The following is a 112,902-nucleotide window of genomic DNA, read 5'->3' on the forward strand; positions in this document are numbered from 1 at the left end:
GAGAATGAGGCTCGCACCCGTACCCCACCAGTACCCCACAATAAAACACAGCTCAAACCTAGCAATATCAAATAGATATCTGAGACTTACTTTAAACCCTGGGCAATCATATATGGATACCTATATAAATGTAAACGGTGGGAGATGGGAGATGACAATAAGACTATATTAAGCCACCTTTTATGGCGGTCCACCTATCCTTTCTTCTCCATTCTTCCTTTCTCTCGCTGTTTTTTAAATACATTTTTTCTAAGTACAGATAAAAACAGAATGCACGTGTCATGGGTGATTATACATTTTCCTACCTGTTCTATGTTAAATTTTGTAGATATTGTGTATTAATATTGTTTTTGTATTTTATTGTACCCTATTGTATCAATGCAATGTTTTGTGGACCCAGGACATCTCGAGAGAAATCTCAATGTATCTTTCCTGGTAAAATATTTTATAAATAAATAAATAAACAATATAAAAGATTAGCGGACTTTCTCTCTCTCCGGAATAAAGGAGCAAATAGTGTAACAGGGGAAGAGGGATCACAGGAGGGTGAGATAGAGGGAGGTGGGAAGGGACAGGATTTATTTTCAGGGGTATTGAATAATAAAAGTAGAGATACAGGTACATTTAGAAAAAATAGTTTTGCGTAATATGAAGGATTATGAATACGGAGACATCATTCTCATATAAGAGGGAGAAAAATGGGGGAAATAAAGAAATAAATGATGATAATGGTATCTATACCAACCCAGTGAGTGGTATGGTCCCCAGACAAAATTCGAGACGATAAATAAATGTATTGACAAGAAATAGAGGTGACACACACTGTGCCCACTGCATTCCGCAGCTTGCATTACAGCAGTATACCAGAGTTGGTGCATCGTACCCTGTACTTCTGTCCTGGGACATACCTCCCAACAGTCCCAAAGTCAGCATTGCAGTCCTGATTTGAGTCTTATGCTTGGCCACCTACTCTGTTTCCTAGTTTCATGCAACTGGATACTAACAAGTTATTCTGGTAGGTCACACACAACCAGGAAACCCTCTGGAATCTTCTGAGGACAACGGTGAGCAGTGTACGGAGGTAGAGGGCAACAAGGGTCCCAGTCCCACCAGTCAGAGAGTGTTTCCTGGCATTTTGTATCAGTCCCCATTCAGATCTTGGATGATAAATCCCTGACATGCTCTCTTACATGCGCAAGAATACAAAACGGCAACTGTGGAAAATCCAGCGAGTCTGTGGGATCCCACACAGATTTTCTCATTCACGTGTAATGAGCAACACAAGCGTGACAGTACCACTTTAAGGAGACACGCGACATCAGGAATTCTGGTTAAACATCGTTAATGGAAAGATTTAAACAAAAATTATATAGTCGAATGCTGGAACATGCATAACATTAAAATTGGCACAAATGTAACCAGCAGGACCCATTTCGGAATTTCAAGGTGATTCTTTCTAGATAAAGAGGGGAAACTCTCTATCTACACAGACCGTCAGCATCCAGGGCCAATCTCTACAGATCTTACGTTTATCTTAAACTAAACAATGAGATTCTTGAAAAACAAAATCAAAGCTCGCAATCCATAGTAACAGCGCCAAATTCTCCTCTCAACGCTATACAGAGATCACAGAGTGCGTGTGGCGAAACCGACCTCGCCACGTGTCCTTGGAGTGGGCTGCTTGCCCGCTTCTTGCCTTCTGACTATGGCCCGGGAAAATGTGGCCCTTTAATTACAAGATTTGGGCATAATGGATTTTTGTTGTGTTGCTGCTGGCCCTTTAACTCCCAGAGAAAGGGTTTGTACTTTTAAATTGGCACTTCGAATGCCGTCGAAGTGCCGAAGTAGTCGAAGTGGCCGCCATTCGAAAAACGAACACGTGGCGGCGGCCATCTTGGTTCATTCAATGCAGTCAGCGGTATGTGTAGCCAAATTCATGGAACTGAAATCGGCTACACAGTTCCGCGAACACCGCTGAGCCTTACCTTCTCCCACGGTGATTTTGCAGCCGCAGAGACTAAGTCCCGTTCAAAGATTCGAACTCTCGTTCGAATGGGACTTAGTAATTTTTTCAGCCTGAAATAGCCCGACCGCACAGCCCAAATCTATGGAACTGTTTTGGGCATGAAAATGTGCTTGCGGTCGGTCCTAAAGGACTTCCATATAACTTTTTAACCCCTGAACCGATTGCCCTGATTTTTGAGTATGTGTATATTTCAAGCATGCTGATTATGAAAATGTATGCTTTATGTTTGTGGCATGTATATTTTAGAAGTTATAAATATTGTGTAAAAACTGTATTCCTCTGCCTGTGATAATGAGATTACCCATTGTGTTCAGTAATCATATCACAGGCAGAGGGGAGGATTTTGTGTGGGAGTGTCTGTGTGTATTGTACGAATTGATTGGTTGTTCTGTAAAAACCTGTGGGCTGTACTATGTTTATGGATTGGGAATAAAAGAGACTGTATGTGCGAGTACAGTCAGTTCTGCTTGACCTCAAAAAGAAGTGTCGTCTCGTTATTGGGGGAATTGGATTGTATGCTGATTGCCAGGAGTGTAACCCTTTCCTGTTCGGATATTTCCAGGGTTCATGTGTTTTCAGTTCGGGAGATTGGTGCTTACAGTAGCTGTCGGTGTATCTGGAAAGGGGAATATCGCCTAAACGGTTTTTAACCTCTGGTAAGCAAAACGGTCCGTTACAGTGCGTTACTTAAGAATCATAGAAAAAACACCAGAGAATTGCAGGTTCTAACTCAGAAAAGATACAATGGAAATATTCTCATATTCAGCTAATTTTCCAGCTTGGTAATTCTAAATTATAATGTACGATACAGGTTAAGTGAATGAACTCCATCGATATCTACCAGGAGCAATCAGTTATTGCTATCTAAATGACAAACTCAATGATTGAATTAAAATAAAACCTTAGATTAATGTCAAACGTTATTACAGTGGTTCTGTCACTCTCTCCCCCAAAACTATGAGTATTTCATTAGGATAAAATCTTAATGAAATGCTCAGAAAGATCGTGTTGAAATTTCAATGAAATCCCAACGCATTCAAAAATGATCATAAATATAGACTACTTTGCAATATGTTAAGTTAAAGCCTACTGCCGTCTAGTCTTGTCTCTTCTCACAGAAAAGGAAAAAAGGGGTGTAGGTTAGCGCTAATAATATATTGAACAGGCAGCGACCTTATAGAGGGTAACCCTCTAACCCTCTATACATAGAATACAAGGTAGAAAACAGAGAAAGGTTGCGCCAATGATAAAAATATATAACCAGTAAAAGACTGTACAACAATAAAAATAATAAAAAGAAATATAATAAAAAAGTTCCAATGTGTGTCCGAAGATCAAATGGTTTTTAGTCTCTAAATCCGCTGTGGGGGTGGCTTCTCTAGTTGTTATGGTTCACACCGTCTTGTAATATGGAAGACACAAGAAAAGAGGACCAATCGTGCGGAGTGTATTACAGTAAAACGTAGTAGAATTAGATCTTAAGTATTAAACTCACATTTAGATGAGCTATAGCCAGCTCTGGGTTTGTAGGCATACAGCGGAACAATCCCCGCTTATAGGATTTGTTGGTGCTTGTTAATGCTTGTCCTTCAGGGGTTTGGTCCAGCTTGCAGGAGAAGGAGATAAAAACAGCAGATAGTGCTCTCTGATGGTATTTTAAGTGATGAATAAAATAAGATAGAATATACTCACAAAAGGAGTGCAGGTCTCACTGCACTTTTTGGATAGCGTTAGTGGTATAATCCCCACTTCAGGATATGTAGTATAAAAATGCCAGGAAAAATAATAAAATTTATAGTTGTGTATAAAAAATGATAATGGTGCATATATCTAACCAAAAAGTCATTTATTATTTAAAACACAATATAAAATAACCATAACGCGTTTCACCGCTGGGGCTTTATCAAAATGGTTTTACATGTAACCTGGCACAAGAATAGTTTAAATAGGTACACTAGTACTTTAAAAAATGGCGCCAAGATGACATCATAGTTAGGTGGCCAATCAGAATCATACATTGTACATTTAGAAACAGATTTGAAATTGAGATTAGAATTTTGAACCAAAGGGGTGTATCTTTTATAAAACATTTGTTTAGGTCATATCCGATCGTTATTTATTAAAAACGAGGTTTGGAACTTTAGAAAATACAAGTTGTAATAATCGTACGTCACGTGACCCGCACGGCACCATGGGTAATGTAGTGCGTCGGTCACGTGATCGGCTTATACAGAATGGGGAAATGCTGATGTCCATAACAGGAGGGGCGGATGATAAAGCATCATGTGACCCGCGGCCAATAGGAGAGGGGCACGTGGGTCACGTGATCGGCAAATCGGCGAAAGGGCGCTTGGGAAATGTAGTTTAGCGCGCCCTTTCGATATTAGATTAGGAAATACATATTAAATATGTATACAAGTGGGTAAATACTTGCTAGTTCTAAATAAAGGGATAATACTAGCTGATATAACATATAAAGTATAACATATAACATTATGTGCAAATTGGGAGAGTTAAAATGAGTATATAGACATCACTTAGATAAACTTAATAAAACCAAAAAGTAATAGAGATATTTTGAGACACATTATTAGTAATAGATGGATAAAAAATAGAATAATTAAGATGGGATAAAATAAAATAAAATAGAATAAAATAATATAATGAGACACTTATCAAAGAGTAACTAGTAGTGGAAGCTCTACATTGTAGGCTTTCATTAAGGTGCTTATACATATTTGGGCATATATATTCGTGGTAGACATATAAGCAATAATGCAGTCAGGCTGGGGGTATCCCAGACTATAATGCCGTAGGTGACAGCTATGAATTGGATAGTCCCAGACTGACTGCATAAAACCATACATAATAAAATGACATTAATTAGAAAACGACATTAATTAAAAAACAATCATATTATTATAAAAAATTAAATAGATCAAAGTCAGCGTTTAAGCCCTGGGGGGTTAGAGTTTGTAAATTGAACACCCACTCCATTTCTGATCTCCCTAAGATATTTTTTATGTTGCCCCCTCTCCAGGGCAATTTACATTTTTTGATACCTATACATTTTAAAAATTTGGGATCCCGATTATGTTTCATAAAGTGCTTAGACACGGAGTGATTAGGGTATCCATTTTTTATATTCCGGCAATGCTCCGCTAATCTGGTTTTTAGACATCTGGTGGTCATACCTACATATTGGAGGCCACATGGGCACTCCAATAGATAGATGACGTTGGTGGTATTACAACCGATAAAATCTTTAATAGTATAGTTTTTGTTGGTGACATTGGATTTAAAATTAGTAACTTTACAGTGTGTGGAGGGAGCAGTGCTCTTACACACAATGCATCTCTTGCATTTGTAAAATCCTGTAGCTCCATCTAAAAAGGTGTGTGGTGGATTTTTTATTACCTTAGTATAGTTTTCAGTTAAAATGGATTTAAAATTTGGTGCACCTCTAAAAACAATTTTTGGTTGTGTTGGTAAAATTTCTTTCAGGAGATCATCCTGTCTTAAAAGATGCCAATGTTTTTTGATTATTTTTTTGATAAAACCATTTTTGTTATTATAATTAAAAATTATAGGAAGGGTGGGGGCTTCTGTATTGTTTTTATCCTTATAGGTGAGGAGGCTTTCTCTAGGTTTTTCTTTTACTGATAATATAGTGTTGTCCAGTTTTGTTGGTGAGTAATTTTTTTCTATAAATTGTTTTTTTAAAAACAATGATTGTTCGTTAAAATCATTAATGTGGGAGCAGTTTCGGCGTATTCTTAAAAACTGGCTTTTCGGTGCACTCTCCAGCCATGGTTTGTAGTGACAACTGGTGTGGTCAATTGCCGTGTTAGTGCATACTTTTTTAAAAAATGTTTTAGTGTGTATTTTGCCTTCTTGGATAAAAATGCTTAGGTCTAAAAAATTAATTATCTCTTTACTGTGTTCACATGTTAAAACTATCCCTTTATCGTTGGAATTAAGGTGTGATATAAAAGAGTTAAGTGAGTCCTCCGTGCCCTTCCATATAAAAAATAAATCATCAATGTATCTAAAATAGGAGACTAGGTTTTGCTCCCAGGCATGTCGTCCCCAAATGGCGCTGGATTCCCAGTCAGCCATAAAGAGGTTGGCATAACTAGGAGCAAACCTAGTCCCCATAGCCGTTCCCCTTTTCTGAAGATAAAAAGAATCATAAAACCAAAAGTAATTATTAGTTAAAATGATGTCTATACCTTCTATAATAAAATTAATCTGAGAGTCTGGAATTCTTTTTTCGTTAGTTAGTATTGTTTTGACAGCATTGCACCCAAGTTGGTGGGGGATAATAGTATACAAGGAGGTGACATCACAAGTAACGAGTGTAAAATCTGGTTCCCAACAAAAACCATTTAAAAATCTCAGTAGTGACATTGAGTCCTTCAAATAAGATCTCATGAGTTTTACCGCTGGTTGTAATAGGGTATCTATATATTGGGATAAGTTGCATAACGGGGAGTTGATCCCAGACACAATGGGTCTGCCGGGGGGGTGTTGAGCGTCTTTGTGTATTTTTGGTAAAAAATATATTACTGGGATTTTAGGATTTTTCACAAACAGGTAATCAAATTCTTTTTTATTCAGAATATTTTCATCTAATCCTTTTTGTAGAAAGGTAATTATTTTTTGTTGTATGGATGATGTGGGATCCCTAGATAATTTCTCATATGTGGTAGTATCGTTTAGTTGTTTATAAGCTTCGTTAATATACATTGAACTCGATTGAACAACTAAACCCCCACCTTTGTCTGCAGGTTTAATAACAATATCTTTGTCTTGTTGCAATTGTTTGATAGCTCTTTTTTCTAGTGCATTTAGGTTCTGTGCATCATATTTGTTGTATTTGATTTTGTTAAAATCTCTTAATACTGATTTCTCAAACATCACTAGAGGGGCTGATTTAAAATGATAGGGATAAAAAGTAGATTTTGGTTTAAGGTCCGTGTTGATGTAAGCAGATTGCTCGGTGGTGGTAGGGGAAGGGAGGGATGAGGAGGTAGGGGGATTGGTTGTTGAGTTTTGTGCATTAAAAAATCTTTTAAGTGTAGCTTTACGTACGAATTTGTTAACGTCTAAAAATGCTTCAAAAGGTTTAAAAGAATTTGTTGGGGCATATTTTAATCCTTTGCTTAAAACTGAAATCTGTGCTGCATTTAAAACTTTTTGTGACAAATTAAAAATGCCGGCATCTGATTCTTTCGGAGCGGATATTATCTTTCTAATCTCTCTTTTTTGCTGTCTTCTGCCGCTCCGTTTGCCTCTGGGCTTAGGGTTCTTTTCTTTGTCCTTATTGTATTGGCAAAGGTGTTGGGGTGTGTTCGAATCTCTAAAAAATGATCCTCATTTTCAGTTTCGGAGTCGATAGATAATAATTGGTACCTATTGGTATGTGTAATGGGGGTATCATTGTGATTTTTATAGTAGTGGTTAGGCCTTTGGGTTTTCGGTGAGTGTTTGAGAGTGTCGGGACTCCGTGCATTGTAATAAGTGGAGCGGGAATCTTGGTGTATAGACGTGTAGTGAGAGGTTCTTCGTGGTTTGAATGTGGCTGGTCGGTGGTATGTCGATGTGGGTGCATGATTCGGGTTAAGATTCCTATAGTAAGGCTTCAGTTTGTGAGGGGAATGATGAGGGGGTGGGTGAGTGGGGCGATTGAAGTATTTGGTGACATATGGGGATTCGTGACGTGTATTTTGTGCTGGTTGTCTTTGGTATCTGCGTGGCTCTGTTCTCATATTAAGAGATTGGTTTTCTGATGTATATTTTCTATTTAAATGGTATGTCCTAACCTGTCGGTTGGCATAGTCCTGTTTGTCTCTTATATATTTTTTTACTTTAATGTGTTTTGTGTCTGTTTCTATCTTTTCAATTTTACTCTGAATTAAGACTGAGTTTTGTTGGTATACGCTACTTTCTGTATAGGGCATAAGTTTGTCTCTCAGGTCATTAATTTCTCTGTCTAGATTTTGAAGCTTTTGGCTTTTTTTCTTGATTAGGGTTTCCATAAGACCAAATGTGCACGTTTCTAATTTGCCATTTGTAGCGGTACTTACCTTATCCAGGGGCCGGACGCGGTCCTCTCTTCAAGCCGCGCGCGGTCCTGCGGCTGCACGAGCCGCGCGCGGCTCGTCCGACTGTTCAGACAGGAAGGCGGGCAGTGACCGCGAGAAGCGGTCACGTGTCCCGCCTGCAGCTAAGAGCGCGCCGCGAATCTCGGGCGCGCTCTTAAAGAGACAGTGGGAGCCTAAATTGCAAAAAGGCTCCCATTGGCTCCTGTCATGCCAATCACCCCATACACTTACCTGTTGGGGGAGTGGAAGTGACAGGAGCCAATCACATTAGTTTGAAGGCTACTTATACTTACCCTTTTCCCTTAGTTCGTTGCCCTATCGTGGTTTCTGCTACAGTTCCCTTTAGTGCTTGTTGTGTTCAGTTGTGTTTCTCCGTATTTGACCTTGGCTTTGTATTCTGACTTCGTTTTCGCTTTATCCTATTCTGTACTGTTTGCCGGCTTGCTGATTCCTGTGTACCAGTCCCCGGCTAGTTTTCGTTTACGCTGTCTCTTTGTGCCCTTGACCTCGGATCGTTCCTGACTCTGTCTTATCCTATTACGTCGAGTCCGGCCACTCTAAGGTCCGGTAGACGTATCTCTCCTCTGTACTGTCTTCTGTTAGGCTGGATCCTGCGTGTAGGGGTATATACTCGTTACATTACGATAGGGCCATGGACCCCGCAGATTTAGCTCAACAGATGGCGACCCATGAGGCTAGATTTGTAGAGCAGGATCACCGTATGGATCAAATAGCTCAGGCTCTCCAGACGCTCTTAGCTAGAACCATTCCAGCAACCGCACCTAACCCTCCTGCACCCCTGCTTCCTGAAGTATCGACTATGCCTAACGCTACAGCACATTTAACGCCTCCTCCTAGGTATGGAGGGGATTCTAAGACATGCAGAGGGTTCATTAACCAAATAGAGTTTCATTTTGAAATGTATCCACGTTCATTTCCCACAGAGAGGTCTAAAGTTGGGTTCTTTATGCACCAACTTACCGACAAAGCACTTGAATGGGCAAACCCTATTTGGGAGGCTAATGGACCTATGGTGCATAACTTTCACAGTTTCCTAACAGCTTTTCGCAGAACTTTTGATACTATGAAAAGGTCTAAGAATGCCGCTAGAGCATTAATGAGGGTTAAACAGGGTTCTAGGTCTGTGGCTGATTACGCTATACAGTTTCGTACCCTTGCCTCACAGGTCGATTGGACCAATAATGGGTTAACTACGGCCTTCATGGAAGGTTTATCAGACTCTATATTGGATGAGGTAGCAGCTAAGGAGCTTCCTATTGCCTTAGAGGACCTTATTGACTACCTCATCGATATAGATAATAGGATTCGTGACAGGCTCTATACTAAGAACAGGAATAGACGTTTTGTTACACCTATTCAACCCAGAGTTAATATACCGGAGAGTGTTAAAGTATCTGAAGAGGAACCTATGCAATTAGGGGTTGCCAAACTCTCAGATACTGAGAAATTACATAGGAGAAGGGAGGGACTCTGCCTATATTGTGGTAAGAGAGACCATATGGTAAAGGAGTGTCCTCTGCTCCCGGAAAACTCTCGCACCTAAGACCTTATAGGGGACTGGCCTTGGGTGTGATTTCTAAGTCTCCTACATTGCCTCCTAACCGACTGCTTCTCCCTGTTTCTTTACATATGGGAGAGAGTTGTATGGTTGAAAACATAGACGCCCTGGTTGATTCTGGGGCAGCCGAGAACTTTATAGACTCTGGTTTTGTAAAGAGAAACAATATTCCCATCAGAGAGAAGGAGATACCCTTGGCCGTTGAGGCCATAGATGGTAGACCATTGATATCTCCTGTTGTTACTCACGAGACTGCACCGCTACACATGTACACAGGGGTTCTACACTATGAAACCATTCGGTTCCAGGTCATCACCTCTCCCTCTTCACAGTTGGTGTTAGGGTATCCATGGTTACGTGCCCACAATCCCATTTTTGACTGGGAGACAGGGCAGATAAAATCATGGAGTGAAGCCTGCCATGAGTCATGTACTATTGAAGTCACGCCTGTGAATTCTATTAACGTTCCTACTGTTCCTCCTTTATCTACGACAATACCCTCTCAGTATTTAACTTTAAAGACTGTCTTTGATAAAAGAGAGGCTGACAAATTACCGCCTCACAGACCCTACGATTGTGCTATTGATTTGTTGCCTGGTACTATACCTCCTAAGGGCAGGGTGTACCCCCTATCGGTTCAAGAAAACCGTGTCATGGAGGAGTACATTAAAGAGTCATTAGACAAGGGATTTATTAGAAGATCCTCTTCTCCGGCTGGAGCGGGGTTCTTCTTTGTATCAAAGAAAGAAGGTGATTTAAGACCTTGCATTGATTATAGAGGTCTTAACAAGATCACCATCAAAAATGCTTACCCTATACCTCTAATAACAGAATTGTTTGACAGGCTCAAACATGCTACGGTATTCACCAAATTAGATCTTAGAGGAGCATACAATTTGATACGTATTAAAAAGGACCACGAATGGAAGACAGCCTTTAACACTCGGTCAGGTCATTATGAGTATACCGTCATGCCATTTGGGCTTTGCAATGCCCCAGCAGTGTTCCAAGAATTTATTAATGATGTCTTAAGGGACTTTATTCACTCATTTGTTATTGTGTACTTGGATGACATTTTAATATATTCTACTGACATTCACGCTCATCACAGACATGTTACAACAGTTCTGAAGACCCTTCTTGCTAATGGTCTTCATTGCAAATTAGAAAAATGTCTATTCGACCAGTCCGAGGTCCAGTTTTTAGGGTATTTGATTTCCGCCGAGGGTTTTCGGATGGATCCCCAGAAGCTCGCTGCAGTCATAGAATGGCCTCTGCCGCAAGGTCTGAAAGCCATCCAGCGTTTTCTGGGTTTCTCTAATTATTATAGACGTTTTATCAAAGGTTTTTCGTCTATAGTAGCGCCTATAACTCGTATGACTAAAAAGGATGGCAATACACGTGTCTGGTCTACTGAGGCACTTCAGGCTTTTGACTTTCTTAAAACTACGTTCGCCTCTGCCCCTATTTTACAGCATCCTGTCCCCTCATTGCCATATATACTTGAGGTTGATGCTTCCGATATAGGGGTAGGTGCTGTCTTATCCCAAAGAGAGTCTCCTGACAAGCCATTGCATCCTTGTGGCTTCTTTTCTAAACAAATGGCCAAGGCAGAGAGGAATTATGATGTGGGTAATCGCGAACTCCTTGCTATCATTTTAGCACTCAAAGAATGGAGACATTTGCTAGAAGGAACTAAGGATCCTGTTCTCATATTTACAGATCATAAGAACCTATCCTACCTTAGCGAAGCTAAAAGATTGTCTTCAAGGCAGGCTAGGTGGTCACTGTTCTTGTCTCATTTTAATTATATAATCACCTATAGGCCAGGTGACCGGAACACCAAAGCGGACGCTCTGTCCAGACAATTCGAGACTATTGACAAACAGGAGATTGATGTCACTCCTGTCATTCCCCCAGACAGGATAATAGCAACTACTATATTGTCTATTTCCTCGTCCCTCTTGCAGGCCATACAAGCGAAACAAGGCATGGCACCCAGCGAGAGGCCTAATGATAAATTGTTCGTTGACATTCCCGAGAGACGGGATATTCTGTCACTTTATCACGATACTAAGACTGCTGGACATCCTGGTATTTCCAAAACAGTGTCAGCCGTTTCTCGGTATTTCTGGTGGGATACCTTACGTAAGGATGTTACTGACTATATAAGTGCTTGTACTACTTGTGCATGTATGAAAACCTCTCGTAGAGTTCCTTGTGGGCTGTTGCATCCGTTGCCCGTTCCCGAGAGACCTTGGTCTAATCTATCAATGGATTTTATTGTTGAATTACCCCCTTCGAATGGTAACACAGTCATCCTAATGATAGTAGATCGGTTTTCCAAAATGGCTCACTTTGTGTCTCTTCGCAAGTTGCCCACTTCCAAGGAATTGGCTCTTATCTTCGCTAGAGAAGTGTTTCGATTACATGGTATTCCCTTATCTATTGTATCCGATAGGGGTAGCCAATTTATTTCCAGGTTCTGGAAAGCCTTTTGTTCGGAGATGGGTATTTCCCTCTCATTTTCTTCCGCTTACCATCCCCAGTCTAATGGAGCTGCTGAACGTGCCAACCAGTCTCTTGAGCAGTACCTCCGTTGTTTTGTGTCTCACCATCAGGACAATTGGTCTGACCTGCTTCCTTGGGCTGAATTTGCTCGGAATAATGCCACTCATGATTCTTCCGGCAAAAGCCCTTTTTACGTTGTCTATGGCCAGCATCCCGTTGTTCTTCCGGCTGCATTCTCCTCTCAGGGCATGCCAGTTCTGGATGAGCATTTGGCTGGTTTGCGTAATACTTGGGAGCAGGTTCAGCGTTCTTTGGTGGACTCTGCTGCCCGCCAGAAGGCTCAGGCTGACAAGCATCGCAGAGCGGCTCCTTCCTATGTTGTGGGGGACAGGGTTTTGCTTTCCACACGGAATATTCGCCTCCGGGTGCCTTCTATGAAATTGGCTCCCCGCTTCATTGGTCCTTATCGCATTATACATAAGGTTAATCCCGTTTCTTATGCCTTGGGTCTGCCTAAGAATCTGCGTATACCCAATGTATTTCACACCTCTTTGTTGAAGCCTTACGTACGCAACCGCTATACCCGGCATACTCCCCCTCCCCCTCCTGTCTCTGTGGAGGGTCATGAGGAGTTCGAAGTATCTGCTGTTATTGACTCTCGTTTTCTTAGGGGTCGGCTTCAGTACTTGGTACATTGGAAGGGTTATGGGCCTGAGGAGCGCAGTTGGATTTCTGCGGATGCTGTTCATGCTCCCCGCCTTGTACGTTCTTTCCATTCGCGTTTTCCTGCCAGGCCTGGTCCTGCCCGCCCGGAGGGCGTGTCCTCAGGGGGGGGTACTGTAGCGGTACTTACCTTATCCAGGGGCCGGACGCGGTCCTCTCTTCAAGCCGCGCGCGGTCCTGCGGCTGCACGAGCCGCGCGCGGCTCGTCCGACTGTTCAGACAGGAAGGCGGGCAGTGACCGCGAGAAGCGGTCACGTGTCCCGCCTGCAGCTAAGAGCGCGCCGCGAATCTCGGGCGCGCTCTTAAAGAGACAGTGGGAGCCTAAATTGCAAAAAGGCTCCCATTGGCTCCTGTCATGCCAATCACCCCATACACTTACCTGTTGGGGGAGTGGAAGTGACAGGAGCCAATCACATTAGTTTGAAGGCTACTTATACTTACCCTTTTCCCTTAGTTCGTTGCCCTATCGTGGTTTCTGCTACAGTTCCCTTTAGTGCTTGTTGTGTTCAGTTGTGTTTCTCCGTATTTGACCTTGGCTTTGTATTCTGACTTCGTTTTCGCTTTATCCTATTCTGTACTGTTTGCCGGCTTGCTGATTCCTGTGTACCAGTCCCCGGCTAGTTTTCGTTTACGCTGTCTCTTTGTGCCCTTGACCTCGGATCGTTCCTGACTCTGTCTTATCCTATTACGTCGAGTCCGGCCACTCTAAGGTCCGGTAGACGTATCTCTCCTCTGTACTGTCTTCTGTTAGGCTGGATCCTGCGTGTAGGGGTATATACTCGTTACACCATTCCACTCATTCATAAATTCTAGATCATCCTGGTCTGAGGTAGGTAATTTCATAAGTCTCAGGCCACGGGGTGTTATGTGTTCATCGATATATTTTTTGAAAGTGGCAATCTCCCATTTAAGTTTAATTTCAGTCGTTAGGGCTCTCTCTAATTTAATAAATAATTCCTGTTGAGTAAAGGTGGGAGGTCTAATATAGATAGGACTACTTGGTTGGGTGGAAAAGACATTGTCTATATCAATAGAATACTTATTTCTATAATCAAAAATAGACATATTAAAAGCAGCTAAAACCAGAGGGGTATGATAAGATACAGAAAAGGAAAAAAGGGGTGTAGGTTAGCGCTAATAATATATTGAACAGGCAGCGACCTTATAGAGGGTAACCCTCTAACCCTCTATACATAGAATACAAGGTAGAAAACAGAGAAAGGTTGCGCCAATGATAAAAATATATAACCAGTAAAAGACTGTACAACAATAAAAATAATAAAAAGAAATATAATAAAAAAGTTCCAATGTGTGTCCGAAGATCAAATGGTTTTTAGTCTCTAAATCCGCTGTGGGGGTGGCTTCTCTAGTTGTTATGGTTCACACCGTCTTGTAATATGGAAGACACAAGAAAAGAGGACCAATCGTGCGGAGTGTATTACAGTAAAACGTAGTAGAATTAGATCTTAAGTATTAAACTCACATTTAGATGAGCTATAGCCAGCTCTGGGTTTGTAGGCATACAGCGGAACAATCCCCGCTTATAGGATTTGTTGGTGCTTGTTAATGCTTGTCCTTCAGGGGTTTGGTCCAGCTTGCAGGAGAAGGAGATAAAAACAGCAGATAGTGCTCTCTGATGGTACCAATTATTATCTATCGACTCCGAAACTGAAAATGAGGATCATTTTTTAGAGATTCGAACACACCCCAACACCTTTGCCAATACAATAAGGACAAAGAAAAGAACCCTAAGCCCAGAGGCAAACGGAGCGGCAGAAGACAGCAAAAAAGAGAGATTAGAAAGATAATATCCGCTCCGAAAGAATCAGATGCCGGCATTTTTAATTTGTCACAAAAAGTTTTAAATGCAGCACAGATTTCAGTTTTAAGCAAAGGATTAAAATATGCCCCAACAAATTCTTTTAAACCTTTTGAAGCATTTTTAGACGTTAACAAATTCGTACGTAAAGCTACACTTAAAAGATTTTTTAATGCACAAAACTCAACAACCAATCCCCCTACCTCCTCATCCCTCCCTTCCCCTACCACCACCGAGCAATCTGCTTACATCAACACGGACCTTAAACCAAAATCTACTTTTTATCCCTATCATTTTAAATCAGCCCCTCTAGTGATGTTTGAGAAATCAGTATTAAGAGATTTTAACAAAATCAAATACAACAAATATGATGCACAGAACCTAAATGCACTAGAAAAAAGAGCTATCAAACAATTGCAACAAGACAAAGATATTGTTATTAAACCTGCAGACAAAGGTGGGGGTTTAGTTGTTCAATCGAGTTCAATGTATATTAACGAAGCTTATAAACAACTAAACGATACTACCACATATGAGAAATTATCTAGGGATCCCACATCATCCATACAACAAAAAATAATTACCTTTCTACAAAAAGGATTAGATGAAAATATTCTGAATAAAAAAGAATTTGATTACCTGTTTGTGAAAAATCCTAAAATCCCAGTAATATATTTTTTACCAAAAATACACAAAGACGCTCAACACCCCCCCGGCAGACCCATTGTGTCTGGGATCAACTCCCCGTTATGCAACTTATCCCAATATATAGATACCCTATTACAACCAGCGGTAAAACTCATGAGATCTTATTTGAAGGACTCAATGTCACTACTGAGATTTTTAAATGGTTTTTGTTGGGAACCAGATTTTACACTCGTTACTTGTGATGTCACCTCCTTGTATACTATTATCCCCCACCAACTTGGGTGCAATGCTGTCAAAACAATACTAACTAACGAAAAAAGAATTCCAGACTCTCAGATTAATTTTATTATAGAAGGTATAGACATCATTTTAACTAATAATTACTTTTGGTTTTATGATTCTTTTTATCTTCAGAAAAGGGGAACGGCTATGGGGACTAGGTTTGCTCCTAGTTATGCCAACCTCTTTATGGCTGACTGGGAATCCAGCGCCATTTGGGGACGACATGCCTGGGAGCAAAACCTAGTCTCCTATTTTAGATACATTGATGATTTATTTTTTATATGGAAGGGCACGGAGGACTCACTTAACTCTTTTATATCACACCTTAATTCCAACTATAAAGGGATAGTTTTAACATGTGAACACAGTAAAGAGATAATTAATTTTTTAGACCTAAGCATTTTTATCCAAGAAGGCAAAATACACACTAAAACATTTTTTAAAAAAGTATGCACTAACACGGCAATTGACCACACCAGTTGTCACTACAAACCATGGCTGGAGAGTGCACCGAAAAGCCAGTTTTTAAGAATACGCCGAAACTGCTCCCACATTAATGATTTTAACGAACAATCATTGTTTTTAAAAAAACAATTTATAGAAAAAAATTACTCACCAACAAAACTGGACAACACTATATTATCAGTAAAAGAAAAACCTAGAGAAAGCCTCCTCACCTATAAGGATAAAAACAATACAGAAGCCCCCACCCTTCCTATAATTTTTAATTATAATAACAAAAATGGTTTTATCAAAAAAATAATCAAAAAACATTGGCATCTTTTAAGACAGGATGATCTCCTGAAAGAAATTTTACCAACACAACCAAAAATTGTTTTTAGAGGTGCACCAAATTTTAAATCCATTTTAACTGAAAACTATACTAAGGTAATAAAAAATCCACCACACACCTTTTTAGATGGAGCTACAGGATTTTACAAATGCAAGAGATGCATTGTGTGTAAGAGCACTGCTCCCTCCACACACTGTAAAGTTACTAATTTTAAATCCAATGTCACCAACAAAAACTATACTATTAAAGATTTTATCGGTTGTAATACCACCAACGTCATCTATCTATTGGAGTGCCCATGTGGCCTCCAATATGTAGGTATGACCACCAGATGTCTAAAAACCAGATTAGCGGAGCATTGCCGGAATATAAAAAATGGATACCCTAATCACTCCGTGTCTAAGCACTTTATGAAACATAATCGGGATCCCAAATTTTTAAAATGTATAGGTATCAAAAAATGTAAATTGCCCTGGAGAGGGGGCAACATAAAAAATATCTTAGGGAGATCAGAAATGGAGTGGGTGTTCAATTTACAAACTCTAACCCCCCAGGGCTTAAACGCTGACTTTGATCTATTTAATTTTTTATAATAATATGATTGTTTTTTAATTAATGTCGTTTTCTAATTAATGTCATTTTATTATGTATGGTTTTATGCAGTCAGTCTGGGACTATCCAATTCATAGCTGTCACCTACGGCATTATAGTCTGGGATACCCCCAGCCTGACTGCATTATTGCTTATATGTCTACCACGAATATATATGCCCAAATATGTATAAGCACCTTAATGAAAGCCTACAATGTAGAGCTTCCACTACTAGTTACTCTTTGATAAGTGTCTCATTATATTATTTTATTCTATTTTATTTTATTTTATCCCATCTTAATTATTCTATTTTTTATCCATCTATTACTAATAATGTGTCTCAAAATATCTCTATTACTTTTTGGTTTTATTAAGTTTATCTAAGTGATGTCTATATACTCATTTTAACTCTCCCAATTTGCACATAATGTTATATGTTATACTTTATATGTTATATCAGCTAGTATTATCCCTTTATTTAGAACTAGCAAGTATTTACCCACTTGTATACATATTTAATATGTATTTCCTAATCTAATATCGAAAGGGCGCGCTAAACTACATTTCCCAAGCGCCCTTTCGCCGATTTGCCGATCACGTGACCCACGTGCCCCTCTCCTATTGGCCGCGGGTCACATGATGCTTTATCATCCGCCCCTCCTGTTATGGACATCAGCATTTCCCCATTCTGTATAAGCCGATCACGTGACCGACGCACTACATTACCCATGGTGCCGTGCGGGTCACGTGACGTACGATTATTACAACTTGTATTTTCTAAAGTTCCAAACCTCGTTTTTAATAAATAACGATCGGATATGACCTAAACAAATGTTTTATAAAAGATACACCCCTTTGGTTCAAAATTCTAATCTCAATTTCAAATCTGTTTCTAAATGTACAATGTATGATTCTGATTGGCCACCTAACTATGATGTCATCTTGGCGCCATTTTTTAAAGTACTAGTGTACCTATTTAAACTATTCTTGTGCCAGGTTACATGTAAAACCATTTTGATAAAGCCCCAGCGGTGAAACGCGTTATGGTTATTTTATATTGTGTTTTAAATAATAAATGACTTTTTGGTTAGATATATGCACCATTATCATTTTTTATACACAACTATAAATTTTATTATTTTTCCTGGCATTTTTATACTACATATCCTGAAGTGGGGATTATACCACTAACGCTATCCAAAAAGTGCAGTGAGACCTGCACTCCTTTTGTGAGTATATTCTATCTTATTTTATTCATCACTTAAAATACCATCAGAGAGCACTATCTGCTGTTTTTATCTCCTTCTCCTGCAAGCTGGACCAAACCCCTGAAGGACAAGCATTAACAAGCACCAACAAATCCTATAAGCGGGGATTGTTCCGCTGTATGCCTACAAACCCAGAGCTGGCTATAGCTCATCTAAATGTGAGTTTAATACTTAAGATCTAATTCTACTACGTTTTACTGTAATACACTCCGCACGATTGGTCCTCTTTTCTTGTGTCTTCCATATTACAAGACGGTGTGAACCATAACAACTAGAGAAGCCACCCCCACAGCGGATTTAGAGACTAAAAACCATTTGATCTTCGGACACACATTGGAACTTTTTTATTATATTTCTTTTTATTATTTTTATTGTTGTACAGTCTTTTACTGGTTATATATTTTTATCATTGGCGCAACCTTTCTCTGTTTTCTACCTTGTCTCTTCTCACACCTGTCGTTGGTGATGGCTATGGGAATAAAGCATTATGTCGCTCATCGTGAGATAATATCTCTGGACGCATGCGCGAGAGTACAAGCTCTGCTGTGGACTCCTGTCGGATGAAAGATCTGAATACTGAAGACGACAGCAATGCAGGGGACAGAATCAGGTTAGTATAACAGGCCCCCAACACTCCTGATTTCAGTGTGACAGTTTCAATTTTGTGGTTTTGTCCCTGTGAAGAAATTACCCGTTATTCGGGTACTTTCATCTATTTTCTGTTCGGTAGATAAAACTACCGAACAACGACCAGCCCCCTGGCTCATTTACTTCAAAGACAACCACCAATTTAGTGCTCTCCCTCTGTAGCCGCTGTTCGTATAGTCGAATGCCACGTGTAAGAGAAAACGACGGCCATCTTGTTTTCACGGAAGGAGGCAGCGGTACTTGGTCGTCGAGTGCCTGGAACTAAAATCAGACACTCAACGTCCCGAACACTGGTCAAACTTCACGAACAGCTTCCTTTCACCGATAAGCAAGGAGAGCGCTATTCGGCAGATTTGTTCCCACAAACTATGGGAACAAACGCTACCTATGAGCCAGGGGATCCATTTTTGGATTATTTCGGTTTCATTGAACTATTTCTGGGCAAGAACCTCGTGTGCGGTCGGTCAAATTAAGACCTCAATGTAACTTTTGAACCCCTGAACCAATCTGGGTGATTTTTGCATATGTTGGTCCCCCAGATCGGGGCAATCAGGAAATATGTCTTTTGTGGGGTTCCCATTGAGTTTGGGGTACTTTCTAAGTTTTACCAAAATGTGTGTTTTTTGTGTTGGGAGATAATTGAGTTCAGTAAATTACAGGGAATCTCCTCAGTACAGGGAAAGATTATATTACTGTATGTAGGAGTGTCCTGGACCTGAGAGCCAATAGGCTTACAGAATGTATTTTGTCACTGCCCCCTCCCACCTGGAATATATCAACTGAAACCCTGTGCATTGTTCAATCCATATAAACCAGGCGGTTAGACCGAATAAAGCATTCCGGTTACACCCTTCATCTAGTTTGACTCATGTCTGGGTATCTGTCTACTTGGCTAGGAGAATATACTTGGGAGCTGTAATTCGTCTGGAGAAATGTTCGAACCAACACCTGAACGGCGAGCTATAATCACTCAGACTCTAGCGGTTTGGGAAGAGATAGGCGAACAGATACCTGTCATACCAGCGTTTGTTACAGTCCCACCACTCCAATATTGTCCCCTGGTGTCCCGCATTCGCAGCACAGTGCAAGTACATCATTAGATATGCTCACACTGTGGACGGACACAAGGGTGCTGCAGAGAGCAACAATCTCTTACCTCCTAATGTTGGGAAGCAGGGCTGGACTGGGAAAAAATACTGACCTGGGCCTTTTTTAATCGCAGTGGCTCAGTGAGAAGGGGCCAGGGACAGAAAGGGGGGATGTTTTGTCATCAACAATGACAAGCACGCCCTCCTCAAAGCATGCTGCTCAATGCTCTTCCAGGGGAGCCCATGCACAGAGCTCTCGCATGAGTAATAGGCACTGTATTCGTTCTGCGCAGCGCAAGCATATTTAATGACACACAACCCAACACGCAGCCTCCAAACACATGCACAATACGCTTTCCTGGCACGTTTGTCCTCACTTATGGCGACACCGAAGTCACAAACACATCGTAAGCATGTTAATAAATTTGCTTGTGCAGCGCAGAACAAACACAGGGCCAATTTCTCAGCATGGACTGCCCTGGAAGAGCTTTGAACCAACTCGCTCACTTTGTGTGTGGGCGTGCTTGTCACTGGTGATGGCAAAACACCCCCTCTCTGGCCCCACCCCTTCACAGTCGGCCATTGTGAATTAAACATACCCGGCCGGGATGAATATTTTTCCCAGTCCAATCCTCATAATAACTAATTACTGTCGGCTAATTCCATTCCTTTCATTAGCAGTAGATAGCAACTAATTGTAGTACTCAAAGACTACCACTAGAGTGCAGTACCTGACATGTAACGCTGGTAATTTGAGGATATATGGACTCATGTTGTAGTTCAAGTTACATTGTTGTGTTGTTTTGGTAACGATTATACCCCCCACTGCCACTTCCCTTTATTTACATTTATTATTGTTGCTTTCTTGCGCCAGATTTCAATACCAGCGTGTCTCCATTTTGTTATCCTCTGTCCGTGGTGTTTGTAGTGCGCTTTCTGTGGGATTCAATTGGCTGACACATCGGGGGTAAATTACCATGGCAACTGAAATTAAACTTTGCTTTGCCTTCCCCCATCTCCAAAGATCACGATCCCCATAAGAAAAGTGATCCCTACTCTATCTTATGTATAACTAAAAAAAAACTAACGCGAATTATAATAAATAAATAAAGCGTAAAAAGAGGGATAAAAAAAAAAAAGATTTAATTACAATTTTACGAAAAATCTGTGAGGGGACAGAGTTACCATAACCCTTTCCCCATGGAGTCAGTATCACAATGATGCTAATAAAAGCTTTCTATAATGATCAGCACGTCTATTAGAATTGGCCGCCAGCGGTTTGCAGATTCTGTCCAACCAAATTCTGTGTAAATATCACTGTGTGATCCGTTTGTGTATTTCCATCATTTGGTTCAAGATGTCAGCCATACGGTGGTATTCACACCGGCTAATTTTAATTGGAAAAAAGGGAGCTTTTAAAAAATATATATATATATAATAAATAAAACAAAATGGAAAAAAAAAAGACTGTTAAAAAAAACAAAAAACTGTCCCAGATAACCTTCCAATATGACAATGACAGCAAGAAAAGGTGCAATTTTGCACCTCTTTTTTTTTCATATATCGGAAGCAAATTTGTTAATCAAAATGGAAAATGAAAATAAAATGGCGGAATAGGTTCAAGAAGGATTAATATGGTGCAAAATATAGATCGGTTCAAATAGGAAAATCAAAATTAACCCCACACGTTTTATACACAACCCCCACTGGGATTTTGTAATCTTTAGTAAATTAGCGTATAACGTGTGAATTATCAGGAAATTAACGTGAAATTCAGAGATTGATGTCAAAATGGCTCCATGAAAAGTGAGAAACGTCCATTCTGTGTATCGGTAATACTGGTTCTGATTTTTCTGGGGGTAATATGAAATGGCGGGCTGCTAACTGCCTCAGACCCCAGCAAAGCCTGTAATCTCTAACGCACGCGTCTCAAACATGGCTTCTAAATCCCACACTGAGCGTACACGAGACGTATTCTGAATCATCTCCAACTGTCCGTCCTTCATACACCACTTCTTATATATTGCTATTCAATAACTGGAAAATGAAGAATTCAAGATTTGCTAATTTTTGGTAAAATAAAGATTCCACCATCAGGGTGTGACAACCAGGGCTGCCATCAGGAGGTGACAACCATGACGGCTGTCACAAGCCAGGCGGTCCTGGGAGGGCGCCCGAATCCCACATTCCAGATCTGTAGCGGTGGAACTGACGTCGGTGCAGCTGCACCAAGGCCCACTCGCTAATGGGGCCCATGCTTGCAGAGCGGAGGTAGTGAGGAGCCAGATGCCAGACCGACTCCCAACAGCCCCAGCCACCCTCATTCACCCAAAAGATAAGAAACAGGAGGGTGGCTTAAAAATTACCTGCATGTGTGTGTCAATATGTGTGTGTATCTGTGTGTCAATGTGTGTGTATCTGTGTGTCCTTTTGTGTCAGTGTGTATGTCTGTGTATCTGTTAGTGTGTGTGTGTGTATCCGTGTGTCCTTTTGTGTCCATGTGTATGCCTGTGTATCTGTGTTAGTGTGTGTGTGTATCTGTGTGTCCTTTTGTGTCAGTGTGTATGTCTGTGATTCTGTGTGTTAGTGTGTGTGTGTGTATCTGTGTGTCCTTTTGTGTCCGTGTGTATGTTTGTGTATCTGTGTGTTAGTGTATGTGTGTGTATCTGTGTGTCCTTTTGTGTTTGTGTGTATGTTTGTGTATCTGTGTGTTAGTGTATGTGTGTATCTGTGTGTCCTTTTGTGTTTGTGTGTATGTTTGTGTATCTGTGTGTTAGTGTATGTGTGTGTATCTGCGTGTCCTTTTGTGTTCGTGTGTATGTCTGTGTATCTGTGTGTTAGTGTGTGTGTGTATCTGTGTGTCCTTTTGTGTTCGTGTGTATGTCTGTGTATCTGTGTGTTAGTGTGTGTGTGTATCTGTGTGTCCTTTTGTGTCCGTGTGTATGTCTGTGTATCTGTGTGTTAGTGTGTGTGTATCTGTGTGTCCTTTTGTGTTCGTGTGTATGTCTGTGTATCTGTGTGTTAGTGTGTGTTTATCTGTGTGTCCTTTTGTGTCCGTGTGTATGTCTGTGTATCTGTGTGTTAGTGTGTGTGTGTATCTGTGTGTCCTTTTGTGTCCGTGTGTATGTCTGTGTATCTGTGTGTTAGTGTGTGTGTGTATCTGTGTGTCCTTTTGTGTCAGTGTGTATATGTGTGGGTATCTGTGATTGTGTCAGTGTGTAACTGAGTGTCTGTGTTTCTGTGTGTGTGTCTGTGCAGATATATGTGTGTGTGTCACGTGTCAGTGTGTGTATCTGTGTATTTGCATAGGTATCGGTGTGTGTATGTGTATCTGTGCGCGTGGATGTATATACGTTACACACATATGCAGGCCTGCATTGAAACGCCAACTTTCACACACATAGATTTGGAATGTCTCGCGCTGTGTTTGGTATATTGTATCAGTCTGTACCAGCAGCACCGTATGATGAATACATGTTCAGGGAGGGCTGCATTACATAGATGTGTGTTACTACACGCTGCTTCTTATTTCAATGGTAGAAACACATTTTCAAATCACTCTTTGCAACAAACACTACATTGCGACTCTGTGAATTGCAGTCTATCAAACTGCCATGATCAGTATAGCTATGGTAAGGGTTGCTACCGCTGGGGAGTTAGATTCTACATACTAGATATTACTAGGGATGCTCTGCAGAGTAGCTTTGGCTGAGGAGTGATGCTCTGCAGAGTAGCTTTGGCTGAGGAGTGATGCTCTGCAGAGATGTTGCGGCTAGGAGTGATGCTCTGCAGGTTTGTTGTGGCTGGGAGTGATGCTCTGTAGAGATGCTGTGGCTGGGAGTGGTGCTCTGCAGGGTTGATGTGGCTGGGAGTGATGCTCTGCAGAGATGCTGTGGCTGGGAGTGATGCTCTGCATGGTTGCTGTGCCTGGGAGTGATGCTCAGCAGGGTTGCTGTGGCTGGGAGTGATGCTCTGCAGGGATGCTGTGGCTGGGAGTGATGCTCTGCAGGGATGCTGTGGCTGGGAGGGATACTCTGCAGAGTTGCTGTGGCTGGGAGTGATGCTCTGCAGGGATGCTGTGGCTGGGAGGGATGCTCTGCAGAGTTGCTGTGGCTGGGAGTGATGCTCTGCAGGGATGCTGTGGCTGGGAGGGATACTCTGCGGAGTTGCTGTAGCTGGGAGTGATGCTCTGCAGGGATGCTGTGGCTGGGAGTGATGCTCTGCAGGGATGTTGTGACTGGGAGTGATGCTCTGCAGGGATGATGTGGTGGGAGTGATGCTCTGCAGGGATGATGTGGATGGGAGTGATGCTCTGCAGGGATGATGTGGATGGGAGTGATGCTATGCAGGGATGATGTGGCTGGGAGTGATGCTCTGGACCAATACATCATGGGACCAGTTATTGGGCTCACAGCCAAGGCGGCCGCGGTGCACCACGGGACATGTAGTTCTGGATGACGTTTCTTTGCTGATTCCAGCCCCGGAGGGAACTCTGTCTGCCATCATCCCGTGCGCAGGGCTGCGAGCTGACGGCTGTCGCGGGGGCCGCCGGGATTTGTAGTTGTATTCTTATTCCGCTGGATAAGAACGCAGGAAGGAAGGGCGTCCTCCAACTACAAGTCCCAGAGAGCGGCGGAGGCTCGGACCCCCCGGACTGTTTGAACTGGGTTCCCGAGGAGAGGCCCGTTCAGCCGGAGCATCGGCACCGCGAACATGGCGGCCAAGGGGGAGGATGTAGTGAGGATCGCCAAGAAACTGGATAAGATGGTGGCAAAGAAAAGCACGGCGAGTGCAGCCCCCCAAATCCAGACCTAGCCCCCCAACATCAGACCTAGCCCCCCAACATCAGACCTAGCCCCCATAACTAGCCCCAACATCAAACAGAGCCCCCCAAACCCATAACTAGCCCCCCAACATCAGACAGAGCCCCCCAACATCAGACAGAGCCCCCCAACATCAGACAGAGCCCCCCAACATCAGACAGAGCCCCCCCAACATCAGACAGAGCCCCCCAAACCCATAACTAGCCCCCCAACATCAGACAGAGCCCCCCAACATCAGACCTAGCCCCCCAACATCAGACCTAGCCCCCCAACATCATACCTAGCCCCCCAACATCAGAACTAGCCCCCCAACGTCAGAACTAGCCCCCCAACATCAGAACTAGCCCCATAACTAACCCCCCAACATCAGACAGAGCCCCCCAACATCAGACAGAGCCCCCAAACCCATAACTAGCCCCCCCAACATCATAAAGAGCCCCCACACCCATAACTAGCCCCCCAACATCATACAGAGCCCCCAACATCATACAAAGCCCCCCAGCATCAGACAGAGCCCCCCAAACCCATAACTAGCCCCCCAACATCAGAGGCCCCCAAACCCATAACTAGCCCCCCAACATCAGACAGAGCCCCCCAAACCCATAACTAGCCCCCCAACGTCAGACAGAGGCCCCCAAACCCATTACTAATCCCCCAACATCAGACAGAGCCCCCCAAACCAATAACTTGTCCCCAACATCAGACAGAGCCCCCCAAACCCATAACTAGCCCCCCAACATCAGACAGAGCCACCCAAACCCATAACTACCCCCCCAACATCAGGCAGAGCCCCCCAAACCCAATAACTAGCCCCAACATCAGATAGAGCCCCCCAACATCAGACAGAGCCCCCCAAACCCCATAACGAGCCCCCCAACATCAGACAGAGCCCCCAAACCCCATAACTAGCCCCCCAACATCAGACAGAGGCCCCCAAACCCCATAACTAGCCCCCCAACATGAGACAGAGCCCCCCAAACCCCATAACTAGCCCCCCAACACCAGATAGAGCCCCCCCAAACCCCATAACTAGCCCCCCAACATCATAGGCCCCCAAACCCATAACTAGCCCCCCAACATCATAGGCCCCCAAACCCATAACTAGCCCCCCAACATCAGACAGAGCCCCGCAAACCCATAACTAGCCCCCAACGTCAGACAGAGGCCCCCAAACCCATAACTAGTCCCCCAACATCAGCCAGAGCCCCCCAAACCCATAACTTGTCCCCAACATCAGACAGAGCCACCCAAACCCATAACTAGCCCCCCAACATCAGATCTAGCCCCCCAAACCCCATAACTAGCCCCCCAACATCAGATAGAGCCCCCCAAACCCCATAACTAGCCCCCCAACATCATAGGCCCCCAAACCCATAACTAGCCCCCCAACATCATAGGCCCCCAAACCCATAACTAGCCCCCCAACATCAGACAGAGCCCCCCAAACCCATAACTAGCCCCCAACATCAGACAGAGGCCCCCAAACCCATAACTAGTCCCCCAACATCAGCCAGAGCCCCCCAAACCCATAACTTGTCCCCAACATCAGACAGAGCCACCCAAACCCATAACTAGCCCCCCAACATCAGATAGAGCCCCCCAAACCCCATAACTAGCCCCCAACATCACAAAGCCCCCCAACATCAGGCAGAGCCCCCCAAACCCCATAACTAGCCCCCCAACATCAGACAGAGCCCCCCAACATCAGACAGAGCCCCCCAACATCAGACAGAGCCCCCCAACATCAGACAGAGCCCCCAAAACCCCATAACTAGCCCCCCCAACATCAGATAGAGCCCCCCAAACCCCATAACTAGCCCACCAACATCAGATAGAGCCCCCCCAAACCCCATAACGAGTCCCCCAACATGAGACAGAGCCCCCAAACCCCATAACTAGCCCCCCCAACATCAGATAGAGCCCCCAAACCCCATAACTAGCCCCCCCAACATCAGATAGAGCCCCCCAAACCCCATAACTAGTCCCCCAACATCAGATAGAGCCCCCCAAACCCCATAACTAGCCCACCAACATCAGATAGAGCCCCCCCAGACCCCATAACGAGTCCCCCCAACATGAGACAGAGCCCCCAAACCCCATAACTAGCCCCCCAACATCAGATAGAGCCCCCAAACCCCATAACTAGCCCCCCCAACATCAGATAGAGCCCCCCAAACCCCATAACTAGTCCCCCAACATCAGACAGAGCCCCCCAAACCCCATAACTAGCCCACAACATCAGACAGAGCCCCCCAAACCCCATAACTAGCCCACAACATCAGACAGAGCCCCCAAACCCCATAACTAGCCCACAACATCAGACAGAGCCCCCAAGCCCCATAACTAGCCCCCAACATCAGATAGAGCCCCCCAAGCCCCATAACTAGCCCCCCAACATCAGACAGACCCCCAAACCCCATAACTAGCTCCCCAACATCAGATAGAGCCCCCCAAACCCCATAACTAGCCCCACAACATCAGATAGAGCCCCCCAAACCCCATAACTAGCCCCACAACATCAGATAGAGCCCCCCAAACCCCATAACTAGCCCCACAACATCAGATAGAGCCCCCCAAACCCCATAACTAGCCCACCAACATCAGATAGAGCCCCCCAAACCCCATAACTAGCCCACCAACATCAGATAGAGCCCCCCCAAACCCCATAATGAGTCCCCCAACATCAGACAGAGCCCCCCAAACCCCATAACGAGCCCCCCAACATCAGATAGAGCCCCCAAACCCCATAACTAGCCCCCCCAACATCAGATAGAGCCCCCAAACCCCATAACTAGCCCCCCCAACATCAGATAGAGCCCCCCAAACCCCATAACTAGTCCCCCAACATCAGACAGAGCCCCCCAAACCCCATAACTAGCCCACAACATCAGACAGAGCCCCCAAAACCCCATAACTAGCCCACAACATCAGACAGAGCCCCCAAACCCCATAACTAGCCCACAACATCAGATAGAGCCCCCAAACCCCATAACTAGCCCCCCCAACATCAGATAGAGCCCCCCAAACCCCATAACTAGTCCCCCAACATCAGACAGAGCCCCCCAAACCCCATAACTAGCCCACAACATCAGACAGAGCCCCCAAAACCCCATAACTAGCCCACAACATGAGACAGAGCCCCCCAAACCCCATAACTAGCCCCCCAACACCAGATAGAGCCCCCCCAAACCCCATAACTAGCCCCCCAACATCATAGGCCCCCAAACCCATAACTAGCCCCCCAACATCATAGGCCCCCAAACCCATAACGAGCCCCCCAACATCAGACAGAGCCCCCAAACCCCATAACTAGCCCCCCAACATCAGACAGAGCCCCCAAACCCCATAACTAGCCCCCCAACATGAGACAGAGCCCCCCAAACCCCATAACTAGCCCCCCAACACCAGATAGAGCCCCCCCAAACCCCATAACTAGCCCCCCAACATCATAGGCCCCCAAACCCATAACTAGCCCCCCAACATCATAGGCCCCCAAACCCATAACTAGCCCCCCAACATCAGACAGAGCCCCGCAAACCCATAACTAGCCCCCAACGTCAGACAGAGGCCCCCAAACCCATAACTAGTCCCCCAACATCAGCCAGAGCCCCCCAAACCCATAACTTGTCCCCAACATCAGACAGAGCCACCCAAACCCATAACTAGCCCCCCAACATCAGATCTAGCCCCCCAAACCCCATAACTAGCCCCCCAACATCAGATAGAGCCCCCCAAACCCCATAACTAGCCCCCCAACATCATAGGCCCCCAAACCCATAACTAGCCCCCCAACATCATAGGCCCCCAAACCCATAACTAGCCCCCCAACATCAGACAGAGCCCCCCAAACCCATAACTAGCCCCCAACATCAGACAGAGGCCCCCAAACCCATAACTAGTCCCCCAACATCAGCCAGAGCCCCCCAAACCCATAACTTGTCCCCAACATCAGACAGAGCCACCCAAACCCATAACTAGCCCCCCAACATCAGATAGAGCCCCCCAAACCCCATAACTAGCCCCCAACATCACAAAGCCCCCCAACATCAGGCAGAGCCCCCCAAACCCCATAACTAGCCCCCCAACATCAGACAGAGCCCCCCAACATCAGACAGAGCCCCCCAACATCAGACAGAGCCCCCCAACATCAGACAGAGCCCCCAAAACCCCATAACTAGCCCCCCCAACATCAGATAGAGCCCCCCAAACCCCATAACTAGCCCACCAACATCAGATAGAGCCCCCCCAAACCCCATAACGAGTCCCCCAACATGAGACAGAGCCCCCAAACCCCATAACTAGCCCCCCCAACATCAGATAGAGCCCCCAAACCCCATAACTAGCCCCCCCAACATCAGATAGAGCCCCCCAAACCCCATAACTAGTCCCCCAACATCAGATAGAGCCCCCCAAACCCCATAACTAGCCCACCAACATCAGATAGAGCCCCCCCAGACCCCATAACGAGTCCCCCCAACATGAGACAGAGCCCCCAAACCCCATAACTAGCCCCCCAACATCAGATAGAGCCCCCAAACCCCATAACTAGCCCCCCCAACATCAGATAGAGCCCCCCAAACCCCATAACTAGTCCCCCAACATCAGACAGAGCCCCCCAAACCCCATAACTAGCCCACAACATCAGACAGAGCCCCCCAAACCCCATAACTAGCCCACAACATCAGACAGAGCCCCCAAACCCCATAACTAGCCCACAACATCAGACAGAGCCCCCAAGCCCCATAACTAGCCCCCAACATCAGATAGAGCCCCCCAAGCCCCATAACTAGCCCCCCAACATCAGACAGACCCCCAAACCCCATAACTAGCTCCCCAACATCAGATAGAGCCCCCCAAACCCCATAACTAGCCCCACAACATCAGATAGAGCCCCCCAAACCCCATAACTAGCCCCACAACATCAGATAGAGCCCCCCAAACCCCATAACTAGCCCCACAACATCAGATAGAGCCCCCCAAACCCCATAACTAGCCCACCAACATCAGATAGAGCCCCCCAAACCCCATAACTAGCCCACCAACATCAGATAGAGCCCCCCCAAACCCCATAATGAGTCCCCCAACATCAGACAGAGCCCCCCAAACCCCATAACGAGCCCCCCAACATCAGATAGAGCCCCCAAACCCCATAACTAGCCCCCCAACATCAGATAGAGCCCCCAAACCCCATAACTAGCCCCCCCAACATCAGATAGAGCCCCCCAAACCCCATAACTAGTCCCCCAACATCAGACAGAGCCCCCCAAACCCCATAACTAGCCCACAACATCAGACAGAGCCCCCAAAACCCCATAACTAGCCCACAACATCAGACAGAGCCCCCAAACCCCATAACTAGCCCACAACATCAGACAGAGCCCCCAAGCCCCATAACTAGCCCCCAACATCAGATAGAGCCCCCCAAGCCCCATAACTAGCCCCCCAACATCAGACAGACCCCAAACCCCATAACTAGCTCCCCAACATCAGATAGAGCCCCCCAAACCCCATAACTAGCCCCACAACATCAGATAGAGCCCCCCAAACCCCATAACTAGCCCCACAACATCAGAGCCCCACAACATCAGATAGAGCCCCCCAAACCCCATAACTAGCCCCACAACATCAGATAGAGCCCCCCAAACCCCATAACTAGCCCCACAACATCAGATAGAGCCCCCCAAACCCCATAACTAGCCCCACAACATCAGATAGAGCCCCCCAAGCCCCATAACTAGCCCCACAACATCAGATAGAGCCCCCCAAACCCCATAACTAGCCCCACAACATCAGATAGAGCCCCCCAAACCCCATAACTAGCCCCACAACATCAGATAGAGCCCCCCAAACCCCATAACTAGCCCCACAACATCAGATAGAGCCCCCCAAACCCCATAACTAGCCCCACAACATCAGATAGAGCCCCCAAACCCCATAACTAGCCCCACAACATCAGATAGAGCCCCCCAAACCCCATAACTAGCCCCACAACATCAGATAGAGCCCCCCAAACCCCATAACTAGCCCCACAACATCAGACAGAGCCCCCCAAACCCCATAACTGACCCCCAAACCCCATAACTAGCCCACAACATCAGACAGAGCCCCCCAACATCAGAGCCCCCCAAACCCCATAACTAGCCCGAACATCAGACAGAGCCCCCCAAGCCCCATAACTAGCCCCCCAACATCAGACAGACCCCCAAACCCCATAACTAGCCCCACAACATCAGACAGAGCACCCCAAACCCCACAACATCAGATAGAGCCCCCCAAACCCCATAACTGGCCCCCGAACATCAGACAGAGCACCCCAAACCCCATAACTGGCCCCCAAACCCCATAACTAGCCCCCCAACATCAGACAGAGCACCCCAAACCCCATAACTGGCCCCCGAACATCAGACAGAGCACCCCAAACCCCATAACTGGCCCCCAAACACCATAACTAGCCCCCCAACATCAGATAGAGCCCCCAAACCCCATAACTAGGCCCCCAACATCACATAGAGCCCTCCAAACCCCATAACTAGCCCCCCCAACATCAGATAGAGCCCCCAACATCAGACAGAGCCTCCAAACCCCATTACTAGCCCCAACATCAGATAGCCCTCCCAAACCCCATAACTAGCCCCCCAAATCCCATAACTAGCCTCCAACATCAGGCAGAGCCCCCCAAACCCTATAACTAGCCCCCAACATCAGATAGAGCCCCCAAACCCTATAACTAGCCCCCAACATCAGATAGAGCCCCCCAAACCCTATAACTAGCCCCACCATCAGATAGAGCCCCCCAAACCCCATAACTAGCCCCCCAACATCAGAGCCCCCAAACCCCACAACTAGCCCCCCAACATCAGATAAAGCCCCCAAACCCTATAACGAGCCCCCCAACATCAGAACCCCCATTATTAGATAGAGCCCCCAAACCCTATAACTAGCCCCCAACATCAGATAGAGCCCCCCCAACATCAGTCAGAGCCCCCCAAACCCCATAACTAGCCCCCCAACATCAGTCAGAGCCCCCAAACCCCATAACTAGCCCCCAATCATCAGACAGAGCCCCCAAACCCCATAACTAGCCCCCCAACATCAGACAGAGCCCCCCAAACCCTATAACTAGCCCCCCAACATTAGATAGAGCCCCCAACATCAGACAGAGCACCCCAAACCCCATAACATGTCAAATAAAGCCCCCACACCTATAACTACCCCAATGTCAGAGCCCCCCCAAACCCTATAACTAGCCCCCAATGTCAAATAAAGCCCCCAACACATATTACTAGCCCCAATGTCAAATAAAGCCCCCAACACCAACTACTAGCCCCAATGTCAGGGCCCCCCCCCCCCAAACCCTATAATTACCCCCTGTCAGACAAAGCCCATTAAACCCTATAACTACACCCTAATGTCAGAAAGAACCACTCAATGTCAGAGCCCCTCCAATGTCACAGCCCCCCTAAACCCTATAACTGCACCCAAACCCTATAACTAGCCCCCAATGTCAGAGCCCCCCTAAAATGTCAGACAAAGCCCCCAAACCCTATAACTAGGTCCCAGTGTTGATAGAGCCCCCAATGTCAGATCTCCACAAACCCTATAACCAACCCCCTTGTGTCAGATTGAGCCCCCCAAACCCTATAAACAGCACCCTAATGTGAAATAGAGCCCTCCAAACTCCATAACCAGCCCCACAAACCTTATAACTAGCCCCCGCTCCCACTGCCAGAAAGATCGCCTCTAAGCCCTATAATAAGCCCCCAATGTCAGATAGAGCCCCCCCAAGCACTATAACGTTTCCTTGAAGCCCAATAACCTCTCCCCCACAACTATAACCAGCCCCCCCAAATCATATAATTAGACCCCAATGTACACTCCCATACCCAATATCCAGCCCTCGCAACCCTATAACCATCAAACCTCACACTCCTGCGTATGAACCCCTACTGTAGCCATCAGTTAACACACTTTAACTTATACACCCTACAGTGGGGTACATTGGCACAGAGTTCCTTTGTGGATGTCGCCTGTTCACTTGGGGTCAAGTTATCTTATTTTCACCCAAAGAAATCCAGATAAGTCCAGATAAATCCCAGAAACAAAATTCAGGAGAATATCGGTACACCCTTAAACCCCAGTTATGTATCATTTCCGGATATCTTGTGGCCTTGACTGGGTTTGTTTTACAGGATGGTTCTTTGGATCTGCTGAAGGAGCTTAAGAGCATGTCCGTGACTCTGGACCTGCTGCAGGTAAATGTTGGGTGTAGATGTCAAGGTACGTTCTATCACTATGACGTGCCTCTCTAACTCTTTCCCGTTTGCCTTTTAGTCCACTAGGATAGGGATGTCTGTGAATGCTCTGAGGAAGCAAAGCAACGATGCAGAGGTCATCGCTTTGTCCAAGTCTCTCATCAAGTCTTGGAAGAAGCTGCTTGGTGAGTAAGTGCTTCTGTGTACATGGGTACATAGCATCTTCCCATGCATACTTCAGTAGGTGGGTCACATCCATCCTACAGAACAGAATTAATAGACTGGGCTACGTTGCGCGAAGAATGCATGAACTGAACTTAAGACAAAATTGAAGCCTTTCATGTAGAGCGCAAGCATTTTGCTGCATGGAATATTGTTCGTCCCACGCCCAGGTCAGTCCCATTCTTAGTTCAAGCTTCAGATGTAGACTTGAGCTCCTCCAATGCAGAACTTGCTGACTGCTTTGCATGGAATGTTGCTCCTCCCATTATTCAAACTTGAGACGTAGCATTGAGCCCTGCCCATGAGGAACTTGAGGATGCCCCTCCCATTATTAGATTAAGGCTGAGATGTAAAACGTGGACCCTTCCATGCAGAGCTAAGGAATGAAGCTACATACAGCTCGATGGTGTTATAGTGTAAACCATTTATATATAATTTGCAAACCATCTTATGCATGCCCCTTATACAGAAGAATGGTATTATGCAGCTGGTAGTGGAAGTGATTATAAGGCATGATAAAAAGCTGGCGTATTGCATCGGTCACTTTGTGCATAAAGTGACATCTCACTTTCCGTACCTCCTGCAGACAGCTCAGAGCAGCAAGGGAAAGACAAATGTCAGCCTTCTACACCTCCCACTTCATCCAAGGAGTCCAGGTAAACTGGGAGGGAAGGAGCGTACCCTGCCACTAAGATGAAAGGGGGTGGGGCTCTGATAGCTTGCTGTGGCGTGGTTTCTCATCATCCTTAGCTACTGGTAGCTCACGATTATCTGAATTTCTTCTCAGTTCAGTGAAAAAGACGGAAGCCCCGAAGACTCCGGTGACCCCAAAGATGACTTGTTTCCCCCCTCTTCCTGTCACTTCGGACTCTGTGCGTACAAAGTGTCGAGAAATGCTGAAGGCTGCTTTGCAAACAGATGGTATGTTCATAAGCCTCCTGTTCGGATTAATATAGTGTTTGTATTAACTACTGAAGATTCTCTGCAAATAATAAATCATTTACACTATGCACATAGTGTATCAGGTCTTTCAATTTCCACTCACCTTTAGAGAGTGAATATTTTGCCCTGGAGAGTATGCTATGGCTTGTGGCCTTGGATGTATGAATTTTAAGTCATGGTATATGATACTGTAACTCCAGTTTATAAGGGTATGGTGTAAGGAGGTCCCCTGTCTCCCCGCACACAGTGTATTATTACTGCAGCTATAAGGTTATGGTATAAGGAGGTCCCCTATCTCCCTGCATACAGTGTATTATAACTGCAGCTATAAGGTTATGGTGTAAGGAGGTCCCCTGTCTCCCCGGACACAGTTTATTATAACTGCAGCTATAAGGTTATGGTGTAAGGAGGTATCCTGTCTCCCCACACACAGTGTATTATAACTGCAGCTATAAGGTTATGGTGTAAGGAGGTCTCCTGTCTCCCCGCACACAGTGTATTATAACTGCAGCTATAAGGTTATGGTGTAAGGAGGTCCCCTGTCTCCCTGCATACAGTGTATTATAACTGCAGCTATAAGGTTATGGTGTAAGGAGGTCCCCTGTCTCCCCGCACACAGTTTATTATAACTGCAGCTATAAGGGTATGTAACTTTTATGCAGATATTGTATTGTGTTGTCCTGTTATTGGAGGGAAGAAGATTTGCTCCTGTGTCTGCTGTTCCAGCTTACAGGAGATTCAACGGGGAAAGTCCTTGTAAGGACTAGAGCGAATTCCCCATTCGGCTCCAGGGCCCCATTCCAGCTACAGCGACTGTGGGCAGAAGTCAAGTCACCCTCCTGTTTGCCCCCTGTTCCAGCTAGGATGCGGTCCATTGGCGGAGGTACCCAGCCGGGGTACAGGGAGCTCCGCTACAAGTGGTGGCAGCGGTGGGATCGGCTTCCTAGCCCTGGGAAAAACAGCACTACTGCAGTATGGAAGAAGAGTACTGCCGGTCCGTATCCGGCTTTGACGCCAGGCTCCAGCAGCGACTTCAGGATGTGCGGCGCAGTATGGAGCACCCCCTCCCAGAGGATAGCGAGACAGAGTGGAGGGTGATGCTTCGCACTGATCTCTGGAAAGAGGACCTCAACAACGTTCAACGCTTCCAGAGAAGGGAAATCTTGACCACCAACCAGCGCCGAGCCGAACAGTTAGCACTGAGGATGCCATTCCTGGGAAACCAGCCCTCAGCGCAATGGGTAATAGAATTAGAGACCCTTGTAATGACTGAAGTATATTTGGATGAAGCATACTGGGCCTTGCAGTTGCACACATTCATTGGCTATCCTGGGGAGGTCTATCTCCAACGGATCGAGGGGGGAGAACTACGATGGCCCTGGTCTTTAGTGGGAAGTTTTGTTATATAGTACAGCGTTAGAAGACCCCGACAGTTCCCGCTTCTCGTGCATACAAGCGGAGCAGGAAGACTGCTTGGGCCTTATGGAAATGGCGGAAATGCAACCAGATTTGTCTTATTTGGTCAACCAAGAGTGGGAGCTCGAGCAGGACTACGCTAGCTTATTTAGCCAGGTGATGCTGCCTGTCTCTGATATGATGGGGCTTATTGACTGAATACCACCGGGAGCATTGAGTTTAGTTCCTCCTCCCTATCAACTAAGCCTGTCATCAGGGGACCTGGGTACTGTACCACCTACGTCCCAACCAGCCCCAGAGATGGAAGACCTTATTGACTTGTCCTAGGAAGACACCCAGCTGGCAGGTGGAAATGGGACCGAGGTCTCTCCACCGGCCCTACAGGGATGCTTGGCAGCCAGCCCAGATCTCCAACCCCAGAAGGATATGTTAGGAGTGGGGATAGTCTGTCCCTCTCCACAGCGGCAGTATGCATCACAGGGAGAGAAGTGTGTCGTCCTTCCTCCCCAGCGGCAGTGTGTATCCCTGGGAGAGGAGACAGTCGGTCTCCCCAGCGGCAATATGTTTTACAGGGAGCGGAGAGTGTCGTCCTTCCTCCCCAGCGGCAGTGTGCAGCCCAGGGAGCCGAAGGTGTTGTCCTTCCTCCACAGCGGCACTGTCCCCTGCGGAGAGTGTCGTCCTTCCTCCCCAGCGGCAGTGTGCAGCCCAGGGAGCCGAAGGTGTCGTCCTTCCTCCCCAGCGGCAGTGTCCCCTACAGAGAGTGGAGACAGTCGGTCTCTCTCCCCAGCAGCCAAGTGTGTTACAGGGAGTGGAGACAACCGGTCTCCCTCCCCAGCGGCAATATGTTTTACAGGGAGTGGAGAGTGTCGTCCTTCCTCCCCAGCAGCATTGTGCAGCCCAGGGAGCCGAAGGTGTCGTCCTTCCTCCCCAGCGGCAGTGTCCCCTACAGAGAGTGGAGACAGTCTGTCTCACTCCCCAGCGGCAGAGTGAGTTTCAGGGAGACAAGACAACCGGTCTCTCTCCCCAGCAGCAGTGTGCACCCCAGGGGGCCGCAGGTGTCGTTCTTTCCCTCCAGCAGCTGGGTGTCCCACATGGAGCAGAGACAGTCGGTCTCTCTCCCCTGCAGCAGGACAATTTATTGGGAGTGGAGACGGTCGGTCTCGCTCTCCAGCGGCAGTTTGTGCTTCAGGGAGAGGAGCCTATCGCTCTCCCTCCCAAGCGACAGCTTACCCTACAAAGGGGAGATCTTATTCTCCCAGACGGTACAGATGGGACTGTAGTCTCTGCACCCGACCTACAGGGATGCTGGACAGCCTGTTCAGATCCCCAACTACCCTGGCAGGGATACCAGGAGGAGGGGTAAGTGATATATCCCCTCCGAAGCCAAGTCCCAACCAGGCTACCCCAGCAGAAGTGCTGGCATCGGGGCAGAGCGCAGCTGGCCTCTGCCCCCCAAGTTCCCACAGAGTTTGGCCTAATTGCACCAGAGCGATCGAGGGTGTTGACCCCCCACTCAGCGACCTGGAACACACAGGCCAGAGCTGGTCACCAGAAATCACCGGGTGCAGTAACCGTTTGTTGTGGGTAGGCTCTTCTTGTACTTGGTTATTGTGGGTGGGTTGTCCGACTAACTCAGGCACCGACCGACAGAAGGTCAGGTACCTGGATAGTCTACCCCCTAAAGGGGAGATATGTGGCAAAAGTGACCTCGACACTGGTTTTTGGAGGGGCCTGTTTGCCAGCCTCTTGCCTTCTAACTATGGCCCCTGGGAGATTGTGCCCTTTAGAAACAGTCATTGGGCTTATGGACTCCTATTGGACTGGTGCCCCGTTCGTGCATTAGAATGGGACTTAGTTATTTTTCTGTGTAAAATAGACCCACCGCAGAGACCAAATCTATGGAACTCTTTTGGGCAGGAAAGCCATGTTTGCAGTCCGTCAAATAGGACTTCCACCTAACTTTTAAACCACTGGAGGGAATTGTATGGTTGTATATGGAGTATGCTGATTCAGAATATGTAACTTTTTTATGGAGATTGTATTAATATTTTGGGAGTTATGAATATTGTATGAAACTGTATATTTTCCTGCCTGTGATAATTGAGTTAACCCATTGTGTTCAGTAATTATATCACAGGCAGAGGGGAGGGTTTGTGTGCCTTGGCTGAGAGTGTCTGACTGTATTGTAATGTGTTTGATTGGTTGTTCCACAAGGCCACATGGGTGGTAACCTTGTGGAGAAATATGTATAAAAGAAGCAATAAAACCCCAACTCTGTCTGTTCCTGCTTACACTCCAAACCTGTGTGTCGTCTTGTTATTGGAGGGAAGAAGTTTTGCTCCTGTGTCTGCTGTTCCAGCTTACAGGAGATTCAACAGGGAAAGTCCTTGTAAGGACTAGAGCTAATTCCCCATTTGGCTCCAGGGAGGAGCGGTTCCTGGGCCTCAGTCCAGCCACGGCGACTGTGGGCAGAAGTGCTGCGGTTTATCCCCTGTTCCAGCTAGGAAGCGGTCCTTTGGCGGAGGTACTCAGCCGGGGTACAGGGAGCTCCGCTACAGTATTATAACTGCAGCTATAAGGTTATGGTGTAAGGAGGTCCCCTGTCTCCCCACACACAGTGTATTATAACTGCAGCTATAAGGTTATGGTGTAAGGAGGTCCCCTGTCTCCCCACACACAGTGTATTATAACTGCAGATATAAGGTTATGGTGTAAGGAGGTCCCGTCTCCCCGCACACAGTGTATTATAACTGCAGCTATAAGGTTATGGTGTAAGGAGGTCCCCTGTCTCTCCGCACACAGTGTATTATAACTGTAGCTATAAGGTTATGGTGTAAGGAGGTCCCCTGTCTCCCTGCACACAGTGTATTATAACTGTAGCTATAAGGTTATGGTGTAAGGAGGTCCCCTGTCTCCCTGCACACAGTGTATTAAAACTGCAGCTATAAGGTTATGGTGTAAGGAGGTCCCCTCTCACTGCACACAGTGCATTATAACTGCAGCTATAAGGTTATGGTGTAAGGAGGTCCCCTGTCTCCCTGCACACAGTGTATTAAAACTGCAGCTATAAGGTTATGGTGTAAGGAGGTCCCCTGTCTCCCTGCACACAGTGTATTAAAACTGCAGCTATAAGGCTATGGTGTAAGGAGGTCCCCTCTCACTGCACACAGTGCATTATAACTGCAGCTATAAGGTTATGGTGTAAGGAGGTCCCCTGTCTACCCGCACATAGTGTATTATAAATGCGGCTATAAAGTTACGGTGTAAGGAGGTCCCCTGTCTCCCCGCACACAGTGTATTATAACTGCAGCTATAAGGTTATGGTGTAAGGAGGTCCTCCGACTCCCCGCACACAGTGTATTATAACTGCAGCTATAAGGTTATGGTGTAAGGAGGTCCCCTGTCTCCCCGCACACAGTGTATTATAACTGCAGCTATAAGGTTATGGTGTAAGGAGGTCCCCTGTCTCCCCGCACACAGTGTATTATAACTGCAGCTATAAGGTTATGGTGTAAGGAGGTCCTCCGACTCCCCGCACACAGTGTATTATAACTGCAGCTATAAGGTTATTGTGTAAGGAGGTCCCCTGTCTCCCCGCACACAGTGTATTATAACTGCAGCTATAAGGTTATGGTGTAAGGAGGTCCCCTGTCTCCCCGCACACAGTGTATTATAACTGTAGCTATAAGGTTATAGTGTAAGGAGGTCCTCCGACTCCCCGCACACAGTGTATAATAACTGCAGCTATATGGTTCAGGGTGCAGGTTAGGATCTGGTGATGGTTACAGAGTTCAGTACCTGCTGTGCTAATTGATCAATCTTCTCTCTTCTCGTTTACTCAGGGGATCACATTGCGATCGGTTCTGACTGCGATTTGATAGCGGCGCAGATAGAGGAAGATATCCTTTCTGCTATAACTGGGAGAAGGAGAATAATGTGGGTGGGCAGACGTTAGGGGTCCCAGTGAGTCAGGGCTTGCATTGTTTTTAACAAGGGGTTCAGGAATCGATTGTCTAATTTGTAGATTGAAATGTATTCGTTTGGAGTTTATCCTTTTATTATCAGACCCTTAACTGCTCTCACTGGTGTATGGGGAAGTTCAAAATACAGATATGAAATACAAAAACCGGATTCGGAGCCGAATTGCTAATCTTAAGGACTCTAAGAATCCAGATTTGAGGAAGAACGTGTTATGCGGAGCGATTACTCCAGAACAGATTGCAGTAATGAGCTCAGAGGTGAGGAGAGATTGTACAAGGGGAAGGTTCTGGGTGGGGAGGTTTTGATACCCTTATCATGCTCTAACTTGTAAACTGGTGGAGGCAGTGAGTGACTCCCCTGCACCCCCAGGAAATGGCCAGTAACGAGCTGAAGGAGATGAGGAAAGCTATGACCAAGGCAGCTATACAGGAACACCAGATGGCGAAGACCGGAGGGACGCAAACCGACCTGTTTTCGTGCGGCAAATGCAAAAAGAAGAATTGCACTTATACACAGGTAGGTAGAGGCCGTGCGAGCAGACACGCTTATCTGCGTACAGGCACACCTATAAACATTCATTCGCTGTTATGTGCAAAGACTTTAAATTACATATCTAACCTCACGTCACTGTGTCTAGGCACAATATTAGATTTTGTGTGGACTACACTGAATGCTGCCGTTTAATTGGTTTGGCAGCCAACTTAATTTGAGAACAAAGAAAATTAGACACATGTTTTATCACAGATGCTCCAATATAGGGTTTGTGACACACCCTCTCTCCCCTTCCCCCCCCCCCCCCCCCAAACACTGATCGTTGGGTTTAATTTTCCCCCCCAACTCTCTCACAGGTGCAGACACGCAGCGCAGATGAACCAATGACCACTTTTGTGGTCTGTAACGAATGTGGGAACCGATGGAAGGTGAGAGAAACCTCATGATCCCTTTCCCCTTTTTTAATATAATTGGGCCTCACACCTGCCTAATGAAAAGGGCACAAAAAGGGCATTTCATGCTAATTTATTTTCCCGTGATCCCCTAGTACAGCGACATTGTGTCACTCTGAAATCTGGCAACCTAGTGTAGCATGCCTACCCAATACTGTATTACTGCACCGGGAAAGTATAGCAGTTATTATATTATAGCGGAGTTTTATTAATTAAAGAGCCATATAAAACAAAAAATGTTTGGAAGGAATGTTATGGGGTTAATTATTACTATATTACCATCTTTAAAACCTGTTCCTAATTTCAATCTCTAATCTATTTGCCTTGAATATGTCTATATTGGCAGTTTTGTTAAGGATGTCCCCATTCAACCAAGCGGACCGAACCCCCAACGAACGCATGAGACTCAGCCCGGCGTGAACCCATCCTAATACATGCTCCCTCTCATATTATGTTTTTTTTCTATTTTATGCAGTTTGTTCAGAATTCCATATTTATTTTTGTTTAGATATATATTTTTTTGCCATTTTTATATATTGTTTGTTTGTTTGTTGAGCCCTTGCTAGTTAGCAGAAGGCTCTGTATAAGTGTGAATTGAAAGATCAAAGGCTGGTTAATAAGCAGTGTGTGAAGGTTTCATATCTCGATAATCGCTATTGGGAAGATTGGTCAGTACTAGACTTTTTGGCTAAAGTGACATTTCTGCCGAAGAATGAATAAACTGCTTTTTGTTACTAGTTAGAGGACTCCTCATTGTGTCTGAGTGATTTCACGTTTGCCATGATATATAATCTGTTTGTGTGGAATAATTCTTGTTGTCGTGTCCATATTGAATCCATTAACAAAAGAGCGACACAAAGCCCGTTTTCTCATGGTGGAAAACCGTTTTAAATGTAACATTTTAAAATCTTTTATTACAGTTTTTTTTTTTTCTCTCCAAGTTGACTTAAAGCGTGGAGGATTTAAATTTATTGGCAGCTGAGTAATAAATGTTACCGTTGTCCAATTTATTAAGGACTTCTGGGAAAGCGTTGAATCTTTAGAATCTTGCCTCTGACCTTGAGGATTAAACCGGTTCTACAGTTGGTGTATTAACGAACGTATACAACCATTTATTATTTGTCCACTGAGGAAGTCACACTTGTTTAACCCTTTCACCACTCTGCAATACTTTTACAGGCTTAGAAAGGCATTCTATGCACCATAACTGCTGTAGCTTTTTGTAGTGGTTATGAAGATAGCAGGCTATTGATTCTGTCCCCTGCAGCTCTCAAATGTCTTGACACAAAGTGCGGGTCCCCTAATTGGCCCCAGTCACAGTTCGGCCTGTATTGCTCATGTGGAACTATATTAACCATTTTGAGTCAAACCTCTTACACGGTTTGACATATTTAGGGGACACTGCCTGCTAGCACCAAAACTACCAAAGCGGCCGTAGTGATTATTGTGCTTAGTAATGTTTTTAGTGTAACTCAAAGCATCAGGAGCACCATACATATCACAACTTGGGAGAGATCTGTACACTTCCTTAACATGGGAGCTGTTGAAGCTAGGAGCTAGGTTGAATTCTAAACATCATTTAAATGGAATTGAGAGTCCCAATTGGCAGCGCTGCGGAATATGTTGGTGCTTTATAAATGCCAGTAAGAAGAGTATCCACACTTTGCAGCTGACCCCCATATGTTCCAAAGGCGCTTTGTTACCTGATCAGTAATTTATAAATGTGAAGGACTACCAAACACTGAACAGTTTCAGATATCCATCCAATAGAGAGCCTTTGGGATGGGATAGACGGAGAGTTTAGCATTAATCATCACTTTTTATAAAATAGTGCAAATTCCCGTCTGCCCCTCAAAATGCTGTTCTGAACATACTATAGGATGGACGCGATGATAAGCGGTAACATGGATCAAAACTAAGAAAATGTTTCCAGAACTTGTTAAATTCTAGATGTACGATGTCCTACCCAGTATTCGTACAACAAGAAAGCCGCACAAGCTAAATGTGACCTCCCTGGTTAAATAAGTTCTTACAAAGCTTTATATTGATAGGTAAAGGTATCTGGTAAAGTCGTATTGCTAGCTTATAATGAGCGCAGTCTAAATCCGTGTGGATTCATTATAAAAGTTAGGTTTTGTACATTTAATATTTTTTTTTTATTCTATTGGAATCGGCTGGCTGGTTCTGATCCAGGATCCTGCAGAGTCTTTATTATTAGAGCCATCACCGGATTAGAAAAAGACTTGTCGGACAAGGACAAGCCAAATCCTACACATTGATTTGTAATTAAACCTTAAATAGCCTTAGTGCTCGGCCCGGTGAATAAAATAAATGATAAGAAATGGATTCAATGTGTGCATGTGGTTTCCAAACACTATACTTGCAAAATGTGTGTTTGTGGTTCATTGTTTTCCATATCCTGTCAAATATTTTAAAGGGTTGGGCCTGTGTAGTTTAAACGCACCCTGGATGACCACTTTGAGATACGTATTTATGCTTTAGAGATGGGAAAAGACTCCCAGCCAACAAGAAATCTGCTCTGCTGGAGAACAGACTCTGACTCTCAGCACTCTGCAATATTTGGCAGCAGGACGGCTGTAAATTTGCACAACATGGTCCCTGTGTTTCGTTTTTGTGCGTCAGATTCTATAAATACTGGAAACAAATTGTTTAACCCCTTAAGGACACATGACATGTCATGATTGCCTTTTATTACTGAAGTTTGGTCCTTAAGGGGTTAAATAATGCCTGCACTTTGATGATGATGAAATAAAATGAAACAGAAAAGGTGCATTAGAGTCAGGGAATTCTATCCCATTTTAAGCAGCTTGTAAATCCATCTGGGGGAAGCCATTGTACTGCACATCCTGTCCTCAGTCTAAGCAGCTTCCTGCTCAGGAAGTGGGGAGTGTGGAAGAAAAGTGATTCCCCCATTTGCAAACTGCACAAGCAATTTCGATCCGCTCCTGTCTGCTAACACAGATTGTTATAACATACATGCATTTTAAGGCGGAACGGTCATTTAAGAGTTTTTATCATTCTGCGGTTTGATATTAATTGCTTTTAACACTAGAAAGTATTCTTGGATGTAAAAGATCTGGCAGAAGTGTACAGGAAAATAAAGAAACCAGATACTAGCTATGTGTTTGAATGCTAACATGTCTGTGATTCCCTCAGCTTTTCTTTCAAAGCAGGGATTCTGCAAGAATAAAACCGACGGGGATTTCCGATAGCAAACTAATACTGTGAGGGCTATTCCCGAAACCGTGAATTGCAATGAACTAAAAAGTAAATGACAAACTTTCGAGTTAAATAGCCAAGCTGGGATTACACCTGAGTCGGGCTAATTTTTCCAAATCTGCTATTTTGACCTGAATTTTACGGTTTGGTTTTTTAGTCACTGCCATGTACTTTAGTGAACAACCCCTCCCCCCCCCTCTATGTTCATTCCAAAACATTGCACATTTTCAGGAGACAGTTTGGATATCTGAGTGAACGTTACATAAAATCCAATTAAAAGAAAATCTAAATTTATAGAATATATATATATATATATATATAGGAAAGTTTGCCTGTATTCAGCTTCTTACATCACATGATCATTTCTCTCTAAATCCCCTTCCCTCCCAAAGGAAAAACAATCATCATACAATGATTAAGTGTCAGGCTACAGCACTTAATCACGGGCTTCTGGTTCCAATAGATGTCATGTGATGTAATATTTGCTACCTCAGTACTTTCAACATATGATGTCACAATCAGCAGGCAGTGAGGAAGGATAGAACCATGTATGCAAAAACCAATCAATCATGTTATATAGATATATATTTATACATATATTTTTTTAAAAAAAGTCCTTTAAAAGTATCTTGGAGGTGTTGAAAACAAAATAACACTGTCTGGTGGAGATATTCCTACAATTAAATCCTCAGGTAATTGGCAACTGACGATAGTGCGAGTATCAAAGGAATAACGTTACTCCGAGCTTGTGATCCCATGCCGTCTGCAAAGCAATAACGATGGCCCTCGCTTTGGCATTGTGGAGGGCAGAGATTACTGTTAGTTAGAATGGGAGGCATAAAATGTTCACTGTAAACAGACCCCCCAGTCTACGTACGATGTTCCTGTGTATACACACTGTATGGAGTGTGTGTGTGTGGTGTTTGTACAAGAGGTGCATCCAATAACGTGGGTGTATCTACCGATGCGTATGTATATTTAGCGGTGTGTGTGTGGATTGATGTGTATATATATATATATAGCAGTGTGTGTTTATGGATGTGTTTGTACATTTGTGTGAGTATCGATTTGTGTGTATGTTTAGCAGTATGTAAGTGTATTGTTGTGTGTGTGTGTGTATATTTAGCAGTGTGTGGGGATTGATGTGTATATATTTAGCAGTGTGTGAGTGGATTGATGTGTGTATGTTTAGCAGTATGTAAGTGTATTGATGTGTGTGTATTGATGTGTGTATATTTAGCAGTGTGTGTGAGTGGATTGATGTGTATACATTTAGCAGTGTGTGTGAGTGGATTGATGTGTATACATTTAGCAGTGTGTGAGAGTGGATTGATGTGTATACATTTAGCAGTGTGTGAGTGGATTGATGTGTATATATTTAGCAGTGTGTGAGTGGATTGATGTGTATATATTTAGCAGTGTGTGAGTGGATTGATGTGTATATATTTAGCAGTGTGTGGATTGATGTGTATATATTTAGCAGTGTGTGTGTGTGTGGATTGATGTGTATATATTTAGCAGTGTGTGTGTGTGTGGATTGATGTGTATATATTTAGCAGTGTGTGTGTGTGTGGATTGATGTGTATATATTTAGCAGTGTGTGTGTGTGTGGATTGATGTGTATATATTTAGCAGTGTGTGTGTGTGGATTGATGTGTATATATTTAGCAGTGTGTGTGAGTGGATTGATGTGTGTATATTAAGAAGTGTGACACTATGTATGTTTAACAGTGAGCGAGTTTAATGCGGTGTGTATATTTTGGTGTATAAGTGTGTATGTATTTATGTTTGTGTGTATTAAGCAGTGTTTGCATGTATGTGTGTGTGTGTGTATGTATGTCAAGCCATGTTTGTGTGTACTGGTTTGCAGGTATATTTAGCAATGTGTACACAGGAGTGTATTTAGTAATTTATGTATATTGATGTGCCGGAATACTGAAGTGTAGGTAATGTAACTGCAGTATAGTTATACTTTATCTGTGCGTGGTTGTAGACATATTTAGAAATGTGTGTACTGCTGTGTATGTGTTTTGTAATGTGTCTGTGTGTTCTGATGTATATTGCATGTACTAATGTTTATGTATATTATGTGTGTACTGATGTTCGTGTATATTTGTCTATATGTATGTATGTATATGTAATTATATTTAGTAATTTGTCTAAGGCAGATAGATGTCTGCCCCCTTCCTCGCCCACCCCATCCCATCCCTTTTAAAATTCCCCACCCAGACCAGTGGTAGAAGGGAAAACAAATTGAATTGTAACCCTCCCCCTCCCCCCACCCAATTTTCAGACAAAAAACTATGGTATCTCCAGTTTCACCTCTAACTCCCCCCTGTCAGGCAGCCAGCAGCAGGCAAACACTGGTACTAAAATGGCGGTGCACGGTAACTCCCATCACCTATCATAGCTGCACACAGGTTGTCGGTGATGAGAGTTGTATTGCCAGAAGTTGCCAGTCAATAACATGGGAGGCGTCGTATAAAATGGGGTCCCCAGCAATTTACGTTTCCAGGGCATCAGCCTGAGACTAGAACACGTTTAGGTATTTGGAATGGTCTATGGCTGAGGCCTAGTCCCACCTCTCCACTCCTTTCCCAAACCGAAGACAGGACGGAGTGTTCAGTAGTATTGTACCCTGAGGTAAGCCTCTGTACAGTACCTAGCACCCCTCTACCTCACAGCACCCCTATATGCAGCAGGAGGAGAGGGCGATCGAAGAGGTCAGAGGTGTGTGTTGCAGGAGGTTCCCCTTGCTGTGCCCTTTTTCTGAGTCTGTATGCAGCGTAGGTTGTGTGATGAGGTGGGAGAGGAGGGAACGGGATGAGAACCTCTCACCGCATGTCGTCCTTAGACATTCCCTCTTATAAGGAGTTGGTAAAAAAAAAATGTGCATTTTATTCTATCCGACTGCAAGGCCACTTTCTTGCTCAGTCCTACGATTCCGAACTGGAACGTGAAATATTTTGCAGGAGGGCTTTGTAAATGCTTGAACTGAGGAATCTGGGGTAAGAGTCTCTGTGCATCAGGGTGTAAATCTGTAGCTGGGCGTCATCGAACGTGTGACAGGACGGTTCCTGCATCCGCCTGTTAATGACTTCTCTAACTCGGGAATCCAAGCTGACCTGCGGACAAATGGGGAAAAGAAAAGAATTGTAAGAACTGGGCACAGCGCTGCAATCGGTGGGCATCGCACTGCAATGTTACAATATACAACCACTGTCAGTAACGGAGACATTGAGAGAACGCTACGGAAGCTTAACGTCCAGGGCTGTGACTGTGTTACTTACAGGAGTAATAATTCATGGCTAAAGTATCAAAGCCAGACGCACATTGCACTTACTGCCAACAGTACTTCAACCTTCAGAATAACACTGCAATCCACTGGAATATAGCAATGCCCTCAATATACACAGCACTGCCCTCAATATACACAGCAGCACTGCAATCCACTGGAATATAGCACTGCCTTCAATATACACAGCACTGCCTCAATATACACAGCACTGCAATCCACTGGAATATAGCACTGCCCTCAATATACACAGCATTGCCCTCAATATACACAGCAGCACTGCAATCCACTGGAATATAGCACTGCAATACACCGGAATATAGCACTGCCTTCAATATACACAGCTCTGCAATCCACTGGAATATACCACTGCCTTCAATATACACAGCTCTGCAATCCACTGGAATATAGCACTGCCCTCAATATATGTAGCACTGCCCTCAATATACACAGCACTGCAATCCACTGGAATATAGCACAGCACTGCAATATAGAACAGCACTCAATATACACAGCACTGAAATTCACTGGAATATAGCACTGCCCTCAATATACACAGCACTGCCTTCAATATACACAGCACTGCCTTCAATATACACAGCACTGCAATCAACTGGAATATACCACTGCCTTCAATATACACAGCACTGCAATCCACTGGAATATAGCACAGCACTCAATATACACAGCACTGCAATATAGCACAGCACTCAATATACACAGCACTGCAATCCACTGGAATATAGCACTGCACTCAATATACAAAGCACTGTAATTAACCGATATACAGCACTGCATTGCACTCAATATAGAAAACGTGATAAGTGGAGTGCTTTTCTTACAAAACCCCAAATAACATCTCTACATATAACATTACCACACAATGGTCCCTGTCCTCCTCCTCGGAGATTTCACATAAAAATGAGAAAAAACAAACACAATATAGTGCAATATTGCAAAATAAAAACACTAAAGAAACCATATTTTGTTACAATTTTATCAATATGCACAGCACTGCAATCAACCAGAATATAACACTGAAATCAATAAACTCAGTACAACAATCACTAACACAAGGCAATCAACAAACACTGCAATAACCTGAACAGAGCACTGCAACCGCCACAGACACAGCACTGCAACCGCCACAGACACAGCACTGCAACCGCCACAGACACAGCACTGCAACCGCCACAGACACAGCACTGCAACCGCCACAGACACAGCACTGCAACCGCCACAGACACAGCACTGCAACCGCCACAGACACAGCACTGCAACCGCCACAGCACTGCAACAGACACAGCACTGCAACCGCCACAGCACTGCAACAGACACAGCACTGCAACCGCCACAGCAGACACAGCACTGCAACCGCCACAGACACAGCACTGCAACCGCCACAGACACAGCACTGCAACCGCCACAGACACTGCACTGCAACCGCCACAGACACTGCACCCGCCACAGACACTGCACCCGCCACAGACACTGCACCCGCCACAGACACTGCACCCGCCACAGACACTGCAACCGCCACAGACACAGCACTGCAACCGCCACAGCACTGCAACCGACAGACACAGCACTGCAACAGACAGCACTGCAACTGCCACAGCACTGCAACTGCCACAGCACTGCAACCGCCACAGACACAGCACTGCAACCGCCACAGCACTGCAACCGCCACAGACACAGCACTGCAACCACCACAGACACAGCACTGCAACCGCCACAGACACAGCACTGCAACCGCCACAGACACAGCACTGCAACCGCCACAGACACAGCACTGCAACCGCCACAGACAGCACTGCAACCGCCACAGACACAGCACTGCAACCGCCACAGACACAGCACTGCAACCACCACAGACACAGCACTGCAACCGCCAGACACAGCACTGCAACCGCCACAGCACTGCAACCGACACAGACACAGCACTGCAACCGCCACAGCAGACACAGCACTGCAACAGACAGCACTGCAACCGCCACAGACACAGCACTGCAACCGCCACAGACACAGCACTGCAACCGCCACAGACACAGCAACCGCCACAGACACAGCACTGCAACCGCCACAGCACTGCAACCGCCACAGCCGCAGCACTGCAACCGCCACAGCACTGCAACCGCCACAGCACTGCAACCGCCACAGCACTGCAACCGCCACAGACACAGCACTGCAACCGCCACAGACACAGCACTGCAACCGCCACAGACACAGCACTGCAACCGACACAGCACTGCAACCGACACAGACAGCACTGCAACCGCCACAGCAGACACAGCACTGCAACAGACACAGCACTGCAACCACCACAGACACAGCACTGCCACCGCCACAGACACAGCACTGCAACCGCCACAGACACAGCACTGCAACCGCCACAGCACTGCAACCGCCACAGACACAGCACTGCAACCGCCACAGACACAGCACTGCAACCGCCACAGCACTGCAACCGCCACAGACACAGCACTGCAACCGCCACAGACACAGCACTGCAACCGCCACAGACACAGCACTGCAACCGCCACAGCACTGCAACCGCCACAGACACAGCACTGCAACCGCCACAGACACAGCACTGCAACCGCCACAGACACAGCACTGCAACCGCCACAGCACTGCAACCGCCACAGCACTGCAACCGACACAGACACAGCACTGCAACCGCCACAGCAGACTCAGCACTGCAACAGACACAGCACTGCAACCGCCACAGACACAGCACTGCAACCGCCACAGACACAGCACTGCAACCGCCACAGACACAGACACAGCACTGCAACCGCCACAGCACTGCAACCGCCACAGCCACAGCACTGCAACCGCCACAGCACTGCAACCGCCACAGCACTGCAACCGCCACAGACACAGCACTGCAACCGCCACAGACACAGCACTGCAACCGCCACAGCACTGCAACCGCCACAGCCACAGCACTGCAACCGCCACAGACACAGCACAGCAACCACCACAGACACAGCACTGCAACCGCCACAGCACTGCAACCGACACAGACACAGCACTGCAACCGCCACAGCACTGCAACCGCCACAGCACTGCAACCGCCACAGACACAGCACTGCAACCGCCACAGACACAGCACTGCAACCGCCACAGCACTGCAACCGACACAGACACAGCACTGCAACCGCCACAGCAGACACAGCACTGCAACAGACACAGCACTGCAACCGCCACAGCCACAGCACTGCAACCGCCACAGCCACAGCACTGCAACCGCCACAGCCACAGCACTGCAACCGCCACAGCCACAGCACTGCAACCGCCACAGCCACAGCACTGCAACCGCCACAGCCACAGCACTGCAACCGCCACAGCCACAGCACTGCAACCGCCACAGACACAGCACTGCAACCGCCACAGACACAGCACTGCAACCGCCACAGACACAGCACTGCAACCGCCACAGACACAGCACTGCAACCGCCACAGACACAGCACTGCAACCGCCACAGCAGACACAGCACTGCAACAGACACAGCAGACACCGCACTGCAACAGACACAGCAGACACCGCACTGCAACAGACACAGCACTGCAACCGACACAGACACAGCACTGCAACCGACACAGACACAGCACTGCAACCGACACAGCAGACACAGCACTGCAACAGACACAGCACTGCAACAGACACAGACACAGCACTGCAACAGACACAGACACAGCACTGCAACTCAATCTCACATCTGTAGATAAAAGGAGCATCAATAAGTTGGGAAAATGGATAACATTTAAACAACTAACCCTTCTTGCATGAATTAACCTGATATTTTTCATAGACAGTTGTAATTATATCACCAATAACTAGTAACCAGACATTTTTTCTAACTAGTATCCACATCTGATATTTAACTAGTTATCAGATACACTGGAGCAAATTGTATCCAAACACATTATTTAACTAATACTCAGACAGAGGATTCGACTACTATTCATACAGGATCTAGACAGATAACATAATATTACAATAATTTATAACGGAGAAATAAAATCTGTAATTCAAATATTGTCCACTAGTCGGCAGCAAACTACAAGGATTTGTTTTTTTATACAAAATCTCTATTTTTGGGATCGGATAGAGACATTTTTTTCTCCTGCGAACATACATGTGAATATACACGTATACCTTACCGAGTCTATATATCACGTCTGACTGAACTTTGTATGTAGGGAAATTTTGGATTACTGATCCTAAAATCATTCTTAGCCAAACTGGCGGTACTCCGGATACTGCGGTTATTTACGAAGTGTGAATTGTAGAAAATTTAAATTTCAAAAATTATGCCCAAAATGGTGAATTAAAAAAAAAATACTCCAATCAGCTACGTTTCCAGTTTGGCAATTTTAGACTAAAATGGAACATTTTGGATTTCACATACAATTCACACTGTAGTAATTAACGGTGTCACAGCTTAAGTTGAAGTCAGACTTTGGAAGATAAAGGGTGTGAATAAAGGAGGGATTATTTATTTTTAAAATGCAAAGAGAGATCATTTCTCTCTCTGGTGTAACTTGTGAAAGCGAGTCCAGGTTTCTGGTCGTAACTAATCTGACAGTGAAGGGTGATGATGATATCTGACAGTGAAGAAGTGTCTACAGTGTAATCTTTGTGCTTTGTCAAAACCTCACTCTCCTACGCAAGTTCTTCTTTCGCAGACGCACTGAGAGTGGAAGTGACGTCACACGACCCGGGCTCCTTCAGGATGTGGAGCACAAGCAAACGTTTCTCAAAGAGGAAGTGAGGCTATACAGTTATAGATGAGGAAGTCACGTCTTTCGCCCATTCTCAATTAAGCCACCGTCTTATTTTATGTGCAAAACTTTATTTCCCTTTTCCATTCCTGCTATCCCTGCTGTAACAGACAGGAAGTAAGGTGGAGGGGTATCATAGAGTTGCATGAAGTGTTATGGAGTCTGATAGTGTATCTCTATAGTATAGATTCAGGAACAGCCAGAGCTCCAGATCATGAGGCGAGGGCAGCAGGTTTTAACTTCTAAACCATCAGAAATATTAAGAACGTGATATAATAATCTGTTAAAAATCTGAGAAAATAAACGGTCACTGTTCACACAAATTCCTCCCTGTAACACATGCTGGTGTTTCCAATTCAGGAACTTACCGCGCACCATCTAGAATTAATCAATTATGGCAAATCTATGGGTATCGTGAAACAACTCAGCTTTATATCAGACCACATGTTTTGTATAATATATACTGTACAATTAGAGTTTTTTTTCCACTTGAAGCTGTTTTTGTTATTGTGTGCTTTCTCGATGAAGAGATCTTGGTGTGGAAAGGCATTTTACCTCTTTGGGGGACAGGATTGATACATAGTCTTCATATATCAAGCGTGCCTTCTCCTCAATGCTGTGCTTACTGTGATCTTTTTTCAGCTCCTCGCAAGCCAGCCAGAAAAGCATGTTCTCCTCACTGTACTCTGTGCGTAGAAACTCGCGGAACACGTTGCGGCCAGCTGGGTTCTTCATCAGCTTTTCAAAGGAACTGGCCCAGCTGTGTACCTCCTCGGAACTTGGCTTGGAGCTGTGTGAGTGGAAGAGAATCATGGTGAGTTTGGGATTCATATTCACTGGCCCTCCAACCCTCTACACTGAAATAATAATCTATTGCTATAGCGGCTATTTATATTTAATGTTTTTCCCAAATCATGGATAAAATACCATTGAATCCCTACCACAGTCATGATCCTTCCAAGGACCAGGGCAAGAATATATTATATTGAAATTTGCCATCAGGATCATATTACCTTTTGCTTCCATGAAATTCTAAATGTTCTCCACTACCATGATCTGACTACCTACCAGACCTTACAAAATCCATATGTCTCTCAGAATTTCAACTCGTGGGTTCTATGTTCCTCTGAATTATCCGTAGAGATAGATTATAGGTCAGTTTAAATGGTCCACCCAGCACCCATTATGTTAACTCTTGAGTCACAAAATGTCGATCTGTATTCTCAATTGATATATTTTTGGGCACCTCATTTTATCCATCCTGCAGAAATCAATGATCTGAATATTCAACATCATTCCAAGGGTACCAAGCTTGGCTCATACTCACCATACTTCGCAGTGAGGAACAGTCTCGAGCTTGGTATCCCGGGAAAACCTGCGCCGATTCCGGTCCTCATTCCTACCAGACAGAGACAGTGAGTCATATTGGCAGACAAACAGGGTGAAGCAAAAGTGAATTAAAAGAGTAAAGATTAAAGAGTGGGAGTCATATGATTAAAATGAAGTAGTGAGTGGGAGAGAAACTAGACAACAAGTAAAGATGAGTGGGTGAAGTATAGTAGACCAGCTGGAGGTGGCCAGAAACCCATGAGCACAGATTCAATGATAAGAGTAAAATGGAGAGCTGGACATCCTAGTTACAGATCAGGTCGTCCTTGATGCCTATCACGTGTCCCCCAAGTTTAGAACATCCCACCAAACAGCTCCCCAATCAAGTATGTCTCCCCTCTCACCAAGAGCAGCTGCAGCAACAACACCAGCAGAAGCAGCAGGGATTGGACCTGTGATTCCGGGTGGCTTGGTTCCGGTCATATCGGGACATGGGAGACTCACTGGGATCAGGCCCTGTGTACTGAGAGCAACAGACATGTTATACAGGCAGAATGACAGATCCAAAATAAATATGTATTTTACTTTTAACTTTCGGAACATATCATCTTCCCAGGAAACTGAATCTAGCTCTTACCATAGCATGATTCTCTTCTCATTCCCAAAACACAGATGCTTAGCTTTCCTACAACTCAGAACACTTCTGTCTCCCAAAACACGGAACCAGGAACACATAGCCCACAACATGGAACAAAGTACTAGGAACACATCTCTGTCCCAAAACATGGCACCTTTCTCTGTAATGGTACAAGGAACCAGGAACACATTTTTCTCTCAAACCGTGGTACCCTTCTCTGCAACAGAACAAAGAACCAGGTACAAAGTTCTCCTAAAACACGGAACCCTTCTTTGTAACTGGAACAAGGAACAAGAAACACATCTCTCCCAAAACATGGAACCCTTCTTTATAACTGGAACCAAGAACACACAGAACCCTGGTCTTTAACCAAACAAGGAACCAGGAACACATATCTCACAATCATGGAACCCATCTCTCTAATGAAAAAAGGAACCAGGAACCAATCTCGGTCCCAAATCATAGACCTGTTTTTTGGAACACATCTCTCTAACAGAGCACAGAATGTGTCTCTCTAACGTTTATCTTTTAAGAACAGAAAACCATTCTTTCCCTTAAAAAAGAATTAAAAACAAAACAATACAACAATACAACATGCAGAAATTCTATTTATATGGAGAACACATATCAGTACAAATGAGAACAATATATATTGAAGAACACAATGCATAGCACATACATAGAATAAGCAACTTCAGGAAATATAGAATAAATTAGACAAATTCCCTCAATTCAGGCATTCCCATGACCCCATAAGACCATTCAATCCATACCCACAGCCAACCATATCAACCTACACACTGAGCCATCATACCCAGAGACTAGCACATCAACCTACACACTGGGCCATCAAACCCACAGCCAACCACATCAACCTACACACTGAGCCATCATACCCAGAGACTAGCACATCAACCTACACACTAGGCCATCATACCCACAGCCAACCATATCAACCTACACACTGAGCCATCATACCCAGAGACTAGCACATCAACCTACACACTGGGCCATCATACCCACAGCCAACCACATCAACCTACACACTGGGCCATCATACCCACAGCCAACCATATCAACCTACACACTGAGCCATCATACCCAGAGACTAGCCCACCAACCTACACACTGGGCCATCAAACCCACAGTCAACCACATCAACCTACACACTGGGCCATCATACCCACAGCCAACCACATCAACCTACACACTGAGCCATCATACCCAGAGACTAGTACATCAACCTACACACTGAGCCATAATACCTATAGATACGTACATCAACCTACACACAGAGCCATCATACCCAGAGACTAGCACATCAACCTACACACTGGGCCATCATACCCAGAGCCAACCACATCAACCTACACACTGAGCCATCATACCCAGAGCCAACCACATCAACCTACACACTGAGCCATCATACCTATAGATACGTACATCAACCTACACACAGAGCCATCATACCCAGAGACTAGCACATCAACCTACACACTGGGCCATCATACCCACAGCCAACCACATCAACCTACACACTGAGCCATCATACCTATAGATAGGTACATCAACCTACACACAGAGCCATCATACCCAGAGACTAGCACATCAACCCACACACTGGGCCATCAAACCCACAGCCAACCACATCAACCTACACACTGGGCCATCATACCCACAGCCAACCACATCAACCTACACACTGAGCCATTATACCTATAGATAGGTACATCAACCTACACACAGAGCCATCATACCCAGAGACTAGCACATCAACCCACACACTGGGCCATCAAACCCACAGCCAACCACATCAACCTACACACTGAGCCATCATACCTATAGATAGGTACATCAACCTACACACAGAGCCATCATACCCAGAGACTAGCACATCAACCCACACACTGGGCCATCAAACCCACAGCCAACCACATCAACCTACACACTGAACCATCATACCAATCGATACGTACATCTACCTACACACTGAGCCATCATACCCAGAGACTAGCACATCAACCTACACACTGAGCCATCATACCCAGAGCCAACCACATCAACCTACACACTGGGCCATCATACCCAGAGCCAACCACATCAACCTACACACTGAGCCATCATACCTATAGATACGTACATCAACCTACACACAGAGCCATCATACCCAGAGACTAGCACATCAACCCACACACTGGGCCATCAAACCCACAGCCAACCACATCAACCTACACACTGGGCCATCATACCCACAGCCAACCACATCAACCTACACACTGGGCCATCATACCCACAGCCAACCACATCAACCTACACACTGAGCCATTATACCTATAGATAGGTACATCAACCTACACACAGAGCCATCATACCCAGAGACTAGCAAATCAACCCACACACTGGGCCATCAAACCCACAGCCAACCACATCAACCTACACACTGGGCCATCATACCCACAGCCAACCACATCAACCTACACACTGAGCCATCATACCTATAGATAGGTACATCAACCTACACACAGAGCCGTCATACCCAGAGACTAGCACATCAACCCACACACTGGGCCATCAAACCCACAGCCAACCACATCAACCTACACACTGAGCCATCATACCAATCGATACGTACATCAACCTACACACTGAGCCATCATACCCAGAGACTAGCACATCAACCTACACACTGGGCCATCAAACCCACAGCCAACCACATCAACCTACACACTGAGCCATCATACCCAGAGACTAGCACATCAACCTACACATTGGGCCATCATACCCAGAGCCAACCACATCAACCTACACACTGAGCCATCATACCCAGAGACTAGCACATCAACCTACACATTGGGCCATCATACCCACAGCCAACACATCAACCTGCACACTGAGCCATCATACCTTTAGATACGTACATCAACCTACACACTGAGCCATCATACCCACAAACTAGCACATCAACCTACACACTGGGCCATCATACCCACACACTTGCACACCACCCTGCACACTTTGAGGTACTTTTGGAGATGCATTAGGCAGAAAAATAAACTCACAGATATATACAACACAAAAAGTAAAACAATGCCTGCCCAATCCACTGTTCCCCCCAAAAATGTGGGTTCACCCGAATAATAAATCTCCACGGCTGCACACGCAAAAACACTCTCCTGATAAAATGCACCAATGCAAGAATCATTAGCAGACAGGGTGTAACGCACCATTTCAACTATCAGATAGGACAGTGTCGTTATATACAAATATCACATAGGACAGGGTCGTTATATACAAATATCACATAGGACAGTGTCGTTATATATAAATATCACATAGGACAGTGTCGTTATATACAAATATCACATAGGACAGGGTCGTTATATACAAATATCACATAGGACAGGGTCGTTATATACAAATATCACATAGGACAGGGTCGTTATATACAAATATCACATAGGACAGGGTCGTTATATACAAATATCACATAGGACAGGGTCGTTATATACAAATATCACATAGGACAGGGTCGTTATATACAAATATCACATAGGACAGGGTCGTTATATACAAATATCACATAGGACAGGGTCGTTATATACAAATATCACATAGGACAGGGTCGTTATATACAAATATCACATAGGACAGGGTCGTTATATACAAATATCACATAGGACAGGGTCGTTATATACAAATATCACATAGGACAGGGTCGTTATATATAAATATCACATAGGACAGGGTCGTTATATACAAATATCACATAGGACAGGGTCGTTATATACAAATATCACATAGGACAGTGTCGTTATATACAAATATCACATAGGACAGTGTTGTTATATACAAATATCACATAGGACAGGGTCGTTATATACAAATATCACATAGGACAGGGTCGTTATATACAAATATCACTCGGCGCTGAATACACAGCTCAAGCTATATGTAAGGAGGAAGGCGAGTTCCACATTCTGCAAAATGCTTCCTAACAATCTGAAATATTCTTCGGTAGCTGTGCATCAAAGTGCCCGTATTTGCACACTCATGCAGAAATGGCCTCTAATGCCACACTTCCAGCTAACGGCTGCAATTGTCAGGACACAGAAATACCCCGCACCCTCAGATACACCCCAGCACATTACAGATGTTCGCTGAAGATAAATTTGGGTTTTAGGATAGCTTCTACCCCTCCCTGTGCTGGATAACTTACCTTTTGGGTGGAAAGGGCCTGTGGTATCGGGGAGCAATTTACATCTCCCTCACATTCTAAGGACTGCCTGCCCGTTGAGGACCTCCGCTGTCCCCTCTCTTTCACACCCATATGGACAACAAGCAGACGATAATGTGTTGAAGTGTCTCCTTTCGCTCAGGAAGGCGAGCAGTCACACTCTGGGTGTGTGCGGGGGGTGAGGGGGTAGGATTATGACATCCTGTGATGACAATGTAACTTCCTGGCTTTGGCTGCCAAACGTCCGGTCTCATACAGGAGGGTCTGAGGTCAGACAGCAATGGGGCGCAGAAAAATCCATTCACTATTACACCACTGAAACACGTCAAGTGGCCCCTTCTCATAGACCTGTGTGCATGCTAAAATCTCACTCTGGGACCATGCTGCCTCTCCCCTAATTAATCCTGCACCCAGTTTAGGGATAGTAGGATCACGTACAGATTCCACTGGAACCTACTTGCAGCCTCCTATCAAATACACCTGTACACCAAATACAGCCTCCAACCATATACACCTGTACACCGCACACAACCGCCTACCACATACACCTGTACACCGCACACAGCCTCCAACCATATACACCTGTACACCGCCCACAGCCTCCAACCATATACACCTGTACACCGCCCACAGCCTCCAACAATATACACCTGTACACACTGCACACAGCCACATACCAAATACACCTGTACACCGCACACAGCCTCCAACAATATACACCTGTACACCACCCACAGCCTCCTACCAAATATACCTGTACACCGCACACAGCCTTCAACTATATACACCTGTACACCGCCCACAGCCTCCAACCATATACACCTGTACACCGCACACAGCCTCCAACCACATACACCTGTACACCGCCTCCAACCATTACACCTTTACACCGCACACAGCCTCCAACCACATACACCTGTACACCGCCTCCAACCATTACACCTTTACAACGCACACAGCCTCCAACCACATACACCTGTACACCGCACACAGCCTCCAACCATATACACCTGTACACCACCTCTTACCATATATACACTTGTACACAGCCTGCAACCATATACACCTGTACAAACTGCACACAGCCTCCTACCAAATACACCTGTATACCGTACACAGCCTCCTACCATATACACCTATATACTACACACAGGCTCCAACCATATACACCTGTACACTGCACACAGCCTCCGACCATATACACCTGTATCTCACACACTGTAATGTAACCTCAATACTGCTTCTGCAGAGAATTGAATACAAAACTGACTCTGCCATGAATTGCAAGCTCTTGAGCAGGAAACTACTTCCGCTTCCTGTTAATACATCCTGTTTAAACAGCATTACACTAACACTGCTTGTTCACACAGCCCTGCACTAACACTGCTTGTTCACACAGCCCTGCACTAACACTGCTTGTTCACACAGCCCTGCACTAACACTGCTTGTTCACACAGCCCTACACTAACACTGCTTGTTCACACAGCCCTGCACTAACACTGCTTGTTCACACAGCCCTGCACTAACACTGCTTGTTCACACAGCCCTGCACTAACACTGCTTGTTCACACAGCCCTGCACTAACACCATTTGTTCACACAGCCCTGCACTAACACTGCTTGTTCACACAGCCCTGCACTAACACTGCTTGTTCACACAGCCCTGCACTAACACTGCTTATTCACACAGCCCTGCACTAACACTGCTTGTTCACACAGCCCTGCACTAACACTGCTTGTTCACACAGCCCTGCACTAACACTGCTTGTTCACACAGCCCTGCACTAACACTGCTTGTTCACACAGCCCTGCATTAACACCATTTGTTCACACAGCCCTGCATTAACACCATTTGTTCACACAGCCCTGCACTAACACTGCTTGTTCACACAGTCCTACACTAACACTGCTTGTTCACACAGCCCTGCACTAACACTGCTTATTCACACAGCCCTACACTAACACGGCTTGTTCACACAGCCCTGCACTAACACTGCTTGTTCACACAGCCCTACACTAACACTGCTTGTTCACACAGCCCTACACTAACACTGCTTGTTCCCACAGCCCTACACTAACACTGCTTGTTCACACAGCCCTGCACTAACACTGCTTGTTCACACAGCCCTACACTAACACGGCTTGTTCCCACAGCCCTACACTAACACTGCTTGTTCACAAAGCCCTGCACTAACACTGCTTGTTCACACAGCCCTACACTAACACTGCTTGTTCACACAGCCCTACACTAACACTGCTTGTTCACACAGCCCTACACTAACACTGCTTGTTCACACAGCCCTGCACTAACACTGCTTGTTCACACAGCCCTACACTAACACTGCTTGTTCACACAGCCCTACACTAACACTGCTTGTTCACACAGCCCTGCACTAACACTGCTTGTTCACACAGCCGTACACTAACACTGCTTGTTCACACAGCCGTACACTAACACTGCTTGTTCACACAGCCCTACACTAACACTGCTTGTTCACACAGCCCTGCACTAACACTGCTTGTTCACACAGCCCTACACTAACACTGCTTGTTCACACAGCCCTGCACTAACACTGCTTGTTCACACAGCCCTACACTAACACTGCTTGTTCACACAGCCCTGCATTAACACTGCTTGTTCACACAGCCCTGCACTAACACTGCTTGTTCACACAGCCGTACACTAACACTGCTTGTTCACACAGCCGTACACTAACACTGCTTGTTCACACAGCCCTGCACTAACACTGCTTGTTCACACAGCCCTACACTAACACTGCTTGTTCACACAGCCCTGCACTAACACTGCTTGTTCACACAGCCCTACACTAACACTGCTTGTTCACACAGCCCTGCACTAACACTGCTTGTTCACACAGCCCTACACTAACACTGCTTGTTCACACAGCCCTACACTAACACTGCTTGTTCACACAGCCCTGCACTAACACTGCTTGTTCACACAGCCCTGCACTAACACTGCTTGTTCACACAGCCCTGCACTAACACTGCTTGTTCACACAGCCCTACACTAACACTGCTTGTTCACACAGCCCTGCACTAACACTGCTTGTTCACACAGCCCTGCACTAACACTGCTTGTTCACACAGCCCTACACTAACACTGCTTGTTCACACAGCCCTGCACTAACACTGCTTGTTCACACAGCCCTGCACTAACACTGCTTGTTCACACAGCCCTGCATTAACACTGCTTGTTCACACAGCCCTGCACTAACACTGCTTGTTCACACAGCCCTACACTAACACTGCTTGTTCACACAGCCCTGCACTAACACTGCTTGTTCACACAGCCCTGCATTAACACCATTTGTTCACACAGCCCTGCACTAACACTGCTTGTTCACACAGCCCTACACTAACACTGCTTGTTCACACAGCCCTACACTAACACTGCTTGTTCACACAGCCCTGCATTAACACTGCTTGTTCACACAGCCCTACACTAACACTGCTTGTTCACACAGCCCTGCACTAACACTGCTTGTTCACACAGCCCTGCACTAACACTGCTTGTTCACACAGCCCTACACTAACACTGCTTGTTCACACAGCCCTGCACTAACACTGCTTGTTCACACAGCCCTACACTAACACTGCTTGTTCACACAGCCCTACACTAACACTGCTTGTTCACACAGCCCCGCACTAACACTGCTTGTTCACACAGCCCTACACTAACACTGCTTGTTCACACAGCCCTACACTAACACTGCTTGTTCACACAGCCCTACACTAACACTGCTTGTTCACACAGCCCTGCACTAACACTGCTTGTTCACACAGCCCTGCATTAATACTGCTTGTTCACACAGCCCTGCACTAACACTGCTTGTTCACACAGCCCTACACTAACACTGCTTGTTCACACAGCCCTGCACTAACACTGCTTGTTCACACAGCCCTGCACTAACACTGCTTGTTCACACAGCCCTGCACTAACACTGCTTGTTCACACAGCCCTGCACTAACACTGCTTGTTCACACAGCCCTGCACTAACACTGCTTGTTCACACAGCCCTGCACTAACACTGCTTGTGTGAACGAGCAGTGTTAGTGCAGGGCTGTGTGAACAGTGTGTTAACAGTGTTAGTGCGAACAAGCAGTGTTAGTGCAGGGCTATGTAAAGGTATTAGGTTAAAGACAGTAGTAGATTTCTCTGTATTTCTGAAGCTAGATGATGTGCTTTTAAAGAGTAAAGAGTTAAGAATCTGGTAAATGGTTGTGCAAGAAGCTTTAAAACAGGAAGCGCAGACAGTGGAGACCGCAGAACGTTCCTTTACCCACGGTCTATCATGTGGCACATGTACCACCCACAGCTTTATACCCAGGATATCACCCGGGAATGTAAGACCACTGACAATATATTCCAAAGTGCCGATTATCTGCGCATCTCACTCAGCTAGCCCAAATCCTAAGCCAGACGGTGAGTTTCCCCATTGCCACAAGTGTATAAAATCAAGCACCTAGCCATGCAGTCTGCATTTACAAACATGTGTGAAAAGATATGGGTTGTTCAAGTGTGGTTCTGTGATAGGATGCTAGGAGAACGTTACCTGCCTGACTGCATTGTGCTAACTGTAAGGTTTGGTAGAGGATGGATGATGGTATGGGGATGTTTTATAGGGCTGGGCTAGGCCCACTTCCTTACTTATAGTAAAGGGAAATCTTAAAGGAACACTATAGGGTGTATAGTGTATTCCTGACCCTATAATGTTAAAAACACATGTTAGTTGGCCGGCCCTCCTTGCCCTCTTAAAAAAAAAAAAAAAAAAAAAAAGGTTAAAACTCACCTTTATTCCAGCACCACACAAGTCTGCCAGCGCTGGCCCCACCCCGGTTCCGCCTCCTTGGCTGAGATAATCAGAATTGACAATCTCAGCCAATCCAATGCTTTCAGAAAGCCTTGGGAGTCTAATACGTACACATGGAAAAAAAATCAATACATCTCTATGGGGGAGGCTCAACGCAGTGAAAAGGCAGTGATTACATTAAAATGCCTGCCGGGAAAGACTGTACACACCAGAATAACTACATTAAGCTGATACTATACATTAAGCTGTATACTATACATTAAATGACCACTATAAGCACCCAGACCACTTCAGCTTAATGAAGTGGTCTGGGTGCCAGGTCCCTCTAGGATTAACCCTTCCTGCTGTAAATATAGCAGTTTCAGAGAAACTGATATGTTTACATATGGGTTAATCCAGCCTCTAGTGGCTGTCTCATTGACTGCTGCTAGAGGCGCTTCCGTGCTACTCACTGTGATTTTCACAGTGAGAAGACGCTGCCGTCCATAGGAAAGCATTGAGAATGCTTTCCTATGAGACTGGCTGAATGCGCGCGCGGCTCTTGCCACGCATGCGCTTTCAGCCGATGACGGCAGAAGAAGGAGGAGATTCCCAGCGCCGAGGGAGCTCGGCGCTGGAAAAAGGTACGATTTTAACCCTTTCCTCACCCTAGAGCCCGGCGGGAGGGGGGCCCTGAGTGTGGGGGCACCCTCAGGGCACTATAGTGCCATGAAAACGAGTATGTTTTCCTGGCACTATAGTGGTCCTTTAAGCTGTAGTTGTTCTGGTGACTATAGTGTCCCTTTAATGCATCAGCATACAAGAAATTTTGGACAATGCTATGCTTCCAACTTTGGAGAACAGTTTGTGAAGGGCCCTTTTCTATTCCAGCATGACTGTGCCCCCGTGCACAAAGCATGGTCCATAAGAAAATGGTTAGATGAGTTTGGTGTGGAAGAACTTGATTGGCCCACACAGAGCCTTGACCTCAACCCCATCAAACACCTCTGGAGTGAACTGGACAGTGGCGTCGCTGGGGGGGGGGGGGGACAGAGGGGGCCATGGCCCCCCCCCTACATTATGCTGTGCCCCCCCTTGGGCCCCCCAAATGCCAGCAACTTGCTGGCCATGTGTTTAAATTCTATTCCCTCGGGCTGTAACAGTCTGATAGAGCCCGAGGGAATGCAGAACAGTGCAGCTGGAACAGTGCTGGGTGATTTCAGCACCCAGCAGATTCCCCGGCACAGGCCCCGCCCCCAAACGCAGCCCCGCCTCCTGCACATAAGCAGCAGCTGTCTGTCTGCTAGTGAGGAAGCTTGTGTGTGTGTGTATATGGATTCAGCAGTCTGTGTGTGTGTGTGTGCTCAGCAGTGTGTGTGTGTGTGTGTGGGGGGGCTCAGCAGTGTGTGTGTGTGTGTGGGGGGGGGCTCAGCAGTCTGTGTGTGTGTGGGGGGGGCTCAGCAGTCTGTGTGTGTGTGTGGGGGGGCTCAGCAGTCTGTGTGTGTGTGTGGGGGGGCTCAGCAGTCTGTGTGTGTGTGTGTGTGGGGGGGGGCTCAGCAGTCTGTGTGTGTGTGTGTGGGGGGGCTCAGCAGTCTGTGTGTGTGTGTGGGGGGGGCTCAGCAGTCTGTGTGTGTGTGTGGGGGGGGGGGCTCAGCAGTCTGTGTGTGTGTGGGGGGGGCCTCAGCAGTCTGTGTGTGTGTGTGGGGGGGGGGCTCAGCAGTCTGTGTGTGTGTGTGTGTGGGGGGCTCAGCAGTCTGTGTGTGTGTGTGTGGGGGGCTCAGCAGTCTGTGTGTGTGTGTGGGGGGCTCAGCAGTCTGTGCGTGTGTGTGGGGGGCTCAGCAGTCTGTGCGTGTGTGTGGGGGGCTCAGCAGTCTGTGCGTGTGTGTGGGGGGCTCAGCAGTCTGTGCGTGTGTGTGGGGGGCTCAGCAGTCTGTGTGTGGGTATGGACTCAGCAGTCTGTGTGTGGGTATGGACTCAGCAGTCTGTGTGTGGGTATGGACTCAGCAGTCTGTGTGTGGGTATGGACTCAGCAGTCTGTGTGTGGGTATGGACTCAGCAGTCTGTGTGTGGGTATGGACTCAGCAGTCTGTGTGTGGGTATGGACTCAGCAGTCTGTGTGTGGGTATGGACTCAGCAGTCTGTGTGTGGGTATGGACTCAGCAGTCTGTGTGTGGGTATGGACTCAGCAGTCTGTGTGTGGGTATGGACTCAGCAGTCTGTGTGTGGGTATGGACTCAGCAGTCTGTGTGTGGGTATGGACTCAGCAGTCTGTGTGTGGGTATGGACTCAGCAGTCTGTGTGTGGGTATGGACTCAGCAGTCTGTGTGTGGGTATGGACTCAGCAGTCTGTGTGTGGGTATGGACTCAGCAGTCTGTGTGTGGGTATGGACTCAGCAGTCTGTGTGTGTGTGTGTGTGGGTATGGACTCAGCAGTCTGTGTGTGTGTGTGTGTGGGTATGGACTCAGCAGTCTGTGTGTGTGTGTGTGTGGGTATGGACTCAGCAGTCTGTGTGTGTGTGTGTGTGGGTATGGACTCAGCAGTCTGTGTGTGTGTGTGTGTGGGTATGGACTCAGCAGTCTGTGTGTGGGTATGGACTCAGCAGTCTGTGTGTGTGTGTGTGTGTGTGGGTATGGACTCAGCAGTCTGTGTGTGTGTGTGTGGGTATGGACTCAGCAGTCTGTGTGTGTGTGTGTGTGTGGGTATGGACTCAGCAGTCTGTGTGTGTGTGTGTGTGGGTATGGACTCAGCAGTCTGTGTGTGTGTGTGTGTGGGTATGGACTCAGAAGTCTGTGTGTGTGGGTATGGACTCAGCAGTCTGTGTGTGTGTGTGTGTGGACTCAGCAGTCTGTGTGTGTGTGTGGACTCAGCAGTCTGTGTGTGTGTGTGTGTGGACTCAGCAGTCTGTGTGTGTGTGTGTGGACTCAGCAGTCTGTGTGTGTGTGTGTGTGTGGACTCAGCAGTCTGTGTGTGTGTGTGTGTGGACTCAGCAGTCTGTGTGTGTGTGTGTAGACTCAGCAGTCTGTGTGTGTGTGTGTAGACTCAGCAGTCTGTGTGTGTGTGTGTGTGTGGACTCAGCAGTCTGTGTGTGTGTGTGTGTGGACTCAGCAGTCTGTGTGTGTGTGTGTGTGTGTGGACTCAGCAGTCTGTGTGTGTGTGTGTGTGTGGACTCAGCAGTCTGTGTGTGTGTGTGTGGACTCAGCAGTCTGTGTGTGTGTGTGTGTGGACTCAGCAGTCTGTGTGTGTGTGTGTGTGTGTGTGTGTGTGGACTCAGCAGTCTGTGTGTGTGTGTGTGTGTGTGTGTGGACTCAGCAGTCTGTGTGTGTGTGTGTGTGTGTGTGTGGACTCAGCAGTCTGTGTGTGTGTGTGTGTGTGGACTCAGCAGTCTGTGTGTGTGTGTGTGTGGACTCAGCAGTCTGTGTGTGTGTGTGTGTGTGTGTGGACTCAGCAGTCTGTGTGTGTGTGTGTGTGTGTGTGTGGACTCAGCAGTCTGTGTGTGTGTGTGTGTGTGTGTGTGGACTCAGCAGTCTGTGTGTGTGTGTGTGTGTGTGTGTGGACTCAGCAGTCTGTGTGTGTGTGTGTGTGTGTGTGTGGACTCAGCAGTCTCTGTGTGTGTGTGTGTGTGTATGGACTCAGCAGTCTGTGTGTGTGGACTCAGCAGTCTGTGTGTGTGTGTGTGTATGGACTCAGCAGTCTGTGTGTGTGTATGGACTCAGCAGTCTGTGTGTGTGTATGGACTCAGCAGTCTGTGTGTGTGTGTGTGTGTGTGTATGGACTCAGCAGTCTGTGTGTGTGTGTGTGTGTGTATGGACTCAGCAGTCTGTGTGTGTGTGTGTGTGTGTATGGACTCAGCAGTCTGTGTGTGTGTGTGTGTGTGTATGGACTCAGCAGTCTGTGTGTGTGTGTGTGTGTATGGACTCAGCAGTCTGTGTGTGTGTGTGTGTGTATGGACTCAGCAGTCTGTGTGTGTGTGTGTGTGTATGGACTCAGCAGTCTGTGTGTGTGTGTGTGTGTATGGACTCAGCAGTCTGTGTGTGTGTGTGTGTATGGACTCAGCAGTCTGTGTGTGTGTGTGTATGGACTCAGCAGTCTGTGTGTGTGTGTGTATGGACTCAGCAGTCTGTGTGTGTGTGTGTATGGACTCATCAGTCTGTGTGTGTGTGTGTATGGACTCAGCAGTCTGTGTGTGTATGGACTCAGCAGTCTGTGTGTGTGTGTGTATGGACTCAGCAGTCTGTGTGTATGGACTCAGCAGTCTGTGTGTGTGTGTGTATGGACTCAGCAGTCTGTGTGTGTGTGTGTGTGTATGGACTCAGCAGTCTGTGTGTGTGTGTGTATGGACTCAGCAGTCTGTGTGTGTGTGTATGGACTCAGCAGTCTGTGTGTGTGTGTGTATGGACTCAGCAGTCTGTGTGTGTGTGTGTATGGACTCAGCAGTCTGTATGTGTGTATGGACTGTATCAAGGGAAATGTGTTTAAATTCTATTCCCTCGGGCTGTAACAGTCTGATAGAGCCCGAGGGAATGCAGAACAGTGCAGCTGGAACAGTGCTGGGTGATTTCAGCACCCAGCAGATTCCCCGGCACAGGCCCCGCCCCCAAACGCAGCCCCGCCTCCTGCACATAAGCAGCAGCTGTCTGTCTGCTAGTGAGGAAGCTTGTGTGTGTGTGTATATGGATTCAGCAGTCTGTATGTGTGTGTGTGTGTGTGTGTGTGTGCTCAGCAGTGTGTGTGTGTGCGCGTGTGTGCGCTCATCAGTCTGTGTGTGTGTGTGTGTGGGCTCAGCAGTCTGTGTGTGTGTGTGGAGGGGGCTCAGCAGTCTGTGTGTGTGTGGGGGGGGGGCTCAGCAGTCTGTGTGTGTGTGTGGAGGGGGCTCAGCAGTCTGTGTGTGTGTGTGGGTATGGACTCAGCAGTCTGTGTGTGTGTGTGTGTGTGTGTGTGTGTATGGACTCAGCAGTCTGTGTGTGTGTGTGTGTGTGTATGGACTCAGCAGTCTGTGTGTGTGTGTGTATGGACTCAGCAGTCTGTGTGTGTGTATGGACTCAGCAGTCTGTGTGTGTGTGGGCTCAGCAGTGTGTGTGTGTGGGCTCAGCAGTGTGTGTGTGTGTGTGTGTGCTCAGCAGTGTGTGCTCAGCAGTGTGTGTGTGTGCACGCGTGCTCAGCAGTGTGTGTGTGTGTGTGCTCATCAGTGTGTGTGTGCGCTCATCAGTCTGTGTGTGTGTGTGTGTATGTGTGGGCTCAGCAGTCTGTGTGTGTGTGTGTGTGTGTGTGTGGGCTCAGCAGTCTGTGTGTGTGTGTGTGTGTGTGGGCTCAGCAGTCTGTGTGTGTGTGTGGGGGGGGCTCAGCAGTCTGTGTGTGTGTGTGTGTGTGGGCTCAGCAATCTGTGTGTGTGTGTGGGGGGGGGCTCAGCAGTCTGTGTGTGTGTGTGGGGGGGGGGGGGGGCTCAGCAGTCTGTGTGTGTGTATGGACTCAGCAGTCTGTGTGTGTGTGTGTGTATGGACTCAGCAGTCTGTGTGTGTGTGTGTGTGTGTGTGTGTGTATGGACTCAGCAGTCTGTGTGTGTATGGACTCAGCAGTCTGTGTGTGTGTGTGTGTGTGTATGGACTCAGCAGTCTGTGTGTGTGTGTGTGTGTATGGACTCAGCAGTCTGTGTGTGTGTGTGTGTGTGTATGGACTCAGCAGTCTGTGTGTGTGTGTGTGTGTGTGTATGGACTCAGCAGTCTGTGTGTGTGTGTGTGTGTGTATGGACTCAGCAGTCTGTGTGTGTGTGTGTGTGTGTATGGACTCAGCAGTCTGTGTGTGTGTGTGTGTGTGTGTGTATGGACTCAGCAGTCTGTGTGTGTGTGTGTGTGTGTGTGTATGGACTCAGCAGTCTGTGTGTGTGTGTGTGTGTGTGTATGGACTCAGCAGTCTGTGTGTGTGTGTGTGTGTGTATGGACTCAGCAGTCTGTGTGTGTGTGTGTGTGTGTGTGTATGGACTCAGCAGTCTGTGTGTGTGTGTGTGTGTGTGTATGGACTCAGCAGTCTGTGTGTGTGTGTGTGTGTGTGTATGGACTCAGCAGTCTGTGTGTGTGTGTGTGTGTGTGTGTGTATGGACTCAGCAGTCTGTGTGTGTGTGTGTGTGTGTGTGTGTATGGACTCAGCAGTCTGTGTGTGTGTGTGTGTGTGTGTATGGACTCAGCAGTCTGTGTGTGTGTGTGTGTGTGTGTGTGTGTATGGACTCAGCAGTCTGTGTGTGTGTGTGTGTGTGTGTGTGTGTGTGTGTATGGACTCAGCAGTCTGTGTGTGTGTGTGTGTGTGTATGGACTCAGCAGTCTGTGTGTGTGTGTGTGTGTGTGTGTGTATGGACTCAGCAGTCTGTGTGTGTGTGTATGGACTCAGCAGTCTGTGTGTGTGTGTATGGACTCAGCAGTCTGTGTGTGTGTGTGTGTATGGACTCAGCAGTCTGTGTGTGTGTGTGTGTATGGACTCAGCAGTCTGTGTGTGTGTGTGTGTGTATGGACTCAGCAGTCTGTGTGTGTGTGTGTGTATGGACTCAGCAGTCTGTGTGTGTGTGTGTGTATGGACTCAGCAGTCTGTGTGTGTGTGTGTGTATGGACTCAGCAGTCTGTGTGTGTGTGTGTGTATGGACTCAGCAGTTTGTGTGTGTGTGTGTGTATGGACTCAGCAGTCTGTGTGTGTGTGTGTGTGTGTGTATGGACTCAGCAGTCTCTGTGTGTGTGTGTGTGTGTGTGGACTCAGCAGTCTGTGTGTGTGTGTGTGTGTGTGTGTATGGACTCAGCAGTCTGTGTGTGTGTGTGTGTATGGACTCAGCAGTCTGTGTGTGTGTGTGTGTGTATGGACTCAGCAGTCTGTGTGTGTGTGTGTGTATGGACTCAGCAGTCTGTGTGTGTGTGTGTGTGTGTATGGACTCAGCAGTCTGTGTGTGTGTGTATGGACTCAGCAGTCTGTGTGTGTGTGTATGGACTCAGCAGTCTGTGTGTGTGTGTTTGTGTGTGTATGGACTCAGCAGTCTGTGTGTGTGTGTGTGTGTATGGACTCAGCAGTCTGTGTGTGTGTGTATGGAATCAGCAGTCTGTGTGTGTGTGTATGGACTCAGCAGTCTGTGTGTGTGTGTGTATGGACTCAGCAGTCTGTGTGTGTGTGTGTATGGACTCAGCAGTCTGTGTGTGTGTGTGTATGGACTCAGCAGTCTGTGTGTGTGTGTATGGACTCAGCAGTCTGTGTGTGTGTGTGTATGGACTCAGCAGTCTGTGTGTGTGTGTGTATGGACTCAGCAGTCTGTGTGTGTGTGTGTATGGACTCAGCAGTCTGTGTGTGTGTGTGTATGGACTCAGCAGTCTGTGTGTGTGTGTGTATGGACTCAGCAGTCTGTGTGTGTGTGTATGGACTCAGCAGTCTGTGTGTGTGTGTGTGTGTGTATGGACTCAGCAGTCTGTGTGTGTGTGTGTGTGTATGGAATCAGCAGTCTGTGTGTGTGTGTATGGACTCAGCAGTCTGTGTGTGTATGGACTGTATCAAGGGAAATGTGTTTGTTTTTTTAATAATCCTTGGTGGAAAATAATGAATTCTCCACCAGGGATTATTAAAAAAACAAAAAAAAACAACAACACATTGTGTCGGGGGCGGGGCTTAACATGCGGCAGGGGCGGAGTCAAACTGCGGTGAGGGCGGGGTTAAATGTGCCCCCCTACTTTTCTCCCTGGCCCACCATGTGCCCCCCCTAAAAATGAATCCTAGAGACACCACTGGAACTGGAATGGAGATTGTGAGCCTTCTCGCCCAACAGCAGCGCCTGACCTCACAAACGCTCTACTGGGTGAATGGGCACAAAATCCCACAGAAGCACTGTGGAAACTGTTATAGCTACAAAGGGGATACCAGATCCATAATAATGTCTACGTATTTAGAATGTTATGTCACAAAAGTACACACACACACTCTCTCTCTACTTTGATTACAGCGTCCTAGAGTTAGAATATACACTGAACAAAATTATAAACGCAACACTTTAGTTTTTGCCCCATTTTTCATGAGCTGAACCCAAAGATATAAGACTTTTTCTACGTACACAAAAGGCCTATTTCTCTCAAATACTGTTCACAAATCTGTCTAAATCTGTGTTAGTGAGCACTTCTCCTTTGCCGAGATAATTCATCCACCTCACAGGTGTGGCATATCAAGATGCTGATTAGACAGTATGATTATTGCACAGGTGTGCCTTAGGCTGGCCACAATAAAAGGCCACTCTAAAATGTGCAGTTTTATCCCACCGCACAATGCCACAGATGTTGCAAGTTTTGAGGAAGCGTGCAATTGGCATGCTGGCTGCAGGAATGTCCACCAGAGCTGTTGCCCGTGAATTGAATGTTCATTTCTCTGCCATAAGCCGTCTCCAAAGGCGTTTCAGAGAATTTGGCAGTACATCCAACAGGCCTCACAACCGCAGACCACGTGTAACCACACCAGCCCAGGACCTCCACATCCAGCATCTTCACCTCCAAAATCGTCTGAGACCAGCCACCTGGACAGCTGCTGCAACAATCGGTTTGCGTAACCAAAGAATGTCTGCACAAACTGTCAGAAACCGCCTCAGTGAAGCTTATCTGCATGCTCATCGTCCTCATCGGGGTCTTGACCTGACTGCAGTTTGTCGTCGTAACCAACATCAGTGGGCAAATGCTCACATTCGATGGCATCTGGCACTTTGGAGAGGTGTTCTCTTCACGGATGAATTCCGGTTTTCACTGTACAGGCAGATGGCGTGTATGGCGTAGTGTGCGGTTTGCTGATGTCAACGTTGTGGATTGAATGACCCATGGTGGCGGTAGGGTTATGGTATGGGCAGGCAGGGCTGATGCAAGGTTTTGGCTACACAGGCGAAGATGAATTTTGCCACCCTCTCCCCCTCCACAAATATTCAGCAGTGTCTTGTATCCACGGTTTTAAAATTCTTACCCCATTTAGTGTATTGTATTCCCCTTTAGTGTGTCTTACAACCCTTGTGTATATCTCTCTCCCCTCATCCCCCCCCCCCCCCCCACCACACAGCCCGTTTCTGTGGGTCTCTCCCCTCAGCCTGGTTTTTGTGTGTCCCTATTCCTCTCAGGGCCCTTTATAATTTTGTTCAGTGTATTAAGATTGGTCGAGAGTAATGAGATATGATATGCACACATGGAGCCTCCCCAAGCATCATATAACTGTAGCTGGGTTAAGGCCAGACATGTCCCCCATATGACATTATAATGACCTGTGCTACGCAATGGGGGGCGACAACATGTTTTTAGGGGGGTAGAGTTAAATACACAAACAATGGTAGACAACGCCTACCCAGAAAGGAACAATGTATCAAACACCGTGATGCCAACACTTTATCACCTCTAACTTCAAAGGGAATAAACATGTTATTGATACCTAACCCCAATATTACAACACTGCATTCAAAGCCCCTATAGCTCCTCTGACCCCTGCACTGATTATGATTCCCTGTAACTCCATGCTGGGGGTATTATAGGAGGGGAGGTTGGTACTCCATGCTGGGAGTATTATAGGGGGGGGGGGGGAGATTGTTACTCCGGGCTAGGGGGAGGTTGGTACTCTATGCTAGGAGTATTATAGAGGGGGGGAGGTTGTTACTCCATGCTGGGGGTATAACAGCAGAGGAGGTTGTTACTCCATGCTTGGGGTATTATAGGGGGGGGAAGGTTGGTACTCCATGCTGGGGGTATTATAGGGGGGGGGAAGGTTGGTACTCCATGCAGGGGGTATAATAGGGGGGGAGGTTGGTACTCCATGCTGGGGGTATTATAGGGGGGTAGGTTGGTACTCCATGCTGGGGGTATTATAGGGGGGGGAGGTTGGTACTCCATGCTGGGGGTATTATATGGGGGGGGGGAGATTGTTAATCCGGGCTGGGGGGCAGTTGGTACTCTATGCTAGGGGTATTACAGTAGAGGAGGTTGGTACTCCATGCTGGGGGTATTAGGAGGAGGTTGTTACTCCAGACTGAGGGTATTATAGGTGGAGGTTAATTACTCCAGGCTAGAGTAATAACTGGGAAGGAGAGTTTTACTCCAGGCTGGGAATATTACTTGGGTGAGGTTGTTACTCCATGCTTGGGGTATTATAGTGGGGGTTTGTAGCTCCAGGCTGGGGGTATCACTGGGGGGGAAGGTTGTTACTCCAAGCTGGGGGTATTACTAGGGGGGCTTGTTAGTCCAGGGTGGGGGTATTACTTTGGGGATTGTAACTCTAGACTGGGCATTCATGGAAGTATGCTGTCTCTCAAGGTTGAGGGGATTACTGGAGGATGTTACTTCAAGTTGGATCTATTACTAGGGTGGGGCTGATCCTCCAGGTTTGGGTTATCATGGGGGGGGGGGGGTGAGGGGGGTGTTGTTACTCCAGGCTGGGGGGTATTACTGGGGGGGTTGTTACTCCAGGCTGGGGGGTATTACTGGGGGGGGGGGGGGCGTTGTTACTCCAGGCTGGGAGTATTACTGGGGGGTCAATGTTGTTACTGAAGGCTTGGGGTATTACTGGGAGGAGGTTGTTAGGCCAGGTTGGGGGTATTACTGGGGGGAGGTTGTTACTCCAGGCTGGGGGTATTACTGGGGGGGGTTGTTACTCCAGACTGGGGGTATTACTGGGGGGGTGTTGTTAATCCAGGCTGGGGGTATTACTGGGGGTGGGGTTGGTTGATACTCCAGGCTGGGGGTATTACTGGGGGGGGGGGTTGTTACTCCAAGCTGGGGGTATTACTGGGGGGGGGGGTTGTTACTCCAGGCTGGGGGTATTACTGCTCGGAGGTTGTTACTCCAGGCTGGGGGTAATATTGGGGGGGAGGTTGTTACTCCAGGCTGGGAGTATTACTGGGGGGGTTGTTACTCCAGACTGGGGGTATTACTGGAGGGGTGGTTGTTACTCCAGGCTGGGGGCATTACTGGGGGGGGGGGAGGTTGTTACTCCAGGCTGAGGGTATTACTAGGGGGGTTGTTACTCCAGGAGGGGGTTATTACTCCAGGATGGGGGTATTACTGCGGTGGGTTGTTACTCCAAGCTGGGGGTATTACTGGGGGGGTGGGTTGTTACTCCAGGCTGCGGATATTACAGGGGGTGGGTGTTACTCCAGGCTGGGGGTATTACTGGGTGGGGGGGTTGTTACTCCAGGCTGGGGGTATTACTGGGAAGGTTGTTACTCCAGGCTGTGGGTAATACTATGGGGAGTGGGGTTGTTACTCCAGGCTGGGGGTATTATGGGTGGGAGGTTGTTACTCCAGGCCGGGGGTATTACGAGGAAGGGAGTTGTTACTCCAGGCTGGGGGTATTACTGGGGGGTTACTCCAGGCTGGGGGTATTACGGGGGGGGGGGGGGGTTGTTACTCCAGGCTGGGGGTATTACTGTGGGACTTGTTACTCCAGGCTGGGGGTATTACTGGGGGACTTGTTACTCTAGGCTGGGGGTATTATTGGGGGGGAGGTTGTTACTCCAGGCTGGGGGTATTATTGGGGGGGAGGTTGTTACTCCAGGCTGGGAGTATTACTGGGGGGGGGTTGTTACTCCAGACTGGGGGTATTAGTGGAGGGGAGGTTGTTACTCCAGGCTGGGAGCATTACTGGGGGGGGAGGTTGTTACTCCAGGCTGGGGGTTATTACTCCAGGCTGGGGGTATTACTGGGGAGGTTGTTACTCCAGGCTGGGGGTATTACTGGGTAGGTTGTTACTCCCGGCTGGGGGTATTACTGGGGGGGGGGGTTGTTACTCCAGGCTGGGGATATTACAGGGGGTGGGTGTTACTCCAGGCTGGGGGTATTACTGGGAAGGTTGTCACTCCAGGCTGGGGGTAATACTGGGTGGGGGGGGGTTGTTACTCCAGGCTGGGGGTATTACTGGGAAGGTTGTTACTCCAGGCTGGGGGTAATACTGGGGGGGGGGGGTTACTCCAGGCTGGGGGTATTACTATGGGGAGTGGTGTTGTTACTCCAGGCTGGGGGTATTATGGGTGGGAGGTTGTTACTCCAGGCTGGGGGTATTACTGGGGGGGGGGTTACTCCAGGCTGGGGGTATTACGGGGGGGTTGTTACTCCAGGCTGGGGGTATTACTGGGGGACTTATTACTCCAGGCAGGGGGTATTACTGGGGGACTTGTTACTCTAGGCTGGGGGTATTACTGGGGGGGTTTGATACTCCATGCTGGGGGTATTACTGGGGGGTTGTTACTCCATGCTGGGGGTATTACTGGGGGGGGGGTTGTTACTCTAGGCTGGGGGTATTACTGGGGGGGTTGTTACTCCAGGCTGGGGGTATTACTGGGGGGGTTGTTACTCCAGGTTGGGGGTATTACTGGGGGGAGGTTGTTACTCCAGGCTGGGGGTATTACTGGGGGGTTGTTACTCTAGGCTGGGGGTATTACTGGGGGACTTGTTACTCCAGGCTGGGGGTATTACTGGGGGACTTGTTACTCCAGGCTGGGGGTATTACTGGGGGACTTGTTACTCCAGGCTGGGGGTAGTTACTCCAGGTTGGGGTTGTTACTCCAGGCTGGGGGTATTACTGGGGGACTTGTTACTCCAGGCTGGGGGTATTACTGGGGGGGTTGTTACTGGGGGTGTTGTTACTCAAGGCTGGGGGTATTACGGGGGGGGGTTTAACTCCAGGCTGGGGGTATTACTGGGGGGAGGTTGTTACTCCAGGCTGGGGGTATTACTGGGGGGAGGTTGTTACTCCAGGCTGGGGGTATTACTGGGGGGAGGTTGTTACTCCAGGCTGGGGGTATTGCTGGTAGGATGTTGTTACTCCATGCTGCTAGGGGTACTACTGGGGAGGGTAGAGGTTGTTACTAAAGGTTTGGGGTATTACTGGGAGGAGGTTGTTAGGCCAGGATGGGGGTATTACTGGGGGGGGGGGTTACTCCAGGCTGGGGGTATTACTGCGGGGATTGATACTCCAGGCTGGGGGTATTACTGCGGGGATTGATACTCCAGGCTGGGGGTATTACTGGAGGCGGGGTTGATACTCCAGGTTGGGGGTATTACTGGGGGGAGGTTGTTACTCCAGGCTGGGGGTATTACTGGGTGGGGGGTTTATACTCCAGGTTGGGGGTATTACTGGGGGGAGGTTGTTACTCCAGGTTGAGGGGTATTACCAGAGGTAGGTTGTTACTCCATGCTAGGGGTACTACTGGGTGGGGGGAGAGGGTGTTACTCCAGGCTGGGGGAATTACTTGGGGGTGGTTGTTACTTCAGGCTGGGGGTATTACTGGTGGGGGGGGGGTTGTTATTGCAGGCTGGGGTTATTACTGGGGGGGGGGGGGGAGGTTGTTACTCCATGCTTGGGCTATTATGGGGGGATATTGTTACTCCAGGCTGGGGGTATTACTCCAGGCTTTGGGTATCACTGGGGGGATGTTATTACTCTATGCTGGGGGTATTACTGGAGCTTGTTACTCCAGGCTGGGGTAGTACTGGGGGAGTTTAGGACTTCATGCCGGGGGTATTACTGGGGGGAGGTTCTTACTCCAGGCTGGGGGTATTACTAAGGGGGGGTGGGTTGTGATTCCAGGCTGGGGGTATTAATAGGGGGAGTTTGTTATTCATGGCTTGGGGTATTACTGGTGGGAGGTTGTTACTCAAGGCTGGGGGTATTACAGAGGGGAGGTTGTTACTCCAGGCTGGGGGTATTACTGGGGGGAGGTTGCTACTCCAGGCTGGGGGTATTACAGAGGGGAGGTTGCTACTCCAGGCTGGGGGTATTACAGAGGGGAGGTTGTTACTACAGGCTGGGGGCATTACTGGGGGGAGGTTGTTAAGCCAGGTTGGGGGTATTACTGGCGGGAGGTTGTTACTCCAGGTTGGGGGTATTACAGAGGGGAGGTTGTTACTCCAGGCTGGGGGTATTATTGCGGGAAGGTTGCTACTCCAGGTTGAGGGGTATTACTAGAGGTAGGTTGTTACTCCATGCTGGGGGTATTGCTGGTAGGAGGTTGTTACTCCATGCTGCTAGGGGTACTACTGGGGGGGTAGAGGTTGTTACTGAAGGCTTGGGGTATTACTGGGAGGAGGTTGTTGGGGCCAGGCTGGGGGTATTACTGGGGGGGGGGTTGTTACTCCAGGCTGGGGGTATTACTGGGGGGGGGGTTGTTACTCCAGGCTAGGGGTATTTCTGGAGGGGGGGTTGATACTCGAGGCTGGGGGTATTACTCCAGGCTATGGGTATCACTGGGGGGAAGTTATTACTCTATGCTGGGGGTATTACTGGAGCTTGTTACTCCAGGCTGGGGTAGTACTGGGGGAGTTTAGGACTTCATGCCGGGGGTATTACTGGGGGGAGGTTCTTACTCCAGGCTGGGGGTATTACTAGGGGGAGGGTTGTGATTCCAGGCTGGGTGTATTACTAGGGGGAGTTTGTTACTCCTGGCTTGGGGTATTACTGGTGGTAGGTTGTTACTCCAGGTTGAGGGTATTACTAGAGGTAGGTTGTTACTCCAGGCTGCTAGGGGCACTACTGGGGGATAGAGGTTGTTACTGAAGGCTTGGGGATTTACTGGGAGGAGGTTGTTAGGCCAGGTTGGGGGTATTACTGGGGGAAGGTTGTTACTCCAGGCTGGGGGTACTACTGGGGGGGAGGTTGTTACTTCAGGTTGAGGGGTATTGCTAGAGGTAGGTTGTTACTTCATGCTGAAGGTATTGCTGGTAGGAGGTTGTTACTCCATGCTGCTAGGGGTACTACTGGGGGGTAGAGGTTGTTACTGAATGCTTGGGGTATTACTGGGAGGAGGTTGTTAGGCCAGGTTGGGGGTATTACTGGGGGGGGGAGTTGTTACTCCAGGCTGTGGGTATTAATGGGGAGGAGGTTGTTACTCCAGGCTGGGGGTATTGCTGGGGGGGGGGGTTGTTACTCCAGGCTTGGGGTATTACTGGGGGGGAGGTTGTTACTCCAGGCTGGGGGTATTACTGGGGGGGAGGTTGTTACTCCAGGCTGGGGGTATTACTGGGGGGTCAATGTTGTTACTGAAGGATTTGGGTATTACTGGGAGGAGGTTGTTAGGCCAGGTTGGGGGTATTACTGGGGGGAGGTTGTTACTCCAGGCTGGGGGTATTACTGGGGGAGGTTGTTAATCCAGGCTGGGGGTATTATTGGGGGGAGTTTTTTACTCCTGGCTTGGGTTATTACTGGTGGGAGGTTGTTACTCCAGGTTGAGGGGTATTACTAGAGGTAGGTTGTTACTCCATGCTGCTAGGGGCACTACTGGGTGGTAGAGGTTGTTACTGAAGGCTTGGGGTATTACTGGGAGGAGGTTGTTAGGCCAGGTTGGGGGTATTACTGGGGGGAGGTTGTTACTCCAGGCTGGGGGTATTACTGGGGGAGGTTGTTAATCCAGGCTGGGGGTATTACTGGGGGGGGTTGTTACTCCAGGCTGGGGGTATTACTGGGGGGACGTTGTTACTCCAGGCTGGGGGTATTACTGGGGGGTCAATGTTGTTACTGAATGTAGCGGAGTAGAGGTACGATCCAAGGTAGCTCCGCTGGTAGACAGGAACAGCAATCCAATACAGGTATCAAACGGGTAGCGTGGTTACAATCCCTTCCCTCCAAGAACTAGACGACACATAGCTTGGAGGTCAACTGTCAGCTTTATTCACACAATTTCTTTTATGGCTTTTTCCCATGCAAGGGAGGTAACTCAAAACAACCAATCACCTCACAATCACCTCCCCTCCCTCTCCTCCCCTTAGATTAGCAGGTAAATTAATTAGAGGGAACCGAGTTTTCCCCAGTTTCTGAATGACCCCTAAATACGGGGGGTACGGGGATAAACGAGGGGTCCCCTGGTAGGTCTGCTCTGGGTGAGTAACATATTCAAATTTCACCCAGATCAGACCAGGGGTTCGGGAGTTATAGGTATTTAAAGATTTGACCGACTGCAGGGACACAGTAGCCGAAAACGGCTCCATAGATTCTGGCCCTGTAGTCGGTCTACTTCACTGCATGGAAAGTGCCGAACAGCTCAGCCATCCGACCCCAATCTTTGGTTCGGATGAATCCCCTAGACTGGGGAATGCAAACTACCGAACGGCGGGCCGTTCGGCAGTTTGGATCATACGCTTTGGGGATCCTGGAGGTCTGAGCGGTGTCTGGGTAGTCGAGCGTCCGATTTTAGTTCCAGACGCTCGACGACCAAACACCGCTGTTCGGCAGTTAAGATGGCCGCCGCCACGTGGAGATTAGGCGAACGGCGGCCACCCACGGACCCAAGAACGGTATGTGCACATTTATTCTTCCTTAACATGCTGGTACAATATACAAGATGCATGGACATATAGGGTTAGGGACAAATAACAATGTAAATACGAGTTTCTGGTGGCTGCTTCTGCCACAATGCTCCCCCAGAACCAAGCCAGCATACACAGTCTGATCCCAACGGATCGGCTTGGGGATGTCTGGAGGAGTACCCACAGATCACTTGTCTAGTTCCATTTGTCGGGATAACCCGTCAGCATTTCCATTGAGCTTCCCCGGGCGATATTGGATATTGAAATCAAAGGGCTGAAGCGCTAAGCTCCAGCGCAGCAGTCTGGCATTGTCTCCTGACACCCGGTTCAGCCAGACCAACGGGTTGTGATCTGTGAGCAGGGAAAATGTTTGTCCATACAAATAGGGCTGTAGTTTCTTGAGGGCCCACACCACGGCAAGGCATTCCTTTTCGATGGCGGCGTAGCTTACTTCTCTGGGTAAAAGCTTTCGGCTGAGGTAAGCTACGGGGTGTTCACCGCCATCGGCTCCGATCTGGCTCAGTACTGCTCCCAATCCGAACATTGAAGCGTCTGTATGGACGAGAAAGCGTTTAGTCGGATCGGGAGCAGCCAACACAGGGGCATTAACAAGGGCATTTTTTAGGAGTTGGAAGGCCTGTTCACACTCTGGGGCCCATACTACTAGTTTGGGAAGGTTCTTGCGGGTCAAGTCGGTAAGGGGCTTGGCTAGGGCGCTGTAGTTAGGTACAAACTTTCGGTAATATCCTGCCGTCCCCAAAAAGGCTAGTACCTGGGTTTTAGTGCGGGGGGTTGGCCATTTGGCTACGGCCTCTATTTTGGCTGGTTCGGGTTTTTGGTGGCCGCTGCCTACTCGGTGTCCGAGGTATTGGACCTCGGCCATCCCTATATGGCATTTACTGGGCTTGAGGGTCAGTCCGGCTTCCCGGATGCGGTCTAGTACTGCTCCGATATGGTCTAGATGATCGGCCCAGGAGTAACTAAAGATGGCTATGTCGTCTAGATAGGCGCACGCATACTCCTGAAACCCGTCCAATAGTCGGTCCACCATCCTCTGGAAGGTGGCCGGGGCGTTCTTCATCCCAAATGGCATGACCCGGAATTGGTACAGGCCAAATGGGGTGACGAAGGCCGACTTGGGAATGGCGTCCTCGGCTAGAGGAATTTGCCAATACCCTTTACACAGATCAATGGTGGTTAAGTATTTCCCCCTAGCCATTTTGTCTAATAGCTCGTCTATCCGGGGCATGGGATAGGCATCGGATATGGTTTTATCATTGAGCCTCCGGTAATCTACACAGAAGCGGGTAGTTCCATCCCGCTTCGGCACGAGTACTACGGGGGATGCCCAGGGGCTATCGGAATGCTCAATTACCCCTAACTGCAACATTTCCTTCAATTCCTTGTACATGTTCCCCCTCACTGCTTCGGGAATGCGGTAGGGCGGTTGACGGAGTGGGATCGGGTCTAGGGTTTCTACCCGATGGGTAGCTAACGGGGTATACCCCGGGAGGTTGGAAAAAGTGGCTCCTTTTTCCCTAATTAAACTTTGGGCCTGAGCTTTTTCTTGGGGATTCAAGCGGTCTCCGAGCTGTACGGCGGCGAGATCCTCTTGTAGCGTTCCTCGGGCCAGCATGTCAGGGAGGGGTAGATTATCTGTGTCCTCTGCAGCCGAGGCGCAGATGGCGGATACTTCCTCGGTGCGCTCGTGGTAGGGCTTCAGCATGTTCACATGGAACATGCGTCTGTCCCCGGTCCCGGCGCAGGGGCCGATTATATAGGTGGTATCGCAGACCTGCTCTACCACCTTGAATGGGCCCCGCCAGGAAGCCTGCAGCTTGTCAGTAGGGACGGGGCGTAGGACTAGTACTTTCTGGCCGACCTGAAAGCTGCGGTCCCTGGCTCCCTTATCATACCATTGGCGCTGGCGTGTCTGGGCCGCCTGGAGGTTGTTGCGCACAGCCCGGGTCAATTCCTCCAGGCGGTTCCGAAACTCCAACACATAGGGTACGATAGGGGTGCCGTCAATGGTCGTTCCCCCCTCCCAGTGTTCCCTTATTAGGTCTAGGGGTCCCCTTACCCTCCTTCCGAACAACAGTTCGAAGGGAGAGAACCCAGTGGACTCTTGGGGCACCTCTCGGTAGGCGAACAGGAGATGGGGTAAGAACCGCTCCCAGTTCTTCTGAGTGGCTACAAACGTGCGGATCATTTGTTTTAAGGTTCCATTAAACCGTTCGCAGAGGCCATTGGACTGGGGGTGGTATGGGGAATTAAGGATAGCTCGGACCCCGCATACTTTCCACAGCTGTTGCGTGACCTCAGCCGTGAATTGGGTACCCTGATCTGAAATGATCTCCCGGGGGATCCCCATACGGGTAAATATACGCATGAGGGCGTCTACTATGGTCTCTGCGTGTACATTCGTCAGGGCTACTGCTTCGGGGTATCTAGTGGCATAGTCTACCACGGTCAATATGTATTTCTTACCGGACGGGCTTTTTTGTCTCAGTGGTCCGATAATGTCTACCGCTACCCGGCTAAAGGGTTCTTCAATAATGGGCAGGGTGTGTAGTTTGGCCTTGTATCGGTCCCCCCGCTTTCCTACTCTCTGACAGGTATCACAGGTATTACAGTACTGCTTAATATCCTGTGATATCCCTGGCCAGAAGAAGTTCTGTAACAGCCGATGTTTGGTTCGGCTGATCCCTAGGTGTCCGGACATGGGAATGTCGTGGGCGATCCGCATTAACTCTCGTCGATACTTTCGAGGCACAATTAACTGTTTAATGGGTACAGGAATGGATCCGGCTACTACCTTTTCGGCATACCGGTATAATAACCCCTTATCCCAAGCATATCTCTCCCCCTCTCTGCCAGTCTGGTCTTTATCTATCCTGTCCTTGTAAACCTGTAGGGACGGGTCCAGGGCGACCTCGCTACCGAATTCTAATGGGGCAGCCCAGGGTAATACAGTGTGATCAGGGGGGTTTGTGCTTACCTGAGCCTCAGAGTCAAGGTGGGGTGCCGTGGTGCGAGCCTGTTGGCGGGTGATGACCGGGTAAGCTTCCTGTGGAGGAGGCCGGGTAACAAAAGCGGAAGTTAGCTCCCCCAAATCGTTCCCCAAAATCACATCGGCAGGTAGATCCTGCATCATCCCCACTTCAATTTGTCCTGCCCCCGCTCCCCAGTCCAAATGTAGTTTAGCGGTGGGTACCTTGTAGATAGCTCCCCCTGCCACTCGAACTGCAATGCAATCCCCAGTGAGATGGTTCGGGGCCACTAAATGGTTCCGTACCAGAGTGATGGTGGCCCCAGAATCTCTTAACCCCTCCAGCCGCTTGCCCTCCACATGGACCACTTGCCGGTGGCCCTGGCGGTTGTCTGAGGCCGCCTGGACTGGGTTTACCTCATGGAGGGTGCCCAAGGGTTCTTCTATTTGGGTAGAGGTGAAAGGTTGAGCCCAGGGCCTGCCCTGATAGCAGTGTACCGCAGCTCGGGGGGTGGTTGGTGGTCGTTGAGGGGTCCAGGCCGGTCTGGCCCGGTTTTGGGGACAGTCTCGTTGCATGTGACCCAGCTGGTTACATGCATGGCACCTGACAGACGCCCGGTTGTTGTACCTGGGGGGTTGGGACTGGTAGGTTCCCCCTGGTCGGGGTGGATTTGCTGGGGTAAGCTGGGGAACAGCTGGCGTAGGTTGCACTCTACTGGAGAACTGCTGTTCCCGCCGGGAGTCCTGATGCTCATCTGCTAGTTGAGCGGCCTCATGCAGAGTACGGGGCTTACGGTCTCTTACCCAGATCTGTAACTGTGGAGACAAACGTGTGTAGAACTGTTCCAGCATCATCAACTGCTGGATCTCTTGGGCCGTGACGGCTTTGGCGGCCTCAAGCCACCCGTTAGCTGCCCGTTGTAGGCGGTGTGCAAATTCTGCATGCGAGTCTTTTGCTGATTTGGGTAATTCCCGGAACTGTGTTCGGTATGCTTCAGGTGTAATGGCATACCGTGCGAGTAAGGTTTGTTTTACCTTCTGATAGTCTCGGATATCCTCCGCCGGCATAGCTCGGTAGGCATCTGCTGCGCGGCCGGATAGGTTACCCGCTAGCACTCGTACCTGTTCTTCAGGGCTAATGGCATGCAGCTGGCACAAAAGTTCAAAGTTCTGTAAATAGCCATCAATGTCCCCCTCGGTATCATTAAACGCTTTGAATACCTGGTACGGTATTTTAGCTTTCGCTGGCGGGGTGGGGGCCGATGTTGCGCTTCCCTGCGCTGATCGCTGCATAAAGAGGGCCTGTACATCGTTGTACACCTGGTCTGCTTTCTGTGCTGCCATGGCTGGTGAGAATAGAGCCATCCTGGCCCGATATTCTCTGGTAAACTCAGTTTCTTCCCCCTCCCTTGGAGGTGCTGCAGCAGCTGCGACTCTGTCTCCTTCCATGAGTTCTGCGATTAGGATAGCCTTTGTTTTGTTGCTTGCTATCCTCCCTCTCGCTTCCAGTAACTCTTTTAGCGTATCCCGTTTCAAGAGGGTATAATCTGTTTCCATTCAGTCCTTTTTAATTCCTGCTGAATGCCTCTTGCTGTGTAGTACGATCCCGTCGCTTGCCACCAATTGTAGCGGAGTAGAGGTACGATCCAAGGTAGCTCCGCTGGTAGACAGGAACAGCAATCCAATACAGGTATCAAACGGGTAGCGTGGTTACAATCCCTTCCCTCCAAGAACTAGACGACACATAGCTTGGAGGTCAACTGTCAGCTTTATTCACACAATTTCTTTTATGGCTTTTTCCCATGCAAGGGAGGTAACTCAAAACAACCAATCACCTCACAATCACCTCCCCTCCCTCTCCTCCCCTTAGATTAGCAGGTAAATTAATTAGAGGGAACCGAGTTTTCCCCAGTTTCTGAATGACCCCTAAATACGGGGGGTACGGGGATAAACGAGGGGTCCCCTGGTAGGTCTGCTCTGGGTGAGTAACATATTCAAATTTCACCCAGATCAGACCAGGGGTTCGGGAGTTATAGGTATTTAAAGATTTGACCGACTGCAGGGACACAGTAGCCGAAAACGGCTCCATAGATTCTGGCCCTGTAGTCGGTCTACTTCACTGCATGGAAAGTGCCGAACAGCTCAGCCATCCGACCCCAATCTTTGGTTCGGATGAATCCCCTAGACTGGGGAATGCAAACTACCGAACGGCGGGCCGTTCGGCAGTTTGGATCATACGCTTTGGGGATCCTGGAGGTCTGAGCGGTGTCTGGGTAGTCGAGCGTCCGATTTTAGTTCCAGACGCTCGACGACCAAACACCGCTGTTCGGCAGTTAAGATGGCCGCCGCCACGTGGAGATTAGGCGAACGGCGGCCACCCACGGACCCAAGAACGGTATGTGCACATTTATTCTTCCTTAACATGCTGGTACAATATACAAGATGCATGGACATATAGGGTTAGGGACAAATAACAATGTAAATACGAGTTTCTGGTGGCTGCTTCTGCCACACTGAAGGATCGGGGTATTACTGGGAGGAGGTTGTTACTCCAGGCTGGGGTCGTTACTCCAGGCTGGGGGTATTAATGGGGGGGTTGTTACTCCAGGCTTGGGGTATTACTGGGGGGTCAATGTTGTTACTGAAGGCTTGGGGTATTACTGGGAGGAGGTTGTTAGGCCAGGTTGGGGTCGTTACTCCAGGGTGGGGGTATTTCTGGGGGGGGGGTTGTTAATCCAGGCTGGGGCTATTACTGGGGGGGGGTTGTTACTCCAGGCTGGGGGTATTAGGGGGGGGGGTGTTACTCCAGGCTGGGGGTATTACAGGGGGGGTGTTACTCCAGGCTGGGGGTGTTACTCCAGGCTGGGGGTATTACAGGGGGGGGGGGTGTTACTCCAGGCTGGGGGTATTACGGGGGGGGGGGGGTGTTACTCCAGGCTGGGGGTATTACAGGGGGGGGGTGTTACTCCAGGCTGGGGGTATTACAGGGGGGGGGTGCTACTCCAGGCTGGGGGTATAACAGGGGGGGGTGTTACTCCAGGCTGGGGGTATTACAGGGGGGGGGTGTTACTCCAGGCTGGGGGTATTACAGGGGGGGGGGTGCTACTCCAGGCTGGGGGTATAACAGGGGGGGTGTTACTCCAGGCTGGGGGTATTACAGGGGGGGGTGTTACTCCAGGCTGGGGGTATTACAGGGGGGGGGTGTGTTACTCCAGGCTGGGGGTATTACAGGGGGGGGGGTGTGTTACTCCAGGCTGGGGGTATTAGGGGGGGGGGGGGGTTCTCCACACTGGGGGTATTACGGGGGGGGGGGGTACTCCAGGCTGGGGGCATTGGGGGGGGGGGGGGGTGTTACTCCAGGCTGGGGGTATTACGGGGGGGGGGGGTTACTCCAGGCTGGGGGTATTACGGGGGGGGGTTACTCCAGGCTGGGGGTATTACGGGGGGGGGGGTTACTCCAGGCTGGGGGTATTACAGGGGGGGTGGGGGTACTCCAGGCTCTGTGTAATAATGAGGTCTCGGTACTCACTATCTGGGCGGCGGCGGAGCCCGGTCTCTTCCTGAAGCACATCCGCCTGGCTGGGACCGGGACCGGGGAGGGAGCGGGGACCGGGCAGCACACAGCCAGAGCCGCACTGCGCATGCTCCCCGCCACCCCCCCTCACTTCCTCACCCAGTGCGGCTCCACGTCACAGCCAGCCTCGGCTACTCTGTATCACTATATAAAGCCAGCCTGGGATACTCTGTATCACTATATACAGCCAGCCAGAGATACTCTGTATCACTATATACAGCCAGCCAGAGATACTCTGTATCACTATATACAGCCAGCCAGAGATACTCTGTATCACTATATACAGCCAGCCTGGGATACTCTGTATCACTATATACAGCCAGCCAGAGATACTCTGTATCACTATATACAGCCAGCCTGGGATACTCTGTATCACTATATAAAGCCAGCCTGGGATACTCTGTATCACTATATACAGCCAGCCAGAGATACTCTGTATCACTATATACAGCCAGCCTGGGATACTCTGTATCACTATATACAGCCAGCCTGGGATACTCTGTATCACTATATAAAGCCAGCCTGGGATACTCTGTATCACTATATACAGCCAGCCTGAGATACTCTGTATCACTATATACAGCCAGCCTGGGATACTCTGTATCACTATATACAGCCAGCCAGAAATACTCTGTATCACTATATACAGCCAGCCTGAGATACTCTGTATCACTATATACAGCCAGCCTGGGATACTCTGTATCACTATATACAGCCAGCCAGAAATACTCTGTATCATTATATACAGCCAGCCAGAGATACTCTGTATCACTATATACAGCCAGCCAGAAATACTCTGTATCATTATATACAGCCAGCCAGAGATACTCTGTATCACTATATAAAGCCAGCCTGGGATACTCTGTATCACTATATACAGCCAGCCTGGGATACTCTGTATCACTATATACAGCCAGCCTCGGATACTCTGTATCACTATATACAGCCAGCCTCGGATACTCTTTATCACTATATACAGCCAGCCTGGGATACTCTGTATCACTATATACAGCCAGCCAGAGATACTCTGTATCACTATATACAGCCAGCCAGAGATACTCTGTATCACTATATAAAGCCAGCCTGGGATACTCTGTATCACTATATACAGCCAGCCTGAGATACTCTGTATCACTATATACAGCCAGCCTGGGATACTCTGTATCACTATATACAGCCAGCCTGAGATACTCTGTATCACTATATAAAGTCAGCCTCGGATACTCTGTATCACTATATACAGCCAGCCTGGGATACTCTGTATCACTATATACAGCCAGCCTCGGATACTCTGTATCACTATATACAGCCAGCCTGGGATACTCTGTATCACTATATACAGCCAGCCTCGGATACTCTGTATCACTATATAAAGCCAGCCTGAGATACCCCGATCACTATACACAGCCAGCCACAGATACTCTGTATCACTATATAAAGCCAGCCTGGGATACTCTGTATCACTATATACAGCCAGCCTGGGATACTCTGTATCACTATATAAAGCCAGCCTGGGATACTCTGTATCACTATATAAAGCCAGCCTGGGATACTCTGTATCACTATATACAGCCAGCCTGGGATACTCTGTATCACTATATACAGCCAGCCTGGGATACTCTGTATCACTATATACAGCCAGCCTGGGATACTCTGAATCACTATATACAGCCAGCCTGGGATACTCTGTATCACTATATAAAGCCAGCCTGGGATACTCTGTATCACTATATAAAGCCAGCCTGGGATACTCTGTATCACTATATACAGCCAGCCTGGGATACTCTGTATCACTATATACAGCCAGCCTGGGATACTCAGTATCACTATATACAGCCAGCCTGGGATACTCTGTATCACTATATAAAGCCAGCCTGGGATACTCTGTATCACTATATAAAGCCAGCCTGGGATACTCTGTATCACTATATACAGCCAGCCTGGGATACTCTGTATCACTATATACAGCCAGCCTGGGATACTCTGTATCACTATATACAGCCAGCCTGGGATACTCTGTATCACTATATAAAGCCAGCCTGGGAAACTCTGTATCACTATATAAAGCCAGCCTGGGATACTCTTTATCACTATATACAGCCAGCCTGGGATACTCTGTATCACTATATAAAGCCAGCCTGGGATACTCTGTATCACTATATACAGCCAGCCTGGGATACTCTGTATCACTATATACAGCCAGCCTGGGATACTCTGTATCACTATATACAGCCAGCCAGTGATACTCTGTATCACTATATACAGCCAGCCTGGGATACTCTGTATCACTATATACAGCCAGCCTGGGATACTCTGTATCACTATATAAAGCCAGCCTGGGAAACTCTGTATCACTATATAAAGCCAGCCTGGGATACTCTGTATCACTATATACAGCCAGCCTGGGATACTCTGTATCACTATATAAAGCCAGCCTGGGATACTCTGTATCACTATATACAGCCAGCCTGGGATACTCTGTATCACTATATACAGCCAGCCAGAGATACTCTGTATCACTATATACAGCCAGCCTGAGATACTCTGTATCACTATATAAAGCCAGCCTGGGATACTCTGTATCACTATATACAGCCAGCCTGAGATACTCTGTATCACTATATAAAGCCAGCCTGGGATACTCTGTATCACTATATACAGCCAGCCTGAGATACTCTGTATCACTATATAAAGCCAGCCTCGGATACTCTGTATCACTATATACAGCCAGCCAGAGATACTCTGTATCACTATATAAAGCCAGCCTGGGATACTCTTTATCACTATATACAGCCAGCCAGAGATACTCTCTATCACTATATAAAGCCAGCCTGGGATACTCTGTATCACTATATAAAGCCAGCCTGGGATACTCTGTATCACTATATAAAGCCAGCCTGGGATACTCTGTATCACTATATAAAGCCAGCCTGGGATACTCTGTATCACTATATACAGCCAGCCTGGGATGCTCTGTATCACTATATACAGCCAGCCTGGGATACTCTGTATCACTATATACAGCCAGCCTGAGATACTCTTTATCACTATATACAGCCAGCCTGAGATACTCTTTATCACTATATACAGCCAGCCAGAGATACTCTTATCACTATATACAGCCAGCCTGGGATACTCTGTATCACTATATACAGCCAGCCTGGGATACTCTGTATCAATATATACAGCCAGCCTGAGATACTCTGTATCACTATATACAGCCAGCCTGAGATACTCTGGATCACTATATACAGCCAGCCTGAGATACTCTGTATCACTATATACAGCCAGCCTGGGATACTCTGTATCACTATATACAGCCAGCCTGGGATACTCTGTATCACTATATACAGCCAGCCAGAGATACTCTGTATCACTATATAAAGCCAGCCTGGGATACTCTTTATCACTATATACAGCCAGCCTGGGATACTCTGTATCACTATATACAGCCAGCCTGAGATACTCTCCATCACTATATACAGCCAGCCTGGGATACTCTGTATCACTATATACAGCCAGCCTGGGATACTCTGTATCACTATATACAGCCAGCCTGGGATACTCTGTATCACTATATACAGGCAGCCTGGGATACTCTTTATCACTATATACAGCCAGCCTGGGATACTCTGTATCACTATATACAGCCAGCCAGAGATACTCTGTATCACTATATACAGCCAGCCAGAGATACTCTGTATCACTATATACAGCCAGCCAGAGATACTCTGTATCACTATATACAGCCAGCCAGAGATACTCTGTATCACTATATACAGCCAGCCAGAGATACTCTGTATCACTATATACAGCCAGCCAGAGATACTCTGTATCACTATATACAGCCAGCCTCAGATACTCCGTATACCTATATACAGCCAGCCAGAGATACTCTGAATCACTATATACAGCCTCAGATACTCCTTATCACTATATACAGCCAGCCTGGGATACTCTGTATCACTATATACAGCCAGCCTGAGATACCCCTGATCACTATATACAGCCTGAGATACTCTGTATCACTATATACTGTGTGCAGCCAGCTGGGGATACTCCAGGGCTTTCAAACCCAGTCGTCAAGTACCCCCTACCAGTCCAGTTGTGTCTAAAGTGTTTTTTGTTTTCTTTTTCCTTTCTAAATACACCTTGGACACCACCATAATCCCTAAATCCTGGACTGGTAGGGGGTACTTGAGGACTGGGTTGGGAACCACTGCTCTAAACTGTGCTTTCAGGGGTAGTCACTGCATCATCCTTCTCCCAGTATACCCATCACCTTGCTCCCCCCCAATACATCCATCTCCCTGTTTACCCAATAGACACATCACCTTGCTCCCCCCAGTGTACCTGTCTCCTTGCTCCCCCTAATTTAACAATTTTTGTTTACCCAATGGACACGTCACCTTGCTCCCCCCAGTGTACCCATCACCTTGTTCCGCCGTCAGTGTACACAGCACTTTGTTCACCACCAGTGTCACCATCACTCTGCTCCCCCTGTGTACCCATTACCTGGCGCCCCCAGTGTACCCATCGCTCTGTTGTTATTGACAGTGGGCTGCCTGTTAACTCACCAGGTGACCAGGACAATATTGAGCAGGGCGATAGGAGTGAAGGCATGACTGAATGGTGTATCCACTGCCAGCGTCTTCAATCTCTAAAAGAAGCAGACTCTCCTGCGGTGTGATTTTTTAATTTATTTTTTGGTGTCTGTCGCACAATGAACGCTCTTTATATACTTTTATCTCCTGTTGTTCGGCTGTCCGTACACCCCCATTCGTTTACCGAACCCCCATCTGTGTTGTCCCCTTGTTCGCACCTTCTAACAACCGACCACTCCTGGCTGATAACCACAAATAAAGTGTTTCCCCTGTGTGGCCGTTAACCGAGCGCACATGTGCAAACAAATGGCGGCCATTTTGTTTTCTGAATGTAGGCAGCAGTACATGGTCGTCGATGGCGTAGAAATATTTTTGGCTACACGACCCCGCGAACACCCGGTAAACTGGTACCGCTGCCCATCCAACTTCCCGAACAGTTAATAGAACGGCGTTCGGGAGGCATAAACAGCCGAAAAGGGGGAACATTTGTATACTAAAAGTCAGGGGGAGCATTGTGCAAGAATCCCCGAAAGATGACCGGTCGTTGCCTTGTTTTCTCTGGTACTGTTTTGGGGCATCACCTCGTGGACGACCGGTCAAAATGTAATTCGAATGGCATTCCCGAACCACCGAAGGGATCTGAGTTATATTTTGTCAAAGTGTGTGCTCAGATCTAAGCTATTCGGTGATATGACTTTCGTGGGGTTCTGAACTATTCAAATGCATTTTTGGAGTGGTTTAAATTGTTGTAGATTTTTCTGTACCTGAGATAATTGAGTTATAGATTTTTCTCACGCAATTATCTCTCAGGCACAGAAGATCCTGGGAGGGAAAACCCTGTATTTTTGTGTAAGAGACCCCATGTAGGGGTCAGTGCATAAAAGCCGTGTGTGGCCAAAATAAAATCAGTTGACTCCCAGAACTGTGTGTCGTCTAGTTACCGGGGGGGAAAGGGTCTTAGATTATTATACTTCTTCTTTCAGCTACGAGGACTGAACAGCGGAGGTACCTATGCTGGGTATTGGAGCTCTGCTTTACTGAAACCAACAGAGGAGGACACGAACCCTAACAGTAAACAATGTGACAGAGCCCAGGGTGGAGCCCATTCAATAATCCCCCAGAATATTCAATCCAGCCTGGGATACCTTCCGGGTTATTCACAAAAGTGGGAAATTAATTTAGACAGAATTTAAAATTTTTGGTTAAAATAGCCACACAAAAGCGGTCCCTTTCCGAACAATTCAGTAGTCTAACAAAAATTTTGAGAAAAAAATGTCTCGGTCCACGAACGATCCTCGGTATCCCAACAAATCATGCCACAAACATGCTCAATGATAATGCTATGTGTAACGGACCGTTTCACTTACGAGAGGATAAAACCCAGTTTAGGCGATAATCCCCTTTCCAGATGCACAGGCAGCTACTGCAAACACCATTCTCCCGACTGGAACCACACGAACACCGGAACAGCTGAACAAGAAAAGCAGACATCGGCTTACACTCTTGGCAGTCAGCATACAATCCCATTCCCCCAAAGACCGAGACGACACATCGCTTTGAGGGTTAAGCAAGAACTCAGGACTGGGACACGCAGTCTGGCTTTTATTACAACCAAGTACATACAGGACACTCCCAGGGGGAGGATGAATTTAACCAATCACATGGATGTACCTCCCACACATTTCCTCCCCTTAGATTAGCACTTAACATAATTAACAGGGACACATTTTTACCCAAGTTTTGGATGTACCCTAAATACTTGGGGTACATCCACAAATCCAATATCTCCAGATAGCCCTAGTCTGGAGGGACAACATATGTTAAAATCAGCCCATTCGGATAAACGGTTCGGGAGTTATGGGACTTTAAAGTATTGACCGACCGCATGGGTAAAGTATCCGAAAACAGTTCCATGCATTTTGGCCCTGCGGTCGGTCACAAACAAGGGAACGCAAACAGACGAATTACTTGGGTTATAGAGACTAAGGGGGATTCGCATGAATCCCCTAGTTCGTATGGTTCTTTCTACCGAACGACGGGTCATTCGGTAGTTTCTATACGAAATCCTGAAAGTCTGGAGGTCTCAGCGGTGTTTGCCTAGTCGAGTGTCCGATTTCAGTTCCAGACACTCGACGGCAAAACACCGCTGTTCGGCAGTTAAAGATGGCCGCCGCCACGTGGTTGTTTCCCGAATGGCGGCCACCCAGAGGACACATAATACATTACATGGATTGCCAATTACCTGTTTGCAACATTGTTGCAAACGGTAATTGGAGGCACACTTAGTCCTGGGTGGTCTGGTTGTTCGGTAGTTTCCTCCATACAATGAATGGAGTGTTTCTACCGAACAATCAGATGAATGCTGTACATATATATATAACCCAGGTTAACTGCATACAACAATACATACATGACATTAAAGTATTAAAGGCAGGATTACTGTGCTACGCTCCACAGTCTTAAAGGTACAGTAGTCCCAAAAGTTCCAATATGTCCCTCGCTGCTTTTAAAGGGCCAGCAGCAGCAATACAAATTATTACCTGCCCAAATATAGTCTTTAAAGTGCAATATGTCCAGGGGCCATAGTCAGCGGGCAGGAGGCCAGCAGCCAGGCCTCTCCAGTTCACAGGGGCGAAGCTGGTTTCGCCACATTTCTCCCCTTTGCCAATTGGACTAACAGGGTACCTGACTTTCTGCCGGTCAGTGCCCTGGTTAGTCCAGCAACCCACCCACAAAACAGAAATAACAGAGCAGCCCACCCACACTAACCGGCTACTACATCTGGGTGAGGAAGGATTTTGTCCAAGTTCTGGTGTTTCACCACTGCTGGGTGGGAGACGGGTAGGCTGCCTTGGTGGGTTGCTGAGGGGGCAGAGACCAGCGGTACTCTGTCCTGTTGCCAGCACTACCACGGGAGTAGTCTGGTGGGCGTCTGGTTGCTGGAGACTGGCTGTCTCCCCTTTAGGTGCGCAGCTCGACTGCCGGAGGGGGAGACCGACTGTCTCCCCTTTGGATCCATCACACTGATGCTGGGGAACAGGACCGACCGTCCCTATCTCTTGTGCTGTAAGTGCAGAGACTACGGTCCCATCTGCACAGTTGTGGGGCTTAACATCTCCCCTTGGTGAGTTAGGCTGCCGCTGGAGAGAGGGTGTAACAAGCTCCTCTCTCTGGACGGTAAACTGCCGCTGGGGAGGGGGGTTAGCAGGCTCCTCTCCCTGCCACTCTCTCTGCTGGTGGAAAGGGGGACCAGCTGTCTCCCCTTTCATTCTCTTGTCCGGCTGCTGGGGTGCGAGACGGATTGTCTCTGCTCCCTGCAGGACACACTGCCGCTGGGGAGGATGGACGACACCATCAGCTCCCTGGGGCACACACTGCCGCTGGGGAGGGAGGACGCTGCTCTCCTCTCCCTTCCCTTCACACTGCCTTCTTGGCATATCACTTTGCTGCTGGGGGGCAGGAACAACAACCTCTGCCCCCTGTAACTCAGCCTGCCGTTGGGGAGGAAGGACTGCACCTTCGGCTCCTTTGGACACACACGGCTGCTGGGGAGGATGGACGACACCATCAGCTCCCTGGGGCACACATTGCCGCTGGGGAGGGAGGACGCTGCTCTCCTCTCCCTTCACTTCACACTGCCTTCTTGGCATCTCACTTTGCTGCTGGGGGGCAGGAACAACAACCTCTGCCCCCTGGAACTCAGCCTGCCGCTGGGGAGGAAGGACGACACCTTCATCTCCCTGGGTTTGCTCACAGGACCAGTCTAGGAACTCTGCCACTTCGGGTACTGCTGGTTGCTGTTGGGTGGGAGGGCCGGTTGTCTCTTCCCAGGCCTCATTGATGAGTCGCAGGTAATCCCCCTCCAGGTTCCATTCCTGGGTAACTAAATATCGTAGGTCTGCCTCGAGGTCAATAGCGCCAAAGAGACCCAGCATGTTCTCTCGGATGCCGTACAGGTCCCAAAAACGATAGTCGGTATCTTCCCCAAAGTCCTCGTCACCACTATTATCCCAAAATAGACCGGGGCCAGTGTAATCTCCGCCTTCTGGGAACTCATACTCTGCCATCCTGGGGACACACTGAGCCGCGTACCACTGTAGCGCCTGGTATGCGTCGTCGAGCACCAGTTCTGCGTATACTAGAATCTCGAGTCTAGTCACCCACTTTTCTGTGGTCTGTTTTCTCAGGAGGGGCATCCGCTCTGCCATTCTAGCCAGAATTCGCTGCCTTCTGCTGCGGCGCTGATCCCCTCGTGAATACTGTACTTCCTCTAGGGCTTCGTCCCACAATTCGGCTCTGGCAGACTCTCTGTACATCAACATGTGCTCCTCTGGGACTACTCCAGACCCCAGGCATACGTAACTGTACAATTTATCCTGCAACTTCTCCTCCATTTTCTGAGTTCCTTTGTAGATAGGGTCGCTGTACGGATACTAGCGTTGCCCTCAATTTGTAATCCAGAAATGGTGTTGTCTGTAGCTGTCCCTCTGGTTGTAGGAACGATCCCACCGCTGCCACCAATTGTAACGGACCGTTTCACTTACAAGAGGATAAAACCCAGTTTAGGCGATAATCCCCTTTCCAGATGCACAGGCAGCTACTGCAAACACCATTCTCCCGACTGGAACCACACGAACACTGGAACAGCTGAACAAGAAAAGCAGACATCGGCTTACACTCTTGGCAGTCAGCATACAATCCCATTCCCCCAAAGACCGAGACGACACATCGCTTTGAGGGTTAAGCAAGAACTCAGGACTGGGACACCCAGTCTGGCTTTTATTACAACCAAGTACATACAGGACACTCCCAGGGGGAGGATGAATTTAACCAATCACATGGATGTACCTCCCACACATTTCCTCCCCTTAGATTAGCACTTAACATAATTAACAGGGACACATTTTTACCCACAAATCCACAAATCCACAAATCCAATATCTCCAGATAGCCCTAGTCTGGAGGGACAACATATGTTAAAATCAGCCCATTCGGATAAACGGTTCGGGAGTTATGGGACTTTAAAGTATTGACCGACCGCATGGGTAAAGTATCCGAAAACAGTTCCATGCATTTTGGCCCTGCGGTCGGTCACAAACAAGGGAACGCAAACAGACGAATTACTTGGGTTATAGAGACTAAGGGGGATTCGCATGAATCCCCTAGTTCGTATGGTTCTTTCTACCGAACGACGGGTCATTCGGTAGTTTCTATACGAAATCCTGAAAGTCTGGAGGTCTCAGCGGTGTTTGCCTAGTCGAGTGTCCGATTTCAGTTCCAGACACTCGACGGCAAAACACCGCTGTTCGGCAGTTAAAGATGGCCGCCGCCACGTGGTTGTTTCCCGAATGGCGGCCACCCAGAGGACACATAATACATTACATGGATTGCCAATTACCTGTTTGCAACATTGTTGCAAACGGTAATTGGAGGCACACTTAGTCCTGGGTGGTCTGGTTGTTCGGTAGTTTCCTCCATACAATGAATGGAGTGTTTCTACCGAACAATCAGATGAATGCTGTACATATATATATAACCCAGGTTAACTGCATACAACAATACATACATGACATTAAAGTATTAAAGGCAGGATTACTGTGCTACGCTCCACAGTCTTAAAGGTACAGTAGTCCCAAAAGTTCCAATATGTCCCTCGCTGCTTTTAAAGGGCCAGCAGCAGCAATACAAATTATTACCTGCCCAAATATAGTCTTTAAAGTGCAATATGTCCAGGGGCCATAGTCAGCGGGCAGGAGGCAGCCAGGCCTCTCCAGTTCACAGGGGCGAAGCTGGTTTCGCCACACTATGTCTTACTTTAGACACATTTTAAATGCCAGAAGAACCATTACCTATCCCTACACAACCAATAATATCTCTTCTCTACTTATGCCATCAACGCTCATCATTGCAGGTAAAGTGAAGGAACATTTTTATTTCATTTACTGTACATTGTGTTATTTTTTTATGAGTTTATACATGTAAGGCATTATTAAACTGTAAATTTGTGTTAAAATGCTGTTATTTTGGGGGTCTCGAAAAGATTAATGAAATTTACATTAATTCTTATGGGAAAAGTTGATTCGGTTCTCGAACAAAATGGAACTGGAACGAACAGCCTTCTGGAATGGATTAAGTTTGAGTTCCGAGGTTCCACTGTACTGCTTCCCATTGGCGTTAATTTGAATTCCCTGTTACCCTCTTTTTAGTGAATAATCCTGACTATCACTCTTTTTGACTAGTATGGTGTAAAATGTGAAATTTCCTGGATGATTTCCAACACAATTCATATTGCTATGCCCATGGTCGCCATATGACAGTACAGAAGGAACGCAGGTCCTGGAGGAGTCGGGTAAGAATCAAACCATTCAAAAACTGTTCTTCTTACCGTAGGCACCACAACTACTACAGAAAGCTGTAGAAATTATGATGTGTCATTTCCTGCAACTTCTGTGCAATTAACATTTTCTAGTTTGTTTTTATTCTGGGAAGGGGGGTGAGGGGGCTGGAGAAATTGTGATGTGTTTAGTGCCCTTTTAATAGGCAATGTCTGAATATATATTTCACAGAAAGAGTTGTAGCTGCATGGGACAGCCTTCTAGCAGAGGTGGCAGATATTAAAATGGCTCTGTCACCTTTTGGGGTCTTTGAACATTTTACAAAAACAGCTTTTATGTAAAGCTCAAATGATTTTTTGGGGGTGTGGGGAGAGAAGGGGTGATAGAGCCTCTAATACACAGCAAAGTTTTCAAAACTAATAGCATTACTCAGTAAAGTGTGAATTTTCTGGACATTAAAGTAAGTTTTAATTGGACGTAGCTGGACTGGAAAATAATCTTTAAGTCAGCCATGCTTTCAGTTATTCTGGCGTAAAATTCAAACTGCACTTCAAATTCATGAGCCTCCTGCGGTCCACTAACAGATCACCAACAAGGTTACGTGAGAATTCAACGTGAACTTATAATTTAAGGTCAAAATTAGGGATCGACTTGTATTGATTTTTTTAGAGCCGATATCGAAACCGATAATCTGTGAACTTTCAGGCCGATAGCCGATAACTTGCAAATATTCTGTACATTTACCATTTTGAAAAAATAAACAATTTCTAAAGGTAAATGCACAAAATATACATGCCACATGTAGTGGATGCAGTGTGTTTAGACAGGGGAGCTGTGTGTGTTTGTCTGGTAGATGCAGTGTGTATATATAGTGAATGCAGAGTGTGTGTATATAAGGAATGCAGTGTGTTTGTGTAGTGTGTATAGTGTGTGTGCATATAAAGAATGCAGAGTGTGCGTGCTTGTGTAGTGTGTATAGTGTGTGTGCATATAAAGAATGCAGAGTGTGTGTGTGTGCTTGTGTAGTGTGTGTGTTTGTGTGCGTGTGTTTCTGAAGTGATGTAATTTGTGTAAAATGGAGGGGGGGGGACATTTTATTTTTAATATTTATATGTTTTATTTTATTTTTTTGTCCCCCCCCTCCCTGCTTGTAACCTGGCCGGGGTTGGCATTCCCTGGTGGTCCCGTGGCATGTGCTGAGCAGTGGGGGCCTGCAGCAAGCTTTTACATACCTTCCCAGCAGCTCCCCTTAGCTCCCCTGTGTAAATCTTGTGACCCGTGTGCCACGCCGAGCGTTGCCATGGTAACCCATGGCAACGGTCTATGGCCGCGAAACTCGCAAGATTTACACAGGGAGCTGCTGGGAAGGTTAGTAACAGCTTGCTGCGGGCCCCCTCAGGTGGTCCTGGTATGTATTATCGGCAATATCGGTATCTATATTGGCCGATACCGATATTGCCGAAAATACCGAATATCGACTGATAATATCGGTAAAACCGATAATCGGTCGATCCCTAGTCAAAATAGCCAAATTGGAAAAATTCTCTAAGCAAGCTATGCTTTCACATCAGCTTCTTTGGCCTTAAACTTGAAATTTGCTTTGAATTCTTACTTGAGTGAAGAACCAGGCTAGCTTTTAACCCGTGAATTATAGAGAATTCAAAGTCGAAACGGCAACGTTTGGTTGACTTTTTTTAGTCCCATTTCGGCTCTAGTCAAAGCTTAATTATTTTAGATAGACAGATTTAGCCTCTAAATGCCAGATTGTAGCAAACTGAAGAGACGATAGCATTCAGACTACAATTTTTCAAAATCAACTATTTTTTCTGAGTTTGCATTAGGATTTTATTTCACTGCAGTTCAGAGTTCCGTGAACAGCCCCTACATCAGGGATCTCAAACTCTCGCCCTCCAGATGTTAATGGCCTCCAACTCCCATAATCCTTTGCTACTTATTTTGAGTTGCCTGCGTTGAAGTTGAACTTACCGTTGTTGAAGAGGAGTCCATGCCAGTTACAGCTTGTGATTTAGATTACATTCTGCTTCTGAATCTCGGTGTGGGGGCTACACATATACACCCCTTTACTGCACGGGCTGCACTATGGACACTCACTGGCCTGTGGTGTGAGCAATCTCGCACACTGACACTGTACTGCGATGAGGAAGGCTACTTAGCGTGCTGGGGGCAGGGTACTGAGTGTGCTCTCACACTTCCCCTTTTGGGTTTCTGTCATTTCCCTGAAGATCTGTTCTTGTATTCAGAACCTGATTTTGGATCCTTTACCCATCCGCTCACTAATACCGTGTGTGTTTTTTCGCTAAAAAGTTTAACTTTAAAATACATGTACATTTTAGAAATAAAAACTAAAAATGTATTTAAAAAAAACTGACTATAGGATTTGTTCACTAAACTCTGAACTGTAGCACATTACAATCTGAACAATTCTGGCTGGAATAGCGGGTCTGGAAAAAAAAATGATCTTTTAAATTCTCAAGTCACAGCTTGGCTCTTTTGTCCTGAAAGTTAGAATTTGGATATTTATTCTGTACAATTCGGAGTTTAGTTAAAAACGCTGCTGTTGTGTCTTTTTAAAAATGGGGTAAAACTGACCCTCTATTTTGTAATATATTAAACAGATATTAATGCAATCAATCAATAAATACATCAAATCAAAATAAAAGGGTTCAGTGGCGTGTCTACACAGAGCAAGCCTGCTCCTCTGTGTAAAATTCAAGCTAAAATGTCTTACAAGATTATTCACTAAATTGTGAGATAAAACAGGGACGTTTACTGAAAGTCAGGAATTCAAAGTAAATTTAAATTTGAAGGCCCATAAAAGCCGAACTGTAAAACTCTCAGCCATTTTTCAAGTTTGGCTACTTGGGAGCTAAAGTTGAAATTCAATACTGTGTCAAGATTCGTAAATAAACCCCTACAGTGTGAATTGTCAGAACTTCAAAGGGAATTTCAAATTGGAATCATTCTTCAAATTAGCCATGTTTCGGCCTACAGTTTCACTACTTTGGGCTGAAATTGACACTTTAGTGATTACCCCTTCCTGTGATATATATATGAATGCGGTCAGATCGCTGTCAGCTATGAGGCCTTGGAATAGTTAGCAGTACTGAATGCTATTTTGGAGAGAAGTGTTTAAAGTACTGTGATAAGCTGTATCTTTACATGCTAATTATGCACGGTTCCAGTTAAGGAAGGGTTTGAATACTCAAACCTTAAAGGGACACGATCTAGAAAAAAAAGGAGTGAGTGGTAGGTGTAGAAAACATTATTTTTGTCTTTTCTTTAAATTGCAGTCTTGCTAAATACTAATGAGATTTTACCGCAGTGCACAGCCCTCTAAACAAAGTGTAGAGTTGGATGGAAAGTCATTTCTATAAGGGGAACGATTAACCGAACTCTGATTTTTTGCAGTAAAAAAATGGAAAGGAAAATAATCAGAACGCATTTTAGGGAAAGATAAAGTCATTCACTAACCAGGATTACTAGAGAATTGAACAAGGAGTTGACATTTTAAAATTCAAATATTTTTGGTCTAAAATTGTAATTTCCCCTGGTAAAATTGAGGAAATTCCCTGTTCAATGACTCCTAGAATGTGACGGCAGATAAGAACCATTCGGCCCATCTAGTCTGCCCAATTTTCTAAATACTTTCATTAGTCCCTGGCCTTATCTTATAGTTAGGATAGCATTATGCCTATCCCACGCATGCTTAAACTCCTTTACTGTGTTAACCTCTACCACTTCAGCTGGAAGGCTATTCCATGCATCCACCACCCTCTCAGTAAAGTAATACTTCCTGATATTATTTTTAAACCTTTGTCCCTCTAATTTAAGACTATGCCCTCTTGTTGTGGTAGTTTTTCTTCTTTTAAATATAGTCTCCTCCTTTACTGTGTTGATTCCCTTTATGTATTTACATGTGCCTAATTTCTAAGGCAGTTGATTATATTAACTCACCTCCAAAATATACCAAAACTGGAGACCATCTAAATCAATAACAGAGTAAAAAAGCTCAGTTTTGTTTTTTGTTTTTTTTGGAGTGAAGCCCCCTAGGCCAAAATAGCTGATTTGAAGTATTTTTGTTTTAAGCACAAAACAAGTCAGACACAGTTGTCTTGAAGTATTTTTGAAGATTGTCTTTTTTGGCTTAAAATTGGATATTTTTATTGACCTAAACTTTGAAATTTGTCTGTCGATCCACCTCACATATAAACTCCTCGGCAGTCCTGCTTCTCCTTCGAATTCTAGAACGGTTCTAGATGAGAGACTATTTTAGAACATAAAGGAACGTGGTCACTGAGTATGATTTGTATCCTGGTAAGGGACAGGTTAATATAGTCGTGTGACAAGGAACGTTTAATTGTCGTTATGTGTGCAGTGTAATATCCAACGGTTTGAATGCTGGCTGCTTTATAATGTAGCGTGACTCGTGGGCGTCTGTTTATCAGACAATGGAAATGTGTCAGTCTTTGTAAAAATCAGAACAGATAATCTATACCAGGTTTCTCAAACACTCAGACCTTCTAATTAAAAGACTGGCATTGTTTTATGCTTTGGTCTGTTTTTTTTTACCCACTTGTGGAAACAAAAATGAACAATGTTCTAATCTAGGGTATCAGATGTTTATATCAGATAGAGTGTTAAATGCATGATGAACTGAGATTAAGTGCATCATCTCTGCGGACACACTCAGCATGGTGTGCAGGGGATTAGCAGAAGGACCATTCATCGCCCCCTGCAGACTGAATAAGGAAGGGAAAGACATGACTGCTGCCCAGGGAGGGGGGTGGATTAAGGGGGATACATATGTAGCAATATGGGACTGGTATATAAGGGAATCTGGGGGTGGGCCCTTGCCACTCAGCAGGAAGGAAGATATCTAACAGGAGTTAGTAGAAAAGTGGTGGTGTTGGTGGTGTTTTTCTCTGTGTCTGGTTGTCTCTGCTTTGTTTTGTCACAGCGGAATACCTGGCCAGCGCATGGGAAGGCAAGTGCCAAGTCGGATTGGGGAGTCGCAGCATGCTTGGGCTGAAGGCGGAAGGCAGGCTGCTTTGGACTCTGGTAAAAGGATGTGAGATCTGTCTGATGGATGAATCACCCCATCAGCTGACAGTTGGTTTTAATGCTGGTCAAAAATGTTCAATAAAGCTGTGGCCGTTGCCCTTATCCATTATACAGGTGTCGTGTGTTTATTGGGCAACGGATGGGGTTTTTTGGGGGGTCTGCAGTCATGTGTTACACATGCTGCACCAGGGCCACACATTCCCTTTTTCTTGATTTATTTCACTTTATCTTCTACAATCAGGATAAAAACCTTTCCTTGAACAGAGCTCAGAAAACTATCACTTTAATGAACACGTTTTATTTGCTCGATTGTGAAATTCTGGGAATTCAGAGCAAATTTCACGTTTTAATATACGTGGAATTCTCTCTAAATTACCTACTATTCACCCCTTAGTGAATAATCCCGTATAAGTGTTTTGTTAAATATCCAGCACAGATCTTGAAAATGTACCCATTGATCCCATGTGGCAGTTGCCATATCCATGTTTTTTGCTTTTTTCATGAACACATAAACATCTTAAACAAAAAGTGATTTAAAGGGACACTATAGGCACCCAGACCGCTTCATCTCATTGAAGTGGTCTGGGTGCAATGTCCCTGTCCCACTTAGCCCTGCAATAATTACATTGCAGGACTAACATTGCCTCCCGTGGCTGTCAGACAGGCACATCCTGCTGGAATTGGGCGACTAAAGTCTTTAGCTGCTGAGTTGGGGAATGGTGCGAGAGGGGTGGTGGGGCAGAGGGTACTATTGTGCTAGGAATACAGATTTGTATTGTACTCAGGGCCGGTGCAAGGATTTTTGCCGCCCTAGGCAAAATAAAAATTTGCCACCCCCCCCCCACGTGACATCACAATGCCCCACCCATATGATCTGCCATATGAACTAACGCCAGTGCTGCACACAGTGTGTGTTTACATTAAAAGGCCTGCAGGGACCAGCTATAGACACCGGAAACACTTCATTAAGCTGCTGTGGTTCTGGGGACTAAATTGTCCCTTTAATGTGAGGTAAATTAGAGATTAGTGTCACTAATAATATACTTGATTGCCTACTTACAACCAGATGAAGATGGTGATGGGCTCTGGCTGCAGTTTGGCTCCACTGGTCTGGTGTAGAACCGGATCTCTGGAGGCTGTTTGTAACTGCGGTCACAAAATTCAATGTTCTGCGAGAACAGGAAGCAGCTCCATTTTTTGAGGCCCCTTACACAGCTCAAGGTCTGGGCCCCAGGGCCTGACGGTGAGTATGCCCATAAGGCCCACCCATAAGTCCAGCTACATGTTCCCCCCATGAGTTCGCTCACAGGGAGTGTAGTGTGTAGGGGATGTGTTATGTGTTATTGTAGAGGATCTAATGTGTGTGCTTATGGAATGTAGTGTATAGGGATACCAGTTTGTGTAGGTGATGCAGTGTGTGTTTGCGGTTGTGTGTAAGGGATCCATTGTGTGAATCTGTGTTTGTATGCATAAAGGATGCAAGGTGTGTGTCTGTAACTGTGTGCATAGAGTGTGTGTAAGAAATGCATTGTGTTTCTGTGTGTATGTAAGAGAAGCAGTGTGTGTGTATGTGTGTGTTTGCATGTGTGTGTAAAGGATGCATTGTGTGCAGGCCCGGACTGGCCATCGGGCACACCGGCGTTGCCATGGCAATGACCGGATCTCGCGAGAGTGAACTCTAGCCTGCAGGCTAGAGTTCACTCACCACTAGGACCACCAGGGATGGTGTGCGAGCATCGGTCTCCCCTTCCCACTCACCAGCGTGCAGGTCCCCCCCTCCCAGGCTAAAGGTAAGAAGGGAGGGGGGGACATAATGCCTGTTATATTATTTGTTTATTTACCCCCCCCCCCTACACACAAAATCCATTTTAACATTTATACAGCACTCTCACACACATCACACACAGCACTCTCACCCACATCATACATAGCACTCTCACACCCATCACACCCAGCACTCTCACACCCATCACACACAGCACTATCACCCACAGCACTCTCACCCACATCATACACAGCACTCTCACACACATCATACACAGCACTCTCACCCACATCATACACAGCACTCTCACACCCATCACACTCAGCACTCACACACATCACAAACAGCACTCTCAACCAAATTATACACAGCACTCTCACCCACATCATACACAGCACTCTCACTCCCATCACACTCAGCACTCTCACACACAGCACTCACCCACATCACACACATCACTCTCACACACACACACACACACACACACACACACACACACACACACACACAGCACTCTCTCTCACACACACACACACACACACACACATACACACACAGCACTCTCTCTCTCACACACACACACACACACACACACACACACACATACACACACAGCACTCTCTAACCCATCACACACAGCACTCTCACACACATCATACACAGCACTCTCACACACAGCACTCTCTAACCCATCACACACAGCACTCTCTAATCCATCACACACACACACCACTCTCACACACATCATACACAGTACTCTTACACACATCACACTCAGCACTCTCACACACAGCACACACAGCACATTCAGCTCTCTCTCACATCACACACAGCACTCTCACACACAGCACTATCACACTCAGCACTATCACACTCATCATACACAGCACTCTCACACACAGCACACACAGCACAGTCACACACACATCACACACAGCACTCACACACATCACACACAGCACTCTCACACACAGCACCCATCACACACACATACTGCACCCCTCACATACACACAGAACCCCCCAACACACTGCACCACACACATACACAATAGTTCCAAACACACACACACACACATATATATATATATATATATAATATATATACATACACACACACAGCACCCCTCACACACATACTGCACCCCTAAACACATTACATTCCAGACACACACTAGATCCCTTACCCAACTCTGGATCATCTACACACATACACACACTAGATCCCTATATACACTCTGAATCCGTTATAAACACACACTCACTAGATCTCCTACACATTCTGGGTCCTTCAAACACACTCTGGATCCCCTATACACACACACTAGATTCCTTGTAAGCAAACACATACTACACCCCTAAACACACACTTTCTACAAACACTACATCACCTATACACACACTCTATAGCCTGTATGCACACACTTGCTACATCCCCTATACATACATTCTCTACAGCCCCTAGCCACATATGCAGGGCCGGATTAACATAGGGGCTGATGGAGCTGCAGCTCCAGGCCCAGGCCCATGGAATAGGCCCATTGGTTTTAAAAAAAAAAAAAAAAAAAAAAAATTTTTTTTTTTTTTTTTTTTTTACACACTACTCTTAGGGTTGCCAGGTATTTCTCATGTATTTCTCAGGGTTGCCAGGTATTTCTCAGAAGTATTTCTCAGGTATTTGAGGCTGCCTAGCCGGTGCCGGTATTGCAGTAATACCGGCAATACAAATGTCTGTCTCAGTATAAACATAGATTATTCTGCAATACCAGCGCCGGCCAGTAGGGGTCACTGTTTGTGTGGAGAGAGGCAGTGATAAGAAGTTACAGCATCTCCCTCCCTGCCTCTCTCTACTCACTGATCCGCGGGGGAGCAGCTCTGCACAGATAGTCCAGACAGCAGCTCCGAGACATGGGGACGCTGATACATTGGGACACTGGGGAACATGGGGACCCTGAGCATGGACGTCCGCAGGAATTTTTCAGGGGGGGAGGGGGGGCATAATTGTAATGACATCCATGCTTGGCCCCTTTTTGACAGTGTCAAGAAAGGGAAGGAGCATAGTCATTTTCACATAAAGCAAGGATGAATAGCGTTTTCACAACTATGGTGTCAGGAATATATGTTTGTATTCCTGACACTATAGTGTTCCTTTCATCAAATTACAGGAACATTCTGGTCACCATAACAACTTTATCTAAATGAAAATGCTGTGATGCAAGGAGGCCCCTGGGTGCTCTTTCTTTGAAGGGGTGAAACCGCTCTCAAATGGTTTACCCCCAAAGGCTTCCTTCAGCTCCAGATCTCCAGGTCGCTCAACTTTCAACTTCTGAAACAGAGTGTCAGGAAGTGCAGACTGATGTTGGGCATCGGTGCCGCTGATTGGCTAGAGTGGTCAGCTGACACTCTAAGCCAATCGTTAGTTCCCGATTCATAAAAATGTTTTACGTTTTTATGAATGGGGAGCTACTGATTGGCTTAGAGTGCTAGCTGACCCATCTAGCCAATCAGCGGCACCCCTACCCAGCGGCCCTCTGTGTTTCCTGACACTCAGTAAATAAAAGTGAACACATTAACACTGATATTGTTTGTTTTTACCTGGGGAGATGAGAAGGTCCAAAGTTTCCCTTCTGATTCTTCCTGCCCCTTCCTGCTCATTGCTGCCCTTCCTGCTCATTGCTGCCCTTCCTGCTCATTGCTGCCCTTCCTGCTCCTTGCAGACCCTTCCTGCTTTTTACAGACCCTTCCTACTCCTTTCTGCCCCTTCTTTCTCCTTGCTGCCCCTTCCTACTCCTAGCAGACCCTTACTACTCCTTGCTGACCCCTCCTGCCCCTTGCAGACCCTTCCTACTCCTTGCTGCCTCTTCCTACTCCTTGCAGACCCTTCCTGCTCCTTGCAGACCCTTCCTGCTCCTTGCAGACCCTTCCTGCTGCCTCTTCCTACTCCTTGCTGCCTCTTTCTACTCCTTGCTGACCCCTCTTGCTCCTTGCAGACCCTTCCTACTCCTTGGTGACCCCTCCTGCTCCTTGCAGACCATCCATACCCCTTCCTGCTGCCCCTTCCTATTCCATGCTGACGCCTCTTGCAGACCCTTTCTACTCCTTGCTGACCCCTCCTGCTCCTTGCTACTTTATCCCCCATCCCTCCCTTACCTGCTCTGTAGGCTGCCTCTGTGCTGCTCCCCTGCGGTTTCAGTCATGAGAGAGAGGCAGGGATAAGCTGTAGCTTCCTGCCTTTCTCCATTCACAGCGCCACCTACTGCACTGTATTCTCACACTAAAACGAAAAATAGCAGCACAAGCTGAAAAATCCGGGGGGGGGGGGGGGGTGGGGGGTGGGTACTTCCCTTTACCCCCCCCCCCATTCGGACGCCCATGAACCAGAGACACTAGGGACACAGTGGCCCCATGTCTCCCAGTGGCCCCTAGTCTGTGTCCCCATGTCTCCCAGCCACTGTCCCTAGTGTCTCAGTGGCCCCATGTCTCCCAGTGTCCCCATGTCTCTAAGTGTCCCCTAGTGTCCTAGTGACATCAGGACACTGGGAGACATGAGGACACAGACTCCAAGGGACACTGGGCGACATGGGGACACTGGGCGACATGGGGACACTGGGCGACATGGGGACACTGGGCGACATGGGGACACTGGGCGACATGGGGACACTGGGCGACATGGGGACACTGGGCGACATGGGGACACTGGGCGACATGGGGACACTGGGCGACATGGGGACACTGGGCGACATGGGGACACTGGGCGACATGGGGACACTGGGCGACATGGGGACACAGGGAGACATGGGGACACTGGGCGACATGGGGACACTGGGCGACATGGGGACACAGGGAGACATGGGGACACTGGGCGACTTTGAGACATAGGAGACATGGCAGTGTCCCCATGTCTCCCAGCCAGTGTCCCTAGTATCTCAGTATCCCCATGTGTCCCTGGTGTCTCTCAGTGTCTGTAGTGTGCCAGTGTCCCTAGTGTCTCAGTGTTCCCTAGTATAAAAGAAAAAATCTCAGGCACTCACTGTGATAGATTTAGGCAGGTTTATTGGACACCGCAACGTTTTGACTTGTACCCAGGTCTTTATCAAGTCTCCAATGTCCCCTATGTATCAGTGTCCCCTATGTATCAGTGTCCCCTATGTATCAGTGTCTCAGTGCCCCATGTCTCTCAGTGCCCCATGTCTCTCAGTGCCCCATGTCTCTCAGTGCCCCATGTCTCTCTGCCCGTAGTGTCTCTGTGCCCGTAGTGTCTCTGTGCCCGTAGTGTCTCTGTGCCCGTAGTGTGTCTGTGTCCCCTAGTATAAAAGAAAAAAATCTCAGGCACTCACTGATAGCTTTAAGCAGGTTTATTGGACACCACAAAATTTTGACCTGTACCCAGGTTTTTATCAAGTCTCCAGTGTCCCCTATATATCACAGTGTCTCAGTGCCCCATGTCTCCCCGTGTCCCCTTGTGTCTGTCACACAGTGTCCCCAAGAGTCTCAGATTTCCTAGGTCTCCCAGTGTTCCCTAGTATCTGTTTCCCATGTCTCCCAGTGTCCCAATGTCTCTCAATGTCCCAATGTCCCCTAGTGACATGGGGACACTGGGAGACATGAGGACACAAACACTAAGGGACTAGGAGACATAGGGACACAGACATTCCCCCTTTTTGTGTATGTTCGCCCTTTCGCCCGTTCTGGTTATGAGATTTGTGTCAGTATCCCACCCTTTTACTGCATCCATAGACTTCCTGCTTTACTGGACACTGCTGTTAGGGGGTATGGGTTTACTTGAAAGATGAAAGCATTAGATTAGCAAAGGGTATGTGTTTTCTCATAGTTGCATCCTATGAGTTTCCCTACAGCATCATCTCCATCAGATACATGACGCTTAGGAGGTAGGACTGTTTTAGTGTTTTTGGTCAATAAGATTTTGTAATTAGGCCCATCATGATTATCAGCACCAGGCCCACTGGGCTCTTAATCCGGCCCTGCACATATGCATCACATTACACCACAAACACAACATGACTAAAACCAACCTTATTACACAATACCACACCACAATGAGCTCACTCTACACACACGCAATACCACAAGCAGACTCCAAACACATGCACAATACTCTTTACTGGCATTTTTGTCTCCTGGTATCCAGTTATGTGTGTGTGACTGTGTGTGTGTGTGTGACTGCGTGTGTGACTGTCTGCGTGTGTGACTGTCTGCGTGTGACTGTCTCCCTGTGTAAAAATTAAAGTAAAAGTTAAATTCCACCCTCTTTCCCCTGCTTTAATAAAATTAACCAAATAAAAAAATTAACCCTTTTTTTTTTTTACCCCTGAGGGTTAACTTTTTTTTTTTTTTTTTAACACTCAATTCAGGGGTTCAATTAGTTTAATTAATTTAAAATTATATATTTTGCTAGCTGGGGTGGGTGGGAGTTATGGGAAATTGGGGAATTTGTTAGTGTTGCTTACTGCTAGTTAGGGGTTAACGGTAAAAAAAAAAAGTTTTGATAAAAATTTTAAGTGTAAATTTTTTTCAAAAAGTATTAAAACAAGTGAAAATAATACATTAAAATATGCTCATTACCACTTCACCTGGGACAAACAAAAAATGATCCCACGCTAAGGTTCAAAATATGCCTTTTGAATTATTCCAGGGTGTTTTCTTTAATAAATAATATGTGTTTGTGGGGAAGTTTGAATAACCAACCAGCTAAACTACTCCAAAATGGAACATGGACACAGCATAAAACTTCAAAGTTAGAAAAAAACTGAATGGCTGCATCTCAAATGTGCCCCTTCAACATCCACATATACCTGGCAAAGGTACATACGGGGGTATTGCTGTACTCAGCCGACATAGCTGAGCAACATATGAAGTATTATATGGCACACATAAGGTTTGCAAAATATACTGCGCAAACTCACTTTGTGTGTCAAAAAGGCAGAAAAAATGCGTATTACCACTACACTTGGTACAAGCTAGCGGAAAAATGATCCCACGCTAAGGTTCAAAATATGCCTTTTGAAATACCCTGGGATGTCTTCTTTAAGAAATGGTATGGCTTTATGGTATAGCTGGAGTATGTAGCCTGCTCAAGTGCTCCAAAGTGGGACACATCAAAACCCTCCATGAAAATTCACACTTAAAAACCTGAACTTGTCACGTCTCATTTACAGCACTGTAACTTCACAAAATAGTGTCTAGGTAATACATTGGACATATTGTTTTACTCAGAAGATGTAACTGAGCATAATTTGGGGGATTTTATGACAGTGGTACATATCAAGTGTAAGAAATACTCTGCAAAAATGCAACATGTATTTAAAAATGCAATTTTTTCCCTCTGACCACAAACATTGAAATAAATTGGTGAAAAAATGGTGACAAGTTAAGGCACAATATGCACCATATAAGATACCCTGGGGTGTCTGCTTTATCAAATGGAAGCCTTTTGTGGGGTTATTTGAATACTCACACTGATATAAATATCCCAAAATGAGACACAGGCCCGTCAAATCCATCAATGAAAATTCTAACTATAGAAACTGAAATAGCTTTGTCTCTTATAGGGCATTGTAGCTTCACAGAATAGTGCCAAAGGCATACAAAGGGGGTATCGTCATAATCAGCAGATCTAGCTGAACACAATATGGGCTTCTGTACAGGAATAGCACACACCAGCTTTACGAAATACACATTACAAAAACCTTGTTATATGTATATATGCCAAAATAAAGATAAAACACAATTTTACTCCAATATTTAGCAGAGATTGTTGATGAAATGGCTACGTAAAAAGTGACAAAATAATATTAGGTAAATAGCCTGTGATGTCTACTTTATATAAATATATACTTTTGTGTGGCAATTTTGTTTTCTGTGATGGCTACTAAACTTCCAAGACAAACATACCAACTTCTAACATTGTTTCACATTGAAATTATATTTTAGTCCTTTTATTTTGTGACCTGTAACTTTCAAAATAAGCTGAAATCCTTTACATATTATGCACTCTATAAATCAAGACACATAAATCAATTTATTTTGAATAACTTTTTCTAAGCTGGACATATTATGCACACGCTATTATTGCCAAAACTGTGAAACTGTGTCCCCCCCCCATTTTTTGGCATTTGTTTTATAATTAATTAGAATTTATCTGTATATGTCACGTCACATTAAAGCCATTTTTGCCCTCTAAAAAACAGTATATAATATGTGTTGGTGCAATAAATGACAGAGATGCAAATTTTTGAACACAAACAGCATAAAATTGAAAAAATGGCCAGTTTTTGAAGCTGCGTTCTTAAAGGAACACTGCAGGCACCCAGACAACTTCTGCCCATTGGAGTGGTCTGGGTGCCAACTCCCACTACCCTTAACCCTAAAACTGTAAATATTGCAGTTTTCATAAACTGCAATATTTACATTGCAGGGTTAACTCCTCCTCTAGTGGATGTCTACTAGACAGCCACAGAGAGCACTTCCTGGTTTATAGCACAGATGGTGAGGACCCCCAGCGTCACCAAATTCCCCATAGGAAAGCATTGAAAACATCTTTCAATACTTACCTATGGGGAGGTCTAATGCGCGTGCGCGGCATTGCCGGCATGCGCATTAGGTCTCCCCCGCCGCCGGCCGCGCAGGCGCAATAGGTCTCCCCCGCTGGATAACGGTGGTGGCGGAGGAGCGTGGGCAGACCCTGAACCAGCTCCGAGGGACATCGGCGCTGGATGCAGGTAAGTCACTGAAGGGGTTTTAACCCCTTCAGCAACCTGGGAGAGGGGACCTGCAGTGCCAGGAAAACAGATTGTTTTCCTGGCACCGGAGAGTCCCTTTAAGGGGTTAAAGGGATTCTATAGTGCCAGGAAAACAAAGCCCCCTTCCCACGCGCCCCCCTCCTTCCCGCGGCACTTACCTAAATCCAGCGACAATGTCCCTCACTCCTCCCCCGTTGACGTCAGCCAGCGGGAAAGACCTAATGCACACACATGGCAATGGCCGCGATTGCATTAGGATTTCATTATAGGAAAGCATTATTCAATGTTTTCCTATAGGGAGAAAAATCTGACACTGGAAGTCCTCATGTAGAGCATGAGGACGTCCAGCGTCAGATACTGGACCAAAGGTCTGTTTCAATTCAGGAAGTCCCTCTGGTGGCTGTCTGGTAGACAGCCCCTAGGGGAGGAGTTAATACTCAGAGGTAATTGTTGTAGCTTCTCAGAAACTGCAATAATTGCCACTCTAGGTTTTTTTTTCTTTAACCCCCACTTTGCTAGAGTAATTAACAGTACAGCACAATAAAACATAGTATATCTCTAAGTTACATGCCAGGTTGTGCACTAAAAACAGAATTCAAAGTGAGTTCAATTTTAAAGTAAATTTCATATTGAAGATCTAAATTGCAGAATTGAACACATTGTAGACGGCAGACTGGCTTTTAGTTTGTCTTCTCTGGTATTAAATATGAAATTCACCTTGAATTCACTTAAAATGATGTCTTTGGTAAATAACTCTGGTGCTCTTTCATTGTCAGTCTGCAATCATGACATCCACGACAAACTTTTGTATTCCCCAAATTGTAATATGTAAATTTTAGGTCAAAATAGTTTCAAATGTTCAATTAAGCTGTTAATTTTGGCTGTAAAGTGTGAATTACCAGCAATTCACACTTCATTGGAAATCCTTGTTTTGGAGAAGGTGTTACAAGGTTGAGTGCTTCAGACCTGTTCCTGCAGTTCTATAAAAAAAAACCACTCTTACCCTGATGAAGACAAGAAAACTAAATAAAAAAAAACAATACGCAGCAATTATATAGGTCAATGTATCCCCTGCAGGTCTTGGCATTTGAACCTGAACGGAGAATGTTTGAATAGTTTATAGACTGAATGCATGCAAAGGCAAGTTTAGGATGCATTTAAGCTATATCACAAGATCCAGCGTAGATTTTGTTGGGTTTTTATTTTTATTTTTTTTTACAGAAAGGGTGTAGATACATGGATGAGCCATGCGGCAGAGGTGGCAAAGCTTGATAAACAGTGTGAGAGTTCGATAAAGCTTGGGAAGAACACACTGCTGTCCTAACCAGGAAATGAAATATAGAATAAAGCTTAGACTTAGATAAGGAATGTGACAACTTTGAAAGGGTTCCATTTACGATAAATTGTGACGAACTGACAAGGGGATACTCATTCATTTTCATTCAGAATATTCATATGACAGGTCTCCGCAATTTGCAGTTTAGTGAATAATCCTGACAAGACTGGGTTATCTACTAAAGTGT

The 112,902-nt window shown here is 46.8% G+C and overlaps 2 protein-coding genes across 3 annotated transcripts; one reads left to right on the plus strand and one right to left on the minus strand.

Moving 5' to 3' along the window:
- Positions 1-24,647: 24,647 nt before the first annotated feature.
- On the plus strand, positions 24,648-41,400 carry TCEA2 (transcription elongation factor A2). Its single transcript, XM_063425670.1, has 10 exons — positions 24,648-24,868; positions 33,096-33,158; positions 33,238-33,343; positions 33,967-34,036; positions 34,168-34,301; positions 39,581-39,637; positions 39,822-39,976; positions 40,089-40,235; positions 40,568-40,639; positions 41,010-41,400. Exons 1-10 carry the CDS (start codon positions 24,797-24,799, stop codon positions 41,016-41,018), a joined length of 885 nt encoding a protein of 294 aa, XP_063281740.1. The 5' UTR covers positions 24,648-24,796; the 3' UTR covers positions 41,019-41,400.
- A 4,791-nt stretch (positions 41,401-46,191) lies between these two features.
- RGS19 (regulator of G protein signaling 19) lies at positions 46,192-85,890 on the minus strand. 2 transcript variants are annotated; one of them, XM_063459661.1, is made up of 5 exons: positions 85,790-85,890; positions 53,723-53,841; positions 53,317-53,388; positions 52,545-52,779; positions 46,192-47,028 (listed from the first exon to the last, which is right to left on the minus strand). In XM_063459661.1, exons 1-5 carry the CDS (start codon positions 85,829-85,831, stop codon positions 46,840-46,842), a joined length of 657 nt encoding a protein of 218 aa, XP_063315731.1. In that variant the 5' UTR covers positions 85,832-85,890; the 3' UTR covers positions 46,192-46,839. The 2 variants fall into 2 exon arrangements, with proteins under 2 accessions (XP_063315731.1, XP_063315729.1); XM_063459659.1 differs by lacking the exon at positions 85,790-85,890 and adding an exon at positions 58,172-58,309.
- Between the last annotated feature and the right edge of the window lie 27,012 nt (positions 85,891-112,902).

This window comes from Pelobates fuscus, chromosome 6 (assembly GCF_036172605.1).
Source record: "Pelobates fuscus isolate aPelFus1 chromosome 6, aPelFus1.pri, whole genome shotgun sequence".
NCBI classification, from domain to species: Eukaryota; Metazoa; Chordata; class Amphibia; order Anura; family Pelobatidae; genus Pelobates; species Pelobates fuscus.

What these genes read in the sequence shown, in the direction of transcription:
- TCEA2 (XM_063425670.1), top strand. Translation starts at nt 24,797, where the DNA reads ATGGCGGCCAAGGGGGAGGATGTAGTGAGGATCGCCAAGAAACTGGAT. An exon ending in TGACTCTGGACCTGCTGCAG is followed by an intron (nt 33,159 to 33,237) that starts GTAAATGTTGGG and finishes TTTGCCTTTTAG; the next exon opens with TCCACTAGGATAGGGATGTC. An exon ending in ACTTCATCCAAGGAGTCCAG is followed by an intron (nt 34,037 to 34,167) that starts GTAAACTGGGAG and finishes ATTTCTTCTCAG; the next exon opens with TTCAGTGAAAAAGACGGAAG.
- RGS19 (XM_063459659.1), bottom strand. Translation starts at nt 58,282, where the DNA reads ATGGGTGTGAAAGAGAGGGGACAGCGGAGGTCCTCAACGGGCAGGCAG. An exon ending in TGTTGCTGCAGCTGCTCTTG is followed by an intron (nt 53,389 to 53,722) that starts GTGAGAGGGGAG and finishes TCTGTCTGGTAG; the next exon opens with GAATGAGGACCGGAATCGGC. An exon ending in GTTCCTCACTGCGAAGTATG is followed by an intron (nt 52,780 to 53,316) that starts GTGAGTATGAGC and finishes CCACTCACACAG; the next exon opens with CTCCAAGCCAAGTTCCGAGG.